At 40.0% G+C, this 144179-nt stretch overlaps 3 protein-coding genes and 2 pseudogenes across 5 annotated transcripts in view; 4 read left to right on the top strand and 1 right to left on the bottom strand.

Moving 5' to 3' along the window:
• Positions 1 to 22893: 22893 nt before the first annotated feature.
• On the bottom strand, positions 22894 to 57766 carry CMPK1 (cytidine/uridine monophosphate kinase 1). Its single transcript, XM_054572814.1, has 6 exons — positions 57527 to 57766; positions 31498 to 31644; positions 28116 to 28268; positions 26386 to 26462; positions 26041 to 26137; positions 22894 to 25116 (listed from the first exon to the last, which is right to left on the bottom strand). The coding sequence occupies exons 1-6, from the start codon at positions 57695 to 57697 to the stop codon at positions 25075 to 25077; spliced, it is 687 nt and encodes a 228-aa protein (XP_054428789.1). The 5' UTR covers positions 57698 to 57766; the 3' UTR covers positions 22894 to 25074.
• Positions 57767 to 65284: 7518 nt separating this feature from the next.
• Positions 65285 to 65623, top strand: LOC129069569 (small ubiquitin-related modifier 2-like; annotated as a pseudogene).
• Positions 65624 to 73343: 7720 nt separating this feature from the next.
• Positions 73344 to 118063, top strand: STIL (STIL centriolar assembly protein). Of its 3 annotated transcripts, XM_054572232.1 has the most exons (17): positions 73344 to 73400; positions 76347 to 76454; positions 78144 to 78256; positions 79101 to 79288; positions 80259 to 80301; positions 80443 to 80506; positions 82887 to 82970; positions 85148 to 85234; positions 89157 to 89307; positions 91453 to 91562; positions 98912 to 99026; positions 100399 to 101367; positions 105497 to 105662; positions 109063 to 109294; positions 112076 to 112289; positions 114068 to 114318; positions 117225 to 118063. In XM_054572232.1, exons 1-17 carry the CDS (start codon positions 73357 to 73359, stop codon positions 118012 to 118014), a joined length of 3729 nt encoding a protein of 1242 aa, XP_054428207.1. In that variant the 5' UTR covers positions 73344 to 73356; the 3' UTR covers positions 118015 to 118063. The 3 variants fall into 3 exon arrangements, with proteins under 3 accessions (XP_054428207.1, XP_054428199.1, XP_054428201.1); XM_054572224.1 differs by having other exon boundaries at positions 80259 to 80506; positions 112079 to 112289; XM_054572226.1 differs by having other exon boundaries at positions 80259 to 80506.
• LOC129071428 (40S ribosomal protein S18-like) lies at positions 78291 to 78806 on the top strand (annotated as a pseudogene).
• Positions 118064 to 138593: 20530 nt separating the features above from the next.
• Positions 138594 to 144179, top strand: part of TAL1 (TAL bHLH transcription factor 1, erythroid differentiation factor) — a 6044-nt gene continuing 458 nt past the window's right edge. Inside the window, exons 1-2 of the mRNA XM_054572223.1 lie at positions 138594 to 139039; positions 140354 to 140448. Coding sequence (XP_054428198.1) covers positions 138594 to 139039; positions 140354 to 140448 — 541 coding nt within the window. The remainder of the gene's footprint in view (positions 139040 to 140353; positions 140449 to 144179) is intronic.

The following is a 144179-nucleotide window of genomic DNA, read 5'->3' as shown; positions in this document are numbered from 1 at the left end:
AAGGAACATAGGGGATCATGGTACAATGTGATTTTAGCTATTACATGTTGGAACAGTCATGAGATAAGGAACTTTGTTGTACTCATAAAAAAAAAAAAGAAGGTATTGAACATGAAGAGGGTATGGAACTGATGATTCAATATTTTGACATTGGAAATTTGTTTGTGGTTCCATTGACCCTATCTAGCACAAAGGGCTCTCTCTGGCATTGAACTGATGGAAAATAATAAAATTTATCTGCGCATCACAACCTGAAAATATTTTCAAAGTACAGAGACAGGCTGGGTGCACACAACCACAGAAAGCTTTTACTAAAGTGGCAGTGGTGCCTACTACATGTTAGGGTAGCTCCTGTGGACCTGTGTCCTTGTACAGGACCTAGGTCCTTCACAAAGCGTGTATGGCAATGTAGTCAGAAGACCATTATGCTAGACCTGCGAGGGCTGTAGCACCCTCTGAGTGTGTAGTGCTGGGGGACAGGCTCTCTGGGGTGAAACATCTCAATGGCCAACGGACTGAGATGTAATATGTGCATTCAAACTTGAGGTTCTGTGAGTGAGAGGGAATCTATTTCCGCACTCCATGGATATTGCTCTCATCAGAGAAAAAAATTCCTCCTGAACCACATAGCCTTCCATTTCTTACAGAAAATTCAGTTATGTTGTAATGTTATGGGGCCGCTGTCGTATATACAGTCTGTCATTGACTGAAACGTTGTTATGTAGTGCAGGAGTATAGCTCACACTATTTGATTCAGTAATTCCCATGCTAGGATTCATTTTGCAGGATGTGCTCAATGCTGCATGTTCAAACATGATCACCACTGTGCTCTTTACAACAGGGGAGACATGGAACCTAAGGTCCTATTGTGAGGTTGGGTCCATTCCTTGAAACAATAGGCAAACAATATATATAACAGGAAGAAGGTCACCAAAATAGCAATAGATTTTATCCCTAGCGGATGGATTTGGGGCAATTCTTCTTTTTTCTTACTTATTTTATAATTTATTAAAAGATTTTATTTCTTTATCTCTAGAGAGATGGGAGGGTATGGAGAAAGAGAAGGAGAGAGAAACCTCAATGTGTGAAATAAACGTGGATTGACTGCCTCCCACATATTCCTTGATCAGGGACTGAACCTACAACCCAGTCACATGCTCCAACCAGGAATCGAACCTGTGACCGCCTATCCTGTGGGACAACACCCAAGAAACTGAGCCACACCAGTCAGGGCTTTTTCTTATTTATTTATTTTTTTTTAGGAATTAAAACTATGAACATTATTCACCAAGTTGTGTTCTTGAGACATATGCACTTTGCTGTATACATCTGTGTTCACACTTCAATAAAAAGTTTAAAAATATTATACATATTTAATACACCATGAACCAATAACAATGGTTGCTTTGGTGGAAGAAAACAATGTGGTTATGGAACAATAGTGAGTGGCAGACTTCAACTTTGTACCATTTGCAACTTTTGAACTTGGAATCATGTGAGTGTATTTCCTATTCAAAGATGGGTTAATTAAACTTTTAAAAATAGACAATAAGCATATATAGTTCTTTAATCAGAGGGGGTAAATGCTAATTTCAGAAACTATCCCAAATTTACAAGTGAGAGAATGGCGTTTCATAGAGATGGAGGAAGCTGCCCAAGGTCACCCAGTCAGAAGACAGTTCCAAGTTCCAGCCCTTGTTCAATTCCTGAGTGTGTTTGGGGCTTTGAGTTTGCAGATTATTGCTTCCCTGCAGACTCCTTATCACTTGATAGATACAGAAATGGAAAACACTCAAGTTCAGAGCCCACCTTCTTCACCCCCAAGTCGCCTAAAGCACTGGCTTCCTGCCTGCCACACTTCTCCCAACAGTCAGTTAAGGCAAAGATCCCTAGCCTGCTCCTATGAGGCCCAGAGAGGGCAATCACTTACCCCAAGACCCTGAGCTGACCACAGGTCTCCCAGAGGACTAGGACCCAAGGAAGCATCCAGAACTCTTCAGGCGGGAAAAAGGAAGAGGTCTCCCAGAGGCAGGAAGCCGCATCTGGAACAGTTTAGCCTTCAGTGCAGGCGTGCAGTCATTAGTAGGGCTGTGGCATGTTTGGGGGCAATAATTGCATATTTTCTCCAGGGTGCATTGTGAACTGCCTTTGCTCAGAACGTAATGAGTATTTTTCCTATGATGGGGGGACATGTATGCTCATCCCAGGCCTGCCTGGTCTGCTTTTCTGCCGTCTGCTTGGTGTTAGACTCCCTGCCTTCCTAATTTTAGATGGGTCCAACAGACTCAGGACCAGCTGCGGGATGTGACTGTGAGCGTGGCTCACCGAGGACCAGCGGGGCAGCCTACTGAGGGAAGGATCAGTCGTGCCAGTCCTTTACTGTGGTCAAGAGTCACTTCTTTTCATCCCTGTTCAAAGACTCCACCCTGGGGACTTTCCAAGCTTAAAAAATGGAGCGCTTTGTTTTTTTGTGTTTGTTTTTCCAGAAGTTACATGGGTGGAAAATACAAATAAGTTCATCTCTGGTGTCCCCTCTCTTCTGGCTCCAGGCTGCTGCTTTCTCTCATTCTCCTTTGGGCCCTTACAAAGGTAGGTTCTTCTGCCTGAAATGCCCTCCCTCCACTATGCACACCCACCCCCATCTGAAAAACTCAGCTCAGGCAACCTCCTCCAGGAAGCCCTCCAAACAGGGATACATCTCCTTCTCTGACTTCCCCACAGCTCCTGTGCTTCCCCCATTCACAGCCATTTACCACCCTCAGTACTGAATGCTTGCTTACTTCCCAGCCCTGCCTAACTCTGTGAGTCTTGAAACATGGGGATGTGAATTACTTCTCCAACAGAAGTCCCAATGTCCAACCTAGGACCAGGAATGCAATAGGTACCCAAAGGTTGCTGACTAACTAATTGATTGAATGAATAAATTGATGACAATAGTAATAAAGTATCAGGGATGAAGGGGGAAGGCTGCAGAGGTTAGTGAGGGAAAGGAGAAGATATTATGAGGAGTATTTGGCTACAAGTGACAGAATACCAACTCAAACTAACTTAAGAAAAATAGGAGGGGATGTTGGCTAATAAATCATGGCAAGGATGAAACTGGGTTTAGAAATATCTGGAACCAACTTCTGGTCAAGATGGTACCATAAGTAAACATGGCTCACCTCCTTGCAAAACCACATCAAAATTACAACTAAACTATCAGAAAACCATCACTCAAAACTGTCAGAAATAGAGTTGAATGGAAGTCTGACAACTATGGAATTAAAGAAACCACATACATTCAATGGTAGGATGGGCGGAGACACGGAGTAGACTGGTTCCACACACATGTGTGGTTGGTAAAAATTCAGCAGGGATATCTCAGAGTGATGTGTCCCAGCCCCACACCAGGGTCCCCCAGCCTAGGGTTCCAGTGTCAGAAAGATAAGTCCCCATAACTTCTGGTGCAAACTCCAATGGGGATTGAGTTGGTGGAAGAAACTTCTGGAGTCACAAGCAGTTTCTCTTAAAGAAGCCACACATGAACTTACCGAGACTCACTCCCTCTGAGCTCCAACATGAGGGTAGTAGCTTGAAAGGCACCAGTGGCACACAGGTAGGAATCAAAGTGTCTGGCATCAAGGTGAGAGTTGGGAGACAGCTTTCTCCAAGACAGAAAGGCAGGCAGAGGTCATTGTTCCTTTTATGAACCATCCCCACACAGAGCCACAGAGCCAGCAGGTGGTTGCCATATCTGAGACTCCATCAACCTGGCTAACGCTGTTTGCTCTACCCTGGAGATCCCCTTAGACTCTGTCCCACCCAACTTATGGGCCCACCCAAACTGTTAGCCGTGACTTTTCCACATGAATACCTGGTCTTGGCTCATGCTTCACAATTTCCTACATCCTCTCAAACAAGCAAGAGCTGGCCTCAGTGAGCCCCCAGACCCCATTCCTCTTGCTAAGTGGCCCCAGGCCCAGCACTAGCAGCATCCAGCCTAGATTCACAGCTTGGCTTTACCTGGGAATCTCCAAGCCCAACACAAGTAGCAGCCATCTCAAATTGCTTTATAGTTCAGACAGGGTGGCCCTGGGCAAAACACAGGTGGTAGCTAACCTAGGCCTGCACCTCCTGGGAAACCCTAGAGCCTGCACACCCAGTGGACAGCTACAGACCATGTTGGAGCACCACCACCCTGCTCCTGCACAGCTGATCTTCCACAGAGGTTGGAGGTTGGTGGTCAGTGGTCACAGCCAGTCCTTGCAGCTAACTGGCCTGGGTAAATCCCTCCCCTTGAGCTCCCGACAGCAATCAAGTTTCAACTACAAGAAGAGGGTATACTCAGCCCACATGAAATGTGCACGTCAAGTACCCAGCTTGGGTGATAGAGGAGGCTGTGCCACTGGACTCTATAGGACACCTACTACATTAGGCTACACTACGAAGACAGGGAGTCATAGCAGCTCCACCTAATATACAGAAACAAACACAGGGAGGCTGTCAAAATGAGCAGACAAAGAAATATAGCCCACGTGAAAGAACAGATCAAAATTCCAGAAAAAGGACTAAACAAAATGGAGATAAGCAATCTATTGGATGCAGAGTTCAAAATACTGATTATAAGGATGCTCAAGGAACTTAGTGAGGGCCTCTACAGCATAAAAAAGGTCCAGTCAGAAGTGAAGGATACACTAATTGAAATAAAGAACAATTTACAGGGAAGCAACAGGAGAGTGGATGAAGCCGAGAATCAAATCAATGATTTGGAACATAAGGAATCAAAAACCAACCAATCAAAACAACCTGAAAAAAAAAAGAATCCAAAACAATGAGGATAGTGTAAGGAGTTTCTAGGACAATTTCAAGTGTTCCAACATTTGCATCATAGGTGTGCCAGAAGGAGGAGAGAAAGAGCAAGAAATTGGAAATGCATTTGAAAAAATAATGGAAAAAAAAAAAGCTGCCCTAATTTGGTGAAGGGAATAGACATAGAAGTCCAGGAAGCACAGAGAGTCCCAAACAAGATGGATGCAAATAGGCCCACTTCAAGACACATTATAATTAAAATGCCAAAGGTTAACGATAAAGAGAGAATCTTACAAAGATTTTCTCTTACAAAGAGAAAAGCAGTTAGATACCTAAAGGGGAGTTCCCATGAGACTTTCAGCTGATTTCTCAAAAGAAACTTTGCAGGCTAGAAGAGATTGGCCAGAAATATACAAAGTCATAGGAAGCAGGGACCTACAGCCAAGATTGCTCTACCCAACAAAGCTAACATTTAGAATTGAAGGGCAGATAAAGAGCTTCCCAGACAAAAAAACAAAAACAAGAAACTAAATTGTTCATCATCACCAAATCATTATTATATGAAATGTTAAAGGGGCTCATTTAAGAAAAGAAGATCAAAACTATGAACAATAAAATGGCAATAAACACATACCTATCAACAATTAAATTTAAAAAACAATCTAAGCAAACAAGAAGAACAGAGACAGAATCATGGATCCGGAGAGTGTTTTGATGGTTGCCAGGTGGGAGGGAGGTTTGGGGGAAGAGTAAGAGGCAGGGGGTTAAAAAGTACTAATAGCTACTTACAGAATAGCCATGGTGATATAAAGTACAGTATAGGAAATGGAGTAACCAAAGAACTTATATGCATGACCCATGGACATGAACAATGGTATGGTGATTGCCTGAGGGAGTGGGGGGCGCTGGGTGGAGGGGGGCAAAGGAGGAAAAATTGGGGCAACTGTAATAGCATAATCAATAAAATATAATTTAAAAAAGATATATCTGGAACCAAGCACTCATGCATCCTCTTCATATCAGATTCCCTTCCATGGACCATGTTCTTTAAGAGGTTGGGGACCTGGATATGGCAGCTTCATGCTCCTATTCTTACAGTTCTGCAATCGGAGACAAAAGAGCTGCAGTTAGAAAAAAGCTTCAGAGAAGCACTTTGAGTGATCCAATTTGAACCCAAGCTCACCCCTTGACAAACTGCTGTTGGAGGACGGCAGCTCTTGATTTGAGAAGGAACAATTCTTCCTAATACGTGGGGGTATCACAGCCATGACTCTTGGGGGGAAAGCATTGTGAGCTGGGAGGCCACCCTAATCTAAATCTGCTAAAGTCACCAGCAGTTCCTGAGCATCTCTGTATCCAACCCATGTTGGATATTTTCATGCCCACTGTCCTAGAATAACTCTGTGAGGCAGATCTCATTACTCCCATTTTACAGATGAGTAAACTAGGGCTCAAAGAAGGTAAATATTGCTCCAAAGTCACAGAGAGTTAGGGAGCCCAATAAAATACTTATTCCCACCCTCCTCTGTGTACAAATAAAGAAACTGCATCCCCAAGAAGGTATGGACTTGCCTGAGGTCACAGAATAGGTCAGTAGGATAGTCTGGCACTGGAACCACACAACATTGTAGATGTGGAAGAGGCTACTTTGGAGTTTCTCCCAATAGCTGAAGAGCTACTTATCCCTTCTCCATCTCATAGATCAGGAAACAGGTACTCCAGCACTGAGGTGGTTTGCCCCAGGGTGCATGGCTGAGAAGTGGCAGAGCAGGGACTTGAATCCAGTGTGCAGATGGCAGCCCTCTCATCATGGAGTCCCATTGCCTTTAGAGGATCTGAGGATGGCAACCTGAGCTTCACCGGCACGTTTTCCTCCCCAAGCTTCATGGCCCCGAACCTTCATCAGCCTACATGTCCTCTCAAACAGCTCTCCAAGGCTCCATAGTCAGATCATGCTGATCACACCCGCACCTTCCCTCCAGCCTTTATCACAGTGTAGTTCTCAGTCCTGTGGGTGACTCTCTACCCAATGTCTGCCTCTACCATAAGTTCCATGAAGATAGGGGTTTTATCTTTTTCACTGATCTATCCCCATTTGTTCATTCATTCAACAAATATTTACTGAGTGCCCACTACATGACAGCCACTGGTAGGTGTTAGGGATAAAAAGAGTATAAGAATGACAAAAATTCCTGCCCTTTGGAGCTTACCTCCTAGTGTAGAAAGACAGGCAATAAGCAAATCTTAGAGCCTTTGAAGGTAATAAGTATGATGAACAGAAACAAGAAGGGGAGGATGATAGAGAGGGTTGGGGTGCAGCTTTATATAGTGAGGTCAGGAAGGGGCCTGGGAAGAAGGGAGGGAACAATCTGGGTACCTGGGGGAAGGGCATTTCAGGCAGAGGGAACAGTAAATATAAAAGTGCAGAGGCAGGAGGGTCCTGGGCATTTTTAGGAACAGCAAGGAGGTCAGTGTGCTGGGGCAGAGTGAGCAAAGGTCCGGGCACAGAGCCACACAGGATACTGGAGGGGCTTCGCCTTACTGCCGATTTGGGAGGCTGCTGGAGGGGTGGGGGGAGGAACGTGATCTGATTTAGGTTTGAAAAGGACCGCCCTGGCTACTGCGGTAAGAATTGATGTTTCTGACACACATTAGGGATCTAAGAGATATTTTTGAATGAATGAGTAGAAAAAGAGTGAGAGGGAAGAGAGAAAGGAATCGCTATATCAAGGCAAGAAGCCAGAGAGGCAAACCCAGAGGACACTTCTAACCTTGACCCTCAATGATTCTACATCCAGTTAGAAGGAAGTGAAAGGGAGCAGATGCCTGATGAGCGGAGTGTGAACATTTTTCCTGTCACCGTATCTTAGTAATTGTTCCAGAGGCCAGAACACCTTTTGTAGGTCAAGTCTGGACGGCTTCCGGAGAACCTACGAGCTGTGGCTTTCCATAGTTCAGGGCAAGTCAGTGTCCCCTGCCCTCTCCTCCTGTACTTTAGCTCAGACATTGCATTCTGGTGTCCTCCTGTTGGTCCTCCATCCTACCCTTAGGGATGGCAGGCCTTCCTGATATGTCTGGTCTACCTCCCTAGTCAGCACCGATGACGGAAGAGGCCCAGGGAGCAGGCCTGCTAGGAAACACTGGCAGCGGAGCATTTGGAGCACTGTTTGGCTGGGGCCAGGAGGCTGTCCAGGGTGGCAGACTCTCTGTGGGCAGAGTCCTGGATTCCAGGGAGCCAGGGCCAAGGAAGGCCAGGAATTCCTCACTTTAATTTTGCCTCTAATTCCTCCCAGAAATGAGGCGTGTCAGTCATCACATTCTCGGGTTTTTATGAGGCAATTATGGTGATTACTATATGTTGTTTTCAAAGGGGCAATTAAGTGGAGAAACCAGACACCATTTTCATTTCTCATTAAGTGATTAGGGTTTGTTTGGCAAATCCCAACATCTGTGGCTAGAGGCGAGCTCCACTGAGCTTGACTTGGGCAATGCATAGCCTTTATGCACATTAAGCATCCAGCACTTCCCTTTTTCCCTGCCTTCTATTAGCCTGAAGGAATTAGAAGGAATCCTTTCATTGTATAGATGATGTAACGGAAGCACAGAATGGGAAAATGGCTGCCAATATTGCATCACTGGCAAACAATAGCATCAGGTTCTGCCTCCCAAAGCAAGACTCCAGCCATTACACTATGCTTCCTATGGAAAGACGGAGCTTCCAATAAACTTGTTCCTACTGAGGCCCCTTTGCTTCTAGAAGGAGCATTAAAGGCTCCTTCTTTAGCATGGGGTCATTTTCCACCTGATTCTTCTTTCTCCTATGACAACCACCATATCAGCAAATGCAATACATAGCAGACATTATTGGTTGTTTACCCAACAGTCATTTCCAGCCCCCTTTTCTTTTGCCTGCCTCTCCCTAAAGAGACTGTACCCAGGAGAGGCTGCATGACCCAGGTCTTGCTAAAAAAAAATACATGGTGGATTCTGCTGAGGGACTTCTGGGTAAGATTTTCCTCCCCTTTCAAGTCACTCAAGGGGAGAGCCTTTGCTTCAAACTCACTCCCTCACTCCTGCTTTTAAATAATTTTTAAAAAAGACTTCATTTATTTGTTTTTAGAGAGAGGAAAAGGGACAGAGAAAAAGAGAGAGAAAAACATCAATTGATAGGTTGTCTCTCGCAGGTCCCCAACCAGAAAACTGGCCCACAACCCAGGCATGTACCCTGACTGGGAATTGAACTGGAGACCTTTCAGTTTGCAAGATGACACCAGCACACTGAGCTACACCAGTCAGGACATCTCACTTCTGCTTTTAGATGTGGTCATTTTTATAATGTTGCTTGGAGCTGAGGCAGCCATTTTGTAGCTTGAGGCAACATACTAGAGGAAGAAAGCCAACTGTTCCGGATACCTATTGCTACATAAAAAATCACCCCCAAAATTCAGTATCATAAAACAACAATTTGTTACCATCTGTCACAATTCTGTAGGTTGACTGGGCTCAACTAGGCGATTCTCATTTTAAGGTCTCTTACGTGGTTGGAATGTGATGGAGATGGGGCCAGAAGCCACCTAAAGGCCAGACTGGGTTGGGCGTTCTGGATGGCTCGCTCATATAGCTGGCAGTGGATGTCAGATGTCCTGTGGGAGCTCAGCCAGGGTTCTTGACCCAGATACTCACATGTGGCCTCTCCCTGTGGCTTGGATGTCCCACAGCATGGTAGTAGGTTTTTCAGGGCACATGTTTAGGCACTGAGCATCTTAAAAGGTCCAGACAGATGCTACAAGGCTTATGACTTAACTTTGAAAGTTCGAAATGTCATTTCCATCACATTTTATTGGTTACATAAGTCATTAAGGCCAGCCCAGATTCAAGGGGAAGAGAATCAAACTATTTCTTGATGAGTCAATGGGAAGGTCACGCTGCAAAAGAGCATGGAGCATGGGAGACACTATTCCATCCATCTCTGGAAAATGTAATCCACCATACCTGCACCCCGAGGACAATGATGAGGTGACGGGGACAGAGTCATGGTCCTTTTTATCTCTGAACCACTGTACCAGCCCCGGGACTACTCCCTCTGGGCTTCTTAAGTAAATATATAATGTCCTAAAGGGTTAAACCGTTATGAGTTGGACTTTCTATCAAAGACTTTCTGGAGGAGGTGGGACTTAAACTGGACATTTCAAGGCCATTTAAAATTCTTAGACTGTGGTATCAGGTGTTCCTAGGTTTAAGTTCTAGTTCTGCAATTACTACTAGCTTTGTGACTCTGGGTAAGTTGGCCTCTCTGAGCTTCAATTTCCCCATTTATAAAATAGGAATAATAATACCTACCTCTAAGGTTTTTCTGAGGATTAAATGAGATGAGCTTAGCATGAGACCTAACATATATAAGTGGTGTGTAAATATTATTTATTTATTTTATCATGTTATTGAGATGAGGAAGAGGAACCCATCTTGAGCTGTCTGATTCCCAAGCTTATGGCTGGGACCATCGAGAGGAAGTGTCAGGAAAGCACTTTGTGAGGGACACAGCTGCCTTTGGATGTGCCCAGCTTTCATTTCTGGGGTCATACGCAGGGCTGGGGGGCCCCATGAGAGAGACTGCAGAGGAGCTTCTGCTCCGGGAGGAGCTGGACTGTTCTTTACAGCTCAGCAGTGGGGAAAGGTGGGCCTGTAATTTGGGGGCTGATGAGACAAGCCCAGCTGGCATCTGGGGCAATCCGCTTAGAACAGGCAGTGAGGCCCCAAACTTTCCCCTAAGGAAACCTGCCCGAGGTTGGGACAGAGGGGTGGGGTGGGCAGGGGACAGGGAGCAGTCCTCTGCAGGGAGGGTGACTTATTCTTCCCATTTCCCCCAGAACTTTCCAGTGTTAGCATTGAAAAAAATCTCACATCCTGGGAAGACCCTCAGGAGTGAGCTCACCAGGATGGCTGGTCAGACCCTGTTGCCTGGAGATCTTCTTGGTGGAGCCCTCCCGGACTCTGGGATACCAGGTGAGCCAGTCTCAGAACTATCACCCAGGTCTGATAGGTCTGTCCTATAGAGGCCTGGGATGCAGAGCCACCTCCAGGGCAAACGGTACTTAGAGTATTATAGGTCAGGGACAGCAACGTCCCTTCAGCAATCAAAGGCTTCGTGTCCAGGCCTGGGGAAAGAAGTTGTAGTGTGGGGCAGCAGCAGCCTCTCTCCAGCCTCAGCTGGCCTGTCTCAGCCAGGAGAGCCACTCTTGTGCTAGTATCAGCAATGAGTAACATGGGATCATTCTAGGGGCTAAAAACATGTAAGAACTGTGCTCCTTCCTAAGATATAGCTTTCCCAAACCAAGTCCTGGACCTGAAATTTCACTATTTATTCTTCTTTTCTCAGGTTTTAACCAACAGGGACTGGGTTCGCGGAAGTCCTCATATGACATGCATCCCCAGAGTAAAGGAGTCTCCCGTCCTTTCCGGAGGAGGAGAGAGCCTTGACAAGGGAAGAAGAGGTGCCTGGGGCTGCGGGAGGAGGGAGCGAACATGGCAGTCCTGAGACACACTTTGAGGATGTCATGACTGGGCCAAGGTGGTAATGAGAGGCACAGAGGAAGGAGCTTAGGCGGACATGTCACCGGGGATGATAAATTGAGAGCCCTCCAAATGACTGTTGAGGAATTAAAGGATAATAAACCCATAACGATAAAGATAATGGGTGAAATAACCTCAGTAGACAAGATGTTACAACAAATTTCAGGACAATCGAAAGCAGATGGGGTTGTGGGGACTGATGCAGCAGGCAGAGAAAGACCCATGTAGCGTGTACAGAGAGGAAGAGAGAGTCAAGAGAGAAGCCTTGGAAGAGCCAGCAAGACACAGAGCCTAAAACCAGGGATAACTGAAAATCTGTCCATTGCACAGTCTCTCCACCCCGGGACACAGAGCACCAAGAGCCCAGGGTCTGCTGTCCAAGTGAAAGATCAAGGGGTTTCTGAAGGAATCAATGTCCCCAGAAGAAAGACCTGTTCATGTTCTGGCATTGGGGTGAGAGGGGGAAGGAAGTCCCCTGCTAGAGTGGAGCCTTGTCACCTGGAGGCATACTAACTAGCTTATAAGCAAGCTTTTTAGCTCTTCATTCTTAGGTATGAACAGACAAAGATTACCAAACACCTGAGGAAAGCCCCCAACTGAAAGAAAGACAAACAAACAAAGTGACCTCAGAGGAAATGGAAATACTGGGGAAAAAAATACAAAGAACAAAAACAGAAAAGAATATTTTGTTTACATTCTAATAATATCCTCACAGAGATTCAAGGAGTTATTGTATCAACAAAAACTGTATGGTATAAAGAAAAAAAACTAACCACAGAACAAGAAAGAACTCTTGAAAATTTATATATATGTGTGTGTGTGTGTGTGTGTGTGTGTGTGTGCGCGCGCGCGTATGTAAATATATACATATATATTTATTTACATGGTCTGTCCAGAAGGTATCCATCCATGTAACATGAAAAATAGAGAACTTTATTGAAGAAGATACAAGATACAAGATACAAGAAACATTGTACATAGGACAATGATACCTCAGTCCCCTTCAAAGTAGGCACCTTAGGACCTTACACAGTTCTTCCTATTGCCACCAGCTGCCCTGTTGTATTTTCCTGAATCTCACTGGTGGTCTGAAATCTCTTCCCTTTCAAAGGTGACTTTAGTTTTGGGAAAAGCCAGAAGTCACAGGGCACCAAGTCTGGGCTATAGAGGGGCTGAGTCACCTGGGTGATAGGATGTTTCTCAAAAAAAACTCTGCATGAGACATGATGCACGAGTGGGCATGTTGTCATGATAAAGCTGCCTATCACCAGTTGCCCATAGCTGTGGCCTTCTGAATTACTCAAATAGTTTCTGTGGAGGAATGTTCAGGTTTAATGCAAAATCTAATATAGATTCGTTGCTCTACTCACTCAGTCATTTTGAATGTGACGGCCACACAGTACACATGCTCATTCAGCAGCGTCTACAGACCCCACTGACTAGTAGAGTGAAGTCATCATTGTTTATATATGCACATTACAGTCCACTGTCCTTGGCTACCAGTTTACATGGACGTCACGAAAATCATTCTTGTTATATTAACAATGGCCTGATTTTTTCTGGACAGACCTTGTGTGTGTGCGTGTGTGCGTGCGTGTGTATGTGTGTATGCTTTAAAAATAATAGATAATAGAATGTTTTCAAGTTAAGAAAATTTCTTGAGGAGTGAAATAAAAAGATAAGGAAGTAGAAAATATGAGAGAAAATCTAAGAGAAATAAAGGAAGTTAAAAATCCAACAGACAGAAATTCTAGCAAAAACAGATTAAAATGGAGAATTATTTAAATGTTACATAAGAAAACTCCCCATGAACAAAATGCATAAAGTCTCCATATTAAAAAAGTTCAATATGTGCCCCAAAATTGAATGAAAAACTGACCCCCCCCCCCTCAAGTACAATATCCTGACATTTTTGAGCCCTGAGGTGAAGAAAAGATCTAAAATCTTTCCAAGGGGAGCAGAATATCTTCAGAATTCTCAGCAGTAACACTGGATGCTAGAAGTCACTGGAGGAATGCTTCAAAGTGCTGAGACCACATAGTTTCCAATCTAGAATTCCACATAGGATGAACCATCAGCTAAAAGGATACAATAAAGACACGTGGAGACGATAAGCAGTCAGAAGGTTTACATCTCACGTACCCTCCTTAGGTGGTTACATGGAGGGGATGCTCTGGATAAATCATGGAAATAAAAGCATGAAAGAGAGAAACATGAGTTAAGAAAAGAGAGAACCCCATGCAGAAAGCTGTAGAAGGAAATCAGGGTGACAGTTGTCCAGCAGGCTTGGACTATAGCAGGCCAGACTGGAGTGAGGAGGTCTCTGGGGAGAGAGAGAGACTGGATTAAGGAAAAACTGGATAAACACAAGGGGAAGATGAAGGCAGTTAAGAACTGAGGAAAAGGGAAAAAGTGGTGTAAGAAAGGGAATGCAGTCTAGTATCTATCAGCTCTACTGTGAATGGTGGTAACACAATTGCACTAAAACCAAGATTTATTAGTTTCTAATTTTTTGGGTTCATCTATAAAGCACAGATGACTTGACTGTCCAGCTGGTGACAGACAGGAAGTCAGAAATTCCAAGCATGAGGAAGATTCTACCTGCCTTTGTTGTCTGGAAAACAGAGGGGGCATGTGGAGAGGGCCTGAGTCCAGCCTCAACTGCCAAGAGTGCCCCACCAACTGCAGTGGCCTGGGATATACGGCTCCCTTCCTCCAATGCAAACAGGCACCTCCTGACCACCAGCAGCGTGACCACAGCAGCACGATCATGAGTCCTACAATCCCAAGGAAGCAACAGTGTGGATGAGGCTGGAAGTGGATTCTTTCCTAAGCCTCCAGATGAGAGCCAGACCCAGCTGATATCTTGATTTCCAGCTTTCAGCTTGGTGATGCTGTGAGCAGAGAACCCAGACTTCTGACCTGCACAGCTGTGAGGTAACTAACATGTGGACATTGTTTAAAGTTGCAAAGTTTGCGATGACTTGTTATACAATAGAAAACTAATACACCTGGCATGTCTTTTCCCTTCCCAGTGTGCCCCTAAACTCTTACTTTGTTTAGGTCATAAGAAGTGTTCTGGCCTAGTGGTTAATCTCTCAGACTGCAGACAGGCAGACCTGGCTTAGAATTTTTCCTCTGTGAGGATTAGCAGTCACGAACACAGTAAACATCCAACAAACAGAACTGTAATTATTGTTCTTATTCATTCTTTGAGTCTCTGCTCAGCTCTCGCTCCCTCGGTTAATGTTTCCCCACCTCCCTGCCTCACTCCTCTGGAAAGTTCATCACACCCTCCCCTGCACTTTGTACTTGCTGTGCTAGTGCATGCTGTCCTGGGTAAATGCCCTCACCAGACTGTTAGCTTGGTTGAAGGGCAGCAGTCACGCCTGTTCAGAGCCTGCAACAGGCCCTTGAAGCTCTGAGAAGGTTTATGGAAAAGGGGTACAGAGGAACTTTCCAGAAGTCTGAGCCACCCACTGAGGAGGACTGCTCAGGGAGGGTGAGTTCTCTGTTCCTAGGGTAGCTACCCCTCAGGGATGCTGGAAGGGATCAACTTCGTGACATCGCGGGTCTTTCCACCCTCGCTTGTGTTTTGAAGCCAGGATTTGCTTCACAGAACCACACATGAAAAGGCTGGGAGGCAGGGGCTGAAGGGCAAGAGGCCTCTCCAGCTGGGGTTAATGGGGAAGGCAGAATCAAGCACTCAGCTGGGCATTAACTTGTTCATTTGGTAACTTTAACTTTGTTAACTTTTGCAGTCCATCATTGGGAGCTGGTGAAATAGAATTTGAAAAATAGGTGGGATTTTGACAGCTGCTCCTGGAAGAGAAGTTTCCTGCAGCTGCCACGTTATGATCAAGACCAGACAGATCCAGTTTTCCAAGGAGCAGTCTCAAGATTGAGCAGGGGCTCTGAAGTAGGCGTTTGGCTAGGAGGCAGGAGGAATGGGGAGCTGTTGTTTCAGTGGTTTGGGAGAGAGAGAAGGTGAGAATGAGTACAATGGGTACTAGAAGGTTTGGGCTGGGAGCAAAGAGCCTTCCAGTTCTGTGCAGGGACCTAGGACAGGAAGGCGTTCGCTTGCGTGTGCTAGCAATCCACCCGCCAGCAGAGGCAGCGAAAGGTGGATGCAGGATGGATCCTGAGCGCCCCTTGGTGGCCACAGTGAGTAACTACACCTGATACCACTCGGACGCACATAGTGTCCAGCTGACTTGAATACTTCACTTACCTCAGGATTGGGAGGACCCCACTTTCCCACCCAGGAGAAACACTTGTTGCAGTAAAAATGATTTGTGAGAATGCATGTGCCTGGGGTTGTGGGTTGTGTTACCCAACTGTGTAAGTGTCCACATGTATATGAGTGTACGAATGTGCATTTATGTATGTATGAGAGGGTATGTGTATTGGTTCCAGTGATTGGGCACACGTGTACTAGGTATTAGTATGCAAGCACGCATGTATGTACTAGGTGTTAGTATTCACACATGTATGTGTGTACTAGGTGTTATTATGCAAGCGTGTGTGTACTAGGTGTTAGTATGCAAGCATACAATTGTGAGCACTGGTGCCAAAATGTGCATCTGTATGTTTACATGCATATGTGTCTATTGGTGTGATTGCTTGTGTCTGAGTGCATGCGTGTCAATGTAACTTTTGGGGCCTTGGCTTTCTTTTCTGTTACACATTGAAATAGTTAAGCATCATAATCTTATTGTTTGTTTAAAGTTTGCTCTTGGATGCAGGCCTGTTCCAGAATAACTAGCAGATGCGAAAAGCATCCATTATGTATTTTTGCAATTAGCCGAAAACCCAGAAACTTTTCTTAAATAACAGCACAATTCTGTGGGTTGCTTATTGCTGGGAGCCACCTCCTTTCCCCAGCTTGCCTGAGCCGGCACTGGGCCCAGTCCCACCCAGGCCAAGCCAGGGAGGGTTTGCAAACTGTCCTCAGTGAGATGGAAAAAACATTAAGGGTTCAGAACAGAACTCAAGGGACAGCTTACAGCGAGGAAGAGAGAGAATAAAGAGGGGGAGGCAGAGTAGCCTCAAAAATCTGAGAAGCCTTTGTCAAAATGACTCATCCAGCCTCACAGTTACCCAGCATTCTAGTCTGGACTCAGCTAAACAGACACGATAAACCCACAGTCCTTTACCTGTTAATAAATCTATTTCCCACCTTGCCTTTGTATACGCCTACTCCCACTGTTCAGTACATGGACCCCCACCCTCTCCGGGTAGGTGGGTCTCCCCACCCCTCACTCATCCTCACTGCCCTCCTTCTGCTAGTGCTATTTTCCTCTCCCAGAATACACCACGCCTCTCATCTGGTACAAACGAGGCACCCCCTGACCACCAGCAAACTTTGTCAACAAACCTACCCCAGGAACTGGGGAGGGTACTTGGGAAGCAAAGCCAGAAGCTTAAGGAAATTTCTTAGTATTGGGGTTTTTATGGGAACATTCTTATGGTGTTTCCTAGCCTTTCCTTCCACTGCTGTGGACAGGGAACTGTTCTGTGTCCTCGGTTATGAGGGCTTAGACCCAACAGGGGTGTCCAACCCACAGCCCAGGATGGCTATGAATGTAGCCCAACTCAAAATCATAAATTTACTTAAACCCCCCCCCCTTTTTTTTTTGCTCATCAGCTTTCATTACTGTTTGTGTATTTAATGTGTGGCCGAAGACAACTCTCCTCCCAGTGTGGCCCAGAGACACCAAGACGTGGACACTCAGAGAATGTGGCTGTGGTTCCAGATGGACTTCAGGCTTAGATGGTCCGACTTGAACAGGATGGTCCCAAACCACAGAATCTCAGGGCTGGAAGACTCTAAAACATCCTGCCAAGTAGATCTTGCTCACACACCTCCAGCAATGGGAAACTCATCATGTCCTCAGGCAGCCCAGTTCACTCAGTGTTGGGCAGTTCTAACTTTAAAAGGTCTTTCTTGCATTGCTTCCACTGCCCTGGCTCTGCGCTCAGGCCGACACTGACCACATCTACTCCATCTCCCATCAGTGGTCTGGAGACCGAAGGTGGCCCCCTGGGCTCTCATCTTTTAAGACCATGGCAGCTGCTAAGTGAGATGAAATTAGCCCTACTATGTCAAGCTGGTACTCACTGACAACTTCTTGAGTGAGAGAACATTTGTGATCTCCTTGCAGTACTTCTCCCCACTCAACCCATGAGCTTTAAGGATGGCAGACTGGGCAGCTGTTTGATTAGTGAGCTTTCCTGTTTCTTGTTACCAATTTATCAGTTTATCAAACACTAAGGACCTATTAACTCTATGCTAGGCAAGAAGACTTGATCCTTTGCCCACAAAGACATGAGGCTAGGAGTTTCCAAATATCTGCTCTGGTTATTTTGTTTAGTACAGTGGTTCTCAAAGTATCAATATCAGCATCACCTAAAACTTTTTAAGACATGCAAGTTCTTGGGTCATGCCCAACATCTACTGAGCCAGAAACTTTGGGGTTGAATACAGCAATATGGGTTTAACAAGCCCTTCAAATGATTTGGAGACACTTGAAAGTCTGGGAATCATTGTTTTAGATTCACCTGGGGAACTTTTAAAATTAAGTTAGGATTTCTGGGTGTGGCATTGGTTTGTTTCTTAATATGGTTTAAAATACAGTATACAGAATGAAACATCCCTGAAGCATCACAAGATCATACTTTGCTTTTCCAAGTCCTTGTTAGGAATTATGGAGGTAGAAGTATGCGGGTGTTGAGGAATGGAGCTGGGAGAAAGGAGTGCTGATGCTGGGCTTTGTTCTCTTTCTAACTATCAGGAGGCCTTTGAGGAGGACATGTTTCTTCTTTTAAGATCCAATAAAATGTATTAAGAGTCTATTCTGTGCCAGGTCATTAAAAGAATAGAGAACTGCAGCATAGATCTCTAAAATCTCTCCCCCAAAGACTCTATTGATCAATAACTACAATGCATAACCATAAAGGAGAAAGTTTCTCACTTTATTCTTTCCCAATTCAATAAATACAGTGAAAATGCTGAGCATGCACTGTGGTCTTAGAAGGCTTCCAGTAGAAATGTACACTAAGAGGTTTCAGATCTATAACATGAACCAGAAACTGTCTTCATAAAGCAGAGATTTTCTATGTCATAACACAGTAACATTAAAATAAAAGAGGCACTGTAGGTCAAAAATCTATCAAATAGATTGAACTGTGGGTGGTTGGAAGAGATTTTCATCAAAACATTGTTTTTCGGTCCCAGTCTTTCCTTGCTTCCGAGATAGTCACACTTCAAATCTTTCTATGACTTGTGTGCTTAAAGTAGAGGGAGAGCCCTGGCTGATGTGGCTCAATTGGTTGGAGCATCAACCCATAGCTGAAAAGTTGCGGGTTGGATTTCTGGTCAGGGCACGTGCCTAGGTTGCTGGTTTGATCCCAGTGAGTCCGGGCGCATGAGGGAGGCAACCAGTTGATGCTTCCCTCTCACATGTTTCTCTCCCCCTTCCTCTCTCTCTGAAAAGCAGTGAAAAAAATGTCCTTGGGTGAGGATTAAAAAAAAAAAAAGTAGAGGGAGGCTGATGTGGTAGAAAATTCATCTCTCTTCCCATTCCCAGTACTTTATGATTATCAGCTTCCAATCCTCAGGGGGAATGAAAACAGAATCCTAAGGAGATTGCAATGGACCCAACTGGGATCCAAAGTTCAGTGATGCAAATTGTAGCTACAGTAACAGCCAAAAAATAATTTTTGTTTACTTTTTCAATGAATATTTACTGAGTGCCTACTATGTGCAGGCACTGGGAAACAGAGAAGTTTTTGCTGTCCTGGCACTTATAATTTAGCAGGGAAAGCAACAGTAAGTAAGCAGAGTAACTTCACAAATTGCACACATGTACAATAGAGAAAATAAATGAGGGTTAACAGGCTAGCATGGTGGGGTATAAGAAGTCACCTAAAATTGGGCTTTATTACAGGCAGTCAGCATGGGCTGTTAGGAAGATAGGAGACAGATCTGGTAAGGCCCAGAAGCCTGGGTTCCAGTTCTAGATTCACAATTAACTAGCTATGAAGACCTTTAATTTAAACAAACAAACAAAATTGCTTAGGATCAAGGCGTACTTAATTTAGATGAAGTATGCAGGTAGACCAACTGACTTGAACTCCTTGGGCCTCAGTTAAATCACCCATGAAACAGAAAAATCACCATATTAACCCACCTTGTTGGGAAAACTAAATGAGATCACAGGGATAAAGCATTAAAAGTGCTATACAGAAACACAATATAATTAAGAAACCACTAGATTTGAGTTAGTGAGCATGTTGACGGCAAGGGTTGTGTATGCCTGATTGTTGTATCCCTAATAAATCTGTCTCAAACACATTTTGAATGAATGGCCAGCCAATTTTTTTTTTTTTTTTGTAACTGCATTATTTTAGTGCTATTGTCTTCTCCTGGTCTGGTGACAGACACATTGCCAACGGAAGATGTAGATTTCCTGTGACAAACTCTCTGATCTCAGTCACAGCGTTAGCATCTCTGAAATTTCGCTTGCAAAGGTGACCAGTCAGCTAAGTTAAGATGGCAGATCTTGCATGAATGTAATTACAGACTGTAAAAATGCCTCCTCGACCTATCATGCACCTAGCTATTATTTCAGCAATTGTCCATTATCTGTGTATCGTCATATAAAACAATGATTTAGCTGATGGCTGAAAATTAAGCAGCTAATTCCTTAAGTCAAATACACCACCTAAACTCAGAATAGCTATAACTCAAACCACAAATTAAGGATAAATAAAAATAGATGGTGTTAGAGTCACATTCCTGATACCTATTTTCACCAACAAAATACTTATGGAGAGAAATGGGAATGTGGTCTATGATTATGAAGACTTTTAGACAGATTAAGAAACGGTGTTTGGTGGGAGTGATTGTGGGTAGAATCTTTTGGACAGATTAAGAAAGTTCGCTCTTCCAAGAGCCATCAGTATGAAGAACTAGACTGAACCAACTCCTGCTTTCCTAGTAAATGGTTTTACTCTCTCTACTGTCATCCTATCGCATCTCATCCCCCAAATTTCTGAATCTTCCATCAGCACACAGTAGCAGCAGCCTCCAGCACTGACCCAGACCTAAGCAGAGACCCTAAACAGAAAGAAATGCAGCGTCTCTGCTTTCTGACACATTTGACACAAGAGGGATTTCGATGCAGCTACTTTAACTTGGTTGTTTTGATGTGGAAATATTTTGACCCAATCTGAAGACCATTAAACTTTAGCATTTTCCTTCCAAATAATGTGTCCATCTTGACCACTACCTTAGTTGAGGATAGAATAAAGAACAGTAGTGCCTATTGTGCATATTACCTGGTAATTAAAAAGAAAAAAATGTTTCCATTTTGACAAGGCCATTGTGATGCAGCCTCATCACAACTACAGATACTCTGGTCCTTGAATAATGTTTCATTCAATATCATTTAGTTATAAGATTGGAACTTGACTCTCGTTTGTATCAATTAGTCTATGTTAAAATTGATTTCATTATACATCATTTCACTTAAAGTTATGTGAGGACATACTGTAAGTAACTAATGAACAACCTAGGGAGAGCCATGCACAACAGCTTTGTGCTTCTAAGTACTAACCGTTGAACTAACTTGATGCCTTTCCCCTACGGCTCCGCAAGCCCTGAGAGCCAGGTGGCCATGAGAGGGCCAGTTCCACCTAGAGTCCTCAAAGGACTACAAGGGTTTACAAACTAGCAAGGAAACTTACTCAATTGAGGGCTTTCCTCGAAAGTCCATCTAGAGTTCACTGTATCAATTTTCCCCACTTAATTACTTCTAGAGACAGGAAGGGAGGGAGAGGGAGAAAGGGAAATATCAACATGTGAGAGATGCATCAGTTGCCTCTCACACACCTCCAAGCGGGGGCCAGGCCTGCAACCCAGGCGTGTTCCCCGATGGGGAACCAAACCAGTGACCCTTTCGTTCGCAGTCTGGTGCTCAAACCACTGAACCACACTAGCCAGGGCTCCCTTAATTCTTTAGAAGCGCTACTGAGAGGACATTTCTTCCAGGAAGCCTCCTAACACATAGTAGATACATGGGCATTCCTTAAAGCTCACACACATGGCTTTACTTGAATTTTACTTTCTCTTTTTAAATGTGGTTACTCAGCCAAATGAGAATACATCTATTGGTTTATATGGTATGCTGCTTAGCTGCTTGATTCTACCATGCAGAAGACAGTTCTTAAAAGTTTGCTTCCATTTATCTACTTGTAGGGTTGGAGATTAGCAGTACCGCCGCAGATGCTTTTCCTCTGGTTGGTTAAGACGTCGAAGGCCAGTGTTAGGAAGTTGCATAGCTACTTGAAAATGTATCATTAAGGAGAAAAATTTTCTGTAGCTAAAAGAACCACAGCTGGAGAAGCGTTGATCTGTAACCTTACCTACCTTAGTAGTAGAAAATAATTAAGGCTTCTTCTCATACGTCAAGGTCTTATGAGGACAAAGTCATAGAAGAAGAGCCTCTTTGGAAAAGAGGGAAGCAGGCTCTGCTCTAATGAATGGGGACAGCAGGGATCCCATACAAGTCTGAGCAGAATAGCCTGCAGTCAGCCTGGCTGACACAGGATATATAGGATGGTAGCCAGAAATTCAACTTTGTTCTTCAGCTCTCAGCAGGAAAGATGGTGACCTGCTGAATTTAACCAAGGTGTAGCCTACCATCACGATTACAATAACCACACCCATTCAAAGGAAAGTAGACCTGGATCCAAGAACTTACATTGGAGCCCGCAATGAAGGGAAAAAAGGGATAGGAGGTTAGAATTATTTTTACTGTTTTTTTTTTTTTTGTTATACAGTAAATGAGCTTCGTTTTTTTCTTTCATTAAAAAAAAAAAATACTTAGACTGAAGGAGTACTTACTTTAGCTGAAGGATGCATGTAGGCTAGGGAGGAGTGTAGTAGACTGTATAAGAATGACTGAAGTTAGCCAACATAAAACATCTGAAGGTCTGTACCAGAGTGTTAGTTTTAGATAGAAAGTTCCTGGAAGGCAGAGCATGTGTTTGCAGCTCTATGGCTGGTGCAATTAATATGTGTTTGAAGATGAAAGACCAAACCTCCAGGGAAAAAATGCTGACCTAGTCTGGCCAATACTTTCAGCCACTATTATCTCCAGGGACCACTGAAATGTCAGACAACCACTTAAATTACATGGACAAAGCCACAAACCCACAAAAAACACCACCGCATCCTGAGACAGACACACTGCTTGCCTGCTGCCAATTTCCCCCTCAAAGAGACAAGGAATTGATGTTGCAAGCTGGTAATGAAACAGGCTACTTGTGCCTCACTCCCGATTACTTCTTGGAGAACTGGGATCAAACCATGCTTGCTGCTTAATTCAAGACACACAAACATAATACACAGAGCAGAAAATTCTCCTGGATCCTGAGCTTTGCTTTTGCTATGTAAGGACTCACATGTTAAATCTTCAATATGTTTGAGAGAACAGAAATCTGAACCAGCAAACAACAAAGGCCATAGCACAAAATTTATTGGGATTATTTATGAAATATTTACATATATCCAGCATCACTAAATGGAAATAATGTTAATTAAAAAAAAAATAGCAAAGCTTCCACTGGGGTCTTTCAAGAAAGTCAAAAAGTTCTTGGTGACTATGTCTCTAACAAATGGAATGACCTAACTAGTGAAGTTAGACATATCTCAATCAGCTCCTAAATTCAATATTGCTGACATGTTTTTCTACTTAAAAAGCAAACAAAAAGCAGAGCTTCATAATTTAGTAATTACGCCACAGAAAGATATTTGATGAAAGTAAGCAAAGCACCTAGTCTCAACAGTCTTCTTAAAATCCTTAAATTAAGGTTGCTTTCACAATACCAATATAAATATTTAGATCCCCATCTGATGGGTTTCTTCACTTATGTGAGTCGGAATGCACTCAAACCTTAAGTGTTCACTCTTGCTTCACACTACAGCTGCTTAATTAAATTACCCAGTACAGAGGGCTGTACTGGCTAGACCAAATCACTAGATGAGAATTCGTTGCAATCTCTTCCAAGAAACTGAGATAACATCAACACGAATTTTGGTGGCTAATATGTTATACCACTTAGGAGTACTTTGTTTTTGTAACAGTAAGTATGTTGAAAATTCATCATGAATAAGTGAATTTCATCACACACAGAAATAAATAAATCTATTGCAATACAGGGGTGGGAAAAGTAGGTTTACAGTTGTATGTGAAACAGTTAATAAAGCTACTATAATAATCATAACCTGCATGTCTCTTTCTGTACAAACAACTATAAACCTACTTTAGCCCCACCCCTGTATAAGAATATCTATAAGTTGTCCTCAATATTTCCAAAGGCTTTAAATATAAAAATTTAATTATATTAATAATTATACAAAGTCAAAATTTTTGCCTAATTTAACCCTTTATACCAAACAGTGTAAGTGCTGAAGAAACATTTTAAGCCTCATAATAAGAACCTTAAATACCACTTTGCATTGGTGGTGGTAGAAAATAAATTTCTCAGAGATTTTTAAAGAAAGAATAGATTTAAGAAAAAATTTCTTTGGACTCTATAGCTTTCTTTTTTACTCTATGCCTTTCCATGCTTCAACATAATGAAGGAAAAAAAAAAAAAGAATTTACTGAATAAAAGTAGCCAGGAAGGGAATCAAACATTTATAAGATATATTTATTATTATTCTGACCAAAGTGCAGTGATTTTTTTTAATCATTTTAAACAAATAACTATGAAAAAAATATTCAAAAAAATACAAATGGGAAATTTAACCATTAGATTTCTTCTACTTTATGCTAACCTTATATTTAGTCTGAAAAGCAAACCCAAAAAACCATTTTACCATATATCTAGTACATGCATTTCAAGGTTTCACTGCTAGGAATTTTGTTGAGATCAATGTAATCAATAATAACACTATATAATAGCGTACAAGGAACACATGCCATTAGATGTGATCCTTGCCCCTTTTCCTCAGATTTATGTCAGAATAAAGCTGACGGTTCTGTCAGGCTCTGAACCCCCATGCCCGCACCCCAATCCCTGGAAGCAGAGATTATGCCCTGTCACACAACTTTGTACAAGTTGTAGGAAAATGTAGCCTAATTTTTCTTACTTTTCTATAGTATATGGTCAGTTACTTGATGAAATTCTAAAACACTTCTAGCAATTCATTTTATGAGTTTGTTTACCAAACATATTGTGCAAGAACTGACTACACAAAAAGTTCCATTGGAATTTGGTCCACAAATTTACTTAACAGGTTGGAAATTTAAAACCTGCAAGAAAAAGAGGAAATGAGGAATCCCTAATCCTGACACGTTGTAATTACTCAAGGGATATACACATACTAAAAAGTGTTGCTCACAGAAGGCACAAACTATAAATAAGGGATATTCTTATTGAATAAAAACAAAGAACTAGCTAATGCCCTTCTTTGTTTTGTGAGCACCATAGCTAAGATGAAATTAGATCCAAATTCACTCTCTACTCCTGTGACAAAAAAAAAAAAAAAAAGATAAAAAAATTTAATTTGTTTTACATACTTTGTGGCCATTAATTGTGATGTAATTATGAAAGATTAAAATTGACTTAAAAAGGGATCGTGATAGCAGCTATCAAAGCAGTATTTCAAGCATGATTTCAAGGATGTTTTTGGGCTTAGAGTTAGCCTTCTTTGTCAAAAATCTTCACAACTTCATCAAAAACCTGTAAAGGAAAAAGACAGTAATAATTTTAAAAGCAGATATTGTTAAAATACCATATAGCCTTAAAATACATCAATTTTATATTAATTTCCAAAATAGATCATTAAAAAAACACATGAGGATTTCTCAGTTTCATCTATTTTACTTTAGACAATAATATAACACCATATATAACACATACAAAATTATGAAAATGTTGCATTCGATTTTATTAGTGTTTTTAGGACAAAACAAAGCTTCTTGATCAGCTACCAAAAACTGATAAAACGAAAGTGGCTTATTTTCCCAGTTCTAGTTCTAAAACACTTAAGTTTTCTGATGTATTTATTACCTCACTGCTACAGAAAGCAGCAATGGATAAAAAAACAAAAATAACTATGTAATAAAAAAGAAAGGTCCAGAGAAGAAGATTCAGGAAATCAGGAAAAGACTGGGTGAATTAAAAGGCACTAGAAATAGTTGCTGGGCACTGAAGGCTTGCAAACCACAGTTTAGAGACAGCTGACTCATGAGGGAGAGAGCAGTACTGAGTCACGAAACCCTGCACCTCTGGAGCTGTGTGCTCTGTGATAGAAGAGATGAAGGCAGCCTGGGGCTCCTGAGCTAGAAGACTTGCCATTTACATTATAGAATTTTTAAAAATGATCATAGTCCAAACCATAGTCTCAAAGTGCCAATTTTCCAGAGTTTAAGAAATGAGGTTTGGTATTAATAAGCCACTCACTTCTTAGGAAGAACAAGTCTGAAGCTATAAAATCCATTTCAGACTCCACTCAAAAAGGAGAAAAAGCCTAATTTTTAATTTAGTCTCCAGTATCTTGAAAAGCAAACTATTCTATCATAGTATTTTTTTTTCTTCCTGCCTACCCCCTCCATCACATTTTTACTTGACTTTTTTTTTTAAAGGCAGGCTAGGGATACTCACTTCATCAACAGATTTAGAAGCATCTATTTTCTTAACTTTCCCCATCTCTTCATATAAGTCAATAACTGGCTTTGTTGACTGAAGGTAGGTTTGAATTCTGCAAAAAAAAAAAAGCAAATATTGCAAGGTTCTAGGTATCTACCCATTCTCCCCCATGTTAGAGGACAGCTTAGAGGAAAACATGGACCTGACTCAACTGATTCCCTTACCATCATCTTAGATAAGCCATTTCACACATTTAAGCATGATGTTTTCTTTTTCTGGACCAAATGAGACAAGTATTTAACCGCTACTCAAGTTCCAAACTGAGATTAAGGTGGCTATTGTATAAAAACCACAAAGTACCTCTTTTCCAGGCTCTCTCTGTTGTCATCACTCCTTCCACTACTCTTTCCCCTCTCAAGACATCGTTCGATACAAATCTAAAAAGATAAATAAGTTAAAAGTTATTTTAAGAAGGACAAAACAAAAAGGAGAGACATGAATTGCCATTCTTTCAAACTGAAAAGAGAATAAAGTTTTAAGAGTTAAAAAAAAAACCTGCATTAAACTGAATGTGTCTAATTTATTAATCAACATGTAAAGTCCTTTTAAATTTAAACATGTGGTTCAATTTATATGAACTAGGTTAAATAAGTACAGAGCATAATAAGAATTCATTCATGACTCAGTTTTTCCTGTGTATTTTTTTTCAAACCGCAATAAAAAGAAGATCTGTATGTGCATGGTTCCAGCTAGGATATATTATTATTAACTTATTAGGTATGAATTATATGCCTCAAACTTTGTTCTATTTTTGCTTACTTTTCAATAATTCCATAAATAACCAAATACTTAAGAATCAACCTATTTGCATTTTAAATAAAGTATCCCTTGTTAATCGTGAATAAACATTCCTTGGTTATAAAGCTATGGTAACATTCTAAAGTTAACTTTGAAGAATAAGTGAAAACATATTTTTGGGGGCTGGAAGAAGAGAGTTACATTTTAAAGAAACACAAAGCCTCTCCACCAGAGGCACATTTGCAATTCAACCAGCCAACTTCCTTCAAGGCAGTACTTCAGAATTTTTTTTTTTTTTTTTTTTTTGAGCGAGGAAAGGAGGGAGAAAAAGAAGGAGAGAACATTAATGTGAGAGAGAGAGACACTGATGGGCTGCCTCTCTTATGCTCCCCAACCACCAGCGCCCCAGGCACGCACCCCAACTGGGAATCAATCAGTGGTGACCCTTCTTCACCTTGTGGATCACACCAAACCAACTGAGCCACACTGGTCAGGGCAGTACTTCAGATTCTTACTCCTTCAGGCTGTTGGCATTAATTTAATGAAGTTTACAGCTGTGAAACTGTCAGGTCTTTTAATTAAATGATTCCAAGAAATTAATTTATGTCTAAGTATGTTATTAAAAGTGCCAGCAAGAAAAAGAATGATTTTCTGCTTTTTTCCCCAAGACCATATTACTCTGAGAAGACAAATCAGGCATCTTAAATGTGTCTATATAATAGAAAGTTTTCCCAACTTCCCAGAAATGTGTGCTTCTTTTCCAGTAAACAACCATCCTAAGGCAAGATAAACTCAGATAATAGTGCATACCTATGAAATAACAGGGGGCAGCTTCATGACCTAACATTATTGTACAAGTCAGTTCCTACTTAAAAACAATGCAAAACAAATTCTTGTTATTTTGAAAATACAGCAAATTTTAGGTCCATAAGGTTGCTGATGCCAGTAAGTGGTTAGCATTCCATTAGCAAGGTAGTACTGTTCTGTCCATCCAATGTTCCAATTCAAAAAAATACTGCTGCCAATATAAAATGTAAATATAAGTAAAAAGTCACTTTGGCCCTGGCTGGTGTGGCTCAGTTGGTTGGAGCATCATCCTGTACACCAAAAGGTTGGGGCACAAATAGGAGGCACCAATTGATGTTTCTCTCTCACATCAATGTTTCTTTCTCTTTTCCTCTCTCTCTAAAATCAATAACCATATTTTTCTTTTAAAAAGTCACTATGTATTTCTGTATAGTAGACAATCAAGTTGCTTAAAACCCATGTGGGCAGATGAAGATGTGCATTACCTCATTATTACAATCAAAAAACAGAACGAAAGCTACATCTGCCTTCCCATCCATGGTCTTGTTCCAACCTTGAAGGTTGTCTTGATTTCTTGGAAACCCATCAATCAAGAATTTATTCTTCTGAGCACTGGCAGCCATCGTCTGATCCATTTCCTAAAGGAAAGGGAAGATTTAGGGTCAACACTACATTAACAAAATGCAATTTCTTAGGCAGGGTAATGGATATATTGGTGCTTGTTTTATGATTACTCTTTATTTCATAGGTAAAGAATGAGGATACATAGAAAAAAAAAGACTTAAAAGAAAACAATCCAATGTATTAACATGGTTGCTGGTGGAATTATTGGTATGTATCCTTCCTCCATTTTAATGGCGTACAGGTACAAATTTTTTGTAGCTTCTAAATTTTCTATAGTAAGCATGCATTACTTTAACATATACATTCACGAATTCCTAAGCAGCAAAAGAGAAAAATAAGTATTAACCAATATCTTTGCTTTAGCCACTAGAGACCCTATCCTGTCTTCTCTTTCCTGTTCCCAAGTCATTTTGCTGTGGTGGGAAGTACGTACACTTTTAAATGCACTCAGATTCTCTGCAATAATTCAAGTCCAACTGCAAAAAGCTTTGGAAAAATATAAACAGACTGATAGCACTAATTTTAAGTGTAGGAGTCAATATTCTTTTTTTCTTTTTTTTTTAAACTGAAGCTAATTAAACCTGAATGTCACTGGCTAGCCTCAAACACAGGTAGCCAAGAAAACAATACCTTCAGAGAGACAGCAACAACAGCACATTTCACCATCCTCTTCCAAAGTGTGGATTTAGGTAGAACATGGGAATATGTGAGTGGGAGATGCAGATCTCTTATCTCCAAATCCTTACCACACCAAACACCATGGGATAAGCACAGCTGCATGACTCTGAAAAACTCCAGAGGAGCCTCTATTCCAATGCAAACCAATATCCAGTCCCCTAAGTGCGCAAACTGTTTTCTAGTTCCTCAAGGACAATGGCCGTCAGGACTCCTGACTCCTTTATCTGAGGGCCGGCTTTATTCCAGCATCTCGCTTCTCCCACATTCACAAAACTTGCACAGAATGTTTTTGTGCCCCTGCTATAACATTTCTACCCCAGTTATGGTAATAAAAGATATCTGAAGAGGTACCTCAATATTGTACTCACTCAACATATTTATTCAAGGCCAACTATCAGGGGACATGAAGAGCAAGGATGTGGCCCCTGGGGAACTCACAGTCCAGTGGATAACAAATATGTACTTAAATGTGCTCAGTTCTATGATGAGGTATACAAGGATGCTATGATAAAACAAAAAAGCAAGCACAAACAACCTGGGTAACTCAGAAGCGTTATCTAAGAGGTGGCAATGAAACTGAATCCTGAGTAGTGAATTGGCGGGCAGACGGGGATCCAAGTACTTCAGACAGTGTAAACTGGATGTATAAAGGCTCAGAAAACAAAGTGTAACAGCTTTGAAGAATCTGAAGTAAGCTGGTAGAGATGAATCTTAGGACACGTATATAAATGGTGGGAGATATGACTAGAAAGTGTATAGAGGCAAGATTGATGAAGAACTTGTTATGCCACACAAAGGATCTGGTTTTTATTCTGGAAACAATACAGAATCATTAAGGAACTCTAAGCAAAGAAGAATACACTCACATCACCTTTCAGGGGAAAAAAAAAATCATCCCAACTGTACCATAAAGGATGAATTAGAAAGGGAGAAGGATGTTTTAGACAAAAAAGCTAATGAGGAGGCTCTAGTGATAGTCAAGAAGAAAAGGGGATCTAAACTAAGGTGATAGTTATTAAGAAAAGAGACTAAATACAAGAGGATTAAGAGAAGGATAAATGGAAGGATCTACTCACTGAATGAATTTGGAAAAGTGAGGGAGACGTGGAAAACACAGCAGGAAACCCAGATTTCTGGCCTGGGCAGCTGGATAGATGAGATAGTAGACCCATTAAGCAGGACAGGAAACAAAGGTGATCACATTTTAGATGATATATTCAGTCTCTGACATGATGATTTTGAGACACTTGTAAGGCATTCAGATGGATGCCTAGTAGTTAGTTAGAAGTATAGGTCTGCAGTTCAGAAAACAAAAAACAAACAACAGAAAAACAAAAAACGTACTACAGCTATAGATTTTGGTGCCATTAGCACAATGAAACCTTAGGCATGGCTAAAACCATCCAGCAAGAAATATATAGAATGACAGGAGAACCCAGGATAAAATTCTGAGAAGTACATAGTTTAGGAAACTCACAAAAGAAGAGCTATCAAAGGAGACTTAAGAAATAGCAGTCATTGAAGTAGGAAGAGAATCAAGAAAAATAGTGTCACAAAGAACAAAGAAGGAATGAGTTTCAAAAAGACAGTGAGCAGAGTTAAATGCTACAAGAAAAATGACTAAAAAAAATCCCCTCTATTTGATACAGATTATTGGTAACACCAGCAAGAATAGTTTCAATGAAGATGGACATAGAACCTGACTGCAAAGAGTTACAAGTAGAAAGTGAAAAAGTAAAAAATGTAGCCTGGTCCTTCACAGAGCTTAGCTATAAAGTGGAGAAAGAGCATTACATCCAGAGAATAAGATTTCTTACCCTGGAATGGAAGCAGATTATTCCAATCTCTGAAACAAGAAGTAAGAATGTGTGTGAATAAGCTACTCTTCATCCTCAAGTTTCTCTGATTCCATCCAGATACTGACATACCTCTTTTCTATTGGGTATCAACTACTTCTTGCTGTTCTCATTCTTGTATTTCTTTAACTGTTTCTTACAGGTCAAAATACTCATGACTGACTACAGTCTTGGGACTCTGTAGTGGAGAGTTATGAAATGCAAGGTATCTTTTTTAGGGGATGGGAAATACTTTAGTTTGATAGCTGTTAATCTTAGCATTTCATACTGAAGATGGTGATGCATAAACCAGAAAAGAAGATATCAAGACTGAGAGAATGGCAACAATAGGAAGGTCATGGAGAGGAGAGATAGAGGAAAGGAGGAAAGGAAGAAGGAAGGAGGAAGGAAGGAGGTTTACTGAAGAACAGAAAAGGGAAAGGCGGGGGGGGCAGGGGAGAAAGAAGGGAAGAAGAAAAAGAAGAAACAAATAAAAAAGAGATTGCCAAGTGCGCACATATGAATGTTGAGTTGATCCTAGACCAAAGTAGAGAATGCTTGCTACTGTCCAATTTCTTCCCACATGAAAATGGAATTTCCGTTCTTAACCACTATGATCATCTTCTACATACAAGAAAGTCAATATTCTGATTTTTTTTGTTGCTTGAAAGGTAGATTTAATTTCTTGTTTCCTCACTGGTTTAAACTGGTTGATATTCATACTTCTTACCCTTTTTAACAAACTGATGGTTATCTCAACTGGCACAATCCTTCCATCTTTAATGTATTTTTCAATGAGTTCACCATACTGTGAATCTGGGTTTTTCCTTTCATCACGAAGAAGTTCTCCTGCAGAAAGGTGTGTGTAGCCATATTTCTGAAAGAAACAACAAATAGGAAATTAAAAAAAAAAATCAGAACACAGTTAACCCAGTAGGACTACTGGTTTTATCTCTTCATTTTAATTTCTATGCTGTATTTTTTTTCTTACAATAAAAAGCTTTGCTTATATAATAAATAATTTAAAAGTTTAAGAGAGAGTTCATGCAATTTTCAGTTTGCTTAAATTACATCCTTACATAGGCCATGGTAACTGTAATGTTCATAAACCATGAAATTCTCCCAAAATTTATCTAATTATTAAAAGCATTAACATCTTATTATATTCCTTCGCAAACACAATCAATATTAAAATGTTACTCACATTTAAAGAAATGCCTAACAAATATTTGTAAGATTCAAGGCAAAAAGACCCCAAAATCTTACCACTGTTGGCTGTACCCACCTTCTTTAAAATCTACTTTCCTTCCTTAAACTCAACATGTCTAAATTAAACTCATCAACTTTTACACAAAACCCATTCTTCTGTTTTGTTATCTTTCTCAGTAAACAGCACACAATCAGAAAGTGTCTTACCAAGTATCACTGTCTCTCCACCTAATAAACCAGCATCTTCCTTCCTACTCTCCAAAGCCCATTTCCTACCTCTCTAGTGAGGTCTCAAATTAGAATGGCAGTACAGTTACCTATATTATAAGTTAGTGGGGTGATTAAGTGAGACAATATATGGAAACTGCATACCAGAGAGCCTGACATAGTAGGGGAGAAAAGTCATCAATTACCTTTTTGCCATCATGGAAATATTTATCTGAAATAATCCAGAAGCTCTTTCACATTTTATATATACCTTTTTAATATTATAATGTATGTATGTAAATATTCACTTTAATGGTTTTGATAGAAAGACTAATTAAGGGGCTTAAGTGAGATAATAGATATGAATATCCTATGAAAGTTCAATCAGTATAATATTAGGACTGATAATCATCATTATTAAGGGCTTACATATTATGTATTAGATCATAGGTCACAATATAGGGTAGTTTATCTAAGTCATGTAAGATGCTATGGTGTTGTTCCGCCATTTCCCCAAGATCACAATGAGAATAACAATACAGATCTAAGAAATAATTCTGAATATTGAAAAGCTTCTTCTACATGACATTCCCCTTGACTGAATCAGAAGAATCATAAACTCTATTTTTTAAATGTTTTTACTCTCAAATACGAGGACACTCAGAACCATATCCAATGTTAAGTTATATCTCTTATCCCAAATTCTTAAGACTCCCTAAGTGGGTTTTTGTCTTATCCATAGTAAGTGTACAATAAATATTCGATAACTTAAATATTTAATTTCAATGTTAAGATTTGAGGCAGCCCCTACACTGATCCCCCTTTAAAGTAGTGTTTCAATTACACAGTTTACAAAAACCTCTTTCAATTACCTAGGCTATGGTGAATTTTTTTTTTTTTAATTTCAGAAACTATACATTCTTCCCCCCTTTTCCTAGTTCCAAAAATTGTTGGTTAAACTTATTCTTGTGTCCTAAAGTAGGTTACCAGTAAGGTAGTCAGCAAAGGAAAACAAACTCTAAACAGTTTATTTGCTGACTAAAATTGGGCATAAAATTTGGTGAAAATAAACAAAAACTACAGTATCATTCATGTCTCTCAATCATATAGTTCCTTCCATTAGAAGAAATGACCAAAAGCGTATTTAGTTATGTAATAGGAATTCAAAAAAATTCCTATCATTTATAGAAAATGGAAATAAATATGAAAATTTTTAATTATTTAAACCATTATGTTAAAATTATTTCCATACCACACCATTTTTTAAAAGCCTGCTTTGATCACCAAGTATAAGCAAACTTTTGAAAGACGGATGTAGAAAGACTTTATGAAAAAAATGAGGTGTGACCTACTTTTCTATTTATTATGTACAATTTTTAAAAGGCATTTTGCATATACTTTGCATATCCACAAACTTTTATAGCAGCTTCATTTCCAACTGCTTACTTTGGCTCCTGCTTGGAAGTCTAAGCTTGCAGGATGCTCTCATCTGGTCTAGAAATCACGGCATATGGTAATACTGAATAAATGTAGAGATAAATGGTACTAAACAATGGCAAACGCTCTGTGAAAGACCAGCAATACAATTGCTCTGCATAGACTGCCTCTGCTGTAGGTAAAACAGACATTTAGAAGCACGTCTTAGTAATTGAGAAATTAGTATATACAGTTTGTTTCCTGACATGGCAGAGTTCAAATGTGCAAGCTTTATTTTACATTAAAATGGATTTTGGTATACCACTTTTTAAAAGAGAAACTAGTTTGCAAACTGTAGAGGAATACAAATGATATTTTAAAAGATAATTAGTTTGTCAAGAGAGAAAACAACATGACCTACAAACCCCTCCCCCCAAAAACAAGGAATTTAATATAACCACGTCAAACATATACATGTGTGTATTTCTCATCCATATTCCATTTTTAAAAAAATCTTCCACTTATCATTTACATTTTTATACTATGTTTTTCTTAAGGATATTGTGAAAGCTTCTTACCACAAAGTTTCTATAGCAAAAAAGCAACTATCACTTGCATACTAATTAATATGATACCTTAGTCATACCTACATTTCAAAAAGCATGTTTTCAAAGCATTTTGCTGTCATTAAGTAGTCACTGATTGCAATTTTTGAGGAAAGCAAGAATGGATATGTCCTAGGCTTAATCAAAACTTTTTCACATTTTCTGAAATTTCTTAGCAATTAAAACCTTGTAGATCACTAACTACAGTCTTAAGAGCAATATTCAAAACCACAGCAGGTTATAAATACTATAAACTACAATAACTACAATTACAATCTACTATTCAACTAAAAATAGTTTTCTAGTGACAAATGTATAAACAACTCATTTAGAGTACTGTCTTAATGTTTTACTTTCATTTTCTTTCTTACGAAGTTAAGAATCAACTCTAACTTTTATGAATCCCACATGAAGATTTGGAGAGAGAAAAAAAGCACAACGTTTTCAACAAATACAAAATGGCATTCTCTGTAACTACAACAATGGCAAATGTTGACAGTGTTATGGTATCAAATCTCAAATCATCTTGATCAATTTCTCTCACTTCCTAGCAATTATCTTTCCTTCTTTCTAAATTTAAGTAATGTGGTTTCGTGTGAACAAAAACAATCAAACAAAAACAACAACAAATAAAGAGTTCAAGGTAAATGGCAAGTCCTTGGAGGCAACAAGAGATCCAAATGCCAGGCACCTCCTCCCGTTATGGTGGCAGTTAGAAAGTGCTGCTGGAATGCCACTGAGCCTTGCATTACATAGAGTGAAAAGAGCAGAGACATTAGATACAGATATATATTAGAAAGCAAATCAGAAAGGAATAAGTAGAACTGTCAATATTTGCATATGACATGCTACTGTATATAGAGAACCTTAAAGATTCCACCAAAAAACAAAAAACAACCCCCCCACTAGAACAGATAAATCAATTCAGTAATGCATCAGGGTATAAAATAAATATCCAGAAATCAGTTGCATTTTTATACACTAATAATGATCAGAAAGGGAAACTAAGAAAATAATCCCATTTACAATTGCATCAAAAAAATACCTAGGGATAAATTTAACCAAGGATGTAACACCTGTATTTGGAAAATTGTTAAGACGTTGAAGAATATGAAAAAGATACAAATAAGGGAAAGCATATTCCATGTTCATGGAAAGGAAGAATTAATATCATTAAAATGTCCACATTACCCAAAGCAATCTACAGAATCAACACAATTCCGATCAAGGTATCAATAACATATTTCACAGACTAGAACAAACATTCTAAAAACTTATATGGAACTGTTACCAACAAAGTGGGATTTGGCCATCTGCCACTGTACACAGGCATAACACAAAGACTGATGGGGAAGGAAAAAGGTCTCTATTAAAATGTTGCCCAATTTTGGGGAAAGCTGGGGACTTCCTGGCTCCAGGCCAATCTCTTCCATAAAACACAGAAAGTGGCCAACCAACCCCAGAACTAAAATCAGTGTCCAGGCACCCCGCTCCATTCTTACTTGTCTTCCTGGGGCCCAGAGCTCTTACGCAAACAGCAACCACTCTCCACCTTCAGGCTCTCTGTCCCTGGGGTGCATGCTTGTGGGGCCAGTATTGCCATTGCCTTGCCACAGCTTCTTCCCTCTGCCCGGGGCCCAATGCCTGATCACTGCAGCTGGTGGTGCAGTGGTTCTGTTCTTAAGGCCCTCCCCGCCCCTGAAGCTGCTCTGACTCCCAAGGCTGGCAAGCGTTCAGGCCTGTGCATCCATGCGCTGAAAAGGGGCGCGGTACAGGACCGGGTCATGCAGCATGGAGCCACAGCGACCCCAGCGAGGCACGTGGATGCACAGGCCACCATGAGCCGGTTCCTCACCGGGTGAGCAAAGGCAAGAAAGAAATGCCATGAGTCTCCACGTGCTCTCCATTTAAAAGTCCAGGCCCAAAATCCTATGTGCTCATGAAGCAAATAGGAGGGTCTTTTTCTCTGTCCAAACATTTCACTAGCCTGGCACACGCCTTCCGCAGGGGCCTTCTCCTGTCACCATGATTTGGAGCTGGGGAGGGTTTCTAGTCCCGCGCAGCTTGGGGTATCACGTGCCATGGGGCTGGTTTGTTTGCCCTTACCTGGGGGTATGGAAATCTACCACAGTTTTGGTGCCACTATCTCTGTCACTTCCTGGCACCTCCTTGGTGGTCCCTCCCCTCTGCCCAGTGATCTGGCCAGATTCCCCCTGTAACAGAACCACAAAAGACTATGAATAGCCATTGCAATCTTGAGAAAGAACAAAGTTGGAGGAATCACACTACCTGATATCAAATTATACTCAAGGCCATAGTAATCAAACCAGCATTGTACTGGCATAAAAACAGACATATAGATCAATGGAACAGAATAGAGAGCCTAGAAATAAACCCACGCCTTTATGGTTGATTAACATTTGATAAAAGAGGCAAAAACAAACAAGGGGGTAAAGACAGTCTATTCAATAAGCGATGCTGGGAAAATTGGACAGATTCATGCAAAAAATAAAACTAAACCACCTTCTTACACCATACACAAGAATAAACTCCAAATGGATTAATTAAAGACTTAAATGTTAGACATGAAACTAAAATTCCTAGAAGATAGGCAGTAAAATCTCAGACATTTTTCATAGCAATATTTTTCTGATATATCTCCTTGAGCAAGGGAAACAAAAGAAAAAAATAAACAAATGGGACTATATGAAACTAAAATGTTTTTTTCACAGCAAAGAAAACCATCAACAAAGACAACCCATTGAATAGGAGAGCATATTTGCCAATAATACAAAATTTATAAAGAATTTCTAAAACAACACCAAAAAGACAAGCAATCCAAATAAAAAATGGGCAGAGGACCTGAATAGCTACTCTCAAAAGAGGACATACTGATGACCAGTAGACATGAAAAAATGCTCAATGTCACTAATCATCAGAAAAATGCAAATTAAAACTATCACCTCACACCTGTCAAAATGCCTATTATTAATAAAACAACAAACATCAGGTGTTGACAAGGATGTAGAGTAAACGGAACCCCTGGCACTGTTGGTGAGAATGGAGACTGGTGCAGCCACTAGGAAATCAGTATGGAGTTAGCTCAAACAATTAAAAATGGAACTGCCTTTTGACCCAGTGATTCCACTTCTGGAAATATATCTGAAGAAACCTGAAACGGCAATTCGAAAGAATATATGCACCCCTATGTTCATTGTAGCATTATTTACAATAGCCAAGATCTGGAAACAGCCCATGTGTCTGTCAGTAAATGAGTGGATAAAAAAAGCTATGGTACATTTACACAATGGAATACTACTCAGCCATAAAAAAGGAAGGAAGGAAGGAAGGAAGGAAGGAAGGAAGGAAGGAAGGAAGGAAGGAAGGAAGGAAGGAAGGAAGGAAGGAAGGAAGGAAGGAAGGAAGGAAGGAAGGAAGGAAGGAAGGAAGGAAGAGAAAGAAAGAAAGAAAGAAAGAAAGAAAGAAAGAAAGAAAGAAAGAAAGAAAGAAAGAAAGAAAGAAAGAAAGAAAGAAAGAAAGAAAAAGGAAATCTTACCTTTTGGGACAGCATGGATGGATCTGGAGAGTATTATGCTAAGTGAAATAAGTCAGTCAGAGAAAGATAAGTACCATATGATTTCACTTATATGTGGAATCTAATGAATAAAATAACAACAAAAAAGAAACAGAGTCATAGCTATAGAGAACAGACTGAGAGCTGCGGCAGTAGTGGGGGAGTTGGGGGGCTGGGTCGAAAAGATAAAGGGATTGAACAAAGGAAAAGCAAAAACTCATAGACAAAGACAACAGTATGGTGGTTACAGACAATAGCAGGGAGGGAGGTAGAAGAGGATGAAGGGGGGATAAATGGAAGGAGACTTGACTTAAGGTTGTAAACACATAATACAATATACAGATGATGTATTATAGAATTATACACCTCATACCTATATAATTTTATTAACCAATGTAACTAAAACAAATTCAATAAAAATTTAAAAAATAATTAAAATAAATAAATAATATGACTGAGGTAAAACTACTGGACGTCCTTTAAATAGTTGACACATCTATGAAACATTTAAGACTAAGTTTAGTTTGCATTCCCCATGAGATTAGTGAATCTTAAAATCTACATTCTGGTTATGTACTATCAACTATGCACCTTTAGCAGAACACCTGAAAATGCTGCAGGTACTATTCAGAGCCATCCTCACTCACTAGTCTGGTACTTGTTGGAAACAATAGCTTTAGAGCCTACATGCAAGGCTATCATTATTTCAGAAGCATTCCCCATAGAACTTTTTCCAGTTATGCTAAATGAAACCTCTGGTACAGACTTTCTGGGAACAGTATCTGCCAGTCTCGGGGAACTTACTTATCCTTGACTGCAAGAACAGCTATACAGTGCACAGATAGTACTTTGAAGTGGTCAACTCTTTAGAGGGCTAGGAAAAAGTTTTTTCTATAATCATCATTAAATATAGATTAACATAGAAAAAATAAAAAAGACTATCCGGTGTGAGAAAACCTTAGGTGTAGTATTTGACTTAATTGCTAGCATATTTTCAATCTCATTTTTAGTCTGTCATCATTGTATTTCCAAATGTGTGCACTGCATTTGACCATGCCTATTTAATTGCAAATCTACATATTAATATAAACTATGGAAGTTACAAACCCAGCTAAATTTTTTCTTAAGCAAAAAGCTTTAGCAGACAGCTCCAAATTAACACGAAGTATGCTTCTTTTTCTAATTAAAGAGTGATATTTTAAAAGCTTATATGCTGCCCTGGCTGGTATGGCTCAGTGGATTGAGTCCCAGCCTGTGAACCAAAGGGTTGCCGGTTCGATTCCCAGTCAGGGCACATGTCTGGGTTGCTGGCCAGGTCCCCAGGAGGGGGCGTGTGAGAGGCAACCACAAATTGATGTTTCTCTCCTTTTCTTTCTCCCTCCCTTCCGTTCTCTCTTAAAAATAAAATACGATCTTTAAAAAATAAATAAAAGCTTACATCCTGTAAAGGAGAAAAGAGGAGGGACATAAATCAATTCAACTACAGACAATAACAGCACTATTTCATTTTCCTCAATGTTTTGCTCTTCATAAAAAGAAATCTTAATTCAGGTAATACATGGAACTTATTCTAAATCCATAAATATTTACTAAATGTCTACAAGGTGCCAGGCAACGTGCTGATTCAGGGAAGGTAAAAAGGTTATATTCACAAAGGATATAATAGTGATTTGCCTGTATAAAATGACTTGAGCCCTACTATTAATAAAGGTAATTCTTCACATATGTGTAACGTTTGCTAAGGATTTCAGTCTTTACCACCCCTGTCTGCCTGGGGAAGAAGTTGATTCTTCAAAGGCAGTGGCAAGAAGATAGAACAATAAATCAAACTTAAAGAAGGATGAGTTAGTTAGAAGCCACCAAACAGGCTGTTTCTTCATTTATATATAGACCTGGATATCTTTCTAACATTCTGCAGGAGGCTTCTCAGATAACTGAGGATTTGGGTATCTGATTTATATTCCAAATGGCCGCTACATCAACTATGAATTGGAATGTCCACATTCCAATTTCATTCCAGTGTATCATTTCCAGTATTTTTCTTTCTTTTAATTTATCTCAACCCTTCTGAATCATTCTGTATTCCTATACCAGAAGGGGAGAGAAAATGGCCAAAGATAAAGACCAGACCCAGAAACCTCCAGGGATTCCAGGAACTTACAGGCAATGATTTGGAAACTTTCAACATTAATGGATAGGCACTGAGGTCTTGTTAATCTTAGGAAACACTAATCTGATCTTGTTAACTAAATGATCAACTCTTAAAGTCACTGCAGGGCCTACAAGCTACACACTCATATCACTATAACCCAAATATTGTTGCAGGTGGTCTAACAGCCTGGAATTCAGTTAATTCAGTTACTGTGAGAACATTTGAGGGACATACATCAAACCACTCAGCTGCAGCCCTCGCCTCTGTGCTTTCACCTTATGAAAAAAAGGTTTGTTAAAATACTAAGCAGGCCCTGCTGTACTTTTTTCTTATTTTAAAAAGGTAATTAGCATTAAAATGAGAATATAATTTACCCTGGGAATATGAAAAGAAAGTCACCCTAAGAAAAATAACTACTTGAGAATGCAATTTGTAAAAAGCCTCATTACAAAATACCACAACATTTTAATAGCTCAGGTTCTCTCTGAGAACTAAAATGTATTTGGATTTACGAATCAGCACTTGAGAAAAATGTACAAAGGATACCAAACTCAGAATTCAATAATACATGCAAACATGACATTTGAGTGTCTGCAAAATTATCAAATGAATACAGAAATGCATTTAGAGAAACACACAGAATTCTGCAAGAATCACGAGAACCAACCTTGCATAAAGTTATATACTCATAAAACTGAACTAGAAGAGATAAGCTTTTATAACTAAATTTTGCCACAACCCAGTGTGACATGGGGAAATTTATATAACCTGTCTCAGATCTCAGTTTTTTATTTGTAAAATAAAAATATACACTATATGACCAGAAATAATATCTACACTACACAGTAAATATCATTATTAGCTGTTAGAAGCATCTCCTGAAGAACATACTCCTAAAAATGTGGTTTATGCTAGTAGATTCAAGACCTACTGTGAGAGTACTGAGATAGGTCAGGGAGGAGTCAGACAAACTCATTCAGGTTAGCCCTAGAGCAAAATCCAAAATAATCAGTGGCTAAATTACAAGTTACATACCAATAAAGGAACAAAACTACCTAACGGGCTCAACAGCAAATGATATACCAAAAAAAAGCAATGTGAAAAAATAACCACAGAGCAAGTAGAGTTATGATATATGAAAATCCAATTCACTATGCAAATAGTCGCAAACACAGAGGCTCCAAAAATTGGCATAAAAAATGTATGAGTATATTTGAAAAATTATTAGAACCAACAAGAATTCACCTACTTTCTTCTTATAAATTAAAAGGTCAACAGCTTTCCAACTAAGAATGACTAACTAGAAAATATGATTTTAAAAGATCCTATTCAAGTCAATTATACCTACATTTTTTAAAAATCCTATTGTAATCATCAATAAAGACTTAAATTTAGGAATAAATCTAAAACTAATGTGTAAAAACTATACGAAGTACTAGAAACACCTAAAAACCAGTATCAAAAAAAGGACACGCTCTGGCCAGTATGGCTCAGTTGGTTGGAGGGTCATCCTGTAAACCAAAAGGCCATGGGTCATGGGTTCAATCCCTGATCAAGGCACATACACAAGGTAACAGATACATGTTCCTCTCCTCTCTCCCTCCCTCCCTTGCCCTCTCTCTAAAATCAATAAGCATGTCCTCAGACAACGAGTACAAAAAAGAAAGAAAAGCATTATGTGTTTCTGAATAGAAAGATTCAAAACTGTGGATACTTAAATTTTCCACTACAGGATCCTACAGGACATCTATTACACTAGGCCACACTACCAAGACAGAGAGTCATAGCAGCTCTGTCTAATACAAAGAAACAAACACAGGGAGGCTGCCAATATGAGCAGACAAAGAAACATGGCCCAAACAAAAGAACAGATCCAAACTCCAGAAAAAGAGCTAAACAAAATGGAGATAAGCAATCCATCAGATGCACGGTTCCAAACACTAGTTGCAAGGATGTTCAAGGAACTCAGCTAGGTCCTCAACAGCATAAAAAAAGATCCAGTCAGAAATGAAGGATACACTAACTGAAATAAAGAACAATTTACAGGGAAACAACTGTAGAGTGGATGAAGCCAAGAATCATATCAATGATTTGGAACACAAGGAAGCAAAAAACAACCAATCAAGAACAACAAGAAGAAAAACGACTCCAAAACAATGAGGATAGTGTAAGCAGCCTTTGAGACAACTTGAAGGCCAACGTTCACATCACAGCGGTGCCAGAAGGAGAAGAGAAAGAGCAAGAAATTGGAATCTCTTTGAAAAAATAATGAAAGAAAACTTCTCTAATTTGGTGAAGAAAATAGACATGTAAGTCCAGGAAGTGCAGAGAATCCCAATTATGATGAATGCAAGGAGACCCACTCCAAGACACACCTATTAAAATGCCATAGGTTAAAGAGAAAGAGAGAATCTTAAAAGCAGCAAGAGAAAAGAATTAGTTACCTACAGGGGAGTTATGACAACCATAAAAGACTATCAGCTGATTTTTCAAAGGAAACTTTGCAGGCTAGAAGGGAATGGCAAGAAATATTCAAATGAAAAACCCACAGCCAAGACTGCTCTACCCAACAAAGATATCATTTAGAATAGAAGGGCAGATAAAGAGTGTCCCAGACAAGAAAAAACTAAAGTTCATTATCACCAAACCATTAATATATGAAATGTAAAAGGGACTTAACTTGAGAAAAAGATCAAAACTATGAACAATACAATGGCAATAAATACATATCTATCAAAAATTGAATCTGAAAAACAAACTAAACAAACAAGAGTAACAGAGACAGAATCATGGATACAGAGAGCATTTTGATGGCTGCCAGATGGGAGGGGGAAGGGAGAGGATGGGTGAAGAGGTGAGGGTATTAAGAAGTACAAATTGGTAGTTACAGAATAGCCAATGTGATGTAAAGTACAGCACAGGGAAGGGAGCAGCCAAAGAACTTAACTTACACACATGACCCATGGGCTTGAACATGGTGTGGGGATTACCTGAGGGAGTGGGTGGTGCTGGGCAGAGGGAGCAAAGGGGGAAAAGTTGGGACAATTTTAAGCATAATCAATAAAATATAACTAAAAAAAAAAAGACATGCTCAATCTCTGTAGTAATCAAAAAATGTAAATTAAAGCAATACAATCCCATTTTCCACCCACTGGATTGGCTAAAATGAAAAAGACTTCTATCTGGCTATGGCAAGGAAGCAGGGTGGGGAAAATCAGCCTTCTCACACTTTGTGGGAGTGTAATTTGGTTCAGCCTTTTTAGAGGGTCATTTAGCAGTGTCTATCAAAATTAAAGTTTATACACCCTTAGGCTCAGTAATTCCATTTCTAAGAGTTGTGTTACTGAAATAATTGCAGAAGTGCACAGATATATGTACATCAATGTTCACATCAGCATCATTTGTAAATAAGAAATCTAAATGCCCACCAATATATGGATAGCTAAACAGATGATTGTATATATTAGGAATGAAGTAGAGCAACCTATATGTTCTTACATGGAAGGCATCCAAGATAAACTGTTAAGCAAAAAAAAAAAAACCCCAAAAACAAGTTACAAAACAATAGACAACGTGTGTGTGCACACAATGTAGTCGTGCATTATGCCTGTGTATAAACACATCAAAAAAAAGGATAAGAAAGGTACGTACAAAAAAACCGATGTGATTACGATTAAGGAGAACTTTCACTTTCAAACTGTTTGAATCTTTTAGAACACACATGTAAACTTTTTAAAGCTTTAATTTTTTTCAAAAAGCACACACATTATCCACATATCTCTAAGTGGCAAATACCACAAAGAAAAATAATGGTTTAAATGTTTTATAAATATCAAATCCTAAGAGAACAGCAAAATGAAATTCAAAGTAACCTAACATTAAGGGGAAAAAATCCCTATATAAAAAGCATTATCTAATTTCAGTAAGAAAGGGAGACAGTACCTACACAATCAAAAACTTATTTAAAATTTAAAGCTAAATATAGAAAATAGCAGCAAAAAAATCAATTCAGATGTTTGGATAAAAATTTCCTGGAATGTGATCCATTCCTTAAACAAAGGAGAAACAAAAGTATAATATAGCAACACAAAAACACACTGCACGGGCATGAAGTCAAGAATTATAGGAGACAGAAAACAGTCCAGTTTTATAGCCTAGACACAGATGGGAATTTAGAGACACACTAAGTTGGGAGGAGCCAAAAGACATAGCAGCAAAGGTTTAAAAGGAAACATTTCAATGAAGCCCTACTCTAGACACTAGAATTCAAAATTATAAGAAAAATGTTCTGGAAATGACACCTGCATGGCAAAGACAATATATCCACACTACCTCTGATCTCCAGAATAACCCCTTGGAGCACTTTCCGAACTTTGTTGTGCCAAGCAACCTCTTTCAATATTTTAGAGAAAAATGAATCTTGCTTAGACAACAAAGAATTATTTTCATTTTTAGTCCATCAACCTGTGCTAATAGAAGGAAGAGTGAACCAAACCATTATTTGACTTTAAAAAGTAGTACATATTTAAACTGTGGTATAAAATTTACCTTAATGAATACATTCTTCTCAATCCATAAGAAGATACATTTTTGATGGTATAGCCATCAAATCCTAGCCCAGCCTGGGATTTAATGTTGACCATAGATGACTGTACTTATTTATATAATGTGGAACAGAATATTATAAGGGACTCTTGGTTCTTGATTAGAGCCTTACCTTCTTCATGTAAAGAAAATGTCCTAAAAAGTGCTAAGTTTATAGGAAAATGTTATGGGAAAAAAATGTTCCTGCTATAACTACGTAACAGGAAGAACACTGAAAACCATTCTCAAAAATAGGCAACTTCTCCTGACCCACTAAATAACTTAACTTGGACCCAATCATGCTCTGGAAACAGTCAAGGAAGTAATAAGAATCTGTTACTCACACTTTTCCTTTCCATCTGCCACTACCTCTCTCTTTCTTCCACTTTCAACTCTCAGTCCCAGGCACAACATACATAGATACTTACAAGCTATGCCTCTTCTATAGTTTTGGATTCACTTATCAATCTTTTAATCTCTGTACCATAGGCAACAGAAAGTGTGGACCCTGAGAATCAAGATAACTACTAAAAAGGGCCCCTGGTGACCAACTGAGTTCAAAAAACCAAAAAACAGCCTAGCAGCCATTTGTATACAGTGGGCTCTCATGGAAACCACACTTCAGGGAAAAGCCTGCATTAAGCTGCATGCCTCCTTTACTGAACTGCCTTCCCGCACTGGGTCTCTGCCATTTGAACATCTTCACCAACCAATCAGAGAAGCTCCATTTTAACCAATCAGAACACAAAATTCTTACCAATCAGAAAAGCCATTAGATTGGCTTTTGGACCAATCAAATTGCAAAAATTGGAGTCCTCATTTGCATGAGGAAGGACCAATCCGGGACCAGGGGCAGGGACTTCTGTCTATATAAGGCTAGGCCTCAGTGGCTTGGAGAGCTACTTTCCTTTTTCAGGGAAGATTGAGGTCTGTGTTTTCCCCTGCTGGACACGTGGCTGGACCCGCAAAGATGTTCAGAGCAGACTAGAGCTGTCAAGATGGAGAGGAGCCTGGCCCCCATGGTGGCCTTGCAGCACTACTGTTCCTCAGTTGTGCTGCTTCATAATTATGCTCTAACACTACTGAGCTGTTCTGCAACCACGCTGTTGTCACAGCCCTGCTGTATCACAACTGAGCTCTTTGCACTAAATAAGTTTTCCTTCTGCACCACACCCCAAACTGGGGATTCCTGTTGGCACTGAATTGGCACAGGACAAAAGCATACTATGTCCCAATGCACAAGACAGAAGACCTCATTAAAATTAAAAACTTCAGTGCTTCCAAGGATACTACAGGAAAATTAACAGACAATCCATAAGATGGAGAAATTGTCAGCCATATAGCTGGATAAGGGACTCCTATCCTAAATATATAAACAACTTTACAACTGCATAAAATAGAAGTAACACAATTAAAAATGGGCAAAGACAATTTTTAAAATGCAATATTCTGGGGGGTGGAGGGGTACGGTAAGGAAAAAGGATCTAAAAAGACATTTCTCCAAAGAAGATATACAAATTATCAGTAAGTACAGGAAAGGTGCTCAACATCACTAGTCATCAGGAAATGCAAACCAAAACCATAATAAGATATCACTTCACACCCATCAGGATGGCTGTTAAAAAAAAACCCAAAAAACAAGTGTTGACTGGAATTCTCATACCCTGCAGGTGGCAATGTAAGTATGACGGTGGGTGCGGCCACTTTGGAAGTCAGGCCATTCCTCAAAATGTTAAACATAAAATATTTGCACATTATATAATACTCAAAATATATAAAGAACAACTGTAACTCAACAACAAAAACACAAAATTTTTAAATGGGTCAAGGGCTTGAACAGACATTTCTCTAAAGAAAATATACAAATAGCCAAAAAGTAAATAAAAGATGCTCACATCATTAGGAAAATGCAAATCAAAGCCACAATGAGATACCACTTCACACCTACTATGATGGTTAAAACTAAGCAAACAAATGGAAAATGGTGTTGGTGAGGATGTGGAGAAATTGGAACCCTCCTTGCACATTGCTGGTGGGAACATAAAATTGTTCAGCTGCTGTGGAAAACAGTTTGTTGGTTCCTCAACGAGTTAAATAGAATTATCACATTACCCAGCAATTCCACTCCTAGCTATACACCCAAAAGAACAGAAAACAGGGATTCTAACACGTGTTTGTATGCCTACATTCATTGAGACATTATTCAAAAAAGCCAAAATGTGTCAACAGCCCATATCCAACAACAGATGAGTAGGTAAACAAAATCTGATACACACAATGAAACATTGCTCAGCCATAAAAAGGAACGAAGTTCCCATACATGCTAACATAGATGAACCTTGAAAACATTATGCCAAATGAAAATAAGCCAGACACAAAAAAATATTGTTTGATTCCACTTATATGAAATACCAAAAATAGGCACAATCAGAGAGGCAGAAAGATTAGAGGTTACCAGGGGCTGGAGGAAGAGAGGAAGGGGGAGTTACTGCTTAATGGTACAGAGTTTCTATTTGGGGTGATGAAAAAGTTTTAGAAATGCTGGTGATGGTTGCACAACATCATAAATGCAACTGAATTGTTGCATTTCATAATTCAGTGTTATAATGCCACTGACTTGTACATTTAAAATAGTTAAAATGGCAATTTCATGCTTAATTTTGCCACAATTTTTAAAAACAATGTAATATACTAAATCATTAAATCATATTTTAAATGGGTGAATTGTATCTTATGTGAATTACTGTGTCTCAATCAAGTTATTTTTAAAAAAACACAGAACACTATTTCTGAAAAATCAGAAAGTTTCCAAAATAAGAAATTAAGTACTTAATCTAGAGATTATATCATTACACACATTCTATAGTAAAAGTACATTTATTAACATAGTATGTTTGCAACAATAAGTCAAAAGCGGGTTTCCAGAGAGTATGAACCTACTTAAAAAAAAGCCTACCCTGGCCGGTGTAGCTCAGTTGGTTGTAGTGTCACCCTGTAACCACAGGGTGTGGGTTCACTTCCTAGTCAGAGCACAAACCAACGCTGTGGCTTTGATCCCTGGTCTGGGAGCGTAAGGGAGGCAACAAATCAATGCTTCTCTCTCACAGCAATGTTTCTCTGTCTCCCTTCCTCTCTTTCTAAAATGCAGTGAAAAAATGTCCTCAGGTGAGGATAAAAAACAAACAAACAAAAAAGTCTGGAAGACTATGCCCCAAAATACTGATTATTGGTAGTTTTCTCTGGATGATAAAATTACTACTAATTTTTATATTCTTCTAATTTTTCTATAATGTATGTGTACTACTTATATATAAGTAAACAAAATAAAAATTATACATATCTTTAATAACAAGTCACTTAAAGTATATATACAATATTACCTTATGATATTTACCTGATCATTAGGCTATTAGGTCCATTTAGCATCTAGTAACCTATTTTGAATATAGTTAGCATTTATACTATAAACTCCTTATATCTACTTGCTCTTTCTAGGATTCTTAAATTTAAATTAACTACACACATTTTCTCTAAGAAGAAAAATCCTTCACATTCACTAGACTAGAAAATACCATACCAGATTTTTAAGAATCTGTAAACTGGTTACTGTGGGTAATCATTTCCTTATGCTGTAGTAAACAATGGGAATATAAAGCTCCCCAAAACTACCTATCCAAATTACTCTTTGAGTTCTTTCCTGTAGATCTTTTTCTAAAAAAAGAAATGTTACCTTACACACTTACTGAGTGCTATGTGCTGTGCTAAACACTGTAGAAGTATTATCTCATTTCATTTTTATAACAACCCAGTGGGTTGGCATTATTATCATCACTTTACAGATGCAGATACAGAATGAGAACTAAGATTCAAACATACACCTGACCTCAAAAGTCTACATTCTTTCTAATACTATGCTATATTGTAAAAAAACTTGGCTCTACTCTCCCATTTCTTAAATCTTTTTAATTAAAAAAATACATACATACATTATTGGTCTATTTCAAAAAGCTATTTCTTTTCCCACTTTTACACATTTTTGTTACCATTCTGAAGTTCTATGTGAATATGAAATACAGCAAGAATTTATAAATACAATTCTTTGTTTCATTCATACAACAGAGAATGGCAAAGAAGGTACGTATTCATAGTGATTGGATAATTTGCCTCTTGAGTATGACTATATTGGATTACATGCTATCTTATATTGACATCTAGGATACAGATCTGTTTTAGGGCTGGCAAGAACTTCCATACCCCTCATTTTACAAAAGGGGAAATTGAGATAAGCTGACTTGCCAGTTAGTGGAGAGGAAACTGGTACTTGAAACCAGATCTCCTGACTATCAGTGACTCCATTATTCCACAGTGGGTCCCGAGGTAATTCCTAGGTGACAGATAGAGAGAGACTCTTCTTCCTACAAACTACTATGGCTTTTGAATACTGAATCTGCTGGTAGAAATTAAAAAGGAAACTGAAAGTTGACGAACTTTATCATTTTGTTGTATCCTAGCATGGAGATGAGATCAGGAACTCTATCCACACACAAGAGCCAGCCATATTTGACCCACCATTCAGAGAGATTCCGACCACCCTAACTTCATTTGCTTCATTCTTGCCATTCTCCGTTTCTGACACAATTTCCACTTGTCTCACCCAATAATCACTAATTAGTAGCAAATAAAATTTTCCACTATTTAAAAACCTAAATTAACCATTAAGTCAATTCTCAATTCCACGATCAAAACACCATCTGGGTTGTCTTTCTGCTTCCACAAATACCAAGAAAACAGAAATTCATGTTATTATCTACCTAAACCTAAATCATAAAGTTCCACAAATCAAATTAAACACAACACTTCTCAATAGCAAACATCAATGACTAATACATTATGAACAGAAAGTGGTTGAGGTAGCAGTCTTTTCTGTGCCCCAAGTTAGGGCTTGTTGATATAGAATATAGCCTAATGATGAATAGAACCAACTTATGGGTCTTCTGGAGGTGACTAATCGAAACCAGGCATGGAACATAATGTTTCATGGAAACCACTCCCTCAAAATGAAAGTTCCTGGGAATGATAGGTAACAAATGGTGCTTTTCCCTTTACCGAAGTGATGTTTTGTTAGCTTTGTTCACCAGGCAGCCTAGTACTGTTGGCAAACAATAAATATGAGAGAATGCAAGGTACACCTGTTCTCTAATAAGTTCTAAATGATTTTATCACATATTTGGTCTATAAAAATGTTCCTGATTTGTCTGATTAAAGCAACTGAAATGTTAGAGCAAATACATTTTCATATGGCAACTGGACTAAAAGTATAAGCTTTAAGGTTAACAAGAGTCAGGGTAATCAGGTCAACATGACACAAAGAATAAGACAGTTCTCCCCTATCTCCACCCTTTCTCTCTAATCTGATCTCAAAGTCCCATTACTCTGAAATGCTCTTAATTTCAATTCAGGAGGACAATCATTAAAATACTGGAAGTTGCTCTGGGTGAGTCAGTGAGTGAGTGGTGACTGAGTGTGAAGGCCCAGGACATTATGTACACTACCACAGACGTTACAACACTGTACATTTAGGCTACACTATATTTACAAAACATGAGATTAAGTCAAGCACAAGGGAAAACGACATAATCAAGAGATGTGGTGAATATGAAATGTTGGGAGGCTGCTGCTGGCATAACATAAAATACTGTTTTTTTTAATGCTCACCCGAGGATATATTTACTGATTTTACAGAGAGAGGAAGGGGGTGGAGGGGAGAGAGAGAGAAAGAGAGAGACATCGATTGCTTTCTTCCTGTATACATCTCAACCAGGGATCAAAGCTGCAGCCTAGGTATGTGCCCTGACAGAGGCTCAAACCCACAACATTCTGGTGCAAAGGGCGACGCTCCAACAAACTGAGCCACCCACCCAGGACCACAGCATACTGCTTTACAGCAAAATTTATTCTATATAAGTATAAAGGATATACCCTAAAATAACAATAAAAAGTATAGTGAATACATAAATCAGTAACATAATCATTTATTTTCGTTACCAAGTATTATATACTATATGTAAGTGTGCTATATAGTCATATGACTGGCAGCACAGGTTTGTTTAGATCAGCATCACACAAACATGACAGCTACATCACCAGGCAATACGAATTTTTCAACTCCATTATAATATTAAGGGACCACCACCATATATGTCATCTGTTGCTGACTGAAACATCATTATGTGGCATATGGCTGTATATACCAGAAATATATACTTGGTTATCTAAATGACCAAGTATATATTTTTCTTGTAAATCACAATATCACAGGGAGACAATCAAATAATCATAAAAATAAAGGTGCATTACAAACTGATAAATGTTATAAAGGACAACAGATTTAAAGACTGGTAACTGTTACTATAAAGGACAACAGAATTAAAAGCCAACAGATGTGATGAGGTGCTCTAAGAACATAGAGTACAGAAATCTGACCTCATCTAAACATGGGAGGGCTAGTTTCAGAGGAAACATTTAAGCTCATGGTTCCCAAACTGTATGTCGAAGTGCTTGGAGTACAGCAGCTAATTCACAAGAGTATGCTGGGTTTAAATTTCCAAGAAAAATAGCAATATTTGATGTCTGTTATACATCATAACAGACTAGCAGCTCAGGGTAGTTCAGTTTCAACTTTAGATCATGGCACACTCTTTTTGAAGACATATCTTTGTGCTGCTGATTTTTTGGAATGCACTTGTGGTGATAACAAGTACCACATGAAAAGTAATGTGGAAAAGGAAATGAGGATGGAAGTGTCCAATCTGATTCCAAGATACGAGAAACTACAGTGCCCAAAAGGCATTTACATCCCATTGGTTAAGTAATTGTGGAAAGGCAATTGCTACTTCTTCTTTTAAATTAATATGTATTATTTCTTCAAATGGCTACTACATTGTTAGAGAATACTTATTAAGTGTTGTTTGGATCTAATTATTTAATAAATAGAACTATTAGATATTTCTTTTGGACTAGAGTGGTTGTGAAAAAATTTACTGAGATACTAAGGGAATTTATTGTTTGGGAATCTCTGTATTAAGCTAAGATCTGAGGATGAATAGGCATTTCAAATACCTTGCAGTAGAAGGAGCAAAAGACAAGAGACAGGGTCCCCATCCTTGAAGATGTTAAAATTTAGCTAAGGAGGAAAAACTAAAAGATTAAACATTTTAAAACTTTAATACTGGCAAAAATCTTTCATACCTTTTCTCATGAATTCTATTAAGTGTGTGTCTATTTCCACCCTAAATTGAGAGCCCCTCAAAGCCCATATCCCAGCACACAGATACAGCACTGTTTCAATTCAGGAAGTATTTCTGGGTCAACTGCACTTTTATAGGTTCACTCTCCTTAGGCTTTTCTCAGAAATGAAACTGCCAATTACCCTGTGCAAGGGTAACTGCTTTAAGTATTCTCTACTCCCTCACATCTCCCGAGTGCTGCTTTTCCACGGTCCTTCCGAACTGAGGTCATACATATTACCTGCCCTGGGAAGACTTCCATGACCCACTGGACTGAAATCTGTATGTCCCTTATCTAAACAGTGTATGTGGTATATTTCTGTCATAGGACTTAGCACTTTATCCTGTAGTAGTCACTGATTAAATTAATTGTCTCCCAACTCACTGTAAACTTGTGGTAGCAGGGTCTGTGCCTCATTCATCTCAACATCTACCACAGTGTCGAGCTCTCAAAAAATGTTTTCTGAATAAATGACAAGTACAGGGAATTAAAAAAAAAAAAAAAAAAGACTACTTATGCCATTTCACCTTAACGGGCTTCTTGGAAAAAACAAGGAATTCACTCAAAATTTTTAGAAAGAAAATTTACATACTTGCAAAAATGAAAATGATTCATAATCATCCAGTGCTGGCAAAGAATCAATACACTGCTGATATAAATATAACAACTATAATGTTTTTGAAAAGTAATCTGACAGTGGAAGAGGGTATAAGGGGGATAAATAGTAATGGAAAAAAAATACAATAAAAATTTTTAAAAAAGAAAAGTAATCTGACAATTAATTATCTATTAAAATGTAAAATGCACCTACCCTCTGACTCAGCTATCCTATGTAGGAATTCAGAATGAATTACTTCAAGATGTGCCTCTGTGGTATGGACTATTCTGAGTTAAAGGTAATAAAGACCTACTTTGAGAATCACACCTACTTTTAGTACTCTTACTGACAAAAATAATATGCAATGTTATATTTACAAGGAAGTTTACTGAAGCACCGTTTGCAACAGCAAAATAATTCCTGGAAACTATTGTGAATGTTTATCAATAGGGGAATGGTATAACCATACTATGTAACATCCATTTTATAGAATATTCTGCAGCTACTAATAAGAATGAATTCAACCTATATGTAAAGATCTGAAAAGATATCCACAATACATTTGATACAAAATAGAATAATCCCACCTGGACATGAAAACGGTAAGTATATGCATTTTTAATTATAAGAATATTAAGAGATGAGGAAACAGTTAATACCAGACAGTTAATACTAGTGACCTCAGATTAGAGGAGAGTAACTTTTCCCAAGTCGTTTGTAACTTCTGTAGCTTAAAATAGGCAAAAAAAAAAAAGTTTAAAAAAGGATAGTAATATCGAAATACAGTCTTTCCTCCAAGTTAACAAAAAAATCCTGTTAAAACTACTTTTAATGAAAAGGTGGTGCTTCAGAAGAGTCAAGAATGAACTATCTCTTTTACAGATAATTTAAACCTTCTTTAAAAACACACAACCTATCTCCTACTCTACCCTATTCCATCCACTAAAAGGAAAGAGAAAGGCCCATTCTTCAATAAGCTTAATGTCCAGTGAATCTTCCTATCTAGTTTCTTCTGTGAATGGTAATCTGTTTCAGGGATTTGTAATCAGGAGCTTGGAAATTCTAGAATGCTCAGATTTTCACAACCATACCACTTATTCACTGAGAGTAAACAGAAGTGTTACAAGAGAAACTTGAGTAAGACAGAGGTAGGTCTTCAAACCCTTCCATCCTGAAATTGGGAGAGCTAACTGCTACTTGGGCGCCCCCTAGGGATCAAATTTTTAAAATTTTTACATCTTTAAAAAATTGTTTTAAATTCTCACTACAAGGCAAACATTCATTTGCAAGAAGGGAAAGGAAGGGAGAGAGAGGGAGAGAAACACTGATGTGAGAGAGAAACATGGATGGGTTGCCTCTCGTATGCACCCCAACCAGGGACCGAACCTGCGACCTAGGTATGGGACCTGATGGGGGATTGAACCAGCAACCCACAAACTTTTGCTTTAGAGGAGGACGCTCCAACCAACCGAGTCACACCAGCCAGGGTAGAAATATTTTTACATCTTTAGGACAAACTAGTGTCCTCTAACAATATTCAAAGAATACTTATTAAGTGCCTACTATGTGCCAGGCATAATGTTCAACATTTGAGACACAAAGGTAAGTAAAATCAAGTTTCTGATTTTTACATACTTAAAGTCAATATCACCCAAAATTTTCTAAGGACAGCAGGTAGGATGGCCAAAGTACGAGTTACCCACAAAACTTGGAAGTTATGACATAAAAAATAAGAATGCTTTTTGGGTGCTATAGAAAGCAATTTGGCATGGATATAAGCTTTAGCATAATTTGTTTATGTAAGCAATCTGTTCACCATCTTTAAAAGAAAGGTTTAAAGATCCCTTCCAACTAACACATGGAAAATTGTAGTTGTTATTTTCAAATACAAGTTTGGGTTACAGCACCATAATTTTTCTTGGATGAAAACAATATAAAGTTTAATTTTAAAAATTCAAAAATAAGGCAGTATCCCCATCGTGATTTTTCAGTAACAAGTTACTCCACAACAACTCTATCCTGAACACTAACTCTAAAAAGACTGCACTGATTTTTAGAAACGGCTCATTTTCAAAAACAAATTAGGTATGAGAAGACACAGAAAATAGAAACAGTTTGAAAGTAAAACTGAAAAAGACGAGTACAAATAAGCAAAGTCTAAACTAAAACCCCTCAAACCTTTCCTTCCCAGTTCAGAACATTTTGAGATTTGCCTTTTCTTCCTCAGAGTCTGAGAGAGCAAATTACTATCTTCCCTCCAGCTACACCCTGACCCCTAAAAGCAACGCCCCAGGGCATGAGACGGCCAGATAGTCAGAGAGGTTCTGTAGACAGGTCCTTAAAATGTGTTTTGGCAGGAAGACTGATTTGTAAATCAATGTACTTTTCTCAAAGAAACAGTTCTATTTCAACTACATTTCAGGGCTCCTGTGAGCTAGATTAGCACTGGCATGATAGTTGGGAAATTTAACCTTATTATATAGATTTTCCCTACAGAAAAAAAAAAAAATCAGTTCCAAAAATCACAATCTTTTGGAATTCAATCAATGTTTGCCTGATAACAAAATATTGAATAAAAATACAAGGGACTCATAAAGAAAAAACCCCCTCTGATTTAACTGACCATACGCATTCCACTGTTTAATAGTCCACTGAGTGATAGCAATTACTAAATTATAAACTATTTGGAATTTGCATATATCAACCTAATGTTTATGGCAACTGGAAAAACAGTAACTATTTTCATGAAAGATGACAGTTTAAAACAGTTTAAGCTTACATAATTGCTGAAATCTTAAAGAATAAGACAACAAATTATAAGGAGGTGGAGGCATCAAGCAAAAAGGAAAAAGGACTCGTGGACATCGACAAAAGTATGGTGATTGCAAGGCAAGGAGGGTGCAAGGGGGACAAATGATAATGGAAAAAATGAATTTAAAAACAAACCATATAGTGGAATTTTGGAAAAAATTATAAAACATATCTCATTAGGGAAATCTTAGATAATTAACAAGTTAAAAATATTATCAGCCCTTGCTGATCAGAGGTAAGAATACATACTAGTTACAGAATGTGTAGATTATTTTTAATCCAGTGCCATAGCACAGGCATTATTAGTTTGGGTGCGGACATTTAAAGCCACTGTCGGGGGGCGGGGGGAGCCATTTTACTATTCAGAAACAAAATATTTAAGTGCATTCAAAGGTAACGGTCATAGACTGATTTTACTACTACAAAGTAAAAAAAAAAAATCTCATAAAGTACAGGATGTCTAAAATTGAGAAAAAATATTTGCATCTATGTGTACCAGAGATTTTACTTCATTAATATTCACAAGTACCCTACAAGATAGGGATTATTTTTCCCTTTTTACAGAGAAACTCAAGCTAAAAGTAACAACTTCTCTGGAACTAAAGAAACAGTGAATGGCAGTTAGGGTTTGACTCCATATTTATTTGACTCAAGTCTTTGCTCCGTCCTCTATCATGCTATTTACATATGAGTCATTTCATACATAAAACAGAAACCTGAAATCATCCAGTTGTCACTTGTCTTTTAAAAAATAAAAAGAACCAACAAAAATGAAGAAAAAAATATTTATGTACTTTTTGGTTGAATTAGTTCCACTTTTATTCCTAAAAATGATCAATAATGATAAATACAGCTGTAGGACACATAACGAGGTAAATGTTACCAACTGACTTTTTCTGGGTGCTCTTCAGAGAATAAAATGTAGACTGGAGTGAATTGTATGAACACAGAAGGAGAAAAGTAGAAGCCCAAAGCTAAAATAAGCCACACCATGTGACAGAGGGAATTATTTTAGTTGTTTGTTGGTCACTGAGTTTCACAGGGTCTCTCCTGGTGTTTTAAGCAACCCTGTCACCTCTTCTGTTTCTACATAGCTTGTTTTCCTTCTCTCTGAAACATTCCCCAGACCATCCAATAAGCATTTCTCTTCAGTGTTATTGCAGGTAACCACATATCTGCTGTAAAATTGTTAACAGAATTGCAGTGGTAACCTTATCACAATTTGGGGGGAAAAAGTATCACGGTATCAGAGTTGGGAGGTATTTTACAGAGTTTAAACTAAACTGGGTGTACAGCCTCTTACGTTCTAGAGGTGGCAATTGAGACTCAGAGAGAGGAAGCGACTTGACCAGGAACAAAGCGTGAGTTGGCAGGGCAGGGCCAGAGGTTGAAGCTTAATCTCAGGACTGGGCTCCACGGCTTTTCCAACCACACGAACTGCGTCAGGACTGGTACTGCCAATTGAGGGGGCCAGAAGCGCTACTGGCAGGTCACAAAACGCCTAAAGTAACAGCCTGTCCGCTGGGACTCCTTTCTAGGGTAAAGGCTGGTTAGTTGAGGGTTCATAGTTGAAAGAGCCCACGGGAAACAGCACAGTAGAAAAACAGGTCTCGCCCTGGCCGGGAGGCTCAGTTGCTTGGAACGTTGTCCCCTACACCAAAAAGGTTGAGAGTTCCATTCCCCGTCAGGGCACATACCTAGGTTACTGGTTCCACCCCAGGTGGGGGCAAGTACGGGAGGCAACCAATCAATGTTTCTCTCTCTCTCCTTCTCACTCTCTCTTCCCTCCTTCTCCTCTCTCTAAAAGCAATAAATATATCCTCCAGTGCAGATTAAAAAAAGAAAAGAAAGAAAAATCTGTCTGCCCTTCAGCCAAGCAGCTGTGGGCGGACACCGCCTCTAACCTAAATCCGCGCTCCTGCTGCCTTCATTTATTCCACACCCAGCAGCAACACATTGACCTCTGCGCGCTCGGCAGTCCCCGGATGCTGACCCTCCCGTGATTCCTCTCGCAGCCCACTCTCGAGCCGAACTTTTGTCCCAAAATATAAAAAAAGAGGGGCGCAGGAACAAAGCAAGTCCAAGCAGTCCCCCTCCATTCCCGGGGCCCCCGAGGAGGGCGGACGTGGACTACTAGTCCCGACATGCCGCGCGCCAGGGGGCTCCCCGACCACCGCCACGCGTGTTGCGCGACGGTCGCCGGGATTCGTAGTCCGCGGCTCCCTGGCTCCGGGGGGCGCGGACGGCGGGCGCGACGGAACAAGCCGGCCCAGCGTCCCGTCAAGCCCAGGAGACCGCCAGCTGCCCGGGCCTCACCTCGACGATGCGAGCGCACTGGGTTCCTTTGCCGGCGCCAGGGCCGCCGAGAACGAACACAACCAGAGGTTTCATGAGGCGGTGAGGGCAGAGGAAAAACGGCCGGCGGGTCAGCAGCGGGAAACTAAGGCCCAGGACGTGCAGCAGCCTGCAGCCGCAGCGGCTCAGCATACACAGTGTCTGCCAGACGCTGGGGGAGCTGACAGCAGCCGGCCGGCGGAGGCGCGGGGCGGGGCGACGAGAAGGGGCGGGCCGAGGCGGCGCCCGCCGCAACTCGGCCGCCTCGGCTGCGGGGCGGTCCGCACTGGGGCCGGAAGAGGAGGGCCTTCCACTGCTCGCGGGGCGGTGGCGCCGGGGCCCCGCAAACCGGGCCGCGCCCCCTCCTCACTCTTCTGCTCTGCCCGCTCATTCATTGGTTCAATCCATCGGTTTATCCTGTGCATCCATGTGTCAGGCCTGTGCTGGAGTCTGTGACGCGACACACGCGAAAACAGAGCCTATTGTCTCTGTACACAAGGAGTTTAAATTCCAGTGGGGAGGCAGCCGACCCGAACAAGCCAACACGCAAATAAGTAAATAAATACAAATAGCAACAAAGAAAAAATACAAATAGCAATATGAGCTTTGAAGGGGAAAAAAAGGAAGATTAACAAGGATTAATGTAATTTGGGTAAGGTAGTTAGAAAGGACCTCAGAAGACGTGACATTTAGGCCAAGACATAAGGATAGGAAAGCGCAAAACCAAGCTAAGACTAGGATACAGTGTCCCACGAAAACAGAAAAGCGTATGCAAAAACCCTGAAATGGCTTGTGTTAGAGAAGACGATCTGAATGATGAGCTATCTGAATGATGGGGATAACGGAAGGTGGGAGAGTTAGACTGGTGGCAGGTCATTCAGGCCCTTTAGTTATGGAAAAGAGTTTGGGTTATACTCTAATTGCACTGGGAAGTTCTTTTACTATTAACTCCGTTTCTCTGCGCCCTGCATGAAGAAAAAAAAGCTTAAGGGAGAAGAAAAGGAGTCTAAGAATGAGTCTTGGTGACCACAGACCTTTAAAAGTTGGAGGGAGGAGCAGGAGCCTGAAAAGGAAGAGCCAGAAAGGTAGGAGAAAAACCATATGAATATGGTATTCCAGCAATATGGTATTTCGGGTGGGATTTTGGTGATGCAGTGGTGAACACTGTATTAAAAGCAAATGAGTACAAATAAATTGGATTTGGCAACAGGAAGACTTTCAATTTATGAATTCTGCAGTTCTATCCAAAGCAGGTCACACACTATATTTAATTTGAAGCTAGATTGATAGAGGAGTGTATAGAAGATGAGGAACTGAAGACAATAGAGAGAATAAAAAGGGTCAAGGCTTAGTTTATTTAGGATGACATTAGGATTGAAAATGTCTAATATGGTAGCCACTAGCCACACATGGCTATTTAAATTAATTACATTAAATACAATTAAAAATTCAGCTCCTCAGTCATACTATCTACATTTCAAGTGCTCAATAATCACATGTGGCTAGAGGCAATTGTACTGGATATTGCATATACAGAACATTTCCATTATCACAAAATGTTCTATTAGGTAATGCTATCCTAGAACGTCTACCTAAGCTACTAAGATCGATGTGAAAGAAAGGAAGAGGGGCAACTCCTTGAAAAGAAAAATCAGATGTGTTCCAAAGGGCACATGAATGGCCTTAGATGATTAAAAGGTCTCAGAGATAAAGAAGTTCATTTGTAATAGGAGTTCCAAGAAGGGTACTGTTACAGGAAAGTTTGAAGGTAAGAAAGCATTCAGCTGAGGGTAGAAAGAAGGGGGTAAGATGTTTGAGAAAAGAGAAGGTATGAAACACACGTCTTTGACAGTGGAAAATTGGTTTTCTAAAGAAAACTAATCAGTAGGACTTCTGAACAATATTAGGAACTCATTTGGTATTTGAGTTTGTCGACTATACAACAAAATCAACTAGGCATTCCGTCACCTAAAGTGATTTATTCAGGAAAAAGAAAGTATTGTTTCCAGTATGTACAGACATGGTGAGCCATGTACACGAACTACTGTAAGTCCAATCAGGTCTCACAACCTCAGGGTCATCCCCCAAGAGCTCATTCCCTGACCTTTGGGTTAACAGCTGATGGGGTTAAGAGATTGCACTGCTCTAGAACTCCTCCCACAGGTTCTAGATCCTCCCACAGGCCCTACCTATTGATTTAGTGCAGGTTAAGGTCTTTGTCATAAATTTTATCAAGATTATGGATTTAAAAGTATTTGTAGATGTTTGACTGTTCAGGTGCAGGCAGAGAGAAGACAGGTTGTTCAGTTTATCTAGGGTAGGGGTTTTGCCAAACAGGTGCAACAGAGGGAGAGTGAGCCAAGAGGATGTTGGCAACAGAATGTTTATGGTGATATATGTGGGCTCAAAACCATACAGAAAGCAATTTTTGGCATGTGAAGGGAGCCTGGAAAGGGGCCAAAGAATTATAAGTATGGCTGTTGAAGAATGGTTGCATTACAGTACTTAAGCAACTGAGCTGGCAGTACAGATGCTGGTGGTGTGAATGGGATGTTTGGAATTGAGATTTCAGAGGCTGTGAGTTTCTGGTGATGCTAAGGTCCAAGGTGAGCCCATGCTGGGTGAGACATAGGAAATGGAAGGCTGAGGCAGAATGAATACCCTGTTGTTAAAACTGAGAGGCCAGGGTGCTAGGTTTACCATCTTAGTAGAAGCTTAAGTCAGACACTATCAGAGTGAAGAAAGAGACTACGAGAGAGGAACTAAGTCGTTGAGGGCAGAGTGAACAGAAGGCTGGGAAATGATGGTAAACAGGAAGGGAGGATGGTAACATGCGCTTCTGTCTGGCTACCCTCAGTCTTCTTTTCCCTCTACTATGCCCCTCTTCCCTATTTCCAGCTTCCTCCCCATTTCATCCTACCTTTCCTTCCACCTCTCTTTTTTATTTCTCATCTCCCTTCTTTTCCCATTTCTAACTTCTTCTCCTCCCCATCTACTTCTTTTCCTCTCCTTCTCTCTACCCTCTTATTTTTCTTTGCCCCTCTTATCCTTTCCCTCTTCAGCTCCTACTTCCTTCTTTTCCACAATTTATACCTTTTCCTTCCCACCACAGAAGATAGAATACAGTGTCTCAGATTATCACAGCTGAAGAAATCTTATTAATAATTTATTCATATTCCTTCATGAATTTCTTTTTTATAATTTATTAAGCCCTCTCATAACTACCATCTTATTGACCTAGATGTTACTATTATGCTCATTTTGTGAAAGAAACCTGAAGCTAAACGCTGTCCATGGGCATTAAGCAGCAGGACCTGAAATTCAGGGCTTCTGAATCCATGTCTCATGTTCTTTTTGTTATCATTATAGAACTAGGTATCATCTTATTAAAAAGCAGTGTACATCAGGGTTGAAAGGAGCTAAACTATGTCCAGAATCTTCATGTTACAATAGGGAAACAGGGATACAGGGAAAGTAAGTAACTTGTCCAAGATCTTGCCACACTTTAGATATTAGGACTCAGGAAGGATGAATAGGCAGGGATATCCTGCCAATAGTAGCGCAAAGTCCCTATGCTACTAATAACTCAATCTAAACTTAGGAAACTCCTATGAATCTTTGAACTTCAGTTTTTCATCTTCGAACTGGGAAATGGAAAGGTAAAATGAAAGCCTTGATGTAGATGATCTCTACGGTCCTACCATGTTCGTGTTTTTTGATGGGAAAAAGGACAGTTATCCAATTGCTCATACTAATCCTCTTAAGGACATGTCCCTGGTAACTAGCACAGAGATTTGAAAACTTTTTGTAAAAAGCTAAGTAGTAAATATTTTAGGATTTGTGGGCCATATCATCTCTGTTGCAACTACTCAACTTTGCCACTGTAGATGCAAAAGCAGACCCAGACAATACATACATTAATAAGTGTAGTTATATAAAACTTTTTATATGGACCCTGAAATTTGAATTTCATATAATTTGCATGTGTCCCAAAATATACTTTCTTTTATTTCTTAATCTATTCAGAAATGCAAAAACCATTTTAGCTTGCAGACTATAACAGAACAGGTACTCACAGGCTATAGTTTGCTAAACCCTAACCTGGCAAAATGCCTAGTATGAGAAGTTCAATCCAAGCTCAAAGAAAGGCTCCAAACCTTCACATTCTGGGGAGGAGAAGTTAGGACGTAGGTCAGCTGAAAATAAGAACAGTTAGCCATATTACTAAAAGGATTATGAATACAACGAAAGGGCATATTAAGGCAAATATGCCTTCCTTTCCTTTGTGCACATTCTTTTAAGCAACTTTTCTGTAGTTCTTCTGGCAATTAGACTTTAAAGATGTTAAGATATGGGGTCTAGGAAGCTATTTACATGCTTTTAATGAAGACCTTAGGCCCTGTTCACATGCTTTCAATTAAGGCCATAAATAAAAAGTCTTTCTTGCTATGATGATAGAGTCCACCAGAACTAAGGACTCTACACAGGAGTTTGGGTCCAAAACTTCTTCGTATACCTACATACAGCTTTTTGTAGTGACCTTTTTTCTATGCCTCCCAGGAGAACTATGACCACAGTAGGTTGAGTATTTATAGTCCTGTACGTTGTCCGTCTCTTTCTGCTAACCATGCTAGGCAACTAAGGAAAATACTAATGTGAAAAGAAAAGGTGAAACACAGATACCTATCTCTGTAAAGGGTTTTCCAGGGAGTTATTTCCAGGAAGAACAAGACTAGGCAAAAGAACAGTCTATTATTTATTGGATCTTTGGGCCTGTCCTGGTTATCTATTGCTACATAACAACCCAAACCCAAAACTTAATGGCTTCGAACAACAAGAGATGCTTTGTGTGGGAACCTTGTCTCCCCTCCACCCCTAAGACACACATACATTTGGTAACCAGAAGTGTTTACTGTGAGTAGTGTTGTGAATAGAGACAGGAGACACATGGAGGAGTTTTTCTGAAACACCTTACCACACCAGGTAGTCGCATGGAGCAAAGCCAAGGAGGCTAGGATTCATATATGACACCATGCTACTCTGATGCTTGAATGTTGAACCCCTCTGCTGTCCACAGAGAAAGGTCAATTAGCACCTTGATCCTATTTTCTCCCCACCAAAATCATTTTGTCTTAGCCTTATTATCAGTGCTTCTAGTCTGTGAAAAGGGCAGAGAAGTAGTGAGTTCCATCTAGATGCAAACAACAGACCTTCAATAATAATATGCCTCAATAAGTATATGTTCAATAAGTGCGTGGTACCCAATAAAGGGCCATTCCTTACCTAAACCCATAGACTGAATCCATCGATAACATAAATTGGATGAATATCTATAGAATATCCACTATATACTAAGCATTTCACTTACATAACCTATATTTTGTGATAATGTTCAAACTTTTCAATAACCAGTACAATCAGAATACCTGTAGAGATTTCTGTTCCAAGGTTTGTAATGCTGGGCATCAACCCTCTAATTGCTGGATCATGGGTAGGTCCTTGGTGTCCCAGAAGAGGGATGAATGGTATTCAGGGTACTTAGGGGAGTAGCTATATACCAACTCATATGAAAATAATTCAATATTTTATCCAGTAGAGTCTTGCCAGTTGTGTGTCGGCTAAACATCAGCCTTGCCCTGTCCTGAGTAGTGTGACTCAGTTGGTTGTGTGTTGTCCTGCAAAGCAAAAGGCTGCCAGGTCAATTCCCAGTCAGGGCACATGCCTGGGTTGTGGGTTTGGCCCCCAGTGGGGATGCATACAAGAGGCAACTGATCAATGTTTCTCTCTACATAGATGTTTCTCTCCCCTTTTCTCCCTCCCTTCTCCTCTCTCTAAAAAATAAATATGTAAAATCTTTTTAAAAAATCAACCTTGACATATAAAATCCTCATAATGCTTTGAAGTTACTACTGCCATTTTGCAGGTGGAAGAACAAAGCCAGCAAATGGAAATACTTTGTTGAAGACCACATAAGCAGTAGATAACAAAAGTAAATTTCAAACTCAGCATGTTGGGATTCAAAATCTGCATTCGTTCTCTATAATACTGATACCCTATAAAAAGTTCCATACTCACAAAATCCCTTCTAAGTAAGTTTTTTTTAAAGAGTCTTGTGTTTTTGACTCACCTAGTTTTATTTTATTTTTTTAAAAGATTTTACTTATTTACTTTTACAGAGAGGTGAAGGGAGGGAGAAAAACATTAATGTGTGGTTGCCTCTCATGCACCCCCTACTGGGGACCTGGCCCTCAACCCAGGCATGTTCCCTGACTGAGAATCAAACCAGAGACCCTTTGGTTCACAGGCCAGCACTCAGTCCACTGAGCCACACCAGCCAGGGCTCAAAGTAAGTTTTATTACCGATGAGAAGACTGAGCTCAGGATGATATGTAATAAGAGCTCTCCCCAAAACCCACTCCTACCCATATGTGTTTATTTATTATCAAGTACATTAGGTCTTTTGGGCATATATTCAGTGCATGCATACTATTCCCAGGTACAGTTAAGGTCCTAGTGAATTCTCTAGGAGCTTCAGAAATAGGGCCTTGTCACCATTTATTTGTCCTATTAGTCATAATTGCTCTTTAGAGATAGATCATCTGTTTGTGTACTTTCACTTCTCATTCTTGACCACACCTCTTTGGTGGTATATGCTATTCATTTTTCAGGATTCAGCTCAGACTTTACATCCTCCAGGAAGCTCTCTCTAAGTTCCCAAGACTGGGTTAGGTGCCTCTCTTTTGTGCTTCTACACAGACCACCTCCCCACTTACTCTATCTCTTGTTCACTTCTGTTGTAACATTGTGGTATATTGTATATCTCCATATTAGATTTAGAGTTCCCCATAAGAAGGGACTGTGTCTCATTACTCTTTATACAGCATGGCAGTGTATTTATTGTTATAACCTGATTCACTCTTTTAATGGAGCTCTAAGTTTCCTAGAAGATTTAGACTATAAATTAAAGATGTTACAACTGATACCACAGAAATACAAAAGATCATGAGAAACTACTACAAACAATTATACACCAACAAAGTGGACAGCCTAGAAGTTGATTAATTCCTAGAAACATACAACATACAAAAACTGAATTATGATGAAATAAAAAATCTGAAAAGATAGAGTACTAGCAAGAAGATGGAATCAGTATTTAAAAACCTCCCAACAAAAAAAAAGTCCAGGATCAGACATCTTCACTGGAGAAACCTACCAACTATTCAAAGAAGAATTAATACCAATCTTTCTCCAAAAAATAGAAAAGGAGGAACTGTTTCAAACACCTTTTGTGAGGCCAGCATTACCCTGATACTAAAACCAGACAAGAATGCCACACACAATAATTACAGGCCAATATTCTTAATGAACATAGATGCAGAAATCTTCAACAAAATATTAGCAAACCAAATTCAAAATACATAAAAAGGATCATATACCATGATCTACTTTTATTCAACATAATATTGGAAGAAGAATAGCCAGAGCAATTACACAAGAAAAAGAAATAGGCATCCAAACTGGAAAAGAAGAGGTAAAACTGTCACTATTTGCAGATGACATGATATTATATGTATAGAAAATCCTAAAGATGCCATCAAAAAATTGTTAGAATAGGCAAATTCAGTAAATAAGTTGCAGGATATAAAATCAATACATAAAAATGTGTTGCAAACTATCAGAAAGAATACAATCCAGTTCTTCTGCCACTCCTGGTGCTGCTTATGTGCTCATTCAGTACAGACCTGATGCCTCTTTTGTAAAGTGGCAGTTGAGGAGACACCAATGTTTGCCATGGCAGACGAAAAGCCCAAGGAAGGAGTCAAGATTGAGAATAACAATCATATTAATTTGAAGGTGATGGGACAGGATGGTTCTGTGGTACAGTTTAAGATTAAGATGCATACACCACTTGGTAAACTAACGAAAGCCTATAGTGAAACATAGAGTTTGTCAATGAGGCAGATCAGATTCTGATTTGACCGGCAGCCAAGCAATGAAACAGACACACCTGCACAGTTGGAAATGGAGAATGAAAACACAATTGGTGTGTTCCAGCAGCAGACAGGAGGTGTGTACTAAAAAGGAAAGCTGCTACTTTACTTCAGAGCTCTGTTCCTCCAGACCAAAAAGAAATCCTCAATTAGTAAACCACAATTTGGTTCCACCACATCCTGACTACTACAGTCTAGTTTTCTCTATTCTTTCATTTTCCCTTTCCCCATTCCTTTAATTGTGCATAAAGTAACTGATGTACATGCACTAGCATTTGCATTTTTTTAAGCTGAATGTCCAATGGTATGTTTTGATCAACATCAAAAGAAGATGGGATGGGAAGAAGTATTTGTTCTGTGAGAATACCCCCTTTCTCCATTAGCGGCATGCTCATTCAGCTCTTATCTTTATATTCTAGTAAGTTATTTTGCTCTTGCTGTTTAACAAAAAAAGAACAACATAAAAATCCTTGCATACCTTGTTTGATTGGAGAATTTTAATGTTTCTCATTCATCATTGTAAAACCAAGGACAATTTTATAACTTTTTTGTATGTAGCCTGTTACATGTAGAGCAATCTGTCTTTACATAGGGATAAATTACGCTGAAAGAAATGAATCCTAGTTTCCTCCTCAAATCAAGCGTCTTGTTGTTTAAATAAACTTGTTTAAAAAAGAAAGAAAGAAAGAAAACAATTCCATTTATAATTGCATCAAAAAGAATAAAATGCATAGGAATAAATCTCACCAAGGAGCTGAAAGACCTTGTATTGAAAACTGCAAGCCATTAATGAAAGAAATTAAGGAAAACATAGAGAAATGTAAAGATATTCTGTGTTCATAAACTCTAAGAGTTAATATTGGTACAATGTCCATACTACCAAAGGCAATATACAAATTAGCTGCAATCCCTATCAAAATCCCAACGATATTTTTCACAGAAATAGAACAATCTTAAATTTCTACAGAATCACAAAAGACCTCAAATGGCAAGAGCAATCTTAAGAATGAAGAACAAAGCTGGAGGCATCATGCTGCCTGATTTCAAACTGTATTACAAAGCTATAGTAATTAAAACATTAAAGAATTGCTATAAAAACAGACATACAGATCACTAAAACAGAGTAAAGAGCCTAGAAATAAACTCATGCATATATGGTCAATTAATTTACAATAAAGGACCTCGTTTCCTTGATGCAAATCAGGATGATAGTACATTAACTCAGATTAGTAAATACTATCAGAGAATTTACTGGTGTGTGTTATTTACTTATTCTAATTTTTATTCCAAACCATCTAAGCTTTAAAAAATAAATAAGTCAACATAACAACTCATAAATTGTTATTGTTATGTCTAATGAGAGGTTTAAGAATCGTAAAGGAATTTTGCATAAATGGAAAGATTAGCAATCACCCTTAAAAATATGATGTTCCTTAAAAGTGAACCCATGGTTGTTTTTAAAAAGCAATAGTTCAGCTAAGCTTGGAAGTGTAAATAGAGGAAGGGAAAGTTGGGTGTTTGGAGAAATTCAGTAAATGAGTAGCAGAACTGATAATTGATTCCAACTTCCCTGTTCCTGGTGATAACAATAGCTCTTTAATTCCCACAGCCAGCCTATTAGCAGGCATGTCAGCATTTAAAACACTGAACATTTACCTGGTTTAATCATAAAGACCATGTCACTTAAACAGTGATTAAATAGGAAAATTAAAAAAATTGAAGACAATTGACCTGTTAGAATGTAGAATTTTGTGTGAAATTTTTCCTTTGCAGTATTTTCTTATAGCATTGTTTGTGCAAGAAATTCATACTTTAAAAAGTATAACACATGGGGAATGGTTCACCATGAAGAAAATTAAAGCACTTGCAAATTTGAAAAATAAGACTGGTAGCTTTTCTCAGTTAGGGCCAATAGCCACAAGAATTCCATAGTGTCCTAAAATGACATTAAATATAAACAGGGAGTGAAGAATAGGATGCATATAGTCAGTCTATTTAAAGTGGCCAGCAATCTACAATAATTGATATTTACTTTGGATAATTACCTCTTATTACCCTGTGTATAAAATCGTGCCTTCCTTGTTCTATCCTTGCCATAGCCTTCCGATTCTCCATTCCATCTAGCACAAAGCTCAGGATGTAGCAGGTCTTTGGTATAGCATTTGTAGATTTTATTTCACTAAACTTATTCTCTTTGTAATGTAACAAATTAGTTCCATTAATCTCTGTGAATCTACAGCAGTGTGTTGCTCAATTGTTAGTGCACCTGCACTAATATATGGGAAGCTTTTAATTAACTTTTACATTCTTTATATATTCAATCTTTTTTTTATCATAATATATAATACACAAAAGAGGAAAATCAATCTTAGATTAAATGGCAGAATTGGGGCCAGATCCCTAAAGCAGTGCTTGTTACATTATACCATAATTTTAAAAATGTTTAATATTTAGAAAATAACCCCTTTAAGCACCTCCAAGCTGTAGTAAATATAAGGCTGAGTCATTCCAATACTAAAATGAAACTACTTTTCATTCGATTAAAAAAATCTACTCTATGCATAGCATTAAATGTATATGCTGCCAGAAGTCCAATAGTAATAAAATATTTAATTAAAGTTCTCTTTGGTATTTGAGTTATTATTAAGCAACAATAAGGTATTTTATTGTTTTGTTCAAAAATATAGCATATACTTCAACTTTCCTTTTGCCTCTTCCTTTTTTTTTTAACATACTTTATTGTTCAGAGAAGTTTTAGATTTACAGAAAAAATGAGATTGTAGTACAAAGTTCCCATATACCCCATATACACACAGCTTCCCCTATTATTAACATATTGAGTATGGTACATTTGTTACAATTAATGAACCAATATATTGGTACAATATTATTAATTAAAGTCCTTGGTTTATTTAGATTTTCTTAGTTTTTAAGCTACTGTAATTTTTCTGTTCCATGATTCCATTCATGATAGCACATTACATTTAGTTGCCCTGTCACTTTAGGTGCCTTAGCTGGTTTCTCAGACTTTCCTTGCTTTTGATAACCTTGACAGTTTTGAGTATAGATCAGGTATTTTATAGGATTCCCCACTATTGGAATTGGTCTGATGTTTTTCTCAGGACCGAGGTTATAGGTTATTGGAAAGAAGACTATAGAGATAATGTGCCATTTTCATCACAGCATGAGTATACACATTATCAACATGACTCATGGCTATCAATGTTGGCCTTGATTACATGAAGTACTGTTGATCAAATTTCCCCAGTGTTAAGTTACTCTCTCTGCCCTAACCCTTCCATACTGTATCCTTTGGAAGAATGTCACTATGTCCAGTCCATGCCCAAGGAATAGGGAATTATGTATTGTGCTCATCCCTTCTTTTTTTGTCTAATTCATATCATCTTACATTTCTCTCTCAGATATCTTAAAGTAGTTCTAACTAAAACTAGAGGAAAGTAAGTGACATTTCAAATCCTGACTCTTTACTAATTAGCTGCATGATTTTTTAAATTTCCTCCCTTGTTGCATAGGGATAATACAATACCTCTCTGCTTTGACTGTTAGGATAGTCAAATAAGATAATAACAGAGAAGTCCCACACAAGATCCCTTTCTTTTACATTCTAAATTTAATCTGTAATCAACTCTTGTTGATTCTACCTGCAAAATACATCCAGAATCCAACAACCTCTCACCACCTTCATTGCTACCATTCTTGTTCAAGCCACCATCAGTCTCTACCTTAGGTTTTTGCAGCAGCCTTCTAACTAGTCTCCTTACTTCTGCCCTTGCCTGTCTAGTTTATTCTCAGTGTAGCAACTACTATAGTCTTTTTAAGACCTAAAATCAGATCTTGTCAGTCCCCTATTTAAAATCTTTGAATGTCTTCCTATCAAACTCAAGAACACAGCAAAGTCCTTATCTTGTCCTAGAAGAACCCATGTGATCTACCAACACTTCCTCCCCTCTTCAACTTTTTTTTCCCCAGTGGCTAATTCTATTTATCCTGTAACAAAACAAAACAAATAGGAGCCTTTCAACTCTTGATAATCTTCTCCTTGCTCACTCTGCCCAGCACATACTAGCCTTCATGATTTTTCTTAAAAATGCCAAGGAGCTCCAACCCCAGGGTCTTTGCATCCATCAAGCTGTGAGACTTGTACCTCTCTCCTGAAGAACTTGCCCATCAGCAGCAGAGTACACTTGCCTGACAGTGTCTGGCCTTTAGGATCTGCCTTAGTTTTGGTGCTTGCTCTTTCCAGAAGCCTCAGACTATTACTGAGCACAGCAAGAGTTCTAGCCATTTCTAACTAATGTGGGACTCCTCTAATGTCCAGAGCACTCCACTGAGTTGGCCAACACCTCGTCACACATGCATTGCTATCTGAGGCTTTCTGCTCTCACACCAGAGCTGAGGAACTGACCACCATTTCCCTTAAAATGTGTGCCCAGGACTATTTCCAGGAAAGCTGAGAATGAAACTCTATGGAGCATATATTTCATGGCTAGTTTGATATATTTACAGTGTCCAAAGAATGGAAACTTACTCAGACCAAGACAGTCTACAAATGAAGTTCAGTCCTTAAGGAACTCCCATATTATAACTCAGTAACTAACAAAAGTAGAATCTAGAGGAAAGTAAGCGGAATTTCAAATCCTGACTCTGCACTCACTAGCTGTGTGGTATTTTAAGTTTCCTCCCTTGTTGAACAGGGATTATACCTCTCCAGTTTGACAGGACAATAATGGATAAGAGCGGAGAAGGCCCAATTACCAACAATAGTTGTGGAGGTTACAAATTACCACACCAATATTAATACCATATGCCATTTATATACGAAGAATTTTAAAAAATATTTATTTTTAGAGAGAGGGCAATGGAGGGAGAAAGAGAGGGAGAGAAACATCCATCGGTTGCCGCTCATGCACTTGGTGAGGGGGTGCCCCCACCGTAACCCAGGCAGGTGCCCAGACCGGAATAGAACCTGGCGACCTTTCGCTTTGCGGGTGAATGTCCAACAAACAGCCACACCGGTCAGGGCTATATACAAAGGCATGTTTTTTTAAAACGCTTTTAAAGCGTTATTATTGAGAAGACAGGACGCTTCTTAGGAAAGAAACTGCTAGAAGCCTAACTTGCCCTCTCTTTTGCCCATCCAAGAATTTCACTCCTTTCCAGTTTCGGAGCGACAATCGAGGCGATCAGAGAAACGAGCAATTGCTTCCTCTGCCTTGCGCACTTCAGCCTCGGTGGCCTTTTCTTAGCGCTTATGCAAGGCCCGCCCCCCCGGAACTTAACCGTTGACGAAAAATTGTTTAAATCCTCCGGAACCTGATCTTGGAACGCCAGTGTCGCCCTCATTTCTCCAAGGAGGTTTGGGATTGGCCGAGAGCTGGCCCCGTGCGGGGCGCTGATTGGCTGGTGTACCAGCCTGTCGAGAGACCGAGGCTAAAGCCTCCAGTACCCACCCTGCACGCTGATGGGTCGGATTTCTGACCACTCAGCAGGCGCGGCGCGGGCTTCGGTTTCACGAGGAAGTGTTTGCCGCCTCGGTTCCCGCGACCCCAACGTCCCGGGGCGGAGTCGGTGGAGGCGCTCCTTGGAGTTGACCTCCGTTCCGGCTCAACAAACAGACCTGGGCTCGGCACAGGTTGAGGTGAGCTGCGCTTTATGTTTCGGCTTTCAGTAAGAGGCTGCAGTGGGGACCGGGAAAAGACGGCGGGTAACGTTCAGGGCCCAGGAGTGGGTTCAGCCCTCCAGGAGCCTAGACTGATGACGCGGAGGGGAACTAGTGGGAGAAATAAGCAGACCACGAATTCCTTAGGAATCATTTTTGCTTAGTTATATGAAAGAGGTTTTCAGTCGATGACGTGCCATTTGTAGTTGTTTTCACTGTGAAAATTTCTTGAGAGCTGAAACCCTGTATACCCTTTCTTGCATTCCTCACATTATCTAGCTCAAGACAGCTACATAGTAAGGGATGGGTTAATGTTTGGACTTCGAGTTCTACTGTAAGTAATGTGTAAATAAACAAGTGTGAAAATGCTATGTGTATGAACACAGGCGGAAATAACATCCCCATGGTGTCTAGGATATGGTTTCACAGAGGAAATAATACTAGAGTTAGATTGTGAAGGATGGTGGGGGTTTACCAAGGCATTGCAAATAAAAGGAACAGCCTATGCAGATACCCAAACTCGGGGAACTGCAAATAGTTCAGTTTGATTGGGTTGTAGGGTGATTGGATAAGGGATAAAGTTGGAATAATAGGGTGGGCCAGATTGTGATTTTTTTTTATTCTGTGTGTAAGGAAGAGCCATCAACTTTTTAAGCAAGAGAATAATTTGATCAGATTTATATAGAAGTAATCTAGCAAACTGTGGGCACTTTACGGTAAATCTGGTGAGTTGATAAAGTCAGGAACTAAGTGGAGATGGAAGGACAGAAATTTTATGGGGGAAGATGGAGGAAGGAGAGGTAAGGATGATTTGATAATTTGTATTTGATACACGATACCTCCAGGTTTTTCTAGATATAGGTGTTATGTGGTTTTAGTTTCACTGGCTTTAATTGCTTGCATGATACTGTCAGAACAAACTGTCGCATGTGTATTATTTAAAATGAGAAATTGATCAACATTGTGTTTTTTATCCTAAGTCATAAAGAAAGAAGAGACATATATGGTGTTTTAAACTTCTTCTGTTTAATGAAGAAAAATGGCACTCTGTATACTTCTTAGGGTTACAGCGATCAAGGAGCTGATTACTGTCACCCATGACAACCAAGCAGCATAGAAGGGTTTTTAGAGGTTAAAACCTGCATCCATAGAAGCTCTTCATGAAGTTCAGATACCTCCAAGAAGGACTTTTTAGTCACACTTACAAGGGCACTTTCAGTAGGATTTCATTCTTGTAAATATTTTCAGCCTCTGACTTTATCTTTAAGAAAAATCTCTTCTAAGTGACTTCTGCACCTGCATTATTAACTCTTCCCACCCTTAATTGTGACAATTCCTTTTGGCTAGAATTGAAATAGAAGGTATAGCGCCTAAAAAACTCTAAGGCAAAAATAAAAGAATATAGGAAATACCGAACTGTAAAGAAAGGACTTTGAGGTCTATATTTTGCTTTGATAGTATTTAGATGGAGATACCCAGTGGGCAATTAGAAATATGGGTTTGAAACTCAGAAGAGAGGTGGAAGCTGAAAGTTTGCTATATACAGATGGGTTTGGAAGCAATGGGAGTGATAAGATTACCCGTAGAGAGCTGGTGGAGCCAAAAGTGACCACTGACTTTGCACCGAATCAAGTCAATTTGTGGGGATGCATTGTATATCTTCCATATGCACAAGATTGAAGGTTCATTGATTTCATTATAGACCCAATAAATATCTAGCCCAACTTATTCCTATCTGCTGCTTTGTGGGGTTTAAAAAAATATTTTGCAACTTTTGGTCAAAATCTTATGTATTAAATACTACCTTACCTACCCAGCTCTCTTAGTTGATACAATGATCTTGGGGCAGAATCTGTGCTTTCCTTAATGAATAGGTATATTGGTAGGTTTTGCTGCTTAGGATAAATATTAATTTGTAGGAAGAATGACTATAAAGTATGAAAATAATTAAAACCCACAAAGATTTTATCTTGTTAATCTATAAATGAAGACACTTTATACAAGTAAAATAATTTTGTCTGTAATTTGTTAATAAGTGGTTAAATCATGTTTCTTATTTTTTATTTTTATCACTCATTAGTAATATTCTCTTTTTTAGGATACTGAGCATTTGAAATTTCATAAATCATTCACCAACTATCATGGAACCTCCATATCCCCTTGCAGGGTCCCAGATGAATACCAGGTATAGAAATATTTTTTATACAATGTTTTGGTTTTTTTCCTCAGCTGCTCACACAACTTGGGAAGGTAGATTGGAATAGAAGAAAAAAACTTTAGGATCAGGAAAATCTGGGTTCATGTTCTAGCTCTGCCAATTATTAGGTGGGTGACCTTGATCAAGTTAATTAACTTCTCTAAGACTCAGTTTCCTCATTTGTAAGTTGGGGATAGTAATTTCTACCTAACAGAAGATTTTTGTGAAGAGTTAAATAAGATTACTAAAGGATCTGACACATACATAGTAGGCACTTGGTAAATTTTCAACTCATTCCCTCATTCCCTTTTTTTAGTTTTACAGAGGATTTTTTAAAAATTAGGTGGTTGCTTATTTTTCATATTTTTAAAAAATTATTGATTTTTATATAGGAAAGGGGAGAGAGAGACATCCATTTGTTGTTCCACTTATTTATGCATACATTGATTGATTTCCTGTGTGTACCCTGATGGGAAATTGAACCCACAACCTTGCCATATTGGGATGAACTGTTGGACAGGGCAAGGATCTTTTTATTGATGGAAATAGTACCTGAACTCTTAAGGCTAAAAATTTATTTGTATCCCGGATAAGTGGGAAAGTGTTTGGATTCTTTTCCTCTTCTAAACCCTAATTCCTTGCTGGGAAAAATTTCACATTGGATATACCTAGTTTCCTTAAATATCCCTAAGCCTTTCCCACTCATATGGAGTAGGAAGGAGGAGCTTGCCATCTGTTTCCTCATTTCTCAGTCTGTCAATACTAAGGGTACTGTGTAAATTATCTGTGTTATTTGCCTCTTTGGATCCTTTATTGTTCTCTTTTTCCTCTAGGGAAGAACAATTAGTGCTGACATGTGAATTTTTTTCATCTAAATTAGAAGTGCATCTATGAGTTACCTTTATTCTTTGTATTGCTTTTCTTTGTGCCAGGTGTTTTTTGATGAAGACAGTGGGAAACATGACCCAAAGGGGCTATCTTATTTCTTTTGCTTAATTTTGGTCCTTTTGTTCTACTTCCTCCTCTTATTCTTTGAAAATTTGTCAACAGAAGTTCTTCTCTCTCTTAACTTATTATTAGGTCAAATTTATTTCTTATATTCTAGGTAAAATAATATACCCATGTGTATAAACTGATTATTCCTGGTATATTTAATTCTAGTTTTTTTAAAAATCATATTCAACTCGAGTTTTCTGTATTTTTGTTTTACTGAAACCTGGTTTTCAGTGATTTATGGGCTTTAGCAATTCTCAGTTATTTTGGTGATATACACTGCTTTGAATATTGATAGCCATGAATTTCATTTCCTAAGAGAAGTATTATATGTATACATGCAAAATTTTGCACGCAAGTTAAGGGTGTTTTTATTTCCCTTGCCTCCAACGTCTATGTTTATACCTTAGATTAAGAAAAAGACTAATAACAGCACTTAATAAAATCTTGTGGTGCCCAGTACTTTGTATGCATTATTCTTAACCTTCACAACAAACATATGAGTTGTAAATACTATTATTATCCCCCTCTTTTTTTCTTAAATGAGGAAACTTGTAGTCTAGAGAGATTAACCAACCAAAAGTTATACAATTGGTAAGCAGTATAGCCAGGATTTAAACATGATATTATTTCTACTCTATGATACTGCAATGAAGTAAACCTGAAGTAATGTAGATTGGCCTTAAGAGATACTATGGACTGCTAAGAGCAAAAAGAAATACCTAACATTAATACTTAAAATAAGCCAGGAATTCCTCTAAGCAGTTTACATATATTAACTCATTTAATATTCAATATAACTGCCAAGAGATGCTGATATATTATACTGTTTAACAGGTGAGGAACCTGAGGCACAAAGACATTAAATAACTTGATTGTGTTTACACAACTAGCAAACTTCGAAGCCAGATTTCAGACCTAAGCAACTGATCTCCACACTTTTTACTTTTAGCCTGTACATCATACTGCTTTTCATCCATTGGTAAATGATAAATATGGGGTCCAGCACAAATAATGCCCCTTTTTCATTACAAAATCATCAGCATGTAACTCTATAACATAACAATATCACACTCAAGCACACCATATTACATTTTAGGTGAAATGTTCAAATTAAAACTATAAATTATTACACCCATATTATTACCCTAACAACTACACGCAGGTAGGTGTTACTTCTGCTGGACCCTGTATATTAGATATAGAGACATAGATAAACTGACAGTTTGTTACTTACTAGCTTTGTGACCATGAACAAATTTCTTAATTTCAGATTATGTCCACATTACGAACTTTTTTCCTCTCTTTCCATTGTCCTTTTCTTATTGTGGTTTTATGTTACTCACATAAATAAAATCTTTGTGATGGTACCCTATATGATTTAATATCGAAACCTTGCTTTATACAACCCCTGGGATCTGTGTTGAGGAATTATTTATTTATAATGTGCTTTTGATACTTCAGTAATTAACTTATGTGATAAGGCCCAATATACCAAATTTGAAAACAGTGAAAAATAAAAATTCTATTAAGTTTTTGTGTTTTTCATAATTTTATTAGGTATGAACTAGAAATTAGTTGTGAAGGACAGATTTGATTTTAAATTTCAATGTAAATTTATGGCTTATATGTGATTTTCTGTTACTTAAATAGGATTTTTATAGGATTAGTACTACTGGTTCTTTTTTAAAAGCTTGTGTGTGTATTAATTTTTGTATGCATAAGAAAAAAAAAGACAAAAAAGCTATACCTAAATTTTGAGTGCTTATTCTCTTAATAGTAGAGTTACAGGAGATTTTTCATTTTATTTTAAAAAATATTTTCAATTCTTCTAAAATAACAAAAGTAATCTGAAAAGCTTCATCATTTAAACTGTTTCTTATAAAGTTTCTACTAAGGTTGCTTTTCAGTGTTCTCTGATTTGAAACTTTTTTTTTTAAGGTTTTCTTCAAGCAGGATGGTACCTTTTTACTTTCCTCCATCAAAATGTGCACTTTGGAACCCAATGCCAATTGGAGATTTCATCTATTTACATCTTAATTACTACAGGTATAAGATGTTTCTCTTTTCAAATCAAATCAGTATAAGCAGGAGTCAGAAGAATGTGTAAGGCAAAATTGATTACTATGACATTTTTTTTATTTTTTACTTTTCTATTCATAATCTTCTCTCCATTCTGCTTTTTTTTTTAAAAAAAAAAACTGTTCTTCATGCTTTTGAGAAATAATCTTAATTTTACAGTTCAAATGGTCTGCAAACCTAAAGCTCTCAGTATTATAAAAACTCAAAAGAGACAAAATAATAATTGAAAGGGTTTTTTCATAATGCTTTAGCATTATGTCTTTGTTGAGCATTGAAAAGATTGAACTGATTTTGAGTGAGTAGACCATACTAGGAGGATTATAAAATATTATGGTTATGGCCAGGATATTGAAAGAAAGACACAGAAACTTAGGCTTATAGTAATAGAAAACAGATTAATTGAGCTTTTTAATATAAAAAATTACTTGTTAAAAGCAGAATTCTAAGGCTGGATCATAATGGGAAGATCCTAGAGTCAGTTTACCTGTGAGATGGTTTTCTGTAGTATAAGAAGCAGATTTATGCTATACGGGTTTAAGGTGCTATATTTAGAGTTAGACTGCTTAGATGGTCATGTTCTGATTCTACCGTTTCTTATTCATGTGACCTCAGTAAAATAGCCAAGGGTCAGTTTCCTTACTTATAAAATGTGGATAATGCTACTGGTTTCTTAGTGCTATCGTAAGGATTAAATGAGACAGACTCTGCAAAACATCAGTTGGCACAGTACCTGGAATATAGGAAGTATTCAAAATGATAGCTATTATAAGGGTTTAGAGCAGTACTGAGATCAAGGGGAAAGAATGAAACTAGGTGTTTTTGAAGAAACAGTTTCTAGCATTTGATGATTTACTGAACAGAGGAACTAAAGGGAAGATACAAGTCAAAAAGTATTTAGGTTCTAAACCAGTTGGCAGAGAAGAGTGGTGTCATTGACAGAAACAGTCTTGTAGAAGTACAATTAAATATTTGTTAGATTTGTTCATTCTTTTCTCCGTTTCAACTTATCTTTTACATTTTCTCTCTCCTTCTGTGCTTTTTAATTTCTTTTGTTCTTTACTGATTTTCTTTTTTAGCTGTGTTTAATTACCATCTAACCTGTTCATTAAGGGTTGTTTTTTTTTAATGTGGAAGTATACTGTATATATGATTTTATATACACACAGTTTAATTGATTACATTTTTAATTCTATAAGTTTTTTGTGGTTCTTTTTCAAATTGGCTAGTGTACTTAATATTATCTTTGTTCCTTGCTCATATTTTAGAGTTCCTTTCGTATTCCTTTAAATATTTAGATAATATTTATTGATATTCTATATTCATTAATGCTAGACAATAAGTAAACTGATGGATGTGACTATTTAATTCCAACTTTACAAAAACAGGAGGTTGGCCTCATAGCTTCTCAAGCCCTGTTCTGGTTCATAATACAAGTAAATGCCTGGAAAACAACTATAATTCCAGCATCTGCTTATTGCAGTCCTGATTTCCAGGCAGGCCTCCCTGTGCCCTGCCTCTGACCCTAGAATTTCCTGACAATGTTCTTTCTGTATATTTTTAAAGATGTGAGTTATATTTTAGGCAGCATTTCATGGCAGGAGGTTTTTTTGAGGATATTAGACCCACTACCTTCATAAAAGACTTGTTGTTTTACAGAAATCCAAAGCTTGTGGTAACTGAAAAGACCATCCGACTTGCTTGTCGACATGCTAAGCAGAATAAAAAGAACTTGCCATGCTTTTTACTCGGTTCTCTCACAATAGATGAAGGTAATATACTTTTAAAAAGTTATTTTTTTACCTATACGCTGCTGTTGCCTTGTCTTTAGTGATTCCTGAGCATTTGTAGCACATTTTATGAGTACTTAACACCAATATTGATGGACAATGGAAGATAGCCTTTGCCATCGCTACAGTTAAGAGTGTGACACAAAGACATGCTCGTGTAATATTCAGGAAGGCAGACATCAACCTCACCAAGAGGGCAGGAGAGCTCATAGGATGACATGGAATGCGTGATCACCACATGCAGAATCCACACTAGTACAAGATTCCAGACTGTTTCTTGAGCAGACAGAAGGATGTGAAGGATGGAAAACACAGCCAGGTCCTGGCCAGTATCTGGACAACAAGCTTCTTGAAGACCTGGAGTGGCTCAAGAAATTTGGGGCCAGCAGAGAACTGTGCCAGTTCTGGGGTCTTTGTGTTTGAAGCCAGCCCACTAAAACCATGGGCCATCAGGGTCACACTGTGCGTGTGTCCAAGAAGAAATAAATCTGCAGGCCTTGTCTGTTAATAAATAGTTTATACATCAAAAAAATTATTTTTATTACTATAATAGAGTTTATGTTTACTAATTTAGCCAATTATTGTAATGTGCTTTGTGCTAATTTTCTTTGCTGTGTACCAAGGTTATGAAAAAATAAAACTTGGAACTACACATCACAGATTTGAGTCTGGTCAGGTGGAAGACTGACTATGCAAGTCATTTTTAAAAAGAACTTAGTGTTACTATCAGTATGAATATAATGTTTTGATATAATGTATGCTTGCTTAATTGGTTTCACATTTTTAAATGGCATGCTATATAATAATTGCTATTTTTGTTCTTCAGATGAAGAAGGTGTGATATTGACAGTAGATCGCTTTGATCCTGGTCGAGAAGTACCTGAATGCTCTGAAAGAACCCCTACTGCTTCTCTCCCTGGGGACTTCGTGATTCCATGCAAAGTTCAGACTCAGGGACTTTGTTCAAGAGAAATAATGATTCACAATGCAGATAACCTCAGTTCAGCTTTTAAGGTGAGATTTGTTGATAATTTGATTATTCTTAATTCAACACGAGAGTCAAACTGTGTACTATGTTGTATTTTAATAAATCAATATTTACTAAGTATTTGTAATAATTTGTTGACCTAAAATACAATTAAACATTGTTTCTAAGAGCAGAAATCCTAGATAGGTAATATGGGTAGCATTTCAGAAGAGGAAACAGTGTGTCCAGGATAGCAAAATGCAGTATGTACTCAGGATGACTTTAACAGTATAGATTTTTGCTAGGTTTGTGTGAGGTCACACTGGAGTATTAGTTTGTCCAGGTATAGAGAGCCTTGTCTGCCAGGTTAATGAATTTGAACTTTTCATGTGGGTCATGCAGAGTCATTGAAAGTTTCTGAAAAGAGGAAATACTGTTAAATCAAGGGTAGTTAATTTGATAGGTAGTTAATTTGGTAGTTAATCAAGGGTAGTTAAGCTGACCTGTGTAGTCAGGATAGATAGGCCATTGAGATAGTCAGGTGTGTGTTAAAAGAGGGGCATATTAGCCTGGAATAAAGTAGTGGCAGACTAGAAAGGACACAGCATAAGCAACTGCAGAGAAAGAGCCTACTTGACAATTGGGGATAGTAAGAAAAGAAAGAGGAATGGATTTTAGATTTTCCAGGACAGAGTCAGAGTCAATTTATATCCATTTTTCCCCTATATAATAATATTTATTAGAAATGACATTGTCCAATGAGAATTTGAAATACTGCTGAGACATCTAAGTTGTAAATATGTGATGAAGCTTAATGTAGTCAATCTTAATTGCTTTGACAAAATTAGTCATGTAACCTTTTGTTCACAGGAAAGAAATGAGGTAATTGAAATTTTGTAAGTGAAATAGTTCAATTTTGTTAGTATGAGATATATAAGTGTATGTGCATCAGAATCAAATTAAACCTTTGGAGATATTACAGAGTTTTAAAATAATTGTATAATATTTATTCCTTAGGCTCTGCAGCACCATGTATGTAGCAAAGACTCCTTGGATTGTGGTAAACTGCTTTCCCTAAGAGCTCATATCACTTCCAGTGAGAGTTTGGACACTGTGGATTTTGATTTACATTGGGCAGCAGTAACTCTAGCAAATACCTTTAAATGTACACCAGTGAAGCCCATCCCTATTATTCCAACAGCTCTGGCACGAAACTTAAGCAGTAATCTGAATATTTCCCAAGTTCAAGGTACCTATAAATATGGGTAAGTAAAAGATCTATTAATCCAAAATTTTAAATATTGGTCACATTAATATATTTTTATGATACCCATATAATATGAAATAATTGTGCAGTCAGTTTACATGCCAGAAATCTGCAGTGCTACATGAATAAGGAAGGTGAAAGGTACTTCATTAAGTTGTTAATTTTTGCTGAATATAGTTTTCTTTCAAAGACTTGTATGCACCACCCCAAGAAAAATTAGTGGTAAAAATTATATTAAAACTGGTTGTATTTTGTAATTTGAAAATACAAGGAGAAATTATTCTCTATATATCATTTTGTCCCTTGTATTTTGCCTTAGTTATAGGTCATCATTTTTTTAACTTTTTTTTTTTTTTTTAAGTAACTGATTATGAGCCTAAAAGAGTCTGGAGAATTTCTTTATGCAGTTTTACTTATGAATAATGAGCATTGCAGATAGAAAGAAGATAAAAAAAAATTTATAGTACTCTAGTTTACCAAATTATTAACCACTTGAGGGTGGAGCTTCCTTCACATAGCTGGAACAGCATCCTATCCAGCTTCCTATCACCACTCTTAGTTTCTTAGGAAATGTAAGCCAAATTGCATGCTTTCTGCTCCTCAGCAGGGCTGCTTCCCTGAATCCTCATCTACTTTCTTTATCCATTGTCACCTGAACTAGGTTAGAAGATACAAGCACCCTCTGCTTTAAAGTCTAAGCAGTTCACTTCTGGCTTGCTTTCCCACTAGACTCCACCCTAGTTCCTGTTAGCTCTCTAGAGCTAGAAATGTTTGCCAAAGAACACTCAACTCCAAGTCTTATTCTCTAAAGAATGCCTCTTCAAAAGAGGATAAGGAGAAGTGAGGATTTTCTTTTCACAGGGTCCCTGGAATAGCAAGAAAGATCCCATTTTGAGGTCCCACATGCTGACCTTTCTGGTTGGAGTAGCATTAAAGATGTGTTCGTATATTCCAGAATCAGGGACTGATTAAATATCATGGTGATAAAAATGTTTGCATTAAGTGTAGCATTAATGCCCTTGGAGTGATTCTCAATTGGGACATGGGAATTTGTGTTAAAATTAACAGAAATAATAATTTGTTTTCCTTAGTACCCATGCCTGTCTACTAATGAAATATAAATTTACTTTTCTCTAAATTATCCTTCTGTGATCCCTTGGCATGCTACCCAGGGTGTTCAACATTTTAATTGTCCATTCCCCTTACCTCTTATTATCTATAATTAAGTATTAAATTCATGAGATTTGTCATTTTCCTTACCACATTCATTTGTTCACCCTAATACTTACTAGGATCCATTATGGAATAGGTATTACATTAGAGAGTGAACTTAAATAGATTTTTACAAAAGCATACTAACTCTCTGCTAAGTATATTAACATGTAAACATGATATGGATAAAGATAATAGGGGTTTATATACAGTGCAGGGAAATTAGGAAGGAGTGTCCAAATTGCCCGGGAAAATCATGGAAAGCCTGAGCTGATTCTTTTAGAGAATAGGAATTTATCAGGTAGGTAAGGCAGAAGAGCTTTCAAAACACGTGTGTCATTGATAAATCCCCTGCCAACTCAGGCTTAATCGTCTCATCCCATGGCCTGATAAATTCATTATCTTTATCAAATTCATTATCTAGGGTTATTATAACAATGAATTATATCCTCAGTGGGTCTATCAAGACTTTATTTCACAAATGGCTTTGTTTTATTTTTGTATTTGAAAGTCATAACAATAAAATTAACTCTCCACAACTCAACTGTAGTTATTCATATCCTCAAAACTTACTGTCAGTAATAAACAATAATAAAGTATAAATATAGTATAATATCCTTTTACGGAATAATGTACTTTTGAGTTCTGTAATGATGGGCCCAAAGTTCTGTAATAGTGGAGGACTGTAGTACATGGAAGGCTGAATATATTGTACCTCTCCTAATTCAGCCTCCTTCAGGGAGAAGTCGTATCTGTTGCAGACTTGTCAAATCACCTGGATGGTTGAACACCTACAGTAAAAGGAAATTCACTTCTTCCAGGGAAACTTATATGGTTCTGAAATTGTTAGCCTTGATTTTAATACTTTTGATTAAAATAAACTGACACTTTTAGAGCAAAACTTTTTTAAAAGGTGTGTAATTTTCAATTACCATTTTAATGGATGGAATTTTAACATACTGAATATCTTTAATTTCCTCTTACTGGAATCTTTTTTTTTTTTTAATACTTTGAACTGTTTTATTTGTGTACATGTGTGTGAGAGAGAGAATATTCATTTGAATTATGTCCCCTGCCTAAAAATGTGCTTCAGCACTCAGGTGATCTCTTTTAAAGGTCAAAAGCATGTACTTCCAGCTGTTTTTACATAAATGTTTTCTGTTTAGATATCTTACCATGGATGAAACTCGCAAGTTGTTACTTTTGCTGGAATCTGATCCCAAGGTTTATTCTTTACCATTAGTGGGAATGTAAGTATTGCATTATTTATGAAAACCTTTTCAGCCATGTATGTGTTCAAATGTATATGATAAACATGCGAATCAGTTGTGCTATGAATATGTGATTAAAACTTAGATCACCTTATAAAACCACAATAGACAATGATTTCTTAAACTTATTTTAATGGTAGAATCAGTTAAAACAAGTTTTGCCAGTCTTAAGAAGAATTTAAATGTGTAAAACAGAGAAAGTCGAGTTCTGGTTGAAGTCGAGGCATTAGAATCCTTTTTCTTTAACTTTCTTCACTACCTGTTGTCCTTAAGGCAACTTTAAGAACACAGGGCTAGAAAAATACCTTAAAATTCCCTATCAGGCAGTTTTGCAGAAATTCCTCTAAATATTAATGGCTTTCTCTTTAGAGTTAGTTAGTGGTTAATGACATTTAGACAGTGTTCAGTCAGAAAGTTATATTCATTCCAGGTTTATTGAGTGCTTATCATATGTGTAGTATTATGTTTGGTATTGTGTTGGGATTTAAAGCTCCTCAAGAAATCTATAATCAAGGTGAGGTGATAAAATATTCAAATATTCACACATAGAAAGATAAATAATAAGGATATACAGCGGTACCTCGGTACTCATCGTTAATTCGTTCAGGAACTCAGGAACTCGTGAGGAGTGCCAAAACCAACAAGTACCGAATGATGAAGCATTTTCCTTTGTGGGGAGGCGTCGTGATTCACACAAGTTCTAGCGAGGGTGGTGAGTCCTCAGCCAGTGCTGAGTGCTGAAACATTTTTTTTCCTCATCAAAATGCAATGAGTACAGGGTTGGATGAGTTCTAAAGCCAACAAGTGCCAAGGTATAACTGTATATGATTTGCTTTGAAATGAACATCATCAACAGTGAGTACTACTAGTACTTGTGAGAGAGATAGTGGGAACATTTTCTTAGAGAAATCACTCTTGAGCTGGACCTTTTAGTGTTTGGATCATAGAAAGGAGGCTTGGTGGGGAAGGAACCAGTGTGAGGGAATAATATGTGCAAAATTAAAACGTGAGAATGCACAAATGTTCTGTGAGTCACGAAGTCTCATACATTCTGTTTGCTATGCTTCTGACATTGGCTATGGGCTTTTGATGCTAAGTGATTATTTTTTTTAATTGAATTTATTGGCGTGACATTGGTTAATAAAATTAGATTTCAGGTGTGCAATTGTATAATACATCATCTGTATATTGTATTATGTTTTCACCACCCCAAATTAAGTCTCCCTCTATCACCATTCACCTTCCCTTTTCCCTCTTCTACCTCCTTCCCCACGCCTCGCCCCCTTTCCCTCTGGTAATTACCATGCTGTTGTCTGTATGAGTTTGTTTGTTATTTGTCTTTTTTTTTTTTTTTTTTGCTTAATCCCTCCAGCTTTTCAAGTGAGCCCTCCGCTCTGACAGCTGTCAGTCTGTTCTCTATGAGTCTGTTTCTATTTTGTTTGTTATTTTATTCATTAGATTCCATGTATGAATGAGATCATATGGTACTTGCCTTTCTCGTTAAGTGAATATCTGTTAAGAGTCTTGTATGTTTCAGGCCACCTATATATGGTACAATATTTAACCCTTTCAGTAACTCTATAGTTTGAGCTGCTGACTTCATTCTCCCCAAATTGTCTATTCTTTCTAGTCCATGCTAATTGATTCTATTTGATTCTGGCTTTCACCCCATGGTTAACCATTTTCTCTCCAGCCATTTTCCCTTCATCTCAGGCAGGAGAGGACAGAAAGAAGCTCTTTATATATCTGTATCTATACTCATTCTTAATTATTAGCATGGTCTGGTGTTAATAGATTTCTCATTTATGAGGCCTTTAATGTATTGCTGGTGTATGCCAAGACTCTTACCTAAGAAGAATGTAATTTAAGTACATTAAGTAGAAGCCCTGGCTGGGTAGCTCAGTTGGTTAGAGCATTCTTCTGATACACCAAGGTAGCAGGTTCTGTCCCTGGGCAGAACACATACAAGAATCAACCAATGAATGCATAGATAAATGAAACAACAAGTTAGTGTCTCTCTCCCTCACCGTCTGTCCGTTTCTCTCTCCCCCCCCAAAATCAGTAACTTTAAAAAATAAATAAAAATAAAGTATATTAAGTATCAATTTGTGTATGACTATAGTTTTTGAATTTTTTTTTTGTTTCTGTTTTTTTAGATGGCTCTCTGGCATTATACATATCTATAGTCCTCAGGTATGGGCTTGCTGCCTGCGATACATGTTCAGTTCTTCTATTCAAGAAAGGCAAGTGGTATTTTTCTCTTGTATTTTATTTTGATCTTTTCCTCTGTTCATATTTTATTAATCTTTAAAATTCATGCAAAGCCTTGCCCTGACCAATGTGGCTTGTTTGGTTGGGCGCCATCCCACAACATGAAAAGTCACCAGTTCAGTTGCCAGCCAGGGCACATGCCTTGGTTGTGGGCCAGGTCCCCTGTTGGAGGCATGTGAGAGGCAACCAGTCAAGGTATCTCTCATGCATTAATATTTCTCTCCCTCTCTTTCCCTTCCCATCTCTCTAAAAATAAATAAATAGCCCTGGCTGATGCGGCTCAGTGGATTGAGTGGGCACCTGCAAACTGCAAGGTTGCCAGTTTGATTCAGGGTCTGGGCACATGCCTGGGTTAGGGTTAGGTCCCTGGTTCCGGGGTGTGCCAGAGGCAGCTGACCCCATGTATCTCTTGCACATGGATATTTCTCTCCCTCCTTCTCCCTTCCTGCCCTTCTCTCTAAAAATAAATAAGTAAATAAAATCTTTTTAAAAAACCAAAAACCCTAGAGATCATGTTCTCTAGTGTTCTGTTTTAAAAATAATGATTCATTTTCAGTGACATGGCTGAAGTAAGTTTGAATTTGTTACAAGTGTTATTAAGTTACACAGTGATATTATTAGCACTCAAAGAAACCTTTGAGAGGAGGTGTTTAATTTTCCTCCTAGAACTAAAGTACAAGCATTGGAACAAATAGGGAAATTTATTTCTAACCTCAGTTCCTCATTCAATTTTGTTACTTTGTACATGATACCACTGTTTGCCTCTTACCTTCTCCATCTAGTAAATTAAAATTCAGAGGTCTGTTTTTGTCTACCTTGGGTGGTTATAATTCATTTTAGAAAAAACTTTATTGAAAAGACAGTACAAGTATATGGTAATAAATCAGATATAATAAAGATACAATAAAGATAAGTCTCTCTTCTACTTCATTTCTCCAGATCCATCCCCAGAGATAACCACTGTTAACTAGTATCTTGTGCTTTCTTCTTGAAATATGCAATGCATAGACAGATCTCACCCTCCAATGGCCTGTAAAAATTAAATCACAAATGAGAACATACCGTTCTTCCTTTTCTGTATATTGCTTTTTTTCCTATATCATTATTCCTTATAGATCATTACATCTTGGTATGTACATATTTGACATACATTTTACAACTGAGTAGTATATAATAGATACTATACTTGAAAAACTAGTCCTTTTTATTATATGTCTGTGTGTGCATATCTTAGTATATTTGTAGAATATATTCCTAAGTGGTTTTTCTGGTAATTTTAAACTTTGGTAGACATTGCCAAATTGCCCTTAAAAAGACTGCCCATCTATAACCCTCCCAGCATTGTTTGAGAGTGCCTGTTTTCTCCATCCCCTCACTAAAACCGTGGAACAAATGTTTATTGAACACCTATGATGTCCCAAGCACTGTTCACAATACTGTGGATAAGCAGTAAGCAAAATGAAGACCCTGCAGTTATAGGCAGTAAATAGAACAAATTAAATAAGTAATAATTTATAAGGTGATGAGTGTTGTGGAGAAAAATAAGCAAGGGAGGAGGCTGTTGTGTGTCTGGATGGTAGTGGCAGGTAAAGAGTAACAATTTTAAATAGGGTAATCAGTCAGGCAAAGACTTGAGGTGAGGGAATGAGCCATGTGGCTGTCTGGGTAGTCCCAGGCAGGGTGTACATTAAGTCCAAAGGCCATGGGCATAATATCACCTTGCATCTTTAAGGAACAGCAAGGAAACCAGTGTGGCTGAAGAGGAGTGAGAGAAGGGGGAGAGTAGCAGGACCTCAAAGAGTTAATGGTAATGGTCTTTTCTCATGTGTTATAACCATCTTCTGGGAACTTCCTACGCATGGCTCTTGTTATTATTCTCTTGGGTTGTGCATCTTTTCATATTGCTTTGAAATAGCTCACAATCTTTTTCTCATTCTCTGTATACATCCATGTGCCACCTAACATTTTGGTCAAACAGCAGACCACATGTGGACTATGGTCATATATCCTAGGTGTTTAATAGGTTATGCCATCTAGGTTTGTGTACGTACACTCAGTGACGTTCACAACAATGAAATCGTCTAACAATGCATTTTTCAGAACATATCCCTGTCATTAAGGAGTGCATGACTCTGTGTGAATGTGTGTGTGTTTTATATGTAAAATATAGAAGGAGATAATACTTATAAAAGTGTATGGAGAAGCTTTTTTTCCTCCCTGATTACCACTTGATTTAACTTTGGTTAATGGTGTTTTTCCCAAATAGCCTTTTTTGAAGTAATATTTATAAAACTTTTTCCTATCTTGCTTAGAAAGGATTTGCTCACTCCAGGAGTATTTATTGAAATAAAAAATCTCTTGTGCTTTCTTCAAAAGCAAGTTTTGCTTTTTACATTTTATTTCAACTTTAAAAAACAACTTTATTTGTAGTAAAAACAAGTGTTCATTTTAGTGTATTCGCACAGTTGTTTAATTATCAATGACTGGTCTCGCTTTAAGTTCTTATTGACAGTAAAATTATTTGTGAAGCTTTTTCAGTCTGTATTCAGTATGAAGCATTAGGGAATTCCTTTTGTATTTGAACTATTTAATTATTGCCAACCCTTTCAAGGGAGATTTGAGCCAGAGAGGAGTCAAGCATTGTTTAGTGTAGCTTAGGTTAGTAGGTACTTTACAGCATTCTGAGCAGTGGCCTTGTCTGATCCTTGAGAGAAGAGTTTAGGCATTCTTCCTCTTCATCCTTTACTGCTTTGTTTTGTTAGTAGTATAATGTATCCCTAAATTATTTTTTCATTCAGTGTTTTACAAAATAGGGACAACTACTGGAAGTATTTTTAAATAGTTGGTTTTACTTTTTTTTTTTTAAGAGGTTTTATTTATCTATTTTTAGAGAGAGGAGAAGAGAGAGAAAAAGGGAGAGAAACATCAATGTGTGGTTGCCTCTCATGCACCCCCAACTGGGGACCTGGTCTGCAACCCAGGCATGTGCCCTGACTGGGAATCGAATCAGCAACCCTTAGGTTCTCAGGCCAGCAATCAATCCACTGACCCACAACAGCCAAGGCGGTTTTACTTTAAGAAATATTTATTTGTTTGTTTGTTTGTTTGTTTGTTTTAGAGAGAGGGAAAGAGAGGGAGAGAAACATGGATCAGTTGCTTCTCACACACCCCCACCTGCAACCCAGGCATGTGCCCTGACCGGGAATCGAACTGGCGATCTTTCAGTTTGCAGGACGATGTCCGACTCACTGAGCCAAACCAGTCAGGGCTAAATTGTTGGTTTTAGTACATGTTGTAAAGGCTCTTGATCACTTTTTGTTTTGTAATGAATAATTAAATATTCACTTTATCAGTGTTTGTAATAATGAAACATTGTAAATACCATAATTCGAATATACTTTCTGGAAGTCTAGGAGAATCAATAATGGAATTTCTATAAATCATGATACTGGTAGTTGCTAAAAAAAAAAAAAGAATTAGGACGTCTGAGATATAATATGGAATAGTGGCATGGAAAGAAATCCAGGAGGGTTAGATAAGAAATAGCAATTGCAAATCATGTGTATAGTATGGCCTCATTTTTCTTAAATTGTGTAAAATGTTTTTGTATAGGAGAAAACCTGGAAATATATATACTAAACTGGAGAGTAGAAGAGGGTGGCTTTCATTTTTTATTTTATATTCTTGTTCAAAGTATTTACAAGTGATTTTTTTCCATAATGTACTTAAAAATCAGTAACATTAAAAAGCATGAATTTGCTCCCCCAGTTTTCTTCCAAAAATTGGACTGTTTAGTCAGTCTATTAGGTAGATGGAGAGACTCTCATAGAGTTCTTGGAGTATGCTTTTGTTATCCTTAGTAAATTTTAATTAAATGGCATTTTTTTCATCCAGGGTTTTCTCAGAGTCTGGAAATTTCATTATAGTTCTATATTCTGTGACGCATAAGGAGCCTGAGTTTTATGAGTGCCTCCCTTGTGATGGTACCTCACCGGACCTTCGATTCCAGCTACTAACCAGTAAGGAAACATTACATCTTTTCAAAGTAAGTGATTTGATTTGATTAACGACTGTTTAGAGTTTCGTGTTGTTGGTTTAAGCCCAACAGTCTTTGCCCTTTGAAACAGTAATTATTAGGTTTTGTGTATTTTCAATCAATCTTACTGAATATTAATTTATTCTTTTATGGTTAATTTTGTTTTATTAACTTTAGGTCATATCTCCAGAACTAAATTATGATATAGGATCAGAGGTTATCCACAGAATAGTTTGCCAGTGTTTTTTCTAAAACCTTTGAGTAATATAGCAGGGATATTTCCCTGGTTAGTGTGGCTCAGTGGATTGAGTGCTGGCCTGCAAACCAAAGTGTCGCTGTTTTGACACCTGGTCAGGTCACACGCCTGGATTGCAGGCCAGGTCTTCAGTAGGGGGTACACGAGAGGCAACCACACATTAATGTTTCTCTCCCTCACTTTCTCCTTTCCCCTCTCTCTAAAAATAAATAAAGTCTTTAAAATCTGCCTAAGGAATTTATATGTTGTATCATTTTATAATATTGAGAGTTAATTTGTAATTTTAGTGTTTTCTTTGCCCTAATTGTTATTTTTAAAACCTAGGGATATAACGAATGGTTTCTCACACTTAGGTCAGTGTTAATCATATATAATCCTAGGAATCAGAATATATTGTTTCTATATCTACTAAAATACATAAAAATATGTGTCATTTTATAAAAATATTCCAAGACCACTTCTTAGTATAACGGTTAGTTGTCCCATGCCTCAGATCAATAATTAAAAAATTTTATATTTTATTACAAAAATATTATCTGAATAACCATGTGTTTCCACTCAGATCTTATTTTGTGCCTGCTTTCACTTTACTTAAGGGTTGTAGCAGTTCATGAATCAAGTTTTTTGCATTTTAATTATACATACAATCATCTTAAATGAAGTCTAATATATTTTTATTTTAGAGATATATATTAGTTACTCATTTTATTCTTTAGGTTGTATCTTCAGTTCAAAGTTACTATTTTAACTGAATCCCTGGTTATTGAGTGAGTTATTTAATACAGGTGATTAACACTTCACTTTTGTGGTAGGGACATGAACAATATAAAAAAAAGGTGGTTACATAAAAATAGAACTACCATATGATCCAGCAGTTTCACTGCTGGGTATTTATCTGAAAACACTAATCCAAAAGAATATCTGCATCCCCATGTTCATTGCAGCATTATTTACAATAGCCAAGACATGAAAGCAGCCCTGAGTGTCCATCGATAGATGAATGAATAAAGAAAATGTAGAGCATATATACAATACAATATTGTTCAGCCATAAAAAAATAAGGATATTTTGCCATTTGCCACAACGTGGATGGATCTTGAAAGCATTATGCTAAGTGAAATAGTCAGAGAAAGACCAATAGCGTATGATCTCATTTATATTGGAATCTAAAAAAAACATAAATACAGAGAACAGACTGGTAGTTTTGGGGGAGTAAGAAATGGGTGAAGGTAGTATAAAGGTACAAACTTACAGTTAAAAAATAAATAGGTCCTGGAGATATAATGTTCAGTATGGTGACTATAGTTATTATATAGAGTTGATCCTTGAACAACGTGAGTTTGAACTGCATGGGTCCCATATATGCAGATTTTTTTCAGTTGACCTAAGCAGTTCAAACCCACATTGCTCAAGGGTCCATTCTGAGACTGGGAATCTATGTATGCCAGAAGATCAGCTATCATTATATTGCATTTTCAACTGCTCAGGAGGTCAGCACTCCTAACCCCCATGTTGTTTAAGAGTCAATTATATTTGAAAGTTGCTAAGAGAGTAGATCTTAAAAGTTCTCATCATAAGAAAAAAAAATTGTGACTCTGTGTGGTAATGGTGTTAACTAGACTTGCTTTAGTGATCATTTCACAATATATACAAAGATTGAATCATTATGTCGTATACCTGAAACTAATGATATATGTCAATTATATTTTGATAAAAATTCTTTTAAAAGGGTTAAAGTTACAGAAATCAGAAGTCTCACCTCCCCCTGTGCCACCGCCCCCCCACACCCCCCACCTCCCTGCCGCTGCCCCAGTGTTTCAGAGCTACTTTCATCTAAATAGAATTCTCTGGTGTTTCATCTAAATAGAAATCTCAAAATGTGGCCTACTTCATTTCAGAATGTTGAACCTTCTGACAAGAATCCAATACATTTTGAACTGAGTGCCGAAAGCCAAAATGCAGAAACAGAGTTTTTCAACAAAGTTTCTAAGAATCTTTCAATTAAGAGGTAACAGATATATTTTTATTATCTGCGTACTTTTAAATTATTTTTATTAGTTTTTGATGAGTAATTAAATTAATTATTTCTGATGAAACTATTTGTATATCTTATATACCATAGATGTCTTTGCTTTAAATGCATTCCTTCATACTCAGAAATTGGATGATAATTTTAATGAAGTGTCAGCTCTAATATGGTTCTTATTTGAGTTGCTTTTTTACACAGGGAAAAAAAGTATTTGCTTAGGAAGAGCATCCTGTTTTGGGTTAGTTTGCCTTTTGTGTGTTCTTCCCTTCCTTATAGTTTTAAACCTAAGCCTGTCAGATAAACTATTAACCAAAAACTAATTCCCCTACCTAAAAAAAAATGAGGTTTTTTTAGAACTTTTAAAGCAGTCCTAGCTGGTGTGGCTAAGTTGGTTGAACATTGACCCGTGAACTGAAAGGTTGCCGGTTCGATTCCCGGCCAGGGCATATACCTGGGTTGTGGGTTCAGTCCCCTGTCAAAGCTCATGCAAGAGACAACCGACCCATGTTTCTCTCTCACATTGATGTTTCTCTCCCTTTCTTTCTCCCTCCCTTCCCTTCTTTCTAAAAAATAAATATTTAAAACTTTTAAAGCAAATATACCTGAGGAATATTAGTTACATAACGGCTTGTGACTTTTTGGTTCAGTATATACCTTTGGTGGTGAAGAAGATATTCCTTTGTATTAGGGTTGTCCAGAGAAACAGAACTGAGAGAGAGAGAGAGTAGGTAACTGACTCTGTGTGTGTGTGTGTGTGTGTGTGTGTGTGTGTGTGTGAGAGAGAGAGAGAGAGAGAGAGAGAGAGAGAGAGAGAGAGCACGAGCGCGCGCGCACGTAGGAAGGCTTTAAGGAATTGGCTCACACAATTGTGGAGGCTTGGCAGGTCCAAAATCTGGAGGGTAGGCTGGCATGTTGAGAAGACTTACAGTTAGAACCCAAAGGTGTCTGTTAGCAGGATGCTGTCTTCTTGGGCGGTGCGGGGGTGTCAGGCTTCTCTGTTCTAGTAAGGCCCTTAACTGATTGGATGAGGCCCGCCCGCACTGAGAGTCTACTGATTTAAATGATACTCTCGACTAAAAAATACCTTCACAAATATCTAGAATAATGTTTGACAAAATATCTAGATACTGTGACCTCGCCAAGTTGACCCAGAAAATTACCCTTTCATATCCCTATGTCAGATAATATACTAAAGGCTGAGGATATGGTGATATCAAAAATACGTCCAGACATGATCCCTTCCCTTGTGGAACTAATAGTCCAGTGATGGGAGTATTGAATGTTCTCCATATTATCTGAGAGGTCCATTAATTTAATAATTACCAAATAATAGCCTCATCTAAAAGTTATCTTGGATGACTCATTTATTCTTGGACTCTGGTCCTAAAAGTTCATTTTTTTCTCTCTTCAATTTTTTGATTCTAACCTTAACCTGTCTTTGGGTCCCTTAAGTGTTATCTGTTTAGTGCCTTACGTGAGAAGCAGGCAGGTATATGGTTCATTATAGATTATTGCAATTATTGAGAAAATGGCTTGACTTTTTTTTATAGCATTCATTCATCTGTCCTTAACACTTGATTTTATAGGTGGAAATTAACTATGATACAAGTTTAAAGTGGATGCACCTATGCCTACTATTTATAGAGGCAGCATAACAATATGCCTTGTGAGCTCCATTTATGATATCAGACACATCTGTGTTCATGTCCTGGTTCTAAACATCAGTATCCCTTCTGTAAAATGGGAATTATGATTGTATCTCTGTTAGTTGCCTATTTCTGCTATAACAATTTACCACAAAATTAGTGACTTAAAACAATACAGATTTGTTATATTAGAGGTCTGCAGGTCAGAAGTCTGAAATGGTTTTGGGGGGCTAAAACCAAAGTGATAGGGGCAAAAATGATGGCAGGCTGCATTCCTTCTGGAAGCTTTAATGGAGAATCTATTTTATTTCCTTTTTCAGTTTCTAGAAGCCACCTGCATTTCTTGACTGGTGACCCCTTACTCCATCTTCAAATCTCTCTCTCTCTGGCATCTGCTCCTATGCTCACATTTTCTTCTCTGACTGACCCTCTTGCTTCCATCTTATTAAGACCCTTGTGATCATACTGGGCTTACCTGGATAATTGCATCCAAAGATCCTTAAGTTAATCATATCTGCAAACTTCCTTTTATCATGTACTGTCACATAGTTTCAGGTTCTGTAGATTTGAAAGATGTGAGGTATACTCTCAACCTTTGGACATTTTAAGTTATTCTTGAAACAGGTTAGGTCACCAGAAAACTATTCTTTTTTAGAATTTATTTTAAATTGTATTTTGTTGATTATGCTATTACAGTTATTCTTATTTTTCCCCCTTTGCCCCCCTGCACCCAGCATGCCTCCAGTCTTTCAGGCAATGCCCCCCACCATTGTCTATGTTCATGGATCACGCAAGAAAAGGTCTTTGGCTACTCCATTTCCTATACTGTATATTCCCATGGCTATTCTGTAACTACCAGTTTGTATTTCTTAATACTCCCCCCGCCCCGTTCACCCATTACCCCAAACTCCCTTCCATCTGGCAATCATCAAAATGTTCTCTGTATCCTTGATGCTGTCTCTGTTCTTCTTGTTTGCTTAGTTTGTTTTTTAGATTAAATTTTTGATAGATATGTATTTATTGCCATTTTATTGTTCATAGTTTTGATCTTTTCTTCCTCAAGTTAAGTCCCTTTAACATTTCATATAATAATTGTGGTGATGATGAACTCCTTTTGTTTTTTTCTTGTCTGGGAAGGTCATTATTTGCCCTTAAATTCTTTCCTTTTTTTTTTTTTTTTTTTTTTCCAGCACAGGGTAATAAGACTTTATTGTAAACTTACATGTGGCAAAGATCTAGAACTAGAATGAAAAAACATCATAAGAAGAGACAATTCCAGGGCCCAGATTCTCACCCCTGCTCTCTCATGGACTGAATGATCTAAATGATCTTTTCTTTCTTTCTTTCTTTTTTTTTTTTTGCATATCTTTTCTAATCTCTCAACTGATTTACTGCCAATTGACTTACTCTGCTTACTCATGCTTTATGGCAGTTCAAATATATATTTACTTATTTATTTCAATTTTTATTTTTTTGTTCAATACATTTGTCTCCACCTTCTCACCACCGCTTTCCCCTGCCCTCCTCCTCTTGCCCTTCAACTCTAAATGATGTCTTTGCTGGAAAGAGCAGTCTTGGCTGTAGGTCCTCACTTTTCATGATTTTGAATATTTCTTGCCATTCCCTTCTAGCCTGCAAAGTTTCTTTTGAAAAATCAGCTGATAGTCTTTTATGGTTGTCATAACTCCCCTGTAGGTAACTAATTCTTTTCTCTTGCTGCTTTTAAGATTATTCTCTCTTTCTCTTTAACCTATGGCATTTTAATAAGGATGTGTCTTGGAGTGGGTCTCCTTGCATTCATCATAATTGGGATTCTCTGCACTTCCTGGACTTACATGTCTGTTTTCTTCACCAAATTAGAGAAGTTTTCTTTCATTATTTTTTCAAAGAGATTCCAATTTCTTGCTCTTTCTCTTCTCCTTCTGGCACCGCTGTGATGTGAACGTTGGCCTTCAAGTTGTCTCAAAGGCTGCTTACACTATCCTCATTGTTTTGGAGTCGTTTTTCTTCTTGTTGTTCTGATTGGTTGTTTTTTGCTTCCTTGTGTTCCAAATCATTGATATGATTCTTGGCTTCATCCACTCTACAGTTGTTTCCCTGTAAATTGTTCTTTATTTCAGTTAGTGTATCCTTCATTTCTGACTGGATCTTTTTTTATGCTGTTGAGGACCTAGCTGAGTTCCTTGAACATCCTTGCAACTAGTGTTTGGAACCGTGCATCTGATGGATTGCTTATCTCCATTTTGTTTAGCTCTTTTTCTGGAGTTTGGATCTGTTCTTTTGTTTGGGCCATGTTTCTTTGTCTGCTTATATTGGCAGCCTCCCTGTGTTTGTTTCTTTGTATTAGACAGAGCTGCTATGACTCCCCGTCTTGGTAGTGTGGCCTAGTGTAATAGGTCTCCTGTAGGGTCCAGTGGCACAATGTCCCCTATCACCCAAGCTGGGTGCTCAAGGTGTATCTTTCATGTAGGCTAAGTACCCCCTCTTGTAATTCATCCTTGGTTGTTGCTGACAGATCAGTGGGAGGGATTTACCCAGGCCAGTCAGCTGCAAAGATTGGCTGTGACCAGTTCCCACCACCCCTGTCCCTCCGTGGAGGATCAGCTGTGCAGGGGCAGGGTGGTGGTGCTCCGGTGTGGCCTGTAGCTGTCCACTGGATGATCCGGTCATAGGGTTTCCTGCGTGGTGCAGGCCAAGGTTAGCCCCAACCTGTGTTTTGCCCCAGGTCTTCCTGCCTGAGCTATAAAGCAATCTGAGATGGTTGCTACTTGGGCTGGGCTTGGAGATTCCCAGGTGAAGCCAAACTGTGAATCTAGGCTGGCTGCTGCTAGTGCTGGTCCTGGGATTCACTGAGGCTGGCTGTTGCTTGTTTGACAGGATTTATGAAGTTGTACAACATGAGCCAAGATGAGTCATTCATATGGAAAAGCAGCTTGGTTGGGTTGGTAGGTTGGTTGGGGTGGAGTCTCTGGGGATCTCCAAGGTGGACCAAACAGTGTTAGCCAGGTTGATAGAATCTCAGATATGGCACCAGCTTGCCACAAAGGGTTTAGAAAAGGGACAATGGCCTCTACTCTCCTTGATTGCAGACCAAACTTCAGTTTCTTCCTATATACCACTGATGCCTTTCAAGCTGCTACCCCAGTGCTGGAGCTCAGGAAGTGAGTCTGAGTAGGTGAGTCCATGTGTGGGTTCTTTAAGAGAACTGCTTCGGGCTCTAGCAGTTTCTTCCCCCATTCACTCCCTGCTGGCTTTTGCAGCCAGAAGTTGGGATTTATCTTCCTGGCACTGGAACCCTGGACTGGGGGGCCTGGTGTAGGGCCGGGGCTCCTCACTCCCAAGATATCCCTCCAGAATTTTGATCCACATGTGTGTGGGGCCAACCCGGTCCAGATCAGCACCCCTCCTACTGGTTTGGGTGGATGTGGTTTCTTCAATTCTGTAGTTTTCAGACTTCCATTCATTTCAATTCCTGATGTTCCTGAGCGATGGTTGTCCTATATTCTAGTTGTAATTTTGATGTGGTTGTGCGAAGAGGTGACCCATGTCTGCCTATGTCACCATCTTGACCCAAAAGCTCTATTTTTACAGCTTTGCAAGAACACCCCTACTGTCTGCAGGGGAGCCCAACCTGTGGCCCACAGGCTGCATGCACCCCAGGGTGGCTTTGAATGGGGCCCAGCACAAAATCATTAATTTATTTACAACATGAGATTTTTTTGTGTGTGATTACATGTCACAATGTATTTAATGGGTGGCTGAAGACAACTCCTCTTCTTCCAGTGTGGCACAGAGATGCCAAAAGGTTGGACACCCCTGCAAGGCTTTCTTCAATATTTTATTGAATATTATGAAAGTAAAAGCAAATTAAGGAGACATTTGCAATTCTTTAACATTGTTGTTGAAAAACCATGTCTATGTTCAACTTTGATCAAAGTTTTAATAAAGATCATTCATTTTAGGTTTTCATGAAATATTTGTCTTGCCTAAAGAGCTGATGTTATATCTATACAACCTAAAGTATTTTCTTTTTGCCTTGGATGCTAAAAAAAGTCAGAAATGGATTTTATTGCTCAGTGTCAGAAATGTGTGTGTATGTGTATGTTTTATAAGTATATAGCAGTTATTAAAATCTTGCCACAAACTCAGATGTACAAAGAAAATGTGACTTTTGCTCTGGCTGGTATGGTACAGTAAATTGAGTGCCGGCCTGCAAACCAAAGTGTCAGCAGTTCGATTCCCAGTCAGGGCACATGCCTGGGTTGCAGGCCAGGTCCCCAGTAGGGGATGCACAAGAAGCAACTACCATTGATGTTTCTCTCCCTCTCTTTCTCCTTCCCTTCCCCTTGCTCTAAAAATAAAGAAATAAAATCTATTTAAAAAGTGACCTTTTTCTTTTTAAAGGTAATTGAACTTAATTTTCATTTTGAGCCCCTATTAATTAAGCTAGGATATAGAAGCCGAATTTCAGTCAATTCAAGGTCTGTTTATCCTCTTTCCTCTGGTGTTATATGTAATTTAAGGAGGACTAATGTTGGGCTAGTACTGGTGATGTGGGTGACATTATCATCATCCATGCTGCCATCTGCTGAGGTGTTTTCATTTGCATCTGGTCTTTGGCAGTTGGTTTGTGCAGGTTCCTGCTGCAATCTCTTTAGCATGTTTCAGGTCACTGGCTCTCTGTATGGTGTCTGTGCTGTACTGAGGTACATGGGATATGTGTATTCTCCATGTCATTCTTGGGTATGAGGGGAGAGCTTTGTGGGACTGGTACAGACACTCTGTTTAAATGCACCATGAAGACATTGTTTCGTTGTGGCACCTTGGCACAGAAAGAACTTTCTGTTTGCTGTCCTAGACAACCAGGGCTTGGGGCACAGGTCTCCTTCTGTCAGATCTGCTAGATATACCTGGGGATTTCTCTTGTTCTTTCTGCTAGGGAGGTAAGATGCAGGACCCTTTCTTACAGTATGCATTAATGTCTAAGTTCTCTTAGCTTCCTTCTGGCTTTTCTTTCCTCTTTCCTAACCCATACTATTGAGACTTTATCTAGTTTAGGATGCAAAAAACCTGCTATATTTAGTCTTCCAAATTTTAGTCTTAAACTCTAATTTCAGCTTTTGAAACTCAGTACCAGCTCCGTGTTCTCTGCTGGGGCGTGCCGCCTGTGATCTGATGACTGCAGCTGGCTCTATGGGAGGGGACACCTCAGTTAATGTCTCCAAGGATTTTCCCATCGCAGATACAAGCATAGGAAAAATAATTCCTTACTTGATTTCCCTTTTTAACACAGTGAGTGTTTAATACAGTGAAAATACATCTTCGTTAACAGGTTACAAGTTTTTGATGGCAGGTGCTATGCCTTACTTATTTTTACACTCCTCAAAGTGCTTAAACCAAAGATGCTCAGTAACTGTTGATTTATTGTGACATTAAGAATAACTAGGTTAAACATGCCATGATCAGGCAAAGGGGTATTTTATTAAGCAAGAGTCCATTGGGCCAGCTGTCCTGGGCAACTAACATTGGCCTGAAAAGTAAAATAATTTATGATTGTCAGATACTAAGTTAAATGATCCAAATACTACCATAGCTTACTAAAGGACTTTCTTCAACTTTCAAAAGAAAGAATAAACATTAGATTACTGAAGACTTTTTCCTGTCTCCCCCTCTACTCTTTAGGTTTTCCCAAAAGTTAACTCCAGGAAAAATGCCAATAAATGATCACGACTCTGGTGTTGAAGATGAAGACTTTTCTCCAAGACCAATTCCTAGTCCTCACCCAGTGAGTCAGAAGGTATCACTGATCTTATAAAGTACTCACCCTGATGGCTAGAAACCTAAAAGTCTCTTCTGTTTAAGTACTCAATAACATAACCTAAAAATTCTATATGTAGCTATCTATATGTATATGGTTATATTTGCATATATACCTCACAGATATTTATAATTATTTAATGTAGTAGTAGATATACATATATACACTAGCTGTAAGTACATGTAATTATTATTCCCAGAGAAAATTGAGGCAAAGATTGGTTAAGTTACTTGCCGAGGATTACACAGCTAGTAAGTAGTAAAGCTGAAATTCTGATTGCAGAGGGTTAGTTTCATAATCTGGTGCTTTTAGTCCATATAGACTCAACATTCTCTACCAATATCACCAAAGCTTGACATTGCATCCTATTTCCGTATCCTGAGAAAACCTTCTACTTGCTTTTGGAGATGAATTGCTAATAACACCCGTCATAATTTTTTGGAGCCAACCAGTGGGTTATTTTAGAATTGTTGTACCTTAATTAGACTAATGGCTTATTAGAAGAAAAGGAATAGGAAAGATTTCTTTTTTTAATCCTTACCTGAGGATATGTTTATTGATTTTTTTTTTTTTTTGAGAGAGAGAGAGAGCAAACATTAACATAAGAGAGAAACATGGATTGGTTGCCTACTATACATGCCCTGATTGGGGATCAAACCTACAACCTAGGTTATGTGCCCTGATTTGGGATCAAACCCATAACTTTTTGTTGTATGGGACAATGCTCCAACCAGCTGAGCCACCTGGCCAGGGCTGGAATGGGAAAGATTTTTTTTTTAATTAATATCACATTACAACCAAATTCAGCACAGCGAGTATTTTGTTTTTTTCTGCTATCTTCCAACTCTTTTAGTTAATATCAGTACAAAGAATAACTAAATAGTTTCACTTAGTGGAAAAATATTTTGAAATACTTATCAGAAGATTCTTTGTTATTTAGGATTCAGAAACATTATTTGCTACTAAATCTGTTGAAGCATTTTGCCTGTGATAATTTTTTTTGCTGAGAGGGTAAAAAAATCTGTTGTAAAACAGTTTATCATATTGTATTCTCTGATCTAAGCAACGTTAAAGTGTTCCAATAGAAGGAATTCTATCATTATATCAGTTTGTAATATGCTTAGTTTCATTTTTTTGAGGGTGAGGACCTTATTTATTTTGCTCACAATTGTATTCCTAGTGTTTAGCACATAGAAGATGCCCAGAAAATATTTATCAACTGTCTAGATAAGGAATAAACCTTAAATAAGTAACTGGATATAATTTGGGAGATACTGGTCTAAGGAAAGTGAAGCATGTATCTTTTTCCTAAAAAGTACTTGTCCCTCTTTCATTTCTTTCCCATTTTCAGGTTTCTAAGATCCAACCATCAGTTCCAGAACTTTCACTTGTGTTGGATAGCAATTGTATAGACTCAAACCCTCTGCCTAATGCTTTGGAAATGGTCAATAATCAAAATCCCCCTTTCCTGATTAACCACTCTGAACACTTGGAGCCACTGCAGCCCCAGCTTTATGATGAGAAACACAACCCCGAATCTGAAGCTGGAGAGCCTTCCTTGAAAGGGCTACCAAATCATTTAAACCAGGGCACTGCTCCTTTGAGACACTGCAGAGCAAGACAGCCATCTACCTGTAAGAAAGAGAACCTCCATATAAAGAATAGAGTTAAACCATCTTCTATTAATGGGCCATTTCCTGATGCACCTGAAAAGCTTCAAACAGTTTTTTCTGGAAATGTACACAAAGAAGAGTATCCTATAAGATCTTCCACATTTAATTCTAGGCAGTCTTCTCTTGTTCCACAGTCCCACCCACATAATTTTATTTTTTCACCTCATAATTCAGGAAAACCCATGGAATTTCAGGTACCTACTCCCCCACCACCATCTTACTATTCCACAAACGTTTGTAGTTGTTGTCAGCATCATGGCCATATTCAATATAGTCCAATAAATTCTTGGCAAGGAATGAATACAGTAGGATCCGTTCAAGACCTCCAGTCTGAAGCTGTTCAGAAACATTCCTTATTTCACCCAAGTGGATGTCCAGCTATGTATCATAATGCATTCTATTCTTCAAGCAGTCCTATAGCTTTGAGACCTCAGGGAAGCATGGGCAGTTGTTCTTCCCGCGGCAGTGTAGAACCGTCTCCTATGGCAAGACTACCTTCCAACGTGGACTCATGTAACCAGCAGCCTTGTGCAGTATGCGTGCATACACCCAACACTGGGTCAGATGACGGAATGATGGGACTGTCCCCAGATGCATATAGATTCCTCACAGAACAAGACAGACAGCTGAGACTACTTCAAACACAGGTTTGCTGGGTGCTTTTTTAGTTCTGTTAATTCCTGGTATTAAAATGGTTTCTTAAAAATAAGTCTTAAGTAATTATATTTTTTGGAGTAGAATTATGAAATGTCAAAACTAGGAGGAGCCTGGGAAACTGAATTCTGGTCCCTGTTTTACAGATAAGTAAAATGAGGACCATAGAGTGAAAAATAACTTACCTAATGACACATTGCTAATTGGAAGAGTCAGGACTAGAAAACAAACTTTCTGTTCTGTTTTGTGCATATCCTAACTTACAACATAATTGTATTTTTCTCTTTTTTTTTTTTTTGCCTCTAATAAGTATGTAAGTTACTAAACCATTGTAGACAGCTAAATACAGGGTAGGGCAAAAGTAGGTTTCCTTTTTTTTGTATGGAAAAAAATACAATAATAAATAATAATAGAAGAATAAACTCTGTTTCAAGTACTCACATCTACTTTTGCCCCATGCTTTATAAGGGCTGCACAGTAGATTCTGATACAGCTCTAGTTTGTGAATTTTATAGTATATATACTAATCCTTAGAAAAGAGTTTTAGCACCTCTTCAGTATTTCGAGTTTTCTTTCCTCTGGTCTTTATGGCAAAGTTCTTAGTCTTAATGATCCTCTTGCACTATTGAGTCTTTAAATGTTGTTTGTTTGTTTTTTTCTTTCCTTACTGGCACCCTTCTTCCACATCCCTATCCCAAATCCTCCCATTTTTTCCCCCAGAACCAATGAAAATGACCCAAAGTATACTTCATAATTTTTTCCATGATCCTATAACTGCAAATATGTATGATGGGCATATATACATTTGATTTTTTAAAAAATCTTTGTTTTATAAAATTGGAGTCATAGTGTTTGCATTTTGCAAAAACAGAAAAAAAATATGACATTTTAAAAATTCCACTTAAAATGCTTTAGATGGCACCTGAGAAAAATTTAGCTTTGCTGTTTTTCTTACAACTAGGCAAATTCTTTGAAATTATCAAATGTAAATTGAATTTTAACAAATTGTAAACATTTGGGAAAACTTTTAATGTTGCTAAATATTCACATTGAAATCAAGTTTTTCCTGTTTTTTTTTTTAAGATTTTATTTATATACTTTTAGAGAGGGGGAAGGGAGGGTGAAAGAGAGGGAGAGAAGCATCAATGTGGGGTACATCAATTGGTTGCCTCTCACACACCCCCATCGAGGGCTCAGCTCACAACCCACACATGGGAATCCACATCCACAACCCACACTGGGAATCAGACTGGCAACCTTTGGTTCACAGGCTGGCATTCAATTCACTGACCCATACCAGCCAGGGCTGTTTGTTTGTTTGTTTGTTTGTTTGTTTTAAGACTATGGAGGACAAAAAAATCTCAGTTATTTGGGATTTATATACTTAAAATGTAAATTATAAACTACTGGCTCCAATCTAGATTATCTGAATAATTATACTTGGACAATATAAACTATATTAAAAGTATCATAACATATTTTCTATGTAGTATATCTAGAACTCTTATTCTGTATAGAATTCTGTTGTAATGATACATAACAAATTTTCTAATTGGCCCCCTATTATTTCAGTAGTTTGAAATTTTTGCTATTGCCTTATACTTGCATCTTCCTGCATATGTATTTGTATCACTGTAGTACACATTACTAAAAGTGAAATTGTGAAATTAAAGAGAACACACACTTTAAACACTCAAAGATATCCAAACTTGCTCCTCTCTTAATATTCCAAGTCTTATTTTGATGTGTGGTTAAAGGGCTGGTCTCTGGTACCAGACTCTTTAGGTTCTAATCTAGTTATTGGGTCCCATAAATTATGCCATCTTGGGCCAGTTATCTTACCTTTGGATTCAGTTTTCTCATTTACAAAATGAGGATATACATATGTGTATGCATTATTAAGGGTTGAATTAGTTACTAGGTAAGAGCTAAGAATAGTGCCTGGCATATGGTTAATGCTCAGTAAGTGTTAGCTATTACCATTTTTTCATTATCATTATCTCAGTTAATGACATCATTTCTCATCCTGTCACTCAGGCCAAAATCCCAGATGTCAACAACCCAGGCTTTGTTTTCTAGATACTCCCTGAACTTAACTTCTCTTTACCATCTTTTACGCTGCCACCCTAATTCAAATTGTCTTCTCTTACCGTACGTGGTCTTTCCAGTTCTGTCCCCTTGTGTTTCCTGTAGTTGGGAACACCACAGCCATCTTTTTAAAGCTCAAGTCAGATCATAGGGCTCTCGCTTAAAACTCAGTAGTATACCATTACAATTGAAATAGGATGCAAACTCCTTACCTTAGCCCTCGGAGCCTTTTAGATTTGGCACCTGTCTTCCCTTCCCCAGCTCATCACTTGCCACGTTTTTTATGTTCACTACACTTCAGCTGCAGTAATGTGCTTTTTGTTCTTCAAAAACATAAATGTGTTTCTACGTTAGTTCTTAAGCTTGCTTCTCTTTGCCTGAAACATTGTTCTATTTCTAATGGCTGGCTCCTCATCATTCAGGCCTTAATTAGATATTTTTGTACATATATTCGTATATGTATATAGACATGTGTATTATACATATGTAAGTATTCAGTGTAGTACCTGGCTATAGTAAGTACTCAGCAAATTGCAACTATCTTATTTATCTCCTAATCCTTACAGCTACTTTAGTTTTATGTGGTATGGAAGCTCATAGTGGTTAAATCGCTTTTCCAAAAGGTAACAGAGAAGGATTTAAACCTATGTCTTTATGATAACAAATACCATGCCCCAAACCACTCAGTACATATGCTATTTTGTATTATTAATGCAGGTTAAATTTCTACTGATTTTAACAATTTATTAATAATGCTTATTTTTCTATATTAATAAAGTTAATCTAAAATTAATGAGATAAGATGAACACAATAGTATGATTTATAGGGAAATATAAAATCACATTGTTTAAAAAAGAGTTTTCAGCTCTTAAGTATATATTCAAGATAAATGTTCACACAAAAATGTCAAATTTGAAATTTCAAATTTCAATGAGCATACAAATGTTCATAGCAACATTGTTTATAATAGCACGAAGTGAAAACATTCCATATGTCCATCAACTGATGAATGGATAAACATGATGTGATACATACATACACTGGGATATTATTCATTCATTAAAAGGAATAAAGTATTGATAGATGCTGCACCATGGAGGAACTTCGAAAACATTATGCTAAGTGAGAAAAGCAGCATATGAAGTCATTTATTGTATGGCTCCATTTATATAAAATATCCAGAACAGACAGATCTATAGAGACAGAAAGTAGATTAGTGGTTGCCAGGGGCTAGGAAGAGGGGCAGTGGAGAGTGACTGCTAATGGGTACAGAGATTTTTGGGGATTGATGAATGCAAACTTTGCACACATACCAAAAGCTACGGAAGTGTCTACTGTAAAAGGAGGAATTTTATGATATGTGAATTGTATCTCAATTTAAAAAGGGGGAGGGGACATTTCTTGTGTTTGAGCCTCAGCTTTGCTACTTGTTAGTTATGTGACCTGGGGAAGTAACTTAACTTTTAATGCCTGAAGTTTTCTTATTTGTAAAATGTATCTAATATATATAGTATGTTCTTCACAAGGTTGTAAAATTATACATAAAAGCTCTTAGTATAGTGTCATATAAACAGGAAGCACTCAGTAACTGTTAGCAATTGTTAATATTACCAGTTTCTGCATGGTCAAATGTGGGCAATTGTGATTAACCTTTATAAGAAGAATCTTGAGTAAGAATTTGGTACATGGAGTCAGGATATATCTTCTACCATACTTTTGATTTTTTAAGTGCAGTAGGAATAAAATGTAGGATTGAATTGTTAACATTCAGGCTTTATATGAGTGTCAATTTATGAATGCTAATCTAAACACTTGTATGTTTTCACTTTTAAATTTATACATAGCTCAGTTTCGTAATAATGAATGATAATGATTTTCTACATTGAATAAGTTTTATGATATCTAATTGAAATGTGAGAAAAATATAAAGTTTAGTTATTTATAACTGGGGGACTATAATTCATATTTAAACTCAGCTGCCATTTTTGTGATTAATTCACTGACAGTTTAAAGTACGTTTTTAATTGATACAGATTCAACGTTTATTGGAAGCACAGTCTCTTCAGCCCTGTTCTCCTAAGACAGCCACTGTTGAAGACACAGGGCAGGCTGCAAGACAAACGGAGGTGGTTTCCATGGAAGCTCAGTTGTCCCCTGGTTTACACATGAGAAAAAGTGTAAGCATTGCCGTAAGCACAGGTAATTTCTTTTTTTTTTAATTTGTAAGGAATTTTGTGTCTACCTTAAAATGTTTTTACATTGAAATTGGTGCATGGCACAAACAGAACCAAAACCAAGGTAATAAGAATATAACTATTTAAAGTCTTTGTATAATTTTATTCTTTATGAAATAAAACTGTACCTGAAAACAGATATGAAACTATATAACAATACATTGTTTTTGCTACTTTCCCAGGCTGGATCCAATTCTAATAAGAAAAATCATCTGTGGTTTGAGGGAGCTGGGGAGGTTTCATCTATGCACTGTTACTGAATCGGGGCCTTGAAGGGTATGTAGGATTTTAGTAGGTGGAATTCAGAGATGGCAGAAAGACTGGGTAGAGAAAACAGTATGGGCTGAGAGAAGACAGGGCTCTGAGTTGTTCAGTACTCTACATTACAATGTTACGGAGAGCCTTTTTTACATCTTTAACAAAGGAGTATATATTTTATTTGGTAAGCAACATTAAAGGCTTCAAAAAAATCAGTAATATAAATGACATTTATTTACATGTTTACTCATCACCAGTCCATAAAATCCTCAAGAACAACTTTGTGTCCCACTCGATCTAGCAAGATGTCTACTATACAAGGTAGTAGAGATAAGGATGAAGAGGAAGAATCATATAAAGTGCTGATAAGATTTGATAACTAATTGGATGGAGCAGTTGAGGAAGAAGGAGAATTCAGAAGTTACTCTAGCTAAAAGCAATGTGATATCTTGAGTTGCATCCTGGAACAGAAAAAGAACATCAGTGGGAAAATTGCTGAAATCCAAATAAAGTCTACAGTTTTAGTTAATCGTAATGTACAATGTTGGTTTCTTGATTTTGAAAAGTGTATCGTGGTAATGTAAGATGTTAACATCGAGGGAAACTGGAAGAGGAGTATACAGGAACCCTGTATTCTCTATAACTCTAGATTTATTTCAAAATGAAGATAAAAGTTACTCCAGGGTTTTAAGCCTGGATGATAGAGGGAATGATGGCAGTATTGAACAGAAAGAGGCAAGTTAGAGAAGCCAGGGAGAGAGGATGAGTATAGTCTAATCTGTTGAGATTAAGCTACTTTTGAAAATGAAGATAGTGATGCTCAAATTCAAAAGAGTGGGGGTGAGTTAATGATATAAGACTGTCAAAAGTAACAGGTGAAGATTTCAGCCTAGGGAGTAAATTTTAGAAGGGGTAATAAAGAAAAAAATGTGTATATTCTTTTTCTGAACTATGTATATACAGGGAAGGAAGGAGTGAACTAATTTAAGCAAGGATGGGGAATTTACTGGAAGAATATGGGGATGTTTCATGAAAGCCAAGGCCAAGAATGGGGCTGGACATCAGGAAAAAAACAGAACTAGAAACTGGAATACCATTAGGACTATCTAGCTATGATACATGGCTGTTTTACTCATCTGCAGTCTTCACTGCTTTACATTTTAAAATATAGCTCACCCAGAGTTCCAAAGTTTGTGTGTTGCACAGTTCTAGCCTTATGCACAAACAAGGTTACTATCCTTCAGTCCCAGTGTCAAATTGCAGAGAACCTGAATGGCAAAATTTGGGTTAGGTTTTATACCCTGGTTCAATCATAAGGGGATTGAGACTCACATAATAAGGACATAGCTTCTGGAGTCCCATCTTTGTTAATTGCAGGGGCGATAGTTCCCAGGGAAGGAATATGTCTGTGTGTGTTTTGTAGAGGGATGGAGGGGAAGGAGTTATGGGTATTGTGAGATAAATAAACATACCAAAAAGTTCAGTTTCCTCCTATGGTCTCTTGTAAAATGCTGTACATAAAGTGTATTACAGTTGCGTATCCTCTGTATATGTCACAAGACTGTAAGCTTTTGAGATCTGGAACACTGCCTTATTCTCTATTGTATCTTCATTACCTAACATGACGCCTAAAACAGTATGTGCTGAATAAGTGATAATTGAGTGAAGTTATTCACATGTTTGAACTGATAATCTGAAATTATTTGAAATAAGTTTTCAAGTATGATATATGGAATTCAAATATTTTGAAACTTCATGGATTCACATTCAGAGTTGTTACTTATATGCAGAAAAATGAATTATTAATCATTTGAATTAAATGGCTCTTAGAAGCACATTTATTCTATAATAATACTTAATTCCCAGAAGTATATATTTAGTGATACATATTCAGGAAAAGTAACACTTGGAGATTATTATGCTAAGTAAAATAAGCCAGTCAGAGAAAAACAAATACTATGTGATCTCACTTATATGTGGAATCTAATGGACAAAATAAACTGATGGACTAAATAGGAGCAGAGGCATGGATACATGAAACAAACTGACAGCTGTCAGAGGATAGGGGAGAGGGGACCTGGATGAAAGAAGGTGAATGGATTAGCCAAACAACACAGATACATGACCCATAGACACAGACAACAATGTGGTGATTGGCCAGAGGGAAGAAAGGGTGGGGGCTGGGTGGGAGCAGGCAAAGTGTGGGGAAATGGGGACATCTCTAACAGTGTCAACAATAAAAACAAAGAAAAGATTGTAATGTTTAGTTTAATACAAGAGCAAATCATGCTTTTATTAATTTATTTTCATAAAATCATCTAAGTTGGCCCTCGAAGTAGAATACATTTTGACTTGGATTTACTTTTTGGTTTTAACTAATTCTGTAAATTATTTTATAAAGCAGTTATTTCCCAAATTGTAGAATGCATACCATTGAGGTTCAAAAGATGACTTGCAGTAGTATACAGAAGAATATTTTATACTTTGTGGCTATATTTATTCCTAGGCGTATTGGAAAAATATAACACTTCAAATATATGACTTCTTGGGAATGATGACACAGGTAAAAAATAAAGTGAGTTGACAAAAATAGCAAGCAAGTAATAATACATGCAGATAGTTCTGCAAATAATTGTGCAACTGATCCATAAAGTTTGGGAAACATTTGATTTTTAAATACATGTCTGATACTGCATATGTCTGATGTATCCCTAATATGGCCTTATAAATGTTGAATTTAAATATCAAAATCAGAGAACCTAGGGATTTGTATTTTATATATTTTCACCTGTTTTTCAGAACATCAGTTTTCAACACACACACACCAAATTGTATTCAAAATTTTAATATATAGAACATATCATTTGAGAGCCACATCTCTTGAAGAATCAGGGCCCAGGATATCCCCTTTTCCTTTGTACCTGTTTTTTATCTTTTCACCTGCCACTTAACTCTTTGTGACATTTCTGAGGAAATATAATCTGAAAAGAGTTGTAAGTAACTGTGTTAAAATAATATAACAACTTTTACTTAACAATGGTTTGTCAGGGAATTATTTTTGTAGTGGAATATTTGTTTCAGTGTCTGTTAAAACATTCAATCTCCAGGTGCTAGCTTGTTTTGGAATGCAGCAGGTGATCATCAGGAGCCTGACTCTCAGCTAAAGCAAGATGATACCAAGATTTCCAGTGAGGACATGAATTTTTCTGTTGATATTCATAATGAAGTCACAAGTCCTCCAGGTAGTGCATCTTCATTAAAGGTGGTTGATATCCCCAGTTTTGAAGAGAGCAACATTGCTGTGGAAGAAGAACTTAATCAGCCACTTTCTGTGTCCAAGTAAGGTCTCTTTGATTCAGTATTCATCCTACTTCTTTTTCTCTTTTAAATTCTAAAATTCTTTTGGTGATCTAACTTATATGTGCATGCTAACCCACCATATCTGTCTGTATTTGAAAATCCATGACTTCACACCAATCCTCTGATTCCACTCCTACACCCCCTTTTTTTATTTAAAGCTTCTTTCTTTAACTGAGAAATCTGGCTCTCGTTGTGTGTATGATATTTAGTTGTTCAGTCCTACTTCAGTATGTACATGAAGTGGTTTCAGAATGACTGAGAATTTGTAAAAAAAAATTTACTAGAATGTATTTGTTTATAATTTTTATCTTTAGCCTTACAATATACAATGAAAATACCTTTTTTCATTGTTATTCAGGTTAGTTTTTTTCTTCCCCATTCCCTTAAATGGTTGTGCTATTTGTTTGCAATGCCATTAGGTGTTACTCTTTGTATTGCATTTTGGGGTCTCTCCATATTCTAGTTGATTATGTTTGTTTTTTGGTGTGTGAAACATCACTATGATTCTATCAGACCAAACTATATAAAAAGATACACACTCAAAGAATTACTTCTTTCTCATCCCTGCTACCTTGTTCCCAAATTCTCCTTTTACCAACCCTTTTTCTACCCAATCTCTTTAGTTACTGTATTGTTCTTCCTGTATTTCTTTTGTACAAAAGAGCAGATATATATGTATTTTATGTTACTTCTTTCTTATATAAAGTGTAGAAAAGTAGCGTGCCATAAGTACTATCCTAAACTTTTCTCTTTCATTTGGAAATCACTCCAAATTGGTTCCTAGATAGTCTCTTCATTTTTAATAGCTGTATAATATTACATTGTGTGGCTGTGCCATAGTTTAATAAAACACTCTCCTATTTATGAGAATTTAGACTGCTTCCAATGCTTTCTGACTACAGTGAATTAATGTGTAGTTTTGAATTATTTTAGAAGTGGAATTCCTGCATCCAAAGTTAATTGCATATGTAGTTTTGTTAATTATTGCCAAATTTCCCTACCAGAGGGTCATATTGGTTTGCATTCCCACCAGTAATATATGACATTATCTGTTCCCCCAAAGCCAAGCCAAAAACAGAGCTGACCAGCCTCATAAGTGATAACTGATAGCTTGGTATTGTTTTAATTTTCATTTTTAAACTTATAAGTGAGCTGGATCATTTAATATATATGTGAATTATGTGCTTGTCTTTCTTATACCATTTTTCTATTAGAGTTTTATGTGCTTTACCCCTCAAGTTTTAAGTGTTGTTTACGTTTCAGAGATGTTCGATGATTGTGGTATATGTTGTGAATATTTTCTTCCAGCTTGTCAGTTGTCTTTTGACCTTGTTTGATGTTCTTTGCCATGTAATGATTTTTTTACTTTGAGTTGTCAAATTTACTGACTTTTTTTCCTTAGAATTATATCTTGACTGGCATTTTACAAAGATTCATTTTAGCTAATTATTGAGATTTTCATGTACCAAATGTGTGCTTCTCACTTCATATCAAGTTAAAATTAAAGAATATGGAAAAAATTGAAAATTAGCTGAGTTTTAAAGAAGTATGGTTAGAAAAATCATACCATATCTATAAAATGAAATATGATGTAAAGATTAAAACTTGGGTTTTAAGAATATTTAACGAAATGGGAAAATGCTCATGACATGATATTAGGTTTCAAAAAGCAGCTTCTAAAGCTATAATATGGTATAGTTCCTCAGAGGAAATATATTATCAATAGGAAAAAAAGCATAGGTGGAAATACTCTGAAATGTTAACAGCGATTATCTCTGGGCATTCAATTACATGTGACTTTTATTTTCTTTACACTTGGTATAACTTTGAGTAGTTACCTAACTAACCTCTGTGCCTCAATTTCCTCATCTGTTAAATAGGGATAAAATGTAGTAGTATTTATCTCATAGGTCTTTTGGGGAAGGATTATATAATTGATGCACTCAAAACCGTGCCTGACCCTTTCTGCAAGCTAATATTTATTGTTACTTTTCTCTGTCTTCTACAATAGCCACAGATTACTGTTCTTACAAGAAACATTTTTAAATATTGTTTTTCAAGTTTACTTTTAAAATATGTATTTATATCCTAAATTTGGAGATAATAAATACTCATTGTATGAAATTTGAGAAATACATAAAAGCATAAAGAAGAAAAATACCACCAAGCATATAATGTGATTATAAATGACAATTTAGGAACTTTCATTTGACAAGTCTTAAAACTTGAAGTGAGCACTGGCTGGTGTGGCTCAGTGGTATGAGTGCCAGCCTGCAGACTGAAAGTTTGCAGGTTCGATTCTCAGTCAGGGCACATGATTGATGTTTCTCTCTCTCTCTCTCTCTCTCTCTCTCTCTCTCTTTTCCTCTCTTTCTAAAAATAAATAAAATCTTTTTTAAAAAAACTTCAAGTGAACAAATAATATACTTTAAAATTTTAGAGTATCTAAAAAATACTAAAGTCTTTCCTCTCTTTAAACTCTAAAAAATCTTATTGCATCAAGGTAAGGAGAAATCAACAGGTTGTTTTTCAGCTTTCCAAGCAAGTTGTCTAAATATATTATAAATAACATAACTCAAAAAGGTGTTATGATCCAGCTTAGATGCAGCCTATGAAGATGAGATGCTCATCACTAAGAGCTAAAAATACTCACCAGCACGCTGCTTGATTCTTACCTCTTTCTTCCAGAGTTATTGCACTTCAAATATATGTTAAGGATACCTTGATAACTAACACTTACGTTATATATATCCTTTCAAGCAGCTCTTCTCCAGTTGTGAAAAAAGAACCAGATGTGCCCGTGTTCTTTCCGAATTCTCTGCTGGCTGAAAGCGTAAACATGTGCTTACAGAGTAGACCAACAGAGGGTGCTACTAACAACTCTGTACCTTCTGGGGAACCAAAAATTGAGCAAGTAATGCAACCTTTGCCTCATCAGACATCAGATAACCAGAAAATATATCAGGATTTATTGGTAAGAAAATGTAAAGCATTTCCTCTTGTGTGAGATGGTGATATAGCTTAGGGTATACTAGCCAAGCTTCTTCTATCTTTAAATTGATTGGGGCCTTGATATAAGATTTTCTGCAAATTAGTGATGTATCGTTTACTTCTTTTAGCTTTTCATAAATTGTGATAACCTAAATTCTGTAATTTACTGTAAGCATGCAAATCATCAGGTACTTAGATAGCCAGGGAAGGGGGAGAAGCTTTATTTTAAAAATATAAATGTTGATATTAGGCCAAATTCAAACTGAAGTTAGTACCATAAAGAAGCAAGATTTTGCAGGGAGTTTGAACATTGGAAAGAAGTAGAATATTTATGATAATATTTACTGATTTCAGTTTAGGTAAGCAGCATTTTTATTTTTATTAAATACTTAACCTAGTTTAAGAAAGTGAGCTAAGTAAAGTAGGTAATGTAAAATGTGAATGTGACAGTCTTTGCTCTTGAGAACCTAGGGGGAATAGCACATGGGTACCAGTAACAAACAATTAGGGCAGGCGGAGAAGTGCTGTAAGCAAAGACAGCACAGACTAAAAAGAGATAATTCTGGTTGGAGGAATAGTTGTCTTGGAAAAGTTAGAATGTAAACTGGGACATAAAGGTCCCATAACCCTGGCTGTCACTTCCGTACAAATTGTGGACTTTGGAACATTTGATTTCTTCATTTAAAATTGAGGACTAAGTAAGCTCACTTCACGAGGCCCTTAGTATTCCTCAGTGAACATACATTTATTTGCCTGCTAGGTCCCAGCCTGGTGCAAGCAACTGTGTGCTCAGGGAATGAAATGCGCTTTAATGCCAGAAGGCCAGAAGTAGTATTCATTCTCACTCAAAATGAGAAAAGAAAAGAGTCTAATTCTGAAAGTAACAAAGATTTACGAAATGTATAACTGAAACATTACTGTTTTTCAGATGTAAGGATGGTTTAAAACTTATAAAGAATTTTCTACAAATTCCAAAAACACTTGAAATACTTCTGAAATCTCTTGGTTTTAAAAGGAACAAATTCTGAACAGACATACTTTTTTTTTTTTAAATCAGGACAGAAACTATTCAGAAATCTTGAGAATGTAGTTTTGACATATGGTGGTGAAAGGCAAATTGGAAGTTTATTATTATTTCCCTCCCTTTGCATCATTTTTATTTTTTAATTAAATTTATTGGGGTGACATTGGTTAATAAGATTATATAGGTTGCAGTGTGCATTTCTATTTCTATGATACATGATCTGCATATCACATTGTGTGTCTACCACCCATGTACAGACATTCCAGGTTTCCTCTAGGATCTCATGAAAGCATTTATTAGAATGGACTGCTTTTATAAAGAACCCATAATACAGTGGTACCTCAGTACTCATCGTGAATTCACTCTGGAACTCATGACAAGTGCTGAAACCGACCAGTACCTAATGAATTTTTCAAGCGATGAGTGACGAAGCATTTTCTCTTGCGGGGTAGCGTCAGATCTCATACAAATTCTAGCAAGTGCAATGAGTCCCGAGCAAGTGCTGAGTGCTGAAACATTTTTTTCTTGTCCAAATGCATCTCTTACAGGGTTTGACGAGTTCTGAAGCTGATGAGTACCAAGGTATGATTGTAATTACAAATGCACTTGGTACTTTGTAAAATTTGGGAAGATACTGCTTTGCTTTTCGCTAGCCCTACTTAGGCTATTATGTACATTTTTGTTTCCTAAGAGTGTTAATAGTGATTTGTTAAATATGTCCTTTTTCTTTTTATCAGGGTCAAGTGAACCACCTATTAAATAACTCCTCCAAAGAGACTGAGCAGCCGTCTACCAATGCAGTAATTATTAGCCATGAGTGCACCAGAACCCAAAATGTTTACCATGCAAAGAAAAAAAAACATGATTCAGGACTCGTGGACAAAGATTGTGTTCTTAATGCAACCCTTAAGCAACTAAGAAGCCTTGGAGTAAAAATTGATTCTCCCACTAAAGTGAAGAAAAATGCACACAAAGTGGATCATGCCAGGTAATTTTAAAATATTTTAAAAAGATGAATAAATTTTAGATATATGCAGCAGTCTTGTGAGAAAGGGCATATGCTTGCCACTCAGTTCAATTGATTTATCATTTATTCAGGGCCTGCTATATGTGTGATGAATAAGAAATCATCTCTACCCTTTGGATTCTCCATTTTTGTAGGAGAGAGGGTTATATAAGTAATTACAGAGATATTGTGGATGTCTCCTGGGTAAAGATGCCAGTGAAATGCTCTGGGAGTCTTGGGGAAAGAGAAATGAGCTTTTATTCATTTCTGGTGTCTGGAAAGTCTTGCTGGAGGTGATAGTGTCTGTGCCAGCTTCTGGAAATTATGAAGTTGTGCCACCAAAAAGGCAAGAGCATAGTTACGTGAACGCTACCTCCTGCTCACCGGCACCAACTGGCCATGTTCTTCTATTCAGATTCCTCTTCATCAAAGATGACCTTAGCACCTACTTGTTTTAAAGAGGGTAGAATCTGGAAATTATACTAAGGATGTTTTCTGTTAATTATTTTTGTTGCTATATTCTAGTTACAAAAGTAGTAGTTTCATGACTTAAAAAATGTATCAAATAATACACAAATATCAGATAAAATACAGAAACCCCCACTCCTTAGACTTTTCAGTCTGACTCCTCCAAGATTACTTCTCTTGTTTTATATTTTCCTAGAAATGTTCAAGTATATACATGTGTGATGAGTATTGTGATTTGGTTGTTTTTTTTTTTAACATTTATAGCTTACTTTTATTTATAGGCATATGTAATTCTTTCTCATGCATTTAAACAGCTGCATAATATTCTGTGGAACCCATGTGCAATAATATAGTGAACCCTAGCCCTCTGTTAATGGCCCTTTAGTCTGAATCTCTTATTTCTTATCTCAATGCTAAGTGAACATCATTCTACAGGTACTTGTACAAGTATCTTGGAAGGATAAATTCCTGCAGATAGGCAGGCTCAAAGGATATGTGCATGTGAGGTTTTGGCAGATGTTGTCACCAAAATAGTTGGACCACTTTATATTCCTCCCAACAAGGTAGGAGAGTGAGGCTAGTTACCATTTGTGAGATAGAGGCTGTATAACATTTGTTGGAATGCATGGATCACCCTGCTACCTATGTGGAACCCTTACATTTTGGTGTGGCTGCCTTTGAGGAGTAATATATTTCTTCACAGTGGCCACCCTATTTTAATGTCTCTATTGTGAAACATTGAAATTAACACAGTATGTAATGAACTTCTTGAATTAGAAGTTTTTATTTGCTTTTTCAAATTATTTACATTAATATTACCTATAGATATATTTTTAGTGTGCACACATTTTCTGATTTAATATGCAAAGTGCTTATAATTTTAGGAAATAAAGTAGAAAAGGACTGTATATTCAGAATATGTTATCGCTATAATATATCATATAAGAATAATGTCTGGATAAATTGTTAGTATCTCTTTCATCTTATTCCGACAGTCTCCAAAGCATTAAGTGCCAAGAAGGTTAAGGAAGAATTCCTTGTAAAGACTAGCATTATTGAACATGCTGTCCCATTGCTTGGTGATGGCATCACTGGTTTCAGGGAATATTGATGATAAGAATGAAAATACCTGATAGCTATTTGGGCTTCGTAGGGATAAAGATGCAGCAGCTGGCACATATAAAATGGCTGAATTTCTTCATTGAATGGTACGGAAAGTCATAGCTTATTTTTTGACTAGAATATACTGTTTACCATAACAAATAGTACACAAATGACTCTAATTTTTAGGGAACAGAAAAACTGATAGCAAAATCCAAGTCACTGAATACAGTACAATGAAAACTGATATAGAGTCCCAGAGAGTAAGGCAGACCTGACCTCAGTTTGCCAATTACTACCTGTTCAACGTAAGGAAATTAATTAAAAATCTCTATTCCTCAGTTCTCGCAACTGTAAAATATAGGTGATAATAATACTACCTAATTCTTGTATTCATTTGGTAAATGTTAATTGAGTGCCTGCTGCCAGGCACCAAGGATACTGCAGTGGGGGACAGAAGTAGGCTTTCATGAGGGAGCTAGACAATAAACAAGAAGTATGAGTTAAGTATCTATAGATAGCCATAAGTGCCAAGGAGAAAACCGAAAAGTAGGGGAAGAGAAATGTGAGGTATTGGAGTGGACAATGAAGTTGAGATATTTGACATGATGACCTCTCTGAGGAAGGTTTCTATGAGGATTAAATAAGATAATGAATGTTTAGCAGAGTGCCTGACATATAATATGACATCCATAAAAATTAGCATCTGTTATTGTATATATGATATAAAGGGACAGGCAAGGCAATTGGTTAACATTAATGAGATAACAGCAGCCAAAGTGAGTTGAAGGTTATATCTAATAAAAGAAAATCAGTGTATACACAGACGCAGTAGTCTATATCCAGAGACCGGTCGATGTTTTTTATTCACTACAAATAGAATCTCTTCAACTATGAACAATGTAATATTCTGAGCTACTCACCAGAGCTTGTAATGTTATATTATCAAATGTGTTTTCTATTTTTATCTATTTTTTTAATTTTTGTTTTACTTTACTAATATTTACCTTATCAATAACTTTTCCATTAGGGGCCTGTATTTTGTCTTAAAACCATGACTGAGGTTTAAATTTAGGAAAATTCATTTTTGTTCCACTTTCAGTCTGTGAATCACGGATTACTTTTCAGGTTATCATTTTTATCCCTTGAATGTATCTGGATCATCAAGACTTTAATGTCTGAGCACTCAGATAAAAAGCACTGTGAGGCTTAAAGCTGGAGACCTTTAGTTTACTTTCATAGAATGGAACACATTTAGAATAATGCTTTTTGGTACTCAAAATAAGATGCATGATAGCCTACTCTCTTGTGTCTTTCAGTGTGTTGGCATGCATCAGCCCTGAAGCAGTGATCTCTGGATTAAACTACATGTCGTTTGCTAATGTTGGCATGAGCGGTTTAAGCCCTAACTGTGTGGATTTGAGCATGGAGGCAAATGCTATAGCTCTGAAATATTTAAATGAAAATCAGCTGTCACAACTCTCTCTCACTCGATCAAACCAAAATAACTGTGACTCATCTTTTAGCCTTCTACATATTAATACAGACAGGAGCACAGTGGGACTTAGTTTAATTTCACCAAACAACATGTCTCTTGCAACCAAAAAATATATGAAGAGATATGGACTCATACAAAGCAGTGACAATAGTGAAGATGAAGAGGAGCCTCTGAAGAACACAGATAGCAGGAGTGAACATTTACTGAATCAAAACCTTACATCCATACCTGAACAACTTGATTGTCAGAAGGAGCCTTCTAGGAATGCCTGTGAAATAATTAGTTATAATAACTGTGAATCCTTGGGCACCCACACAGATATGCCAGTATTGAGAAACATTACAAATGAAGTTGTTCAGCCAAAAGCAGCACAGCGCTTGAATGAAAACCCAGCTTTCGTATTAAAGAACCTTAAATCAAGTCCTGCAGTCAACCTCCGAACTGGAAAAGCAGAGTTTACACAACATCCTGAAAAAGAAAATGAAAGGAACACTCCAATTTTTCCTGAAAGTTTGAAACTTTCTGAAACTTTCAAGCAAATGAATAGTATGAATTCCGTAGGCACCTTCTTAGATGTAAAGCGTCTCAGACAGTTGCCAAAATTGTTTTAAACCTTTAACTCCCTTCCCTCCTGATATGAGGTGAGGGTGTCTTCTGAAGATACTCAGAGAAGCCAGAACCTTTCGGTGGCCTGGGGATTCCTGATCACTCTAGGGGTCACCCTGTTTTTGTTAACGCCGATTGCAAAGAATTGAATGAGGGGCCTGACTGTAAGATGGCTGGCTAGTAGGAGGGCTGAGTTCTCTTTGTTAGAGAGCTTTTCAGTGTCTCTGAAACCTTTTTTAAATAAACAAGCCCTGAGATCAGTTATTTCAACAAATTTAGGTAAACAGACACTATCCAACTCTGAATCTGAACTGTTCTTTTATACTGTACATTTTGAAAAGTCAGTCTGTTTTCCTAGCATGTTGCATCTCTGCATCTACTCAGTATTGCCTAAAAGAACAAAGTTATCATGAGCTTGACTAAATTAGCTAAATCAACCCTTACTGAATTTAAGAGGAAAGTTTTGTTTTTAAAAAATAATTTAAGATCTTTCCGTACAAGGATTATATATGTCCTCTTAAATTAAGATGCATATTTGTTAAATTCTGTGGAAGTAAAACTTTTGCAATATAGTGGGTTGAGGTAATGTAACATGTTCAACATATAGCAGTAACTATCACAGAATAAGAAAATTACTGGGTATGAGTGTGTTTTATAAACTTTCTGAGTTCTTCAAATGTTTTAATTTTTTAATAGAACTAAAATATGTATTAAATTTAATTAAAATGTCTAGATTGACTGTTTTCCTTTATCCTCTGCTATAGCATATCCTTCTCCACTTAAAAAACAAAAGAAACTTTAGATACCAGAAAGCCACAAAAATAATAGAGTTCAGGGGTACTCTTTACCCAGTGACCCCCAATGATAATTAGTATCTTACATAACCATGAGAAATGATCAAATAAAGAAATTGACATTGGATATAATATCAGTAACTACAAACCTTTCAAGTTTCACAAGTTTCTGCATGCACTCATTGATATACCTTCTGGTGTGTGTATAGCTCTATGAAATTATATCACTGTCATAGGTTTGCATAATCGGCACCACGATCAGCGTACAAAAAGAACTGTTCCATTACCCCAAAGAAATTCTAGTTCTACCTTCCTTCTACCTGAACTCCTAACAACCAATGGTCTGTTCTCCATCAGTGAAAGTTGGTCATTTTGAGAATGTTAATATAAATGGAATCATAGTATGTAACTTTTTGAAAGTGGTTTTTACTCAGCATAATGCCCTTGAGAGCTGCCCAAGTTGTTGAATGTATCTATAGTTGCTCTTGCCCTGGCTGGTGTGGCTCCGGGGATTGAGTGCTGGCCTGCGAACCAAAGAGTCGCTGGATCGATTCCCAGTCAGTGCACGTGCCTGAGTTGCAGGCCAGGTTTCCAGTAGGAGGTTTATGAGAGGCAACCCCACAGTGACATTTCTCTCCCTTCTCCTCTCTCTAAAAATAAAGAAAATCTTTAAAAAAAAAAATAGTTGCTTCCCTTTTCCCCCCACCTTCTTAAATGTTGTTTTAAATTGTTTCTGAATATAAATGAAGAAAACCCTCATTCGAGAGAAGGCTCTTCTGCTCAAGTTATATTACGAGGCCATTGCCTTATATCAAAGCTCGTATATAAACTGGAAAGAGACTTTGGGTCTCTAACCCAGCTGGGTCTTTATTGAGTTATAATCTGGTAAATCAATTTATAGTTAGCAAGTCAAGGTACAACCACATGGTGGATCTCTGCTGTTCCCCATTGGAGCCAGGGACCCATGTGTGCATCTTTTCCTTAGCATTTCTCTTGCAGGTTAAAATTAAGAGGAGTAAATGGCAGTGATGTGTCTCCCTTTGTTTTCATAGGCATTGTTTGAGGCTTTGGTTATTTTAATAAGTAGCATAAAAGTCAACTTAGGGATTTCATTGGAGTAAATTCTTTAACAGTGTCAATGCCACTGTTTAAGAGAGTACTGTATACTCTGTTTAACTTGAGCCCTCAGTGTATCTATCACCCAAGAGTGTAGGTAGAATTTATATTGCACATTAATGAAAAAAATAGGGAATGTTATTGAATTAACCAACAGCTTCATTACCTGTATACTGTTTTCGCTGGGAACCCACACCAAATAAGAAACTACCTGAAGAGTAAAAACTGAACCCGAGGCCTTTTAGGCAAAATTTAATTCTGTCACTTCTCTTAAAACATCTAATTTAATACTTCTGATATAACACTTAAGCAGTTTTGGAGAATGAATATGGACTGCAGATTAACTCAACAAAACATGTCTCTCTCTCTCTAATAAATACATGTCCAGAGAAGAGGGACCGTCACTGAAGCCTACTCTAGAAAGTTCTCTAAGAAGAGTGTTTTACTATGGAAAGTTATTTAGCAAGCTAATTGCTACAATAGTGTTTAAATGTCTTTGGAAAAAGCATTAGTGCTGGGAAAATTGGATTAAAAGACTTAGAGAAGATTGCCTCTCAGGTGACGCTTCTCTGACATTTTTCATCCAGTCCCCAGGATACTGTTTATACATTATGGGTGTGTTACTTCCAGTGGAATAAGGGAACAATGGGACTTCTGCTGTCTAGAAACATACCCCTTAATCTGGGTCCTGGTCAATTGGAGCAGCCCCCACACCCACCCACCAAATGTCCCCACATTCAACCTCTGAGCCCCTTGCTGGCTAATTACTCCATATACACTTGTCCTCTGCTTTGCCCTGCCTGTATTAGAGCCCTGCAGAAGTGGATGTTAGATTCACCCTGGAAACAGCCACACAAAAAGTATATGATAAAAAGCCAAAACTAGTGATTCAGACTTGAAGGAGCCAGGGCAGTGTAATCATGATAGCTTCCATCTTTTTAGGCCTCACCGTGTGCTCACATGGCCAGTTCATTTAGGCCTCCTGGCTGATGCCAACTTGGTGATTGTCCTCCTCAGAGAAGAGAAACAGCCTTAGGGAATTTACACAAACACGTTGCTACCAAAGACTGAAGCTCTTATAAGCCACTGGGAAAACAACTTCTCTGAGGCCTGCGGAATTCAGGAAGAGGTTCCTGCATCTTGAGCTAAATGATTTTGAATACTAGAGTCCATGTTGTTTTCAAATATACGCTGCCCTGCTGTATTTTTTCCCCCAAGGAGTCCCCCTTGCTCTTTAGCCAAGACCAGAAATGACTTTTTTAACTGAAGAGTTCTGAAGTAGACAATGACAACTGCCTGTGTTAATGTGAAAGGGTTCGTTTCAATGATTGTCACTGTGGTAACCTCCTACTGAGTACCGTAATGACTCCGGGAAGTTAGAGGAACAAAAGATTTTTCTGTGCCCTTGTTTTCTAGACATCACTTACAAGGGCAGAGCCTTTGCTAGCCATCTAGATGAGAGAGGCCTTTATGCCTGCAAAATAAATGTAATGATAATGTCTTAGGTTGGTAGACTGCTTCACGGTTTTCAAAGTGTGCTTTCCCACATACATCCTCATATTAATACTTAACAAAACCCAACTGAAATATATGTGGCAGTATCATTAACCCTATTTTTCAGGTGATGAGATAAACACAAATAAGATACAACTGGGTCAAGGTCACACTTTGGCAGTAAACAATCTCATGTCCCTCCGTAGCATCTAGCCCAGCAGCAGCCACTCCTTCCATGATTCTGATCCGCACCAGCACCTTATTTACTCCTAATCATTCAACAGGTATCTAATGTTGGTTCTGCTGGGCACCGAGCTAGGTGCTGAGCATAAGATGGTGAACATTTTTACCCTGTAGGAACTCTCTCTAATGGGAGACAGACATGCAAGCACTAGCAATGCAGAAAGGTCAGTGCTTAAAATAAAACTACATACCATGGGAAAATAAATCGAGAAGCTTTGTGGAGGGCTATTCTGACAACATTCTAGATTTGTCCAGAATCATGCAGGAGCAATAGGGAAGAGAAGGGGAAGAGATGGTAGTTCTGATAGAGGGAACAGCTTGTCGGAAAGTGTGGATTTATGAATAGGTACAGCATTGGAGGAGGAAGTTGGGGATAGGAAAGCAAAAATAGGTAAAGGGGTAAAATACACAAGCAGAAAGAACAGTGAATTAGAAGTCAGCAATAATCAGATTCCTCTTGTCACTCTGCCCCAAATTCTGTGACATGGGGCAAGTCACCTCATATCACTAGGCTTTAGTTTCCCTCCAGTTTTTTTTTAAAGATTTTATTTATTTTTAGAGTGAAGGGAAGGGAGGGGGAAAGGAGGGGAAAGAAACATTAATATACAAGAGGAAACATCGATCGGTTGTCTCTTGTATCTCCCCAACCAGGGACTTGGCCCACAACCCAGGCATGTGCCCTGACCGGGAATCGAACTGGTGACCTTTTGGTTTGTGGGACAGTGCCCCACCCACTGAGCCACACCAGTCAGGGCTAGTGTTCCAGTTTTGGAGGGGAAGAGGTTAGCCATGTATCTCTGACATACTGTAATTGTGCAAACAATGTTTCAGAAATGGGGTGTGAGGAGTGGTTTACGATTCCAGCATAGGGAAAGGCTTCTGTAAAAGATGACTGGAGTTGGGCCTTGAAGGATTTCCACAGGTCTAGATGAGGAAAAGGAGATCTTCCTACTTTTTATAATGCTTAAAGAAAAAGAGAATTCAGTTTCCCGCACTGAAATGTTAATAAAGCTGTTCAAAGGGATGCCAACATGTCTTCTTCCAGCTCTGAATTACACTTTCCCTGTTTTTAAGGAGTTCAAAGTCCAGTGTGGAAGAAAACATCAAACCCACGGAAAGGGGCTTTAGGGTTTGGAAGCCAGGGCAACGTTCCTTATCTTCTCTGTGCTTCTCAAACCGGAACTGTCTGGGTCACAGAGAACATCCTCAGAGGAAATCCTGCTTTCCCACTTCCTGGTCAGAGACTGAACTCCAGGAAAAGGACAGATTAGGGGAGAGCCCTGTGTCCTGTCTCTTCACGGGAGGTCTGGGACCGGGAGGGCAAGAGGGACTAATAAAAAAACATAATGGAAAAAATGACCTCAGGTATCCAAGCTGCAGGGTCCTCAGAAATCATTTGGCCCTCATTGTACAAATGAGGACACTGGGACCCAAAGAGAACGTGAACTTGTTCATGTTCACACTGCTTAGTAAGCACAGAGCTAGGACCGGAACTTGGGACGCCAGCCTCCCAGAGCATACTGTCATATGCCATGGTATTTGAGTCAGTAAGTTAGGTATCGAGCAATCAGACCTAGGTCCACCCTGTTCCCCTTTATACCATAAAGGAAAGAAAAGACAGTGTGTCTATGCACACACATACTCTCACTTCTTGCTTTTCTCACATTGCTCCCTTTGCCTCCAAACTCTCCATAGATTCAAAGACCCGTGTACCCTTCAAAACGTAGCTTATAGTCTACCCCACTCCAACCCCTCCCCATCCTACAAGAAATCTCAGAGTCCTCTTGTGGAAGCAATATTTTCCTCCTTTGACTTTCTGTAACTCTTTCTTTGGACCTCTTTCTGTCCTCTTACAGATTTATTACAACCGGTTTGTATATTGGTTATGCATACCCATGGCTGGAAGCTACTCAAGGGCAAGGAAGTATGTGCGATCCCCTTGTCCAATGAAGAGCCATAGGGACAAGGTCTGCTGAATGTTTCCACTATGTCCGAGGCCTTGTGCTAGACCCTGTGGAGAGCATAACGAAGAAAGAGAAGACACTGTTAGCACCCTGCCATTGTAAACACATTTCTGCATGCACAGACACATAGAAGCAAGGGCCTGGCAGAAGTAACACCTGCTTGAGTGTGGTTGGTAGTGTAATAACATGGTTGTAATAATCTATAGTTTTAATTTGAACATTTCACCTACAATGTCATATAGTGTGCTTAAGTGTGATATTATGTTATAGGATTACATGCTTATGATTTTGTAATAAAAGATTTTGTGATTAAAGAGGGGTATTATTTGTGCCAGACCCTGTATGTGCAGAATCATACTCATCTAACATTTCCCAAAGTCCTACTCAGAATCTCATTTAGATTTTACAGTAGTAACCTGTGAAGAAACAGAAGCAAATGTGCACTTTTACATGCAAACCCCCATAGAGAAGCACTCACAACCACAGAGAATCGGGACAAAAGCAGATGCCAAGACCTGCAATTGATCCTAATTCAGGACAATAGAATGAGGACGAGATGAGAGAAATAAAGACAAGGTCATGTTCTGAGATCTTTTGGAAGATCTAAAACAACCTGTTACGGAGCCAGTAGTTTGCCTGCGGCATGACGGATCATTAGGGTCATATGGGAAAGCACTATTACATCTTTTACCTAATCATTATGACAGCTCAGTGAAGTAGTAACACTGGTTAACATTTACTGAACACACCTGCTATGTTCTAAGCCCTGAATATTTGTTAACTTACTTATCACCCATTTAAGGTAGTATAAAACAGAAACAGAGAGGTTAAGTAACTGTCCCCAAAGTCACACCAGCCAACATGAAGAACCAGGATTCAAACCCTGGCAGTCTGACTCCAGAGCCCTTGCTCTTAACCTGAGCATTATATTGGGATTATCCTTGGGAAGAAATGGAGACTCAGTGGTAAAATGATGTGCCCAAGGTCACATAGGCAAAGTCAGGATTTGAACTCAGGTCCGTCTGGCTTCAGAACCCATGTTCTCTTCTTTCTCTCCCAAGGGCAAAGGGTTGAGGTAAGCATGTGTTTCAGTTCCCTAAAGCCCAAGGAATAACCTTGGTAAAGTGATACCAGTTCATAGACACTGACTGGTTGGAAGGGAAGCAGGAACATGGGCCAAAGCTTGAGTTACTCCTGATGAGTGACTTGCTCCAGACCTTGAGAATTGCCCTAGAGGGACCTACTCTGTGACTCTCCAAGCCCCCTGCCTGTGTCCCCCCCACCCCCTGAACAGAGGGTATCTGTGAAGATAGGGAGAGTCTACCACTCCCACCCCCACCAAGGCCTGCATTTCCTGGGGGCTGCCCCAGAAAGGGGCTGCCACTCTCACAGCTTGTATAATAGTGGAACCATTTCTCCCTCAGACAGGGGCCTTCCAGGATGCACTTACACCTTCTCTGTGGCTGGTTTCTAGGACTAGGAGGGCTGGCCAGTTCCACTTCCTCTGAGTCATGGCCCACATTCCTGCTGGGTGGTGTCCCTCTCTCTCAATTTCTTTCTCCAGGACTGTCTTTATCATTCTTATTCAACATATATTTATGGTGTTCCTACTGTGTCTGTGCAATAAGCTGGTCCCTGTCTTTGAGGGGTTTGGTGGGGTACACCAACACCCAGACACACGTGGTCAGCACCACTTTCGAGGGATGTTTCGAGGGACACGGGCAGAGGAGTTGTAGGCAGGAGCTTCTTTTCTGCTAGAAGTTCTCCATGCTCTTTTGTGTCTTTCCTCTTTCACTGAGCATAATGTTTTTGATGTTATTCCATATACTTGCATGTGTCAGTAGTGCGGTTCTTTTTTATTGCTGAGTAGTACTTTACTGCATGAATGTACCGCAATTTATTATCCATTTACCTGTTGATGGGCATTTGGATTGTTCCTAGTTTTTAGCTATTATGAATGAAACTGCTATGAATATTTGTGTACAATAGCTCTTTTGGGTTTTTTTCAAGTCTACCAAGTAAATGTGTGTTTATAAACTATATGTTGATAAGGAACTGCCAGGAAGTTCTTCCAAGGGCTTGAGTCATCCTTGCATCCCCTTCAGCAATGTAGAATCCCAGTTACTCCACATCCTCACCAATATTTGGTATTGTCAGTCTTTTCAGTTTTAACTGTTTTAGTCAGTGTGTCATAGTTACCACAGTTTTAGTTTGCATTTCCTAATGCAAGTTTGAGCATCTTTTTATGAGACTTTTGGCTATTTGCTTATCTCCTGTAGAGTCAAAAGGGATTTAAACCAGCACATATCCCAGTGCTAAGTGCCCAAGACTTTTGAAGTAGTTTTCCCAACATAACAAATATTTCAGTACAGATCTGGCTGATGTGGTGCAGTGGACTGAGTACCATCCCACAAACCAAAGGGTCGCCGGTTTGATTCCCAGTCTGGGCACATGTCTGGGTTGCCGGCCAAGTCCCCAGTTGGGGGTGCACAAGAAGCAACCACACATTGATGTTTCTCTCCCTCTCTTTCTCCCTCCCTTCCCCTTTCTCTAAAAATAAATAAATCTTGAAAAAAAATAAGTTCAGTATGGCCATCAGGTATGGAGGGGACATTGGGTCCAAGCTGATGTGGGGGACTTGGGTGAGATGAGCCTCTTTCCTCATCTCTAAGGTTGGGGTCACTCTAGCAGCCTGGCAGGGTTAGTGTGGAGGATGAACTGGCAGAACAGGACTGGGAAAGGTGTAAGCAACACGTAGAGAGTGCTCAGTGCATACAGTCCTTTTCAGTGATTCAAGGTCCCACCCACAGGTATTTATACGTACACAAGGGCCAGGGCCCGGTCTTAGTAATGGCCAGGAACTGTTTGTTCACCAGAAGGCTCATTGCCACACACATGTTCTGTCCTTTTCTGACAGCTTCAGGAGTAAAACCAATGATAGCAGAGTGGCCTGGGCTTCTCTGCTTGTCAGGACAGATGAGCTTAGTTACTACTGGTTCCATAAATCTGGAGGGCAGCTTTGGTCTTCTGTATGCTCCCGTAAGAAGCATAGGTTAGCGAAAGAGAAGTGGCTCCCACACATTAGGAAGCACAGTGCTCTCTTGATTATTTGCTTCCACTGATTTTTTTAAAGAGAGAGAGAGAAACATCAATCTGTTGTTCTACTTACTTATGCATTCATTGGTTGATTCTCATATGCGACCTGACCAGGGGTTGAACCTGCGACTTTGGTGTATTGGGAGGATGCTCTAACCAACTGAGCTACCTGGCCAGGGCTGCAGAGTGCTTTCTTAATACATTTAATTATTTTACACTGGCCTTTGCTATAGACGACAGTTATAAACTAGGGTGACAGTTCTCAGATTTTTGTGTGCATCAGAAATCACCTGGACATCAGATTGCTGGGCCTCACTCACAGAGTTTCTGGTTTGCATGAGCCATTGGCTTTTTTAACAAGTTCCAGGTGAGTCTGATAGTCCCTTGGAGAAGCACTGGATTGGAGTGAAATCCTTTCTGTCTCTGAGGATCATGATGGCAGCTCGGGAGTCGGGAAGCACAGAGAGGACTCTCCCCCAGGCTTTCCAGCTCAGGATTCTGGGCTCAGGCCTGCTTTACCGATGGGGCAGGTTTTCTTCCAGGGCAAAGAATAGGGACAAAAAATGAGACAATGGTCATATGGAAGTGGGAGGGGAAACAATGACATCTCCTCAAATCAGAGATTTAGCCATTAGAAATAATCCTAAGAACACTATAACATATGGACAATTATCACCTCCTGTCTGTAGATGAGGAAAGTGAAACTCAGAAATTAAGTAGCTTTCCTAGAAACATACAGCCGGCAAATGGGGAAGCAGGGACGGAACTGGGACTACCTGACTATTGTACTTGCTCTGCTGCCCAGCATCACCTGAGGCGGGACTGCCCTAGGTGAATTCTGCCTCCCCCACTTAGCCCGCTGGTCGCTCAGCCCCTCTGCTTCAGTTGGCTCTCTACAAAAGGGAGGTAATGGTCGTCCCTACTTGCCTGGGTTGTTAGGATTAACTGAATGAATATTTAGGAAGTGGCTAGGTCAGTACCTGGCACCCAGTCCTTCCATACACATGTACTTACTGAAAATAAACCTGGCTGCCCACTAGGGTGCACACACCCGGCATCCCTCCAGAGGGCAAGTTCAAGGGAGAAAGCTCAGAGATCCGCAGGTACTCGGAGTCGGGGTAGGCAGAAACACTTGAAAACCTGGAATTTGGAGGTTAGGGAGAACCCAGCCTTGGGTGGGGGTGGGGAACAGGTCGGAGAGTGGTGACGAGGTCTTAGACCCAAATCTTGGCCAGCTGTTCTTCCCAGGCCGCTCTCCTCCGGGACCGGACTGCGGACCAACCAGTCTGGGTCCCAACCTCCCCTCCCCCTTGACACCGCTAAGCGAGCAGCTCCAGGTTTCCTGCCCGCCAAAGCCCCAGTTTGGGGAGGGCGGAGGAGGGCTGGCATTTCCTGGCGAGGCTGCTAGCAGCGTCACCCGCCCCTGGACGCTGGGACAGCGCGCTGACCGACAGGCACCAGATGCTATTTCGGGCGGCGCCCGGCTCAGCTCCCAGTTTCCGTTTTTCCACCGTCCGTCGGAAACAGGGGAGGGGGAAGGTGTAGACGTCACAAGCCCCCAGGCCCAGGCAGGGGTAGCGGGGTCCGGAGGCGGGGGCGGGGGTGGCTGTGGGACAGGTTAGGACCTGCTGGCAAACACGAATAGAGGGGGATGGTGCAGCAGGGCTGACAAAAGCCGCGAGTCCCTGTTTCTTGCCCACAGCTCTTGGACGACTGCGTCATCGCCCTCTAAGATAAGGCAACCGACTGTAGGTGCCTCATAGGCAACTGAAGTCAAGGAATTCAAAACTAAATGCAGAATCCTTCCGTATGTCCCTTGGCCTCCAGGCAACCATCTAAGGAAAGGAGAACCAAAAACCCCTGAGGGTTCCAGGATTTCTCCTTCCCCATCACTCCCCAAATTCTTCCAAACCAGGCTTTCGATTCTAAATATATGTCTTCTCCATCTGCCTCTTGCCATCTCTTCCGCCAGCACCCCAGTCCACACTCCAATCCCCCTTCCCTGGACCACTCCATTGGCCTCAGAACTGGTCTCCCCACATCCCACCCACCCAATAAACCTCTTCTCCACCCTGCAGCCAAAGACATTCGAGAAATGCAAATCTGATCCTCTTTAGGACCCTATACCTACCCTTAAACCAAATATGCAAAATGGTTCTCTCAAAATCCTTTGACTTGTCCATAGGCTTGCTGAAGCCCTACCAGGTTCTAGTCTGTTCCTTTCATGAGCCCGAAGCCCTTCTGCTTTAGCCCTTGATCCACTCAGAAGGCTCTTGATGCTCACTCTTCTACCCACCCTTCAGGTCCCACTCTTAGAACCGAGTCCAGGCATCATTTCTCAGGGAAGTGTTCTCTAGCGAGGTCTCCGATATGGGAATGGCCAGCCTCTTCTTTGCAGGGGCTCACAGACATGAAATGACTTGCCCAAAAGTGCCACAACCCATGGGGAGCAGAGCAGGACTCTCAGATTTATATGACTCCAAACCTTTCTATTGGGTTGACCAAAAAGTCCATATGGGTTTTTTTTCCCTGTAAAATAAAAGACACATTTTTCATTTTCACCAATAACTTTGATTTGGATATTTTAAGTACGTCAGCTATCTCCCGTGTGATATAATACCAATTGTTCTCAATTAATGTCTCCATTTGATCTCTATCAACTTCAACTGGTCGACCCAACCATGGAATATCTTCCAGCAAGAAATCTCCAGCACGGAACTTTGCAAAACACGTTCGATCAATCGCAGCACCTTCTCTATACACTGCAGAAGTCTTTTGTGTGTGTGTGTGTGTGTGTGTGTGTGTGTGTTTCAGTTGTGCTTTTACCTTTCTTGAAATAGTAAAGCATAATATGCTGAAAATGTTGCTTATTTCTTCCAATTTCAATATTAAAATGGCTACACAAAAATTCACCAATTTTGATAATTTTTTAAATGCATGCTGATATGACTGCTGTCACAAATACAATCTAACAAAATTGTTTCAAATGAAGTTAGAGACAGTTAAGCACTACTAGACACACCTTATGGGGAAAAAAAACAAACACACTTTTTGGCCATCCCTCTATTAATTGATGCAGCCAAGCAAAGGCAATGGAAACCAGAGGAAGGAGAGATGAAAGCCAACCCCTTGCAGGGAAGCTTCAGGCAGGAAGCCACATAAAGGTTGAGTCTGGAAGGATGGGTATGAGAAGAGGACAATAAGGCAGAAGAAGGACCAGCAGAAGCTAAGGCACAGTGGAAGGAGAGTTAGATTAGGTAACAGTAAATGAGGCAGGGCTGCAGCCATGGATGAGAGTGAGAGGTGGGACCGAACAGATCGCAGAGGCCCCTTCTCAGGGTGCCTTCTCTGCAGCTGGTAGAGCTGGGCCAGGGGAGGCCTTGTGGAATTACACTCTTTTTCTCACGACATGGATGGCCCTTCTTCCATGGGATCCTGTAAAAGTTACCTTTACCCTCATGACACCCTGACTTCCACCAAAAGCCCAAGAGGAACAGAAGAGAGGAGAGACAGGCTGCACTGAATGAACCGTATCTTCACAGAGAGCTGTCTGGATGGCCAAGGAAGAGCCAGTTCCCAGACTGCAGCCACACTCCGGGCTCAGTCCTTGACTGAGAGTCAGTCTGTGACCAGGCAGAGGTCTTTCCCCTCATTGCGGGGTGCCAAACAGAACTCAAAACCAGAGATTCTGGAAGGAGAAAGCAGCCTGACCTTGTGGATTGAAATGTAGATTGGGAACTGAATACTTGAGACTGGGTCTTGGCTTTCTGTCTAGGTCACTGTGAGCTTGCCCAAGTCACATCTCTCTTCGCCTTAATTTCTTTCTCTGTAATAATAGCCAGAACTCCCATACAAGTGCATGTGATACCACCTGGGCTCTGGGCTGGGTGAGATTTCGTAGATTATTGTCCTCACCATCACTTTTTCTTTTTATTGTTCAAATACATTTGTCTCCATTTTCCCACTGCCACTTTCCCTTGACCCAGCCACTCCCACTGTTTGAAGATCATTTTATTTAATCCTGACAATGACATTGTGAGGTAGGTATTATCTTCTCATGTTACAGAGGAAGAAACTGAGGTTCAGAGCTCAGGGACTGGTAAGATTTGAACCTGTGCTATTTTCACTCCACCATAAAAGAATGAGCCCAGATATATGTGCTGAGTCCCAGTCACCTACACCTCCCTGAACGCAGCTTTCTGCACCACAGTACAGATCTTGTTCCCTCCAATGAGTCAAGCCCAGATTCGTTCTCCAAGTCAGGCTCTAGCTGCCCTTTTTCATCAGCTGGGCTCCGGAGAGGACTCTGAAAAATTTGCTTCAAACCCATGTTCCACCACTCACTAGATATGTTACATTGAGAAAATCACTTTTATTCTTTGTGCCTCCGTTTCCTCATCTGTAAATTAAGGATAAGAATAGCCCCAGACTCTTAGGATTGTTCATGAGAACTAAACGAGTGAATGTTTGTAGAGTGCTTAGAACAGTGCTTCAGGAGCAAGATTAAAATGTTTAAACTATTATGGGAGGAGGGATGTTCCTGGGCTCTGGGTTCAGCCTGAAACGCAGTAGAATGGACATTTTAATCTCTCCACTGACACCAGTTCTGCCTCCATAGAGCCCCTGCTGTGAGCTCAGCCCCTGACAGTCCAGGCAAGCAGGCTCCATTTTAGAGCAGAAAAGAGCGGGGGCTGAAGGAGGTGGGATATCAGGGAGTAGCTGCTCCGTGGGATCTGGGTGTCTGCGACACTGGAGAAAGAATAAATGGGGCTGCAAGGAAGGTTTGGGAGCGATGGTTCTGGTGTCCTGGTCTTCAGAGGCTGGGGCAGAGTACTTGGGAAGGGAATCGCTGAAGGAAGGTGTCTGGAAGGCCGAGGGAGGGATGGGGTAGCGGGGAGCATGTTTTTTGTTTTATTCTCCCCCCACCCCCCCCAAGAGGCCTCACAATCAGAAATGGGGCTGGACCCACCGGGTCCTGGACAGAGCGTCCGACTTTCGGCGAGGCTCATTCCGGAGCCGGCCCCAGCTCCACGCAACCAGTTCCCACTCCCTCTGGTGAAATTGCCAAATTAAAATGAATCATTTGGCCCATAATGGCCGAGCCGCTTATCGAGGGCGAGCGGACCGGCGGCAGTGCCTTATCTCCGCGGCGCACGCGGCCCCGGCGCGCCTCGGCCCATGCTAACGAGGCCTGGAACGTGAGCGGGATTAGAGCGAGTTAGCGGCGGAGCCCGGTGCGGCGCGCGCGCGGGCGGGCGCGGGGGGCGGGGGCCGGGGGGCGGGGGAAGGCCCCGCACTGAGGACCAGGCCTCAACATGGCCACACGCGTCCCCCCGCCGCTGCAAAACGTGAGCATTCCGGCGTTTTCCTTTGGGGAAGCCACCTGCGGCCTCCCGGAATTCCCCATCAATTTCCTCCCTCTCTCTCCTCCGACTCTTAGAGGAGCTCGTCGCTCCCTTTCCTTCGGTTTCTTTCGATGGGGGGCATTTTCCGCGGATGCCGTCGCGCTCGCCGCCGCCCCTCCCGCCTCAGACTCTCTTCCTTCCTTCCCCTTTCTCCTTACGCAATATACAGAAACGCGCGAGGCGGTGGTTGGTTTTCATTTCTTCTTCGTGGTTGTGTGCATGCGGTGGGACTGGGAGAGTGCGTGTGTCAGCGGTGGGCAGTGTTGACTTCTTCCGAGTGCGGTGTTCTTGGCGGTCGGCTGTGCGTCCGAGTGGGATGGTGTTTGCGCTGTTTGGGTGTGTAGACGTGGATTCTTCGCGGCTCTCCTGCGTTTTCGTGATTGTATATAACGATGTTAGCTTGCCTTCTCGGCATGGGTCTTGTTCTCTGTGGGGGCTGTGTGGCCTTTGCGATTGTGCCTGGGTGGTTTCGTTGTCGTGTTGGGCGTGTGTGAGCTTGACTAGGTGGAGTTGTGTGTCCGTGAGCGACTGTGTGTGACCGATTTCGTTGTGTCCTGTTGGACAATGTGCGGGCCTGGCCATGTCGGTTTGTGGGGGCAGAGGGGGGTTGTTTCCCTTCCATGGGGCTGGACAGTGTGTGGTCTGTCCCCTGGATTGTGCGTCTGTGTGCCTGTGTCCTTTAGAAGTGCCTTTGCACGTCGCTGGCCGGTAGCAAGGAACGCGAGCGAGAGATGGAGGCGCTAGCCGAGGAGGCTGCATGGGGGCGTGGAGAGGGATTTCACATTTTATTCCATATTATGGTGTATTCGGAAGCCACTGCTGGCTTGGACGGACAGACGGAGCCGGATCGGTGGCTGCTCTGTCCGGAGGCCAGTCTGCGCCTCGGTGTTTCAGGGATTTATTTGCTAATAAGCGGGAGGCTCTTCCAGGCTCTAAGCTGAGCGGCGCTCGCCGAGGCCCGCGCCTTCCAGCCGGTAGCCGCCGGCTTGGGCTCCCGCCGCACTCGGGCTTTTGTCCTTTTCTGGTCAGTTTCGCGGGTACGGCCGCTGGGGCCCACGGTAGACGCCCTGAAAAGACAATGGGCACCTTCTCCAAGCCTCGAGCCTCGGGTGGGGGCCCTCGGCATCATCTCCAAGGAGTATTTTTCCACCCCTCCCGGGTAAGCGACGTTCCCGCGAGGGTCGGGTACCCGTCGCATCGGTGACCGGGGCCAAGCTCCTAGGGCCGAGGTCAGTGCTGCCCTAGGTCCGGAAGAAAGGGTTTTCTTTTCCAGTTGTAGTTGCTAATGTCATCACCATTGTCTTAGGAATTAAAATAATCATCCAGAAGTGAAGCGGCTTTTTCCTTTTAGCTTCTTTGGATCCATAACAAAGCCGCGAGGCTCCCCCCGCCCCAAGCTCCCAGCTGCTCTCTCTTTCTCTTCTTTTTTTTTAAGTTGCTGGATTTAGGGTAAGGAGGGAAAATGGAGAGGGACTGGTCATACAGCAAAAAACGAGCCCCGACGTAAAACACCGGGAAGGAGTGGATTCTTCTTCCCACCCCTCTGCCACGTGGATTAGGAGAGAGAAAGAAAATCTGTCGCATTGGATTGAAACCTCAGGGAATAATTCTTCCTATATTTCCACCAAAATCGGGGCAAAAAGATGGAGGCCTTTGCAATTAATCCAAAACTTCCGTGAGTGATCATGAACTGGACGATTTAAGCAAAACAAATTAAACAAAACCTCCCAAAGGGGGAAAATAAGCAAACTAAATCTCGCTACCGCGACACCCTGGAAAGCAATAGTGGGTTTGTTTTTACCCTCCTTCTCTTTGCCTTGTTTATTGCTGCGAGGAATTATTAGAATTTTCTCCTTCTTTGCCGGTCTGAGCACCGACACATCGAAATTCGTTGTGTAGAGATGGTTGAGGGAAGGCATTGGTTATCGTCCTCCTTCCTTTCTTTTTAAAAAATTGAATTTATTGGGGCGTCATTGGTTAATAAAACCATACAGGTTTCAAGTGTACAACTCAATAAAATATCATCAGCACACTGCATCGTGCACTCATTCCCAAATTAAAGTCTCCTTTCGTCCCCATTTTCTTTCTTTCCTTCCCCCACCCCCCCATCAATAAGAAGAAAAGAAGGGTCCTGGATAGATCAAATAACAGCCCCCCACCCCCACCCTCTCGAATCCCTGCAGTTCCGACTCCATTCCTGCGGGAAAGCAGTCTGTGAATTGGGTTCTGGTTTCGCTTTGGGTTGGAGGTGGGCGGGGGGGGGGCATGGAGAGAATGGAGGGAGGGCTAAAAGGTTCTGCCCCACGGACCAGGGCCTGCAGACTGTATTTTCCTTTGCCGACACACATTCCACCCTCCCCCCCTTCCCCCAACACACACACCCAAGCCAGGCTGCGGACGACTGTGCGCTGCGGCCTCCGCTCCGGCCTGACGGCTCCCAAGCCAACCGCGTAGACGCGCCAGTGTTTAGAACACACTCTCGGCCACACTGAACCGGACCGCCCGGCTGGAGGGTCCGCAAATGTTCCGGGAAGGCTGCGGCGGGGCTGTTGTTGTGGTTGGACTAAATAGTTATTCCTGATTGGTCAGGTGTAGGGTTCTTTTTTTTATGGGCCGGGGGGAGGCTTCAAACACCTGCAGGTTGGGGGCGGAAAGCTGCCCGCGGCTCCCCTGGGCTGGTTGGCGAGGACGTGAGGTAATTCCCAGCCATTGACCCCCATTTCTCTCTCTCCCTCCCTCTCGCCCTCCCTCTCTCTCTCCACCCCCATCTTTCCTGGAAACTCGATTTGGGCGCGGCAGACCGCCCAGGACCACACCGCGGCCTAACTGCTGGTCTCTCAGCGAGAGAGGGGGAAGCAAAGACCCGCGTCCACGACCTGGACCTCGGCTCCCGCCCCTCTCCGGCGGCGGAGTGGAGATCCTATTCAGAGGGGTCGGTCTCTCTAAATATGCCCCAGGTGAGTTTTGGGGGACCGTTATCTGTGGAAACTGTGTCCAGGAAGGCCTTGGGTTCCGGCCTGGGTGGGGAGGCTCAGGACAGAGGACAGTCCAGTCTCAGAAGGGGGGTGGCGGGGAGGGCGAACCCAGAGCTGGGTATCCGGGATCTGACACCGCCGCTGACTGTGCCCTCTGTGGCTTCCAGCAGGGCCCTTTCCTTTTTCGACTCTCGGTTAAACAAACAAACAAAAGCAAGTTTATTCTTCCTTTCTTTCTTTATATTACAACGAATAGAACCAGAACCTTAGTCCCCCAGAGGGCTGCCATCGGTTCTGTGGATGTTGCCCACAGCTCCTAACTTTGGGGAGGCTCTATCCGGGTGGCGCAGGCTTGGCTGCGCCAGAGGATCCGGCAGCAGGAAGAAGGCCGCAGCCATCCTGGCTAGCGCAGTCTTAACTCGGGTGGGCCCTGACCGGGGCTTAAGGCCTAGGGTGCGGTGCGCTGGAACTCCCCTCCACTGCCCGAGCGGCGGGGGGAAAGTGGTTCTGTTCCCTGGCGCTGCTGGTTCTCGTGCGTACTTGGGGCTCCCCCAGGGGGTCGTCCCGGGGCGGGTGCAGTGTGAGGTCTGGAAGCCGGGTTTAAGGCGGTGGCCTAGCCCCAGACACGGCGGAGGCTCTTCTTTTCATATTAGCAATTCTCTGTTTCGGAATTGGGAGGTGCCCCACGCGCGACGCCTCCTCCTCCTCCTCCCCTTCCCCCTCCCCCCCAACCCCAGGAGCTCCCGGGATCCCCTGACTCGTTCAGACGCACAGAAACGTTCTGGCGGTTGACAACAAAAGTGAAAATCCGGTGTTGGGTGCTGCAGGCTGGGCCTTGGCTGCACAAAGACAGATGAATTGTAATGGTCCAATTCGGTAATGCCATTCAGTTTGAAACCTTCTCCCCTTCCTTCATCTTCCTCAAATAAAAACAAATAAACAAAAATCACTCAGGCTTTCTTTTTAGTAATCTTAAACGAAGCCAAGTGATGGGGTCAGTCCCTGAAAGCGACAACCAAAGGTGCTTGTGAGTCCTCCTGTGGCATCCTCTGGAACATGGACCCCTGGCCTGGGTGATACTGGGTGCAGAACCACCCGCTTGGTTTTCCTTAGTTCCGGGGAGGGGCAGGCAGGGAGTGGTTGGCCACAGACCCTGGGGACCAATCATAGGTTTCCCATAGGGAGCCTGGGAGATAGAGATATTTATAGGTCTCTGGCAGAGCATTTGGGGCCAGAGTCAACTTATCTGGAGTATATACTCCCCTTACTCCTGGGGATCCGCTCCTATGCTCAGCGGGGGAGCCCTGGAATTAATCAGAAGGTATAAATGTGTCATAAGGAGAGCCTGAGCCCAGTCCGATTGCAGTGCACACCGTTTGTCACTCGGTTAGAAATTGGAGCTGAAGCACGTGTCACTGGGCACACCACGCATTGGGACAGTAAGGTAGGGAGCCAGCACCTTGGGGCTTGTGTGTTTGGCTGTGGAATGGTATATTCTGGTGCATTTCACTGCTGCAGAGGAACCAGGAGGACCTACAGGTATACCTTGGATACATTTCTAGTGGCCGCAGTATCTTGTTGGTCCCATTCTGTGGATACAGATCTATTGTTTCTGCCATAACCATAAACTCGCTTCCAGTGAAGTGTTGTGGGCCCACTGCCTTTGCAGCTCCTATACACCAGGTCCCAGGGAAGTCCGTTGTTTCTGGGCTGGGCCTCAGGGCTAGCAGACCCAGGGAAACAGCACAATGTGAATAGTATTCTCCATCAGCTTGTGTGTCTGGTGGCAGTTGAGCTGAGCTTAAGGCGAGGTTTCTCAGAAAGTCCATCCAGTCTCTCTTCTGGTGTGGGAGGGTAGTGCCCAGGCTGACTCCAGTCTGGAGCAGCTCAGGGGCAGAATGGGAGCTCGATGGCTGCCGTGAATGATTAGTTGGGCTCTGCTTGGGATTCAATTGGATATTCATGTATTTATTTTGTGCTGTAAAATACAGCACTTACACAACTCTGAAAACAGAAAACTTATTTTGAACATCTTACGAAGCCTGTCGAGGGTTTTTTTGTTTGTTTGTTTGTTTGTTTTAAGAAAACAACTTACAAGTATCCCCAACCTCGGGGCCCAGAGTCTCCTGTTTTTTTTTGTTTTGTTTTGTTTTAGTTCCAGATGGGGCCTGGCTCCACTGGCATTGAAGCAGGTGATGGGAGAAACTGCTCATGGGGCAGTGGAACCTCTGTGGTCATCTGGAGTGTGGTTTTGGAGGAGAGGAGAGACCTTGGCTCCAGGGGTATATATGGGAGAGCATATATGGAGGATCGTGTAGGCAGAGTGAGATCAGAGTTCTGCTAATCCCTGTGACTTTGGGCAAAACAGGGGTTCCCTGGATGGCCCAGTCTCCAAGTCAGTAATAATGTTTACTCGAGCTGTTGTGCAGTGCTTTTAAATGCATTAGGAGGTATTTCCCAGAGGATGGCACCAAGGCAGAAAGAGGGTGGGGGGAGTGCTGGAAGAGTTCAAGGGCCTTTATGACGCCCCTTCCCACATGTGGATGGGGGTCCAGACCCCAATAGCCTCAGGGGCACCCTTTGAATGCGCAGGCTCCATACTGCTGCAGCTGGGCCTCCCTTCCAGACTCCACCTCACTTCTGAGTGCAGGTGAGCAGAAGAGGGTGGAGTGTGCAGGGAAGCAGGGCCAGGATCATTATCTTCCCTTCCAGATGTCTCATCTCCAGTCCCGGTGGGAGTAAAGGATGGCTGGGGTTTCCAGCGGCTGCACAGAATACAACGGGGATTTGCTTAGTGTAGAGAGACACCCCCAGAGAGGGCGAATATCTGTTGAAAGGGGTGCTGGTTCCTGCGGATAATTCCCTGGCAGCTCCAGCAGAGTGGACCCCAGTCCTGGAGCCTCCATTCCTTACACTCCCTACTTGCAACCCGCCAGGTTTCTAGGTGTATGTATGGCGGAAGGCTGGGGGCAGTATCGCTGAGAGGTTCTTAAAGCACCCCACCTCCGGGACAGATTCCCCGCCAAAACCAAAAGGGGGGCGGGAGGAACTTGGTCGGGGATTTGTTCCCTCCTCTTCCCTTGCGGCCTGAGAAAGGGGACTGGGGGTGGTGGTGATATTTCTCTCTCGCCTCTTTCTACATTTCCTTCCTCCTTTTTCCCCTTCTGTTTTTCTTTCGATGGCTATATTCCTTTTCTTCCAATATAGTCGTCCTGTTCTATCTCTGTCCTTTCGGCCCTCAGTCTCTGTGTCTCTCAGGCACCCTCCGCTCTTCTCCCGAACCAGGGTTCCCCCACCCATCACTCCCTCCCCAGCCCTGCCTGGGCTTTAGGCCCTGAGGGCCAGTGTGTGTCGATGTGGCTCTAAGTTTGTCGCCTTTTCTCACGTCTCGGTGCGTGAGTGCCTCTTTCTGCCTTCACCCCTTTAACCCACCCACGTCGGTGGACTGGGGTGGTTTTTAGAGCGGGCGCCCGCTTGTTTGTCTGTCTGCCGGCAGGATGACGGAGCGGCCGCCGAGCGAGGCGGCACGCAGTGACCCCCCGCTAGAGGGACGGGAGGCGGCCGAGGACCGCATGGCCCCCCCGCACCTGGTCCTGCTGAACGGCGTCGCCAAGGAGACGAGCCGCTCTACCCCAGCCGAGCCCCCAGTGATCGAGCTGGGAGCGCGCGGTGGCCCGGGGGGCGGCCCCGCGGGTGGGGGCGGCGCCGCGCGAGACTTAAAGGGCCGCGACGCCGCAGGGGCCGAAGCGCGCCATCGGGTGCCGACCACCGAGCTGTGCAGACCTCCCGGACCCGCCCCGGCGCCCGCGCCCGCTCCAGCCCCGGCGGAGCTGACCGGTGACGGCCGGATGGTGCAGTTGAGCCCGCCCGCGCTGGCAGCCCCAGCCGCCCCCGGCCGCACGCTGCTCTACAGCCTCAGCCAGCCACTGGCCACACTCGGCAGGTAAGTGCCCCGGGGGAGGGCGCGGCGGGGCGGTGGGCGAGGGCCAGGCGGTCACGGCCCCGGGGCGGGGGAAGTCTGCTTTTCGTGGGATGCGTGACTGGAACGCAAGAAGAGAGGGGGTCGTTTAAATTCATGGGCGTCAGAGCCTAGAAACTAGGGTCCCCTTGTGCAAGTGATAAAGGAGCCCGCTGTGAGCGTGTGTGTGGAGGGGGGAGCGCGTGCGTGAGTGGGCGCGGGAAGATATCGGGGGTGCCTTGTGACTGCAGCGCGCCCGGGTGTGGGTAAGCCGAGAAGGGAGTGTGCAAAAGCAGGGTTTGCTGTGTGGTTGCGGGGTAGGGGACGACGGAAGGGAGTGTTTGAATGTGAGTACCAGGCAAGAGTGTGTCTCAATGTACTCCACTGTGAAATCCTTCTGGAAGCTGCAGCCCTCTGGGGACAGGTAAGAGGTAAGGATCTGAGAGTGGGTGGAAATGGTCCCCCTCTTCTGCATCTAAAGATCCCCTCCTCCTTTCTCCAGCCCCTCTGTCCCTAGCTGTGGTCTCTGGCCCCAAGGAGCTTTTCACTCCTTGGTGTGAGGATGTCCATTTCCCTGCCAAGGCCACTGAGATGGTGAAGAGCTGGTGGCAGGGTTGGGGGAGGGACAAACGGATGAGGCAGGAATGAACAGTGTGGGTCATTCAGTGAGTCTGCAGGAGACTCCAGAAAAAAGCTATAGAGAGTCCAAAATGGGTGATGGAGGGAGCATGTTAGCGGTGGTGACTCAGGGTTTCCTGTCTGTCGTCTGTCCACAGGCCCCGTGGGGCCAGGGTGAAGGTGGGGGGCGGTTGGAGGGAGGGGACAGTGTGCCCTTCTGTGGTGCTGGAGTTGCACACCACCAAGTGTGAACGCAATGCCTGCCTGTGTGAGTGCCTGTTTGAGAGTGGAGCTTGTAGATTGTGTGCTTGGATGCGGGGAGGGGAGTATGTCTGTGGGGGGTGTGTGTTCATTTTTTTGGTGTTCATTCCATATATTCACCTCTGATACTCTGTGTGTGTGTGTGTGTGTGTGTGTGTGTGTGTGTGTGTGTAGGGATGTGTGGGTATGTGACCCTTCCATGCCTTGCTTGTTTCACCACAGAGAGAGGATGGGAGTGTTCTGTGTACACTTGTGTGTGTGTTTCATGCTCCTACCCTTAATTCAGGAGTGAAGGGACCAGGGTTGCCCTTGTTTTTCCAGGGGTGGGAGGCTCAAGGACATGCTGGAGGATTGCTAAGGAGCCTCTGTCTCACCTCCACCCTACATGTGCTCTTGTGATTTGCCTGCTCCTTCCCACAGTGGGTTCTTTGGGGAGCCAGATGCCTTCTCTATGTTTGCCACCAACAACCGAGTGAAGAGGAGACCCTCCCCTTATGAGATGGAGATTACTGATGGTGAGTCTATCTGCCCCTACCTTTGTTATTTGCCCCTCATGGTGGTTAGAGACCCTGGGGGAGGGATTGTGGGGACAACTCTTAGGTGTCTCACATGGATAGGCAGGCTACCTTGGAACCCCAAATTGCCAGAAGTTGCCTTGCTATTGAGCTGGGACGAGAGGAGAGGGGACATGGGAGTGAAAATACATGGGCATTTAGCCCAAACCTCTAAGGGTCAGTTGCAGTCGCTACTCTAGCTCCACCCCTACGCTGGGCAAGGATCCTGGGGGAGGACAAAAACGCAGGTTGCCCCTACTCTAAGCACTAACCCTCCAGGATTCCCTGCACGTCTTTTTAAGGCCTCTTTGGAGTCTGGAGTTTGCTCCTTGCCTGGAATTGCACCTTAAAGGTACAATTCCTTTTAAGTCCCTACATTGTGGGGCCTTCTTGTCCCTTGTACCATACTCAGGACAGAGACCTGACGTTCCCTTCCTGACGTCATAGATTCTACACTGCCCCTTTGCTTCCTGAGAAGGGCCCCTAGCCGTGCTATTGTATACTTCCTGAGTAGTCTTTGGCCCTGAACTTGAGGGAAGAAGTTAAATGAGTGGAGAGTTTGAAGACCCCTTCCCTCTTCCCAAGGTTGACTGGGTGTAGCAGGTGGGGCCCAGCACCGGAGGGCAGGAGAACAGGCTCTTCAGAGCTGAGGGATGTGGAGGAAATCCCTGGAGCTCCCAGTGCTCAGTATGGCTGGGCCAGGGCTCCTGAAGGAAAGACGCTGGAGGCCTTGGAGCCAGGCTGAGATTCATGCAAGGGGCAGGTGGGAGGGATGTGCACTGAGCTGGAGCTTCTGGAGGGGAGCTCCTGGTAGTCTTCTGAAGGGAAGAGGGGGTGGAGTCTGGACAAGGGACAGGCCTCAAAAGATCCAGCCAGCTTGGGGCAACAGGAGTGTAGGGCCAAGAAGGAAGGGTGATGGGGTGTCACTGATGCTACGTTACAGAGGGGAGGTAGGTGTACCAAACAGGAAGTAGGTACGACTAGCCCTGAAGCTCCCCAGAGAAGAGGCATTTTCTACGAAGGGCTGAAGCAACAGAAATAGGCAAGAGATGAGAAGGGGGTGAGGGTTTGAGGGGAGTGCAGGAGGGTTAGGGAAGCCATTACTCATATTACCAGTATTTACTGAGCACCTATTCAGTGACCAGCCAGAAAGAGACAGAGGACGCACAGGATGGACAGACTCAGGCAAGAAAAAGGTGCGGAGAGGCGGGTAGTTTTCTGGGAAAGAGCTACAGAAGAATAGACAGAAATGAGGGTGAAGGGAAGGGCGTGAGGGTGCAGGATAAGCCCATGGACTTTGAAGTCAGAAATTTAATCAAAAAGAGTGCATAGTAGCAGAACTAATGCAAGGTCTAAAGTTGGGACTTGGTGTGGTTCTTTTGCTGAACTTCCCTGGGCCTCAGTTTCCTCACCTGTAAAGTGGGGGGAATAATAGCTTCCTCACATTTTTGAAAGTGTACAATGGGATAAAGTGTTTTTAGGTCCTGGCTCAGGGTAGGTGCTCCTTCTGGAGCCCGTCTAACTCTAGCTTGACAGTAGTCTAAAAGCTCCCCACTCTCGCCAGGTAGGCGCTCCCTCAAGATCAGTACCATTAGTCATGGAGCAGGGGCAGATTCTCCCTAGTCACAGCTGAGGGACTCCCCACCATCTGGCCTGAAAGTGGAGAACAGCGAGTTATTTCCTCTGAGGCACCTAGGGTAGGACTGCTCAGCAGGTGTGCTGTGTTTTTCCAGCCTGGGTCTGGCCTTTGGCAAACAGTCAGCTGGGCTGGGGCCTGTTGGGGTTTGGAAGGACAGCTTCAGAGGCACTGTGGCAGGGGATGAGTGATCTTTCCTGGGAAAACATGGTGTGAGTGTGTGTGTGTACGTGTGTGCACGCGTGCACGTGCTCACATGTAGGAGAGATGATCAAGCAGGAAGTGTTGGCACTAGGAGCTGGGCCACAGACTAACCTTTGAGGCAAGGTCTTCTCTGTCCCAGCTTCCTTAGCTGAGGACCTAATGAGAAGTGGGCCTTAGGGGATGTCTTGACTTTTCGTTTATTCTTCCCCTTACCCGAGTTTCCACATTTTGAGGTCTGGTTCCAGGAGTCATAGGAAGAGAACAAACAAATATGCCAATACTGGCAATTCCTTCAGTGTGCAGAGCTTCCTGAAGACTACTGGGAGCCCAGCTCTGTGATAGGGAGGGAAGCGGCCACCCCAGCCAGGAGCTTGGGAGCACTGGCAGGGTCCAACTCTGTCTTTGGGAATCCAGGTCAGGCTTGTACATAACACAGCGCTTTGCACATTATATGTGCTAGATCCATGCACGCTAATGTCTGCCACTGCTCTGCAAGTCTTAGTACATGAATGCTGGTGAATATTGATCCAGTCTATAATCAGTGTATTGTGGACTCGGATAGACTGAGGCAGCCTTCCAATGCCTGCCTAGAGCCTCAGGCTGAGCCTGCTCATGGCTGTCTTTCTACTCCTCTCCTGGGGAAGAGACCCCACAGTATAAGTCCTTTTCCCTTCAGTCTCTGTTCTCTCCTCCATTCCATCTGCCAGCATGAGCAGTCAGCAGACATTTACTAAATCCTTACTCTGTGCTTTTCATCGCTCTTAGAGCAAAATCCTCACACCTTATTGCAGGGCCCTGTGGGACTGGACTCAGCCTCCTCTGATCTCACCCGCACAATTCCAGCCAGGTTGGCTTCAGCTGTTTTTCAGCTCAGGGTCTTTGCACATGCCATTCCCTCTTTCTGTGCCTGGCTGGCTCTTCTTCAGCCTTAGGTTCTTACCTTATAGATGTCACCTCCTCCAACAGGCCATCCCCAACCCACTCAGCTAAACATAGTAGTTCCTTTCCAGCTTTTATTTACATTCAGCCTCCTGTCTGTTTGTTATCTGTTTGCTACTTGTTCATCATCTGTCATCCCCACTAAAATGTAAGGTCCAGGAGGGCAGTCACTCTGTTTTCCTCGCCATTATTCCCTAGAGCCTGGCATAATGCGGTGTTGTTAGGAAATAACTTAAGCACCGGTAATAACAGCTGACATTGATTGTATGAATGTTTACTCTGAGACAGGCATTGTCCTAAGTACTTTGTGTGTTAGTTGTTAAATCCATGGGATAATCTTACACTTGAGTGACTAGCATTATCTCCATTTTACAGATGATGAAGCTAAGGCAGAGGAAGTTTAAGTAACTTGCTCAGAGTCACTGTCTAGTGAGTACTTGTCAGAAATTGAATCCAGAAAATCTGGTCCCAGAGGCTCCAGAGTTTGTTTTTGTAACTAGTGCAATATGGCCTCTTGGTGCAAGTGAGTTAGTGAATGAATGAATGAATGAATGATATGCAGTCCCTGTCCTCAAATGTCTCACTGCCGAGAGAGAGAGAGAGAGAGAGAGAGAGAGAGAGAGAGAGAGGCAAGTATAGAAATATACAGCAATGATCAGGAGTAATGGAGATGCAGACATTTTAGGGCTGTGGCGGTTGGTTAGATCTCTGTGGAGGGAGTGAGAGGAGTCCTCAGAGAGGAGGGCACAGATGAACTGGGTTTTGAAGGATGAATAAGAGTTTTCTAAGTAATTGGAAAGGAGGCATTCTGGGTTTCCCCAGTTTCCTAAAGGATGTTTTTTTCCCCTTCGCTACAAGAGAAGATCCTTGGGAGATTTCCAACCACTCTCCTAACCTTTGTCCTCCGGCCCTC

Source organism: Pteronotus mesoamericanus, unplaced genomic scaffold (assembly GCF_021234165.1).
Source record: "Pteronotus mesoamericanus isolate MK-2021 breed Mesoamerican mustached bat unplaced genomic scaffold, CSHL_Meso_final contig_105, whole genome shotgun sequence".
Taxonomy (NCBI): Eukaryota; Metazoa; Chordata; class Mammalia; order Chiroptera; family Mormoopidae; genus Pteronotus; species Pteronotus mesoamericanus.
Note: the sequence above shows the minus strand (reverse complement) of the source record. Positions and strands in the feature narration are given on the sequence as shown.

Coding starts and splice junctions, on each gene's coding strand:
- CMPK1 (XM_054572814.1), bottom strand. CDS start 57,697: ATGCTGAGCCGCTGCGGCTGCAGGCTGCTGCACGTCCTGGGCCTTAGT. Junction 31,645..57,526: donor AGTGCGCTCGCATCGTCGAG/GTGAGGCCCGGG, acceptor TGTTTCTTTCAG/AAATATGGCTACACACACCT. Junction 28,269..31,497: donor CCATCAGTTTGTTAAAAAGG/GTAAGAAGTATG, acceptor CCTTTCCTTTAG/GAAATGGATCAGACGATGGC.
- STIL (XM_054572226.1), top strand. CDS start 73,357: ATGGAACCTCCATATCCCCTTGCAGGGTCCCAGATGAATACCAG. Junction 85,235..89,156: donor AGTTCTTCTATTCAAGAAAG/GCAAGTGGTATT, acceptor TTTTTCATCCAG/GGTTTTCTCAGAGTCTGGAA. Junction 99,027..100,398: donor CTCACCCAGTGAGTCAGAAG/GTATCACTGATC, acceptor TCCCATTTTCAG/GTTTCTAAGATCCAACCATC.